A 142310-nucleotide genomic window follows, 5' to 3' on the forward strand; every position below is an offset into this window, starting at 1 on the left:
AGGACTCAGCGGACTTAGCAGAGACCCTGCAACCCCATTGCCCAAGGCCAGCACCTCTGGGCCTGGGGGCTCTGGAAGTGCTCTCCCAGGGGCTGGCAGGGCAGAGCTACCTGCCCTCTCCCCAGACGGTGAAACAAGTCCAGTTTCCCTCGGGCCCTCACCTGCTCCTCCTGCCTGCGTTCCCCTCACCGTCACCTGGCCATGCCCACCTACTAAGCCGTGACTGTCACCTTTTGCTCCACTTCGAGTTCACCTGGGGAGACTGAACAACCACCGATGCCCCATCAGTTGAATCAGACTCACTGCAGCTGGCGTTGAGAAGAGCTACTCAGTTAAAGCCTCTTTCCCTTCCCACCCCACAAACGTCCCTGCTTGACTTCTCTGCCCCTCCCCATGTCCTACTGTTGTTGATTTACTCGGACTACAGGGTTAGAGGTGTCGCCGTTCCCCAGGAATAAGCACTTAAGACCCCACATGCAAGAATTACCCCAGAGTGGGGCAAGTGCTGTACCTGGGGAGTGAACAAGCGGAATGAGGAGCTGAGGGCTTTCCTAGGAAATCAGGGCACCGGGCGGACCATTCAGGAGCCAGGAGCCCCTCCTCCCGGCAAAGGCCCTTGGAAAGATTGAGTTGAAAACACGCAACTGGAGGGGATTCGCCGCAAGCCACATGCTCCCTCTGGTGGTCAGAAAGGGAATTGCGCCCTCAGACGGAGGCTGTCGTGGTCGGAGTTGTGTGATTAAGAGTAATTCACCCAATCATTTCCCAGGCTTGGTAGATCTTTGTGACTCAATGCAGGTCTGAATTGTGGAAAATCCCAAAGTGAAGTGAAAGTTCAGTAACTGCCAGCCCATGTGACCTTTCTGGAGAGAGAAGGGAAATGTTCACAAGAGTCCTGGCTAGGAAGCAGGTCCCAGGCCTCTGAATGCCACCTGGGGCCATGGGGCTCATTAAGCCTCCGCCTGCAGAGTCCACCCCCCAAACCTCATATTCAACCGGGGTGGGGAAATCTGGGTACGTGGTGGTTTGAAAAGCCCCTCAGGTTCAGACCTGATAAAGCCTCACATTTCACAAGGAGGGAGGCTTTGAGGCAGGGTCAGCAAAGGGAAGTGACTCATCCAGAGCAGGTGGAATTTCCCTCTGAGGGTAGCAGGCTGGATTGTCCTCTATATGGAACATTCTAGAACATTCTAGAAACGTGATTCTTCTCCAGTGCTCTTCTCCTGGGGTGGGCCACAGGTCTGAATACCCCCTCTTCCTGTTTGCCTTGCTGCTGCGTCCAAGAGGCTTTGGGAGCCTCCCTCCCCCTGAAAGTCCTCCTGGCTGGACCTGCCCCATTCGTGTTCATTTCTCCCACCCTCGAGGGAGAGCTCAAGTGTGTGCCTCTATCTCCTGCAAAGAAAACTGAATTCCGTTTAAGGGTTTGGCCTACACCAATGAGTCCACATTTGGAGTGGGGTGTCACAAGGACTTGGTGCTGAGTTGTAAGTCACCTGGCCTTCCCCTGCCTGGCTGCTGGTCTCCTCTGGAGTTTCTTCCTCCAACCCCAGGCCTTCTCTGTTTCCCTTTCACTCTCCAAACCCACAGGCAGTCAGTGGGGAGTGCACCTCCCTGCCCCATCAACCGCTTCCCGTCCTTTGGATGTTCGTGTGGTGGGAAGAGCTCTGGAAGGGGAGCCAGAGACCTGAATTTTACCTCTGGCTCTGACTCAGGTTGGCCATGTCACTCTGGACAAGCCACGGCCTCTCTTAGAGCCTCAGTTTCCCCTTCTGTAAATTGAAGATGGTCTGATTTGCTCTCTAAGGACCCTTCCCTGCTCAAGCCTTCTGTGTTTCTAGGAGAGTTGGTGGTTATCAGGGACTGGGGGCAGTGGATTAAGACAAAGAGCTTAATTCCCAAGTGGAGCGGGGTCCATCCTGCCTCTGGCCCCCAAACACACCCGGTTCATTTCCTGCTCCTGTAGCTTGGTTCTCCTGCCAGTTCTCCCCTCCCCTCCTCAAAAGCTTGCAGGCCCAGATGAGGAAGCCAGACGCTAGGTGGTGCCAGAATCTCACAATCCCTCCAGCCTTAGAGGCCTCTGAGTGAAGGGAGGGAGAGGAAAGTTGGGCTCCTTCCTGAATGGAGAAGCTCCCAGAGGCCTCCCTGCATGGCCACGGCCTTGGACTCACAGCAAAGGGGGCATGGGCATTAGGAGTCGGGCACATTAGGAGTCTGCACTGGGTGGAGCGACCTGGCAGCATCTCAGGCTAAGGCTGCCCTGGGTGGGTCCCTGCCTGCATGGACGGGGGCTGGAGCAAGTGTGACAGTGGTCTCACTCTCACCATCTGTTCCCTGGCCCCAGGCCCTGGAATTAACCAAGCCTCCAAATAGGTGGCCCCAAGAGTGGAAAGAGGTGACCCGAGCTTAGTACCAGGAGGGGGCTGGGAAGAGGGCTGGCTCCTTCAGGACATGTGCAGAGGCCCAGCACCAGGCCCCCCGGACCCACCCACCATGGCCCAGGGGTATACATGTGGAAAATGGCAGAGCACAGGAATGTGACCACACACAGGCCCATCTTGGTAGCCTGGGGCCTCTCCGCGGCAACTCCTAAGCAGGGTCGCTTCCAGGAACCCAACAGTGGCGCCTGGGGCAAGAGGCCTCATGGGTATCCAGTGGGCTGTGGTTTTGACCCCCTGGGCCTTTCAGACTTCCCAGGTGTGTAAAAGCCAGGCTGAGGCCTCTGTCCCCAGGGCTCCTGCCAGTTCAGGTGGCGTGAGGAGTGGCCTACAGATGACAACACTGAACTTCTTGCTTTTCCAGGCAGACAGGTGCCTGAGCAATTAATTGAAAAAACAAATGAGACCCGGCTGTATTTGTATTTGAACTTGGAGAGGCTGGTGGTGACAGAGGAGGGAGACAGGCAGGCAGGTGAGGGAAGCAGCGGTCTCTGATGCCAGCTTTATTATAAGCATGAGGTGACACGGGGCAGGAGGCGGCGATGCCACCTGGGGGTCACATTGAGTCTGGAGCTTCCTTCAGCCCAAGCGCTGGCAGTGACGGGGACAAAGGTCTACAGCCCAGGGAAGAAGGGGAGGCGCCAGAGGCAGGGCCATGCTTGGCTTCCCAGCTGGCCCCAGTGCAGTGGGTGGCACCGCCGAGGCTGAGAAGACAAAGGCAGGATGGGGTTGGGCAGGTGGCAGCAGAGGTTGGGGTTTTATTTTCCCCTTGACCATCTCACTTTTCTCCAGGGCTTCTCTGCGATCTCCTGCGGCACACACTCCACGCCAGGCCGTTGGCAATCATTGTAAACACACGATGGGTGACAGACCACCTGGCTGATGTGTAGACGACCCTAAAATTCTTCTTTACCCAGTCCAGGAGCCAGAATTCCTCCCTGTTGCTCCCAAGCCTGCCCTGCCCTCCCCCCACCTTCCCGGCCCTCCTAGCATACCTGCTGTTACAGCTCATCTTCAGTGATTTGCCTGGTGGGGGAAGGAAAAGCAATAGGTGAGAGGGCAGGGGGAGGGGTGGGTCTAGGGATCCCTGAGGCTGGGGATCCTCCACTGTGTCAGAGACAAAATCCTCAGCCCACCCCTCCTTCTCCAGCCCCAACCCCCTCATCGGTCACCCCAGGCAGCGCTCACCTGCCCTTCTTATTGCCCCCACAGCGGAATCTTCTGCCTTGAAAAGAGAAAAGGAGATTTGTTTCCATGGACTAATTTTCCAAGGAGACCCTGGAAGACTCAAAATTCTTCCAGTCTCTCCTACCGCCCTCCTGCCAGTACCACCGCAGGGTCAGGCTTGGAGGCCACGTTTGACTGTCTCTATTTTATTTTATATTTTATTTTATTTTTTGAGATGGGGTCTTACTCTGTCACCCAGGCTGGAGTGCAGTGGTGGGATCGTAGCTCACTGCAGCCTCAAACTCCTGGGCTCAAGTAATCCTCCTGCCTTAGCCTCCCAAGTAGCTGGGACTATAGGCACATGCCACCATGCCCAGCTGATTTAAAAAATTTTTTTTTTGTATAGATCAGGTCTCACTGTATTGACCACGCTGATCTTAAACTCCTGGTCTCAAGAGATCCTCCTGCCTTGGCCTCCTAATATGCTGGCATTACAGGCATGAGCCACCACACCCAGCCTTCTCTCTCTTTATATAAGGCTGGACCATAGGCATTCAAGAGCCTGAGTCAGTCAGTCAGCAAATATCTACTGGAGCAGATCCATGGTGGGCTGTTGGCATATCGAGAGCAGCAGCAGAGACTGGGCCATCATGGTGCCCCCAGCACAGCTGCCCGATGAACACCTGGAGAAGGATGGCAGCAAGTCCAAAGCGGAGCCCCTTGCTTAGGCCACCTGCCTCCTGTGCCTATGTGCTCAGCCGCCACCCGGCACTGCCCTCCGGGAGCTGCCACAGGCAACACGGGAAAATGGGGAGACCCGCAGGACTGTGGCCCGAGCCTCGGGGTAGGGTGGCAGTAGCACACATGCATTAGATGTCCAGAGCCCACAGGTGCGCTTGCTGTATCTTCTTTCCATGGGTTGTGTTTTCTGTGTATTTTTCTTTGGGTTGGACCAAAACAAGTCAATGTGCAGTTATTAAGCTCCTGCTGTGTGCCCCTCGGGGCTTGAGGATACATAAGTCTCTTTGTCTCCCCCAGAACACTCCAGGTCTGCACTGGACCATTCTTAGAGCGCTGTCCTGACTGCGGTGTCTTTGGATGCTAGCCCTAATCTTGTGAGGCAGGTGGGATCATCCCTATTTAACAGATGAGTTTGGGACCATGATTAGCAGCAGGGGGCCTAGTCCCCCTGCCTGGCCCTCCGGTTACCCGGTTACCCCGCGGGTTCGCTCTCACCTCCGCAGCTCCTCCCGGGCCCACTGGAGGGTGCCCTTGAGCAAGCGGGAACCTCACACTGTGCTCCCAGAGCCTGGCACCCCACCGGGCACCCATTCCCACATCCTGCAGTGGGGGGCGTGGTGGGGAGGCTCACCCCTCCCTTGGCAACTCCCGAAAGCCAGCCTGCTCAGCGGCCTTGAGAAGAGATGTGCCCCGGCCAGCACCCTTTCCCTGGAGGCCACCCCACTTACTGAGGAGGATGAGGAGCCCCACGATGAAGGCCAGTCCAGCGAAGATCAGGCCCCCATTGCGGACAGTCTCATAGTCTCCGGAAAGAGAGGGCAAGAGGAGCGGGATGGGTGGTCTCTCCCAGCAGCTGTCTCTCCCTGCAGCCCGCCCGCAGCAGCCCGTGGTAACCAGGGGAGATAAGGGACAAACAGAACATGGACCCGGGGCTGGGAGAGGCCGCTGCTTGGTGGAAGGGATCCTGAGGGCTCAGGAAGGGTGCACAGGGGCCCAGGCTTACCATAGTAGAACGGGTCCACGTCCCCCTTGGGGCTGCCGCCTAGGAGAGAGCCAGAGGTGGGATGAGAGGAGTCACCGATGGTGAGCCAGCTACAGGAAGAGCTGGAATTCCCTGTCCTTCCCTTCCCAGAGGACCCTCGAGTGTCCAAGAAGGCGAGGGGAGGCTGGGAGCGGGGGTGTTGCTAAAACCATTGCCAGCAGGCTTCTGCTCTAGGCAGCTTCAGACACAGTCAACTGGGGACTAAATACTGAGTGTCCGAGGGGGATCCGTGCTATCTGGGGGGCCTCTGACCACTCCGGAAGGGTGGGGGTGGCTCTCTCCTGCTCCTTGATTCCTACCGTGGTAGAAAAGGCCAGGAGAGGCCTCTCCCGTTAGACTGCCAGCGGCCTCTCTCCACAGGACCATTTGGCTATCAGGTGCTTAGCAGGTATTTGGGAAATGCATGAATAAATAAAACAGAACCTTAAAGTTTATCAGACAGACGGAGGAAGCTGAGCCCAATGTGTAGACTTGTCCAAAGTCCTAATAAATGCTGAGACTGACCTCCTCTCCTATGTTACCATCCTCAGGGGAAGCAGATCTAGTTAAGAAACATTAATATATAGTGCTGGTCAGGCACTGGGCAAAAGCTAACAAAACCCTAACTCATCTAACCATTATGGCAACCTTATGAGGCGTCAATGTCATTGTGGTATAATCCACGCGAGGATGGAAGTACAGAGAAGTAATTCCCCTACAGTTATATAGCAAGTCAGGGGTAGAGCTGGTGTTTGAACCCAGGCAGCAGGGGGCTGAGAATGGAGGTGCATAAGCCCTTTGCTCTGCCGACTCTCAATGGCAGGAGGGAAGGAGCCCGTTAGAGGCAAGGTCCTGCCCCTGCCTCCGGTGGCCTCCCCTGGATTTGGAGCTGCTCAGCAGGCAGGTCTCACAGTGGTGCCCCTGCAACTGAATACACTTGCCCCAGACAGCCAGACGGTGGCCTGGCCAGGACGCTTCTGCCACAGCTGAGGGCCACTACTCTTTCCCGCCCTGCTGGAGCCCCTTCTTGCACGAGGGAAGTAGAGCCCGAGGAGGAAGGAACACGCAAGTCAGCACCTTCCGGGCTGTGCCAAACTGTGCCCCTGGGCGGTGGTGAGACTCAGGATCTGGCAAGCCCAGCTGTCCCCAGCGGCCAGTCCCTGGGCCAGGAAGAGTCAGTGCCCATCCTGATGGGCCTGAGGTGCTAGGTGCTCAGGGAGGCCGTGAGGAGCCAGGTCCCACACAGAAGGCCGTCAGGGCTGTCTTGCCAGATTTGGTTCAGGCCTTGTTCAAGGTTATATGGGGATTTAAGTGTCAGAGCAACAGCTAGACCCCAGCCAAGGCTTCCCCACACACCCCAGGAAACCTCCTCCTCCGTGGCCACCTGGCCCTGAGCTGCTTGCTGAGACCCTCCCTGCCCAGCACCCTCCCCTTTCTGCATCTGGCTCAAAACCCACCTCTGTCAGCAAGTGCCCCTCTTGGTTTCCAGGCCTGAGTCAGTTCCTGTGACAGGAAGCCTTTGGGGAGTGTGACTTGAACTTGGGGGGCTCTCACCCCAAATCCAGCCTAGGAAGGGTGACCAGAGGGGCCTGCTCCTTCCCCAGCCAGATGGACCCTGTCTGCCTCCTGCCCAAGTTCAGATGGTCTAGCAAGATGCATTGAACTCAGGGCGGGTGTGTGCCAGGAGGCCGAGGAGGGACGCTCAGCTCTCCACCTTCTATCGGCTGCTTTTCTGCCACTCAGGCTATCTTTCTTTGGGGTTAAAGCAGGCTCCTCCTTTAAGTTGCAAATTTTCTTAGAGAGGAGGCTGACAGGAAGAGCAGCTGGGTACTCTGGAAGGCTGAGGTGGCAGGAGAGGGAAGAGTAGGGTCCAGCTGACCCCACAAAGGCAGGCCAATCAGAGCCACCCAGCATCGCACACGTCCGGGCACACACACCAGCACACTCACCACCGTCCATCGACAACCCAGTCATTTCCCCAGCCGAATGGGCTGCCTCCACTCCCCTCTTCCTGCTGTCTCTGCTTTTTGGAGAGTGTCTGGCTGCCTCCGCGGGGTGGCCGGGGACGAGGTGCGGGCATTAAACATTAACAGTGCCAGGTAATATTTACCCTGGTCACAAGAAAAGCTGCAGTGTAGATGGAGGGGCTCCTTCTGCAGGGTGAGGATGTGTGTGGGGAGGCAGGGGCAGGGAGGAGCTGGCTGAGTTTCCAAACCCTCCCAAAGGAAATTTCCAAAGAGAAGGGCTGGGATGGGTCAGCAGTGGTGCTGTTCTGCCAGCTGGGGAAGCTACAGCTGGGGCGGTGGGAACAGGGAAGTGGAAGTTGCACAATCTGTTCAGTGTACACTGTACTTGGGAGCTTCTGGGGACAGTGTCCCACAGTAGCCCCCAGCCTAGGCAGGGCCCACCGCACCAGCCAGCATGGATGCCGCCGCTGCAGCTGGTGTTCCTTATGTGGTACTGGAGGCTTTCCTGCAGTGGTCCCTAGGAGCCTGGCCCACTGCTCCCCCACCACATCCCTGGAGCACCGCTGAAGCTGACCAGCAGTAGATCCTCCAGAAGGGCCGTTCATCTGTCATCCTATTCACGTATCAACGTGCACCCTGCAGGTTACACCTCAGTCGGAAGGGCTTCAGTCATCCCCAACTAATGTCCCCTTCCCTGCCGCCCCGGCACTTCCTCCTACCACCATTTGGCCTGGCTCTCGGATTGTTTCCTTGCCAGTTTACCACGGCACATGCAGGATCCTTAAGGACGGGGCAAGACTTTCATCATGGGGAAAACCCCCTGCGTTTATGGTTTACCAAGCACTTTCCTCACTGTATTCTCCTCAGGCTTTATGTTTCCCATTTTACTGATGAGGCAGGTGTCTAAGGCACAGAGAGGTAGGGGCCTTGCCCAGGGTCACACAGCCAGTGTGGGGGAAGTGGAGACTGACAATCAGGCCTCCTGCTGCAGGAGGCAGATGCTTTCCACACCTCGCAGGCAGCCTCCCCGCTCCGCTGTGACCTCCTTCACCCCAGGACTCCTGTGCCGGGTAGTCGCAGGTACTGTAGAATCCTCGTTGAGTTCTAGTCCATTGAATTGGCCTCCAGAAAAGGCTGAAGCCCAATGGCCACCAAACAGCCAAGGTCAGTAGCCAGTGGCCACCAGGGGAGCTTGAGCCCTTCTGAAGGGAGCCACTGTATCCATGAATCCTCCCCAAGCAGGGGCAGGGCTTGGCACTTGAGTTCACACCCTGGCCCTCTCACTTGCTAATCGTATGGTCTCAGTCAATTACTTCACCTCTCTGTGCCTCAGTCTCCTCGTCTGTAAAATGGGCGCAGTACCCAGCTCCTAGGGTGGTTGTGAGGGGAAGTGAGATAATGCGTGCAAAGAGCATATCCCGGTGCCTGGCACACAGTGAGTGGCATCATTGTTACTGTTATATGTGTGTTGATTGAAGAAATAACAAGCATTAGCCTTTGGCAAATGTTTGCTGTTGGACACGGAAAAGCCAGCCACCCTCCAATGAAAACGGGCGCGAATGAGTGAGATGGACAGAATGTCATGGCCCTGCAGACCAGGCGCTGCAGTACCCGTTCAGCTCCCTTCTGCTTCCGGAGCCAAGAAATATATATTCGTGCAAACATCACAGCAGAGCCAGCGTTTGGTGAAGATGGACCACGTGCCAGGCTCTTGGCATGCACTGCATCACTTAATTCCTGCTAACAGCGTTTTACAGATAAAGAAACTTGAGGCTGCTCATTTGCTTTCCACAATAGCCCCTGGAGGTGGCCAGGGCAGTGTCATGATCTCTACTGGGTACACCAGAAAAACTGAGGGCAGGAAGGTGAAGGGACTTGCCTGAAACACACAGTTAATGGCAAACTGGAGGTAGAAAGCCCAGATCCTCCAATAGGTGCTACCAAATCTACTGCCATCTCCACACAAGACAAGGGTGCTCCCTTTATTATACAGGATTGTGTTATCTTATTGCATTTTGTCTATATTTGTAAGCCTCCATGGATTCTTTCGGGAATAATGAGAGATGTAAAAATAAGTGGGAAGTTAAATAAATTCATCTGTCTGTCTATCTATCTATCTATCTATCTGTCTGTCTGTCTGTCTATTTATCTATCTATCCATTGACAACCCAGTCATTTCCCCACCCAGATGGACTGTCTCCACTTGCCTCTTCCTGCTCTTTGCTCTTTGGTGGGGTGGCTGGGGATGAGGTGGGGCATTAAACATTAACAGTGCCAGGTAATATTTATCCTGGTCACAAACAAAGCTGCAGTGTGGATGGAAGGGCTCCCACTGCGGGGGGAGGAGGTGCATGGGGAGGCACCTACAGATGGATAGATAGATAGATAGATAGATAGATAGATAGATAGATAGATAGATACGGATGATAGATCAATCAATAGATAGATGAATAGGAAGCAATAGGGAAAGCTAGTTGATGGCTGCATTTTTAAACTTTGTGTGCAAGACACCGTTTCAAGCACTTTACATAAATTAATTCTTTTTTTTTGAGACGGAGTTTCGCTCTTGTCACCCAGGCTGGAGTGCAATGGTGCGATCTCGACTCACTGCAACCTCCGCCTCCCGGGTTCAAGTGACTCTCCTGTCTCAGCCTCCTGAGGAGCTGGGATTAAAGGCATGTGCCACCAAGCCCGGCTAATTTTGTATTTTTAGTAGAGATGGGGTTTCAGCATGTTGGTCAGGTTGGTCTCGAACTCCTGACCTCAGATGATCTGCCCGCCTTGGCCTCCCAAAGTGCTGCGATTACAGGCGTGAGCCACTGCGCCCGGCCAGAAATTAATTCTTTAGTCATCACAATGACTCTTATAAGTTAAGGAAGGCATTATTATCACCCCCATTTCATAGAGGAAGAAACTGAGGCCCAGATAAGTTAAATAACTTGCCAGAGGTCAGATGGCCAGAGAGTAGGGGAACCAAGATTTGAAGCCAGCAGTCTGGCTTCTGAGTTCCTGCATCTCTAAAGGATGGATGGACAGACAAGTAAATGAGGCGGTTGGACAGCTGCCTTCCCAGCCCTCGCAGCTCAGATATGCTCTGCACACGTTACAGCAGGCAGGTGACTCCATATGGAGATGCTCTTTTTTGGAAATTCTGCCTCTCTTCCTTTCTGCTTTTCCTGCACTTCTGGGGAGCTTGTGGGTGCACTTGAAAGGGACAGGGCTGGCACCTGTGTCAGAGCCTGAGCAGGGAGGAGGAATGGGGCTCAGAGGACTTACCCAGGTACCACCTGTCCATGGCAGGAGCTGCTGGATGTGTCCAGGAGTGCAGGAGAGCAGGGAGGTGCTGCTTGCCTGGGGACTGGATGGAGAGTGGCACTCCCCCTCTTCACACTTCAGGTGAGCCCACAAACAGGAAGAGATACAGGCAGGGAGGAGGGGCTGGCAAAGGAGCCCTTACCTCATGCCCACTTGCTGGGGCGGGTTGGGGCAAGGGATCCACGTGAAAGCCAGGGGAGATTCTCTGACCTCCACCTGGCACCTGAGGATGGGGAAGCTGTCAGATGCAGCAGAGCCAACCGCAGCCCCCGCCCTGGCCCTCTCCCTCGAGGGGTTCCATGCTGCAGCCAGCCCAGGGTGCCCGAAAAGGGTACAGGAGCCAGGAGGAATCAAGGAGCCCACTCTTCCCCAGGCCCCTGGGCTTGTGGCATCTGAGGGAGAACTTCAGGGGCATGTGTGGGTCCCCTGAGCTTTACTCCGCTGCACCTCCGCCCTCCAGTCCAGCTGGGCCATTGTCCGGAGGTATCCTGCCCAAGACCGTGGTCTGTAGCTAGGCGTCCCCTGAGACTGGGAGGCACAGCTGCAGCCTCTCAGAGGGGTGGGAATGGTTTCCAGGACCCTGTCCTGGGACCTGAGGCACCGGCCCCAGCTTCCTGTGTCGTTCTGGTAGTTGGCAGAGAGATGGGGAGCAGCTGCGGGGCTGGGAGCCGGGGCTGTGATGGGGGCCACTCCTGTGGCCTGCCCTTTCCTCAGCTGGGACCCCCTCACTCAGCCCGCAGTGACTCACCCAGGCTGTGATGTCAGGCCTGCCTGCCACACCTCAGAGGGCTCAGCTGGAGACACCAGCAGCCTAATGAGGCCTCTGGGGGCTGCTGGTTGGTGTCAGAGGGGAATGGCCAGAAGACAACACTGCTAGGCCCAGGGCAGGGTCAGAGCCAGAAGCCAGCAGGGAGCCACAGGGAGCCCCACCAGGCGGGGCAGCCCACTAGGCAGGGTGTCCTACCACGCAGGGCAGCCCACTACACTGCCCAGGCAGTCTCTGTTCCTCGGCCACCAAGGCCTTGCCCACAGCAAAGCCACAGTGAGCAGTCTCTGTGTGGCTGACTTGGGACCACACGGTCTCCCTCGGGTTCCTGTACCCGCCCTGGCACGGCCACCCCAACGCGGACACTGAGAAGCAGAGTTGGGAGGGACTGGCTCTGGCCCCAGCCTCTGACCCAGGCTCTGGTCACTCTGACTCCCGCTTCTCTGTCCCTCCTTTGCAACACTCCCTGTCCTGAGGGGAAGACTCATGACATCCCAGGGAGCCCTCTCAGGGCTGAAATGGAGACCAGGAGGTCTAAGAGGTGCTATTTGTTATCAGGATGGGCTGAGATTGGCACTGGGGGCCCTGAGCACAGCCCTGACTCCAGGCTCTCTGCACCTTTCCCTCCAGACCACCCTGGAGGCAGGGCCAGACCTGTCCTGGGGTGGGTAACAGTTCTGCTGTCAGGCGGGCCTGTCCCATGCTCCCAAGTGGAAACCTGCCCACTCAGCCCAGAGCGGCTGAGTGGAAATTCCCCAAGCTGGGGTTAGAGAAGTTTACAAACCTCGGGGCTGGGTGAGACTTAGAGGTACCTGGTCCAAACATATTCTAAGTGGTCCAGAAAAGTGGAGCTCTCAGCCAAATCCCCCCCACCCACCCCGCCAGTATACACACTCTGTTCCCTGCCCGCCCCCAGTGTTGTGAAGGAAGGCATCTCTATCTCAGAGCCCTGTGTGATTGATGGCCCGACCAGAAAGGACACCAAAGCCATCCCATCCAAACCCCTCCCTTTAAAAGTGGCTCCCTCTCCTGCTCAAAATCCTCAGAGGGGGCTCGGATGATACGCAAAATCTTTGTGTGTCCCAAAAAGAAGCCCTTTTTTTTTTTTTTTTTTTTTTTTTTGAGATGGAGTTTTGCTCTTGTTGCCCAGGCTGGAGTGCAATGGCACGATCTCAGTTCACTGCAACCTCTGCCTCCTGGGTGCAAGCAATTATTCTGCCTCAGCCTCCCAAGTAGCTGGGATTACAGGAGCCGCCACCACACCCACTAATTTTTGTATTTTTGTATTTTTAGTAGAGACCGGGTTTTGCCATGTTGGCTGGTCTCGAACTCCTGACCTTAGGTGATCCGCCCACCTTGGCCTCCCAAAGTTCTGGGATTACAGGCGCGAGCCACCGCACCCAGCCAAGAAGCCCTTCTTATTCTGGCTCTAGGCACCTGTGAGCTGGTCCCCCACCTCCCTGCCCTGCTTTCTGCTCCTGCCATGCTGGCCTTCTTGACACCCCTCACCCTCCAGGACCTCTGCACGGGCTGTTCCCGCTTCCTAAATTCTCAGCCTCCACAGGGCTTCCTGCTCAGCGTACACTGCCTTCAGGGCTTTCTTCAAAGCCCCGATTCTGGGCATCCCTGTATAAAATGTTCACACCCACTGCCTCAGCCTGGCTTTTCCTCTGTGGCACTTGTTCTTACCCAAGGTATGTATTTCCCTCTTGTTTATCCCTCTCCCAACTAAAATTTAAGCACCAGGAGAGCAAGGATTTTTGTTTGTTTGTTCATTCCCCCATGCCTGGAACAGTGCATCGTGGGACCCAGTTTTATTAAATGAATGAATCAGTCCCAGGCAAAAATCAGGCAAAAATGGGGACAGGATAGAGGGGAAATCACTTCTCCCATGCCGCAGACAGACCTAGGACTTGCCCCAGGCAGCCTCCTTCCATGCTGTCGCCTGCCCTGTGAGGAGTCACAAGACCCAATTTGCCCTCACGGAGGCAGCAACCCTTACCTTGCAGACAGCTCCCCCAGAGTCCCTCTCAGGGGGTTCTCTCTCCCTCCTCTTGTACCCCATCCCTGCCCCCTCTCCTCTCCCCTAACCTCCCCTTCCTTCTCCAGCCCTGCAGCAATTTTCAGAAATTGTCCTGTTTGTTCTTTGGGGGAAGCCCAGACATTTGTTAAGTCAAGCAGGTCCCACCCCTCTCGATTCACTCATGTTTAAGTCCTTCTCAGACTTCCTTCCTGTCCTCCCTCAGCTAGCGCAGGTCATGGGTCCTAGCTAGCACTGGGGACAGGGAGCCCCTCTCCGAGACACCTGCTCTCCTGCAGAGAGGTAGTGGCCCTTCCACCTGTGGCCCATGTTCCTGAGAGCAGCTTAGTTCAGGAGGGTCTCTCCTCCTAGACGTCTCCACGCAAGGCACCCTGAGAGCCAGACACACCCATGCATAAATCCCCTTTCATCCTGAGACTTTGCTGAGGACTGCCTGACCCTGGGCAAGGGCACCCCTCTGGGTCTCCTCCCACCTGTAAAATAGGGTAATAACACCTACCTTGCAGGATTGTTGTGGGAACAGAGACAAGGTAGGTCAAGCGTTTGGCAAGAGAAGGTCCTAAAAAGTGATGGCTATGTTTTCCTTATTCTGAACTGGCCCCCCCAGGAGGCAAGAACACTCACAGCAATCCCTTCCCTTGGCTCAGTCCCCAGTTGCGGTGATCTCTAAAGCAGGCCCCTGGGAGCACCCTGCCCTGGCATGATCCTGCTGGCCACCACTCACCCTGCATCTCCAGCCTCCCTTTCTTCTCCACACAAAACCAAGAAACCTCCTTTGTCTGATGGTTCCAGGCTGGAGACAAAGGAGCATCCAGCAGTGCTGTCCTGTTTTCTCCAAGACCCAGAGCTCTGGGAGATGTTGAGAGGTAGGGAGAGGCAGCACCCACTCCTAGGTGTGTCAGCACTGTCACAGCTGATGGGACAGTGCCCTCAGTGGCGAGGCCTCCATCTCCCCTGTCTCCCCCAAGCAGGCCTCCCTTTTGTCTCCTGACTCCTAAGTCTCAGGGCAGTCATTTGGGGTGGTCATTGCTGGGTTGATGGGGCAGGGAGTAAATAGGCTGGAATCCAGCTGACCTCTGTTTTCCTGGTGATCAAAGGCAGAGGCCCTCACCACCAGCTTCCCAAAATGGGGTTCTCCAGCTCCGCCGGCTCTGGCCTTTGTGGGAGTTTACAGCCTTGAACTCCAGGTCCCCAGATCAGTTCCTCCTGGTGCTGGCTTGCAGCTGGAAAGGGCCTCCAATGAAGCAGAAGCCAGAAGCACCTAGAAAGCCACGACCCCAGGCCCAAGTCAGTCCTCAGCTGCATAACCCATATGGCCACTGGGCAGGGAAAGTGGCAGTTCCCAAGCCCCATTTGTCCCACTCAGAGGTCCTGAATCCTGAGGAACGCTGGCTCATGTCTCCTGCTATGGTTGCAGGTGCCAGGTCACTGGGGTCTTATAAGGCAGGGCTGGAAGGAGGTGGGCCCCAGAGGGTCCATTCCTTAAGTGTTGGCTTCAAGACGGCCTGAGCCATGGTGCACAGAGGTTCTGAGAACTGCCAAAGGGCAATGTACTCTAAAAGTCAAGGTCACCAGCTGGTGACAAGGGCAAACCCATTTGACCCACCTCCCCCACAGTGAATACCTTGGAGAGAAATGCATTCTTGACTGTTCTCAGAACTCACATCCAGGCTTGAACCACAACAGAGCCCATTCCTTTCCAGCTTTTCTTGGTTTTCTCCTCCCAGTAACCAAACTCCCTCTCACCTCTGAAAAGCAGCTTGAGGCTCGCCGCCTCCGGGAAGACCTCGCGGAGCAAGCCCATCCCTGGTTATTCTTACCTTCCCTCCACCACCTTCTGGATGCAACTGACATGGCTTGAATGGCCGGCATGTGGCCGTGTCACCATTCTCTTCATTTATAGCACAGATTGCCAAGTCCCTGGCCTCCTTGAGGCCTCGGGTCGTGTAAGCTGTTAAATGTTTGTACCAGCACTGAGCCTGGTGCCCACGCTCTACACTTGGCAGCAATTGTACCCTATTCCAGGGTCTCAATGGTTCCAAAGAGCTGCTTAGAGCCTCCCAACAGTTCAGCTAGGCAGGCTGTGCGATGCCCATTTTACAGAGGACACTGCAGGTGGTCTGCAAACAGGTCAGAACGTGAACCCAAGTCTAACAGAGACAAGAGGAACCCAGCCATCAGAGAATGAGGAGACAAGGAAATGGATAGTGATGCCAACATTTATAGCATAATGGCTACATGGAGAATTGTCACGGTGCTTCGATGTCCACTGTATCACTTTGACCCTGTGAAATAACAGAAAAGATCTTGATGCATTTATTTTATAGGTGATGAAACTGAGGCTTAAGTGGCTTTTCCAGGGTTACACAGCGAGCAAGAGGCCCAGCTTACCCCAAAGCTAGGAAGGACTTGATTATTCAGAAAAGGAAACTGACAGAGAGGCTAGGGTCTTTCCAAGCTCACACAGTTAGAGCAGAAGGGACCTCGGGGATGTTCTGAGCCTCAGGCTCTACCAGACTGCCTCCAAGCCCAGCTCAGAGGTAGGAATCCGTTCTTCTGGACTGTGCAGGGGGGGCTCACCCCCTCCAGTCCCTGCCATCCAGGTCCTTCAGGACATGCGATCACAGCATCACCTGCTCTGCCATCATTGCCTTGGCAGGTGCCCCACTGTTGTGCAACCAGGCCCGGGGCTGGGCGGACCCCATCAAATCAACAGGTGGTTGGCTTGAGCCGGCTGAGTCTGCCCCCCTGGAGCTCAGCTGTGACAGCAATGAGTCACACTAATGGAGAGAGGTGGCCATTCCTTCTCTGTGGCCTGGAGACAGGTTTTTCCAAAGCTCCTCCCCTGGCTCAGGCACACACACCTGACCTTTCTCTCACTGGGCCCAGGGTGAGGCAGAGCAGCCAGGAACAAGGTGGGGTGAACCAGACAGAGCTGGAGTGCTCTCCCACCCCTGCTTTGCCCAGCCTCCCCGCCAAGCCCATGATTCCAAGCAACGTAAGGCCCTCCTCCCAGAAGAAGGGGCCAACAGCCCAGTGACCTTGGAGTGTGCTTCGCCTGGCCCTCCCCTCACACCGCTCCCTACAGCTTGCACTCTGCCTCTAACTCTCTTCCAAGAACAATTTGGCAAGTTCTAATCTACATCTTGCAAAAAAAAAAAAAAAGACAAAAAACAGAGAGGTAGGAGGGCCACAGCACCTGGGGTCCCAGAAGGCAGACTGACCTGTTCCTTACAGCGGGGGTAAGTAACGCAGAAAACCTCCAGGCAAAGAGACATGGAGATGTTCGAAATGGAATGGGGGGTGGAGGGAGTCATTGGGAGGCAAAAGGTGTGGGACACCTGAGGTTACTGAGACAGGGAACTTGGGATTCCCTTCTGGGAAATGACACAGCATGGCAGCTGTCCTTCCTATTCAGTCAAGCTACATTGCCTCATTAAGCCAAATCACAGCTACAAACCAGTGCCACACGCCTGGAGGCTGAGTGGACATTCCTGGTCCTCCTCACGGAGATATATAGCATTCTGAGCTCTGATCCAGCTGATCTGTGTGAAGTCCTCAGACAAGCACATAGTAAGTGCTCCATAAATGTCAGCTGCTCTTGTTTCTTTTAATTGGTACTATTTTGGCCATCATTTCTTCGATTGTTCTTCATGTGTCCTGTTTCCAGACCATTAGACTCCCACAGGAGGCTCCTTGGAGCACGGTCCAGCTAGTTTATGTCTTGAAGGGACAGCCACGCTCCAGGTGCAGTCTTGGGAGCCATCTGATCACTGTCCCTTCATCCGAGCATCTGCCTTCTGAAGGAGGCGAGGCCATGTGCTGACAAGCACTATGGACAGACAGCCCAGGGTCAAGTCCTAGCTCCTCCATCCCCCAGCTGTGTAACCTGGACCAGGAAGATTGTATCTCTGACCGATCTCAGAATACAGCTGGATTACCAGGAGGAAAACTAAGTGAGTGCTTAGAGGCAGGCAAAGTAAGGATAACCATTTGTAGATGATGTGCTAGAGATGCTGACCATCATTCCTTACTCTTAACATAATTATGAGAAAAATTAGAACCTCCTCATTGGACTTCCTTATTCCTATGCTGAAGTATAATGTTCTGTTTTTACTAACGTATGGGGGGCGGCACACACAATGCTTTGCATGTCTAGGGCCTCTAGGGGTCTCAGTCTGGCCTCGCTCTGAAATTTCTGCAAGGCCTGCCAATTCCCTGATGTATCACGAGTGTTCCCGAACAATAAGCTCATTTACCAGGTCTTGCTGTGACCAGATATTTTTTAATCGCCGTGATCACTGGGTTGACAGGTTGAGCTTGAACTCCACCATAAGCCTGAGTCTTTCCAAAGGCCTGGGGGACTGAAGGCAGAAGCAAGAGCACACGTAGAGAAGGCATCGAGCAAGTGGATCTGTGGTTCTTCGGTTCTAAACAACTTGCGGAATCCAGGCGGACTCAGGGCCTGTGTGGCCACTGGGCAGGGAAGGTGGTGGTTCCCAGGCCCATCGAAATCCCAAGGAGCACTGGCTTCTGTCTCCTGCTATAGCTTCAGGTGCCAGTTCACTGGGGTCTTAGAAGGTGGGGCTGGAAGGAGGTGGGCCCAGAGGGTCCCACTCCTTAAGTGCTGGCTTCAAGATGGAAGATATTAAGATGTTCCAGGGGTCAATTCTTTTTTCAAGACCCTAAGATGTTCCAGGCTTCTGTAGAGCAGGCACAGTCCTTGCCCTCCAGGAATTGTATCAATAAAGACACAAAACACTAGAGGCAGAAGCTGCACACGGGCAACCTCCACGCAGAATCTGCCTACATTTGTGTGGTTCGGCCAACAGTGGTTTTTAGAAAGTTGAGTCAGTGTCTTTGGAAGGACACTGTAGGTGACTGCAGGTGCCATGCCCCATCATCACTCCAGCAGATTCACATATTGGCATTACCTGCCTGGTCTCTACAGTCTGGATGCCAAGTATGAAGTGTTAATATAAAGGCAGCAAACAAGTGTGATTGGGGCACAAGAAAGGGATTCGGCTGGGCGCTGTGGCTCACGCCTCTAATCCCAACAATTTGGGAGGCTGAGGCAGGCGGATCACTTGAGGCCAAGAGTTCGAGACCAGCTTGGCCAACATGATGAAATCCCGTCTCTACTAAAAATATAAAAATTAGCTGTGTGTGGTGGAGGGCACCTGTAATCTCAGCTGCTCAGGAGGCTGAGGCAGGAGAATCTCTTGAACCCAGAAGGCAGAGGTTGCAGTCACTGAGCCAAGATAACGCCACTGCACTCCAGCCTGGGCGACAAGAGCAAAACTCCATCTCAAAAAAAAAAAAAGAAGGGATTCGATTCTACCTAATGCCAGGAAGGCTCCACAGAGGAGGGGTATTTCATAATCCGTCACCCACCCTGTCACTCCCTTGATCCCTTCCTTCCTTTCTTCTTTTTAGAGACAAGTTCTCATTCTGTTGCCCAGGCTGGAGTGCAGTGGTGCAATCACGGTTCACCGCAACCTGGAACTCCAGGGCTCAAGCAATCCTCCTGCCTCAGCCTGCCGAGTAGCTGTGACCACAGGTGCGCGCCACCATGCCCAGCTAAGATTTCACCATGTTGCCCAGTTGGTCTTGAACTCCTGGCCTCAAGCAATTCTCCTGCTTCAGGCTCCCAAGTTGCTGGAATTACAGGTGTGAGTCACCACCCCTGGCTCCCTTTTCAAGTCCTTAGGTAGTGGCCCCAGAACTTATCAAAGAGAAATGTTAGGATGTTTTACTCCAGGCCACTGAGTACTTGGAGAGGCCATTGTGACTCCCTTTTTTTGCTCCAAGACAGTGTGCAATGTACAGGTCCTGCTACGGGATGTGGCTTGAGCCCAGTGGCCTGGGAAGGCGGGAGAGAGGGAGGGAGGAATAGAAATGGTGGGAAGGTGCGGGACGAAGGGCTGAGCAGGAGGAGAGGAAAGTGAAGGAAGAAAAGGAAAGGGAGGGAAGAGAAGTGGGGAGGAGGCAACAGTGACGGCAGCTGAAGGGGCTCTGTGCCAGCCTGGCTGGCTCTCCAGTCCTTCCTCTTCCCTCTGACCGTGGACGGACTCCCTCTAGCCCTTTAAGTTCCACAGACCCTACAAACACTCAAGTTCTTTCACAGAAAGGAAAGCACCTCTGAGCCACTAGGAAACAAAGGATATTTTATTCCTTTTTTCTGTCGTCGTTGAGAGGATAGATCACGATACAGAGAACAGCAATGGGTCACAGCGCACGGTTTGGTTGGTTTCCATGGGAACACAGAGGACAGGAGGGGCAGGATCTGGGTTGAGTTCCCTCTCTCGTTATGACCTTCAACCTCTCACTGTTCCCAAGGGCTGCACGGAGCCTGCTGAGTCTCCAACCCACCTCGCTCACCGCTCTGACCACCGACAGGCAGAGCAAAGGATGCGGGAGTTGCCTCTGCTGCCCATCCAAGGGGACGTGGGCAGAGAAGCAAAGGCCTCTGCTCTCCCTCCATCCATCCCAGTGTGCTGGCCCCAACAGAACAGGAGTCCTTCAGCTATTGCCTGCCAGAGACCCAATTGCAGGGACTGGAGTCTGCATCTGGATGAGCTGGGCTGTAGATTGAAGTCTCAGAAGCAGGGAAGGTTGGAAGGGGTAGGGTCCCAGAGCCCATGGGGTTATTGCTGAGAAGATATGCAGGGGACACATTCCCCAGGGGCAGAGTAGAAGCCCTGGGCCTGGAATCCCTGGGCGCTCTGTGAAGGGGCGGGGCAGATGGGGACTCCTCGTGGAAGCCCCCGGGAAGAAATTAACCACGGAAGGGCATAGCCTGCCTGAAGTCAACGCTGGGCTCACCAGCTCCTTGCTTTGTATCTCCAGTTGCTAAGAGACCTTCAGACTGGGATCAGGTGGGATAAGGAAGCAAGGTTTTTGTTAAAGGAGTGAAAGGAGTCCATGAAGAATGATGACAAAGTGCTGCAAACCTTCCCAGGTCCCAAGACGATTGAAGACCACTGCCCGTGCTCTTACCCTACGCATCCCTAAATCAGGGGAGGGGGCTGGTCTCGGGCAACAAGCAGCCTCCTAGGAGCAGAAGGTGATGGAGGGCCACGGGGGCAGGGAGGAGCAGATGGCCACGTGGCTCAGGCCCTGCCTGGGAAAGCGAGTCCACGGTTCACTAACAAACACAATACCTTCCACGAACAAGTAGCCACAAAGACCACAGTTAGCAAACACACACACTCACACACACACACACACACACAGACACATCACAGGAGGTGGGCAGGACCGCAGGCTGCAGTGGGGAGGCAAGTGTCAGTTGCATCATCAGGTGGAGGAATGGTGTTAGAGGGGATAGGGTGGGGGACGCACAAGTTCTTGGCTTCTCCTGGGGAAAGGGTTGTTGCTGAAGTGGCCGGTTTTCTTAAGCATCGACATTTGCATCCAAAGGTTCAAACAGCGGCCTTCAGGTTCCAGAGGCTGAGGAGGAGGAAAATTTAAATTAAAAACACTTTAGCTCGCCTCTGGTATCCTTATCTGCTTCTCTGCCTTCCTTGAGCACCTGCCCACTGAAATTCCCGGTATGACAGCCTTGTCTGAGACACAGAGAAAGGAGACGAAGACACAGGGGAGGGTTGAACCTCAGAGGAAGCCTCTCCCAGGTGGGCTGGAGCCTGGCAGACACGGAAAGGAAATTGTTAAACCCAGGAAATTGTTAAATCCCCAGTGGTTGCTCACAGTCCTGAGCCTTAGGATAAAAGGTTTCTGAGAAAGAACTAGTTTGGGAAAAAAATGAAAAGACATTTCATTTCCAGGCTGCCTCCTCTGAGCCTTCCCAGATTCTCAGTCTGTGATGAAATAGACAGAACACCAAGCTACCAGGAAGGGCACCTGCCTCCTAGATGGGGATCTTCATCCATTCGCACTTAGGTGATCACTTGCCTTCGAGAGCCCCATCCAGAAGACGGGAGTAATGAGCCCTGCTCTGCCCATCACGGGCTGCTATGAGGATGCAAAAGCACTTAGGAAAGAATTTAAATGCTACTCAGGCACACGATATTGTTACACACAGTCGAAGCTGGTGCACTGGGCACTTCATCATCCAGAAACCTCTTTTAACTTACAACGTAAGATAAACTTATATACCTTTCTATAATGCCTTATTTGTACGTGGGGAAAAAAAGGCAGAAGTCAGCTGACCAAAGACAAACCTTTTCCCTTAGAATTATTCCAGGGCATGTCATAAAGTGAGACGCACAGGACAGAGGGGAGCAGTGGCGCTGAACCACAGCCACAAAGGCCTGAGTTCACAGTCCGGCTGTCACTCTCCAAGGGGCTATTCCCTCTGACCTTGGTTTCACCTATAAAATGGGCTAAACCCCACCTGTCCCATCCTCTTTTTCTGGCAGACTCGAGTGAGTCTGTGTGTGTGGCTGCACTCTGAAAACTGTACAGCATTTGCCAGTTACTACTCTCCTGTGCCCCCTATGATGAACAATGGAAATAGATACTAAAATCAGTGCCCCTAAATGTGGAGAGGGAAGGCTCATATACTATTTGCTCTATTTTCGGGTAGGGTTGGGAAGTTTCATAATAAGGTGTTTTAAAAAAAAGTGGCCCTAAAGTACTTTCTGAGTCACCACGGAAAGCCATTATCTTTATGCTACTTTGAGATTAGGAGCATTTCACTAACTCTAACTCTCCCCATGTTGCACCTGGGATGACGCCCTATGCACTTGACCCGTGGGCTGTGTGGAAGCCCCATTTCCAGGTGTTGGCATGCATGTGTGTGGGACACTTTGGGTGTTTCTGGTCCTGGTCTCTCTCACAGTCCCTTTCAGACTCCTGAAGGCTCCTCAGGGCAGGGCCCATAATAAAAGCTGTACCCACTACAAAAGCTAGCCCCATCCTTCCTGCCTGAACCCCTGTCCAGGCCCTGATGCAGATGGTGATGGCGACAGGGGCCAGTCCAGGCAGTGAGCATCTCACCTTCCACCCGATGGCTGCACTTTAGTTCTCTGCTTTCTGGGGCTCTGTTGCTGGAAAGAAAACCAGAATGGATTATAGTGTATAGACTCCTCACCCCTGTGGGCCACCCCCAACAGCAACCATGTCTCTGCCTGACTCTGGGGGAGCAAAGAGGTGACAGGCATGGGATTTTGAGTCAGAACGATCTGGGTTCAATCCTGGCCCTGCTACTTGCTGCTTACAGGAACCTGGTAACCTCTCTCAGTCCCTCAGTTACAAAATGGGGACAGTGATGCCTATCTCACAGGGCTGTGTGCACATCAAATGACATGGGGTCTGTGCCTGGCACAAGCAGATGCTCTGTAAATAGCAGGTGACACTAGTAGTAGCCTGTTTGGTGGAGTGAGGGGGCAATGCTGCAGAGGCCCTGGAGACCCACTCTCCTGGCACTGCGGGAGCATGTCTGGCTGGCTGTAGCGAGGCCATGCACCTGGCAACAGCCCCTTCCTGAGCTACAGAGGGGTCTCTCTGTTCCCTCTTTTCCACCTGGGCAGGTGGTCACGGACAGTTACCATTGGCGGTGATGAGGTTCTCCACCTGGGCTTCCTCATCTCCTGGGGCCCTGCAGGAGAAAGAGACACACAGCCCCATCAGAGATCTCCAGGGCAGACCCAGAGAGCATCGCTCTGCTCCTCACTGGGGCACAGCTGCCTGCGGTCAGGCTCCTCCCAGTGCCCTGAGGGGCTAGAGCTCACTGCTGTGGGGTGCATGGGGCAGAAGGAAAGGTCTGGACTGAAGGGGCAGACTCAGAGGGACTTACAGGCACCCTTCAATGTCAGCCCTCATGGGAAGGGGAGGCTAGGGCCACATGGGGGCTTGGGTGTGTCCTGCCACACGCTTTGGACTTCTGGGGTCCGAGCTACCCTTGGCTATTGTAGTAAATTAATGGGGTATGACCTCTACGTGGGAGTAGAAAGAAGGTCCAAGTGTCTATTCAACTCAAAGAGCCTTATGAACAGGTGACAAGTGGGGACTGTGTCACAGGTCCTGTAGAGAGGACCTGGGCATCAAGAGAGGCCAGGAAGCCCTCTGCTTCCCTTCTCCCAAGCTCAACTGTCCCAAGGGCCTCCAGAAAATGTTCCAGTACTTTCTTGTCCACTCCCCATCTCCCACATATATCAGAAGAGACAGGATGGGCTGACCTTCAACGTTTTGACCTCTCCTTTGCCCCAGAGTCTACCTGGCAGTCCTCAAACTTCCAGCCCTATGCCCCAACACACACGTTCTGCCTCTGAGACAAGAATCCAAGAGAATGCCCATTTGGGGGTCACACACCAGGGGTCCCTTCCTATCCCACCTAGTATCACCCCCCTATGTCCGCTGCCATGGCATCCTTACCGGGGCTTCTGATTGAAACTGCACTTGCACCTGCGACCTGAAAAGCAAAGAAACCATCCAAGGTCATGCTCCTGGCTTGGCCACAGCAGGGCCCAGGGTCTGTGCAGGTTGTGGGACTATGTAAATGGCACCCCCTAGACCTGGGCAGTGCACAGTTTGCACAGCTGCACACAGTGGCCCTCAGATGGGGTAGCTTCTTCTGGGGCAAAGGAAATACATTCTATAGCTGGAATGGCTACACCCCCACAGCCCTCTTGATCATGTGAGTAAAGAGGGATCTGTGCATATCAGGCTCATGTGGGAACAACAAACTCGGGGGCACATCCCTCGCACACTAGGGCAACACCTGTCTCCTTCCTCTATGACTGCCCCATTCATGCCCTATAGACACAGCACTGGGAAGCCACGCTGCTCGTTCCTATCTATGCTCATTGTCATATGACATTTTCTTTGTTCCCGCTTCACTGTTTTACTGAGCACTTACTATGTGTCCAGCACTCTACTGGGTCCTGAAGATAACATGGAGGGCAGGCAGCCTCCTTTCCTCTCCAGGAGAGGGACCAACCAGGCTCTCACACTGTCCCCACCTGCTTAGCAGCCTCAGTCATTGCTCTCATAGAGGGAGCAAAAGAACAAACTTACTTAAGATAAGGAGGATCCCAACCGAGAAGAGGACCACAGCGAACACCAGTCCCCCAATCCTCAGGGTCTGGTAATCTGCCAAAGGAACCAAGGGTGAGAGAGGAAGGGGCCAACGAGAGGGTGTCTGTTCCCCACATCCCTCCTGCCAGACAGGGCTGCATTCCCCCTGACCCCTGCACCCAGGGTCGCCATCGCTCACCATAATGAAAAGGGTCCATTTCCTTCTCCTTCTCAGCTGCTGCAAAAACAAAGTTGGTCAAGAGAAAGAAAGCTACATAATCTCGTTCCCAAATATCTAACCTTGCCTCACAGACCTCAGTCTCCACAAAGGGATTCCGGTGGAGCAGGGCCCATTAAGCAGAGATGCCTAGAGGTGCACGGTAGGGCGGGCCTGCCAGTTAGGGGGTTAGGGGAACCCTGAGGGCCAAAGTCAGTGAAGGCATCGGGCCTTAGTGAGGCTCTGAGTCATGCAACACCCACATTCATTGCCCCTTTTTATTCTTACATCATCCTCAGAAGGCAGGATCAGTTTTCCTCTTGTGACATACGGAGAAACCGAGACCAAGGAAGGACATATGACTTGCATGAGGCCAGCACTGGCTAATATGGTCTAGAGACTGACGTGCAGGTCTGACTCCCAGGGTTCAAGCCACAAGTCCACAGAGGCCCAGTGAGCTTGCGGGGCTTAAAAACCACGCCCTTCTGGACTCTTATGGGGCGAGTGGGCAGGCTGTGTTGAGGTCTGTGAATAAATAGCTGCCACCTCCACGACTTTCTCTGCTGACTGAAGGGAGAGCCCCCTGACTAGACATGAAGAACCTGAGAGTCCCCCAGCCCTAATGTCCCAAGGGGCCCAGAACCTTCCAGCAGAGAGGGCTGGACAGGGTTGTCATCTTGTCACAGCCAGGTCCCAGAGGGGTACTTACCACTGGCCAGGACCGTGGGGGCCAGCAGGCTGCAGAGGAAGACCAGCACCAACTCCATGGCGTCTGGGGACAGAGGGAGAAAAAAATGATTCTCTGGCTAAGAAGCCTCCATCCGTCAGCTCCAAGCATCAGCCTGACCAGGGGCCAAGCCAAATCCCCAGCTTTACTCTGCACTCATGACTTGGTGAGGGTTCAAACAACCTAAGCACAAGCAGTTGACTTTTTTCTTTTTTTTGAGACAGAGTCTCGCTATCTTGCACAGGCTAGAGTGCAGTGGCATGATCTCGGGGCTCACTGCAACCTCCGCCTCCCGGGTTCAAGCGATTCTCTTGCCTCAGCCTCCTGCGTAGCGGCATTAGAGGCATGTGCCATCACACCTGGCTAATTTTTTGTATTTTTTGCAGATGGGGTTTCATCATGTTGGCCAGGCTGGTCTTGAACTCTTGACCTCAAGTGGTCCACTTGCCTCAGCCTCCCAAAGGGCTGGGATTACAGGCGTGAGCCACCAACAGTTGACATTTCTTGGACTTTTAGAGAATACACTGCATGTATTAATTCAATTGGTACAATTGAGTTAGTACAATTAGCAAGCACTACAACTAACGCAGGCCGAGAACCTGAAGCTTAACGAGGCTGACATGCACCAGAGTGAGTAGCAGGGCCTAGATCCTAACCCAGCATAGTAACTCCTCCACCACGCTGCCTCTGGGACATGACTTTGGTGATCTCATCTGTGTCCTTCTCTCCAGGCCACCCTTCTGTGGCCATCACTAGTTCATTCTGACAGCCAATACCCCGTCAGAAATGTCTCTTAATATCAGATTAAATGGGGCCAGTAAACCAATGTCCCTCTAGTCTAGCCAGCTGGGTGGGGAGGAGACTTGTGGTTTCCTGGGCCCTGAAGCACTGACAGCCCTCCTTCAGGTACCCCTCACATCCCACCTCAAAAGTCCCCAAGTCAGCTCTTCCCACAGGCTTTGGTTCAGAATCCTCCAGAAAGGTGGTTTGATTCAACAAAAGGAGTTTGAAGGCTGGTTCCATGAGCCTCGCACGGCAGCCTCTGCTTCCCCAGAGGATGCGGAGGTCTCTGCTCCAGAGCTGATCAGTCCTGGTCTCTGGGTGGATGGCCCCAGGTGGGCTATCCTGGTGGAAGCAGGAGGCAGGGCCAAGAGGTGGCACCCAGGGATAGATTTCAATGGCGGGACACACATCTCACTCCTGGGCTTAAAGGAGCATGGTTAAGAGCCAGAGAGGAGACAGAGAGGCTTTTCCTGAACCAGGAAAGCCCAAGGCTGGGTGCTGTTTTCCATGTGGGGTGAAACCGGCAGTGGCCTGAACCCCTGGACATCCGTCCAGTCCAAGACCCTGATTGCCCCCAGCACGGTCACTACCTTCCTCCGGCCTTGAGCAAGCAGCCGCCACTGCACTTCACCTCTCAACCACCAGGGGTCAGAACGACTGCATCCACAGCCACGTCAAGGACCAAACCTTGATTCAAAAAGCCTTTATCAAAAGGTGGTAATTTGCTTTTAATGCTGTCTCATTTCACACTTGTATTTCCTTTGAATGCTACACTGTATCTTGTATGTATAAAAATATATGTAACATACACATATAATGAGGCATAGCAATAATAGAAACACCCATAAACCAGCAGCTTAGGAAATGGAGCTTTACAAAGACTGCTGCAGTGACCTCTATTTCCCTCCACCTCATCCCCCTGCCTCTCTCCCAGAGGTGGCCAGTATCCCAAAAATATATATTTTTATATTTATTTATTTATTTATTTCTTTATTTATTTAGAGACTGAGTCTCCCTCTGTCGTCCAGGCTAGAATGCGATGGTGCGATCTCGGCTCACTGCAACTTCCACCTCCCGGGTTCAAACGATTCTCCTGCCTCTGCCTCCCAAGGAGTTGGGATTACAGGCATGCACCACCACACCCAGCTAATTTTTTGCATTTTTAGTAGAGACAGGGTTTCACCATGTTGGTCAGGCTCAAACTTCTGACCTCAGGTGATCCACCCGCCTCGGCTTCCCAAAGCACTGGAATTAACAGGCGTGAGCCACCACGCCTGGCTGAAAATATGTATTTGTAATCATTCCCTTGCTCTTCTTTTAAAAAGCTGCCAATCAACAGATATAAAATCTCAGTTATGCAAAATGAGTAAGTGCTAGAGATCTGCTGTATAACATACAGCATAATTAAGAATAATTAAGAATATTGAATTGCATACTTCAAGATATGTTAAGAGGGTAGATCTCATAGTAAGTGTTCTTTCCACAATTTAAAATATACAATTCACACATCAGGAAGTTTGCCATTTTAAACTGTACAATTCAGTGGTTTTTAGAACATTCACAAAGTTGTGCATTCGACACCAGTCTCGGGTTCCTAGACATTTCATCATCCCAAGAAGAAACTTGCATCCATCGGCAGTCACCCCCGACTCCTCTTCCCTTCAACCCTGAAACCATTCATCTACTTTTTGTCTCAATGGGTTTGCCCATTCTGGACATTTCACATAAATGAAATAATAAAATACATGGACTTCTGTGTCTGGCTTTCAAGTTAGTGTAATGTTGTCAGGGTTCATCTACATTGTAGCATGTATGCGTATTTTATTTCTCTTTATGGCTGAATAATATTCCACTGTATGGATATTCACCTTGCTGTTCGTTTTAAAAATATATTTAACACATACATATATCTAAATATTATGTTGCTTAGTGTAGCTTTTTTGAACTTTATAATTATGATATCATGTTTATAGTCTTTTGAAACTTGCTTTTTCTGTTCAACATTATGCTTCTGTGGTTCACTGACTTATTACATTTAGCTATAGTGCATTCATTTTCAGTGTGGTGTAATATTCCATTGTGCAGGTAAATGATCATGTATTGCTCTAGTCTCCTGCCAATGGATGTCTGTTTTTTTCCCTCAATTTTATGCTATTACAAATAATGGAGTCGTGGACATATTTGTGTATACTGCTCAGAGCACACATGCAAGAATTCTGAGGAAAGTTTTTAGATTCTTTGATCACCACTCCCATAGGAAATACATTTTACATTGCAACCCAGCATAACACATATTCATGTATACCAGAAGCAATTGTCACAAAACAATACTTAGTATGAATGAGATAGTTTATTTTCTATTTTATTCTGTTTCTTTACAAAAAACATTTCCAGGCTCCTTAATGGGTCACACTCGGCAGTTTGAACAGTTATGTTCTAGACATGAGCCTAGGACTGAAGTCATTCATTGGGTTGTATAGTATGCAAACGGTCCACTCTACATAATGATTTAAAATTGTTTCCACAGTGGTCATCTCCATAATATCCCACCAGCTGCATATCACTGTCCCCATTACTCTACAGCCTGTTGTGGATATTTTCTATTGTCAGATATTTTCATTTTTGCCAATCTAGAGGTAAAAGATAGCTTTAATGTGATTACACTGTAATAGAGCTGGACTTTTTTCTCCGTGTTTATTTGTCATTCCTGTTTCTTCATCAATGATATGTTTTTCATGCCGTTTGCCCATTTTTCAAGTGAGTTGACATTATTATTGTTGTTAATTTCTTATTCTGAATACTAAACCTTGGTCATTAAGTATGGCAAATATCTCCTTCCAGCTGGTGGCTTATTTTTTCATTTTTAAATGTTGTCTTCTGTTGAACAGAATTTCTTAATTCTAACATACTTGAATGCTGTGATTTTTGTGTCTTAAGACATCCTTTCTCACCCTGAGGTCAAATTTTCATCTAAAAACCCTAAAGCTTTGTCTTTTACATTTAAATCTATTTGACATCCGTAACTGATGTTTGTGTATGGTGTGAGGTAGGAGTCTAGTTTTACCTCTTCCCATACTGATAACTGGTACCGTAACCTGGTTCCAGTGGCGGACTGCCTCCCCTTTTCCTCATGATGGGCTATACCACCTTTGTCACGTATCTGATTTCTATTTGGTATGCATCAGTTTCTGGGCTTTCTCTTTGGGTCTATTGGTCAATTTGTCTGTACTGCATTAAAATCACTGTGTTTCAATTATGATAGCTTCATAGTAATCTTGCCACATGGTAAGAGAAGCTCCCATCTTTTTTTCTCCTATTCCCTCTCCTCCTCTTTCTTCAGGAATGTCTTCATTATTCTTGGCTTTTTGCTCTCAAATTTCAGAATTAGCTTTCCAAATTCATCTAAAACTGTTAGGATTTTCATGGGAACTGCAATGGACCTATCTATAGAACAACCTGGGGAGAAATGACATATTTCTGATCTTGAGTCTCCTGTCTATAAATAAATCTTTTGATTTGTTTAGGTCCTTTTCAATAAAGTTCCATAAATGCTTTCATATAGGTGTTGCACACTTTCTGTTAGATTCATTCCTAAGTGCCTTATCATTTTTATTGCTGCTTTCAATGTCACCTTGTATGTGTTTTCTAAGTTTTGCCGGTAGAGAGAAAAGCAACTGATTTTTACATATTGATCTTAAATCCAATAATCTTGTTAAACTCTCAAATTATTTGTAATAGCTTACCTAGAGATGCCTTTGGGTTTTCTCTGTAGATATAGCATCTTTAAATGATATTGTTCCTTCTTTCTAATTCTCACACTGTTTATTTCTATTTCTTTTTTTTAGAAAATTATAGTTTTTATTTTATTTTATTTTATTTATTTATTTTATTATACTTTAAGTTTTAGGGTACATGTGCACAATGTGCAGGTTTGTTACATATGTATACATGTGCCATGTAGGTGTGCTGCACCCATTAACTCGTCATTTAACATTAGGTATATCTCCTAATGCTATCCCTCCCCCCTCCCCCCACCCCACAACAGGCCCCAGTGTGTGATGTTCCCCTTCCTGTGTCCATGTGTTTTCATTGTTCAATTCCCATCTATGAGTGAGAACATGCAGTGTTTGGTTTTTTGTCCTTGCAAGAGTTTGCTGAGAATGATGGTTTCCAGCTTCATCCATGTCCCTACAAAGGACATGAACTCATCATTTTTTATGGCTGCATAGTATTCCATGGTGTATATGTACCACATTTTCTTAATCCAATCTATCATTGTTGGACATTTGGGTTGGTTCCAAGTCCTTGCTATTGTGAATAGTGCCGCAATAAACATACGTGTGCATGTGTCTTTATAGCAGCATGACTTATAATCCTTTGGGTATATACCCAGTAATGGGATGGCTGGGTCAAATGGTATTTCTAGTTCTAGATCCCTGAGGAATCACCACACTGACTTCCACAATGGTTGAACTAGTTTACAGTCCCACCAACAGTGTAAAAGTGTTCCTATTTCTCCACATCCTCTCCAGCACCTGTTGTTCCCTAACTTTTTAATGATCACCATTCTAACTGGTGTGAGAGGGTATCTCATTGTGGTTATTTGTATTTCTTGTCTTAGTGTACCGGGTAGGAATTCCAGTGAAATGCAGAATAAAAACAATAGCAAACACACACACACAACACGTGCACACTCATACACAGTCTTACTACTGATTTTAAATGGAGTTTTTCTAATGCTTTGAAAGTTCCCCTCTAATCCTGGTTTCCAAGATGTTTCTGTTTTATGTTAATTATGAATGAGTGTTCTATTTCTATGGTTTTTGTCCTTAAATCTACCAATGAAGTAAATTGTATGTATGGATTATCAAGTGTTAAATCATCCCTGCATTTCTGAGGTGAAACCAGTGTTTTGTTTTGTTTTTTAATAAACAGATGGATTTGGCTTACTGACATTTTGTTAAGGATTTTTGCCTCTATGTGCATGAGTGAGTTTGGTCTGCAGTTTTTATTTCATTGTATTAACTTTGCCTGGTTTGGGGATGGCAGTACTGGCCTCACAGAACAAGTATCCACTCTCCTGCTAGTTCCCTGGAAGAGTTTGCAGAAGATGTGAATAATCTGTTCTTTGAGTGTTTGGTGGAACTAACCTGTAAAATCATCCAGGCTTGGGACTTTCTTTGTGGGAATATCTTAAATGGCCCATTCAATTAAGTGCCAATGATTATGGCACTCTCCAGATATCTATTTCTTCTTTAATAAATTTAGTGAGTTATAATTTTTAAAGGAATTTTCCCTTTTCTGCTTTCAAATGTTTTGCCATAAAGTTATGCCCGTTTTTTTCATTCCTAATGTTACTTGTGACAACTCCCTTTCTTCTTGGTCAGTTTCACCAGAGTTTTAACGATGCTAATAGTTTTTTCGAAGAAACCAACTCTTGGTTTTATTAATCCTTTTTATTGTATGTTTTAAAATTTTCTTAATTCTGCCCTTATACAATCTTTGGGTTTCTTCTATTTTTTTTTTTATGTTTATCTTGTTATGTTGGATACCTAGTTCATTAATATTTAGCTTTTCTTATTTTCCAATATAAGCATTTAAGACTGTAATGTCCCCTCTAAGTGCTTTTAAAGTATAATACTAAGAACTAAACAATAATCAAAAACCACACTTCAAAGCTTCTATAATGGGGTGAAAGTACTCCATCATAGTTGGATTGTTGTTTAGTTCTCAGTATACTTTAAACCTCCATTACAATTTCTTACTTTACCTATGCATTAAGAAGTATGTGTTTTAAATATCCAAATATACAGTGATTTTTATTTGCTTTTGTTATTGACTTCTAACTTAAGTGCACCAAGGTCAGAAAACATGGTCTGTATGAAACCATGTTTCATACGGAAACATACATGGTCTGTATGAAACCATGTTTCATACAGAAACTCAGACCTTGAAACGTATTGAGACTTGATTTATGACCTAATACATGGTCGGTTATTAAAAGAATTATATTCCATATATGCTTGGAAAATTGTGAATTCCTTCATGATTGGGAAGAAAATTCTATATGCCTATAAATTAAGATTATCAACTGTGTTTAAATTTCTTTTTTTTTTTTTGACTGTTTATCCTACCAAAAATCAAGATCAGCACTTTAAAATCTACCACTAAGTGGAAGGATTTATAAATGTATCCCCATATTTGAAACCGAGGGGTTAATCTGATCAGGTCTGCCTGCACTGCTTGTTTTTGGTCGCTTGCTTTTTGTTATTTTATTTTATTTTTTTTTCCTTTTTCCATGAAGCTGAAGGCTGTCATAGCTTGAAGGCCTTGGTAGCTGAAGACCTCGCCACTGCATGCTGAAACTTAACCTTCACTGGTTACTTTATAGATAACATTCGTAGGTTACCCTGGTAATTGTTACTTCAGTTGTTTTTCAGGAATTTGGGCTAGCTCCTGTCCAGTTCAAACAGGATGAGACCACCCACCCTTCAACTGGGCGTGTGCAAGTGCCCCGAAGGGTAGCCTTTTGACATCAGAGGGCTAAAAACTCCACCCTCAGGTCACAGTAACACCACCATTTCCTGTACGTATGTCCTGTGGAATGCCACAAACCCTGACTACGCTTGCTCAGAATGAATCGGCCATTTCATTTTTCCCAACTGCCAATCACCTTTCCCTATGCCTCAGACCACCCCACTTCCCTTAACAGTAAATATCCCTAAGCCTTATCTTTGGGGAGGCGGATTTGAGAGCTGTTCTCCTGCCTCCTTGCTTGGTGGTCTTCTGAATAAATCTTTTCTCTTTTGCAAAATCTGTGTCACAGTGATTGATTTACTGAGATTTACTGAGCGTGGGCAGAACAGACCTGAAGCTGGCCGATAACATGTCTCTTAGAATATTCTAACAGATAGTTTAAAACTGTTATTGTCCTGTGAGTTGGGTCTTTTAGAATTACGTAGTGATCCTCCCTGTCTTAAATTCTATGTTACTCTCTACCTTTCTGTGTCCTTATGTGTTATGTGTGCATCTTATAAACAGCAAAGAGCTGGATTTTTGAAAAATTCTGTATTTTCAGGCTTTCTGTATTAATTGTCAAGTTTACTCCATTTAATTTACTTATTGTGACTATTGATATAGTTGGTCTGCTTTCTGCCATCTGTTTTTTCCCTACAGGAATGTGCTTGTTTCTTTTTCTTTCCTTGCCCTTTCTTTTTTCTGGATTAGTTATTTTTATTTTTATTTTTTTGGGGGGCGGTCTCACTATGTTACGTAGGCTGGTCTTGAACTCCTGGGCTCAAGTGATCTGCCCGCCTTGGCCTCCCAAAGTGCTGGGGTTACAGGCATAAGCCACTGCCCCTAGCCTAGTTATTTTTTTTCTTATTCTTTTTCTCCCTCTACTGGTCTAGAAATTATAGAAACTATTTTAATCTTTTAGTGGTTATCTCTGTAATTTTTCCATGTGTATTCAATGTAAAAAAGACTAAAAAAATTCAGAGTTAATACCTATAATAGTTATTAGGCAGAATACCCTCCTTGAAAATACAAAAATACAAATCATCCCCTTCCTGATACATACGCTATTATTGGAGAATATTTCAGTTCTTTTTAAAATTCTATAAAATAGATACTAATATTTGTACTTCATGAAAACTATGTTTGTTTGGATTCACTCATGTGTGTAGTAGCCAGCCTGCAAGGCAGCCCCCCAGTATCTCCTGGTATTCAGATCCTTGTACAGTCCCCTCCCACACTGCACCAGGGTTGGTCTGTATGACCAGTAAAATATGGCAGAAGTAATGGTATGTCACTTTCAATACGAGGTTATAAAAAGCAACACAGCCTCTTGCTCTCTCTCTCTCTCTCTCTCTCTCTCTCTCTCTCTCTCTCTCTCTCTCTCTCTCGGACTGCTTGTACTGAGTCAAGCTAGCTGCTATGTCTTAAGGATATTCAGGCACCCCTGTGGAGAGGCCCATGTGGGGGCCTCACTCCAAAAGCCTGCTAAGAAATACAGCCTGCCATGAACCACATAAGTGAGCTTGGAAACAGATCTTCCAGCTTCATGAAAGACCTTGAGCCAGAACCACCCACCGAAGATTCTCCCTGATTCCAAACCCTCAGAAACTGTGTGAAATATCAAACGTTTGCTGTTTTAGGCTGCTGAGTTTGGAAGTAATTTGCTATGCAGCAATAGATAATGAATTTACAACATATGTACTGATTTGTTCACCATTGTTTTTGAACGTTAGTCATCCTTCAAGCCATTTTCTTTATTCCTAAAGAACATCTTTCAAAATTTTCTTTAATGAAGATCTGTTCGTTAGAAACTCTGTTTCTGTTTATTTGGAAATGTTTTCATTTCACCTTTGTGGCAAGAGACCCTACGGCGATCCCCAGTCATTCCAGCCTTCTAGTGTTCCATGCTTTGAGTAATCACTTTCCTTTGAATACTGGCAGGAGCTGCAACATACTTTTAACCAACAGAATGTGGCAAAAGTGGCAAAAGGACAGCTCTCAGATGATGGTGTTATGTCATATAAGACTCAATCTTGCAGGATGGAGCTCGAGAATTTTCTCCCTTGCTGGCTTGAAAAAGCAAGCTGCTATGTCATGAGACAGGCTACGGAGAGAAGCACAGGATAAGGAATTGTGGGAAGCCTCTAGCAGCTGACAGCTGCCCCTGGCCAGAAGCCAGCAAGAAGATGGGAACCTCAGTTCTTCTGCCACAAGGAGATGAATACCGCCAGCAACCTGAGGGAGTCTGGAGGCAGATCTTTCCCCAGTCAATTCTCTTATCAGACCACAGCCTTAGCCAGCACCTAGACTGTAGCTCAGTGTGATGCTGAAGCAGAAAATTCAGCTAAGCTGTGCCAGACCTGACCTAAAGAAACCATGACATAATAAACGTGTGTTGCTTTAAGCTGCTGGGTCTGTGATCATTTGTTATGCAGCAATAGAAAACTATTACAATCCTATCCTGGAAAGGTAGTTTGGCTATGTACACAATTCTAGGCTGATAATTATTTTTGCTCTGCACTTTTAAGATGTTATTCCACTGCTATCTGGCTTCCATGATTGCTGTTGAGAAGTCTGCTGCTTATATCATCATTCCTTTATAGATGTCCTATCTTTCTTCTCTGCCTCCTTTTATTTTCTTCTTTTTGTGTTTGCTGTTGTGGGTTTCACCACAAGTCTGAAACACAACATAGAACTGATTGTTGTGAGTTTCATCAGACTTGAAAGTCCTTTACCTATAGGTTCATCCTTTTCATCGTTATGAAAAACTCTTCTCTCTTCAAATATGGCCTCTCCTCCATTCTCCCCATTTTCTCTTTCTGAGGCTGTGACTAGAAGCAGGATTAGACATCCTCATTCTATTCTCCATATCACTTAACTGCTCTTTCATATTTTCCACTTCCTTGTTTCTCTGTGCTACATTCCAGGTAATTATTTCATATTTGTTTTCCATTTTCTGACTTCCTTTTTAACTGTATTTATTTGCTGCTTAACCCACTCATTTACTTTTGTGTTTCAATGGTCATATTATTAATTTCTAAAGGTTCTATCTGGTTCTTTTTGAAATTGCCTGGTCATTTGTGTTAGTCTTTGTTGTTCACTCATTTTGTGTTCTCATCTCTTATTCTTTCAACATTTCTCACAGTTATTTTACATTCTGTATCTGATAATTCCAAACTCTTAAATCCTTGGGGGTCAAAATCTACTTTTTGTTTCTGTGCCTCTCAATCACAATGACTTGTTTTTTCCTGTGTTTGGTAATATATTCGATTGTGAGCTCATATCTGCTAGATTTTAATCTGTGGGAAATTGGCAGTCCTAAAATGGGACACTTTCTTTCAGAGAGCATTTGCTTTGCTTTTTCATGGAGGCTGGGGACAGCAGATACCAACCTGAGATCACTTTAGCGCCTCTCAAGGGTTCTTGGCTTCATGCAGGTAGTCTCAGTTTTGACTTCCCAACCTTACTGGGCTCAATGCTGATTAGCCTACAGAATGCAGTAATGTCAATGAGGGTTCATTCTAAGAGTAACTATGGCTTAAGTTCTGGCTAAGCTTCACATACTCCAGTGCTAGTTTTTGTTTTGTTTTGTTTTATTTGAGATAGAGTCTCACTGTGTCACTCAGGCTGGAGTATAGTGGCACAATCCCGGCTCATTGCAACCTCCACCTCCTGAGTGATCTTCCTGCCTCAGCCTCCCTAGTAGCTGGAACTACAAGCATGCACCACCATGCCCAGCTAATTTTTGTATTTTTAGTAGAGACAGGGTTTCACCATGTTGGCCAGGCTGGGTCTCAAATTCCTGACCTCAAGTGATCCTTCAGGCTTGGCCTCCTTATGTGTTGGGATTTCAGGCATGAGCCACCATGCCTGGCCCAGTTATCTCATGGGGTTTTTGTTTTGTTTTACCTTTTTGGTAGTGTTTGGTGTGGGGAGAGGAATGGTGACTTAAGATTGGATGATTTTCATTCCTTCTTTAAACCAAGCTGTGTAATAATAAACCTGGGATTAATTATTTTATAGTGGAAAGTCCCCTTATGATTCAGGCAGTCATACAGTCCTAAAATGTCTTCAATCAAAGTATGAAATAAGGTAAGTTTTGAGAATCTGCTATCTGTAAAACACCTCCCTCCCTCCCTCTCTCCTTCTCTCTTTCTTTCTCCAGTTTACTGCTGCTTCCTAGTCCAAGTCCCATCTCCAAATTACACCTGCTCCTTGCTTAGCCAGTAAGGAGGGAGACTGGAGTCCAGATGTGGAAGGAAGATGAAACAACACATTAAGGCCTTCAAATCTTAGGGGCCTTGGTGTGAATATTGGATGTGAGGTGAGAGAGGGAAGGACAAACGAACCAGGCTTCCCACAGTGGCCTCTTGACCAGCTCTAGCCGGAAGAGGGATTGCAGTGTTGGCGATAGGGCTCCTCTTGCCCCTGGGAATAGGGAAAGCACATGTCAATGGCTCTGGGCCACCAGGGACAATGTTCAGGTGGCTGCTGTGCCTTCCCTTCAAACCCCAACAGTCACCTCCACTGATGCTCAGGTTCAAATCCATTACACAAGCAAACACTGAACTCCTAGAAAGGGCCATACTATTCTGGGTTCTGCAAAGGATAAGTAGGTGAACAAGATACAGCCTCAGCTACCAAGGAGAGGTAGGATTTGGCGGCAAAGGGCTCTGATCCATCAGCAAATATGAAGAGAACTTCCCAAGAGGTACAGACGCCATGCAACAATAGTCCAGAAAGACAGAGAGAAGGGGAGCACAGAGCTCAACAGGGAGCTAGGGAAGTTTCCATGGAGGAGCTGACATTCCAGCCGAACCTTAAGAGCAGGGTTGGATTTTGATAGACAGGGGGAGGGAGAGAGTAGAGGAAAGGCATTCCGGTAAAGAAGACAGCATGAGCAAAAGCAGTGAGAGGGGAAACAGAAAGCAGGAGTAACAAATGGGATTCAGTTCAAGTTCAAGATCAGTTCAAGTTGAGCCTTAAGGCATTTCATTCAGTAGTAACTGTCCAAAGTGGCTTCCCCAAATGAGGTCCAACAGGAGATGGCCTTCATCCACCAGTAATGTCTGCTTAGCCTAGGAGGGAGCTGTGACAGCAACCTACCAAATAGCTGCCATTTCTAGTGTAAGATACCTTCCAAAACAGTGAACAACCCAGTTGGACTCAAGCATGACGGGGTGGGTGGTGAGAACTCAGATAAGATGGTTGGAATCAGATTGCAGAGGCTCTTGAGTGCCAAGCTAAAGAGTTAAGACCTGCCTTTGTATTCTAAAGAAAACATTTCTGATCAAGTTACGGTGTGAAAAGAAATACTGTCACAAATTTGAAAAGTGACCAATTCTCTACTCCTGCAAGCTGCTGTCCCAGCCTGGGCTACATCAACCACACCTCAGCATGGGCCCCCTCGGTGTGGCGGGAGGGGAGAGGAGGGGGGCCTAAACCCATTTTAAAAAATCTCATCGGTGGTACTGTTGGCGCTGCCCCTGAGTTGAGTGGCCAAGTACATACACAGAACCTTTCAAGGGCCACAGACTGCCTTTGTCTCACTGCTGTACCCAGCTTGGCTTCCCTTCCATCTCATATACCCCCCCTCTGCACCTCCCACCCTCCCAATGACCACACATTCCTTTCTCCCTCCTTCCAGGGAGAAAGCTGGGCTGCTGGAGGCTGGCTGGGGTGGGGAGGGCAAGAGGCTGGGTGGTGATAAATCTCAGTTCCGGGCGAGAGAGTCTAAGGAGTAGATGGAAGACAGGAAGGAGGAGTCACTGGGGGAAGGAGATCCAAGGCTGAAGTGAGTGGAAAGGGCACAGGAACAGGGCATGCACCGCCACATGTGCACTGGGCCCTGGACCTTTGCCTGGGGGCCTAAGGACCTGGCTCGCCAGCACAGGGGGCCTGAGAAATCATCACTGCTGGAGTGGGGGACTCCCTGGCTGCTTCACTGTCTTGCTCCCCAACTCTTCCCCTCTAGACCATTTGGACCACTCTCCCCATCTGGAGAATGGAACCAATCACACGTTGCTGCCTCCTCTAGAGTGTATTATGAGAACGAATTCTGTTTCCGCTCATTTTTCCTCTCCTTTCTGTGCTCTCGTTTATCTCCACATTGGCAAGCAGCTGAGGTTTTGAGTGGAAGCAGCACTTCCATGTTAATTTTCCTCTCTGATCCTCCTGCTTGGTTGCTGGCTGCATGTGCGGGAGAAAGCAATCAGAAGAGTTTCTCCGGCAATTATCTTCCCATACTGAGTCACATAATTTCACTTAATTGCTGGGTAAAAACTGCTCAGAAAGAGAAGCCACTAGTTGATGATATAGCAACATGCTCTATTATTTTTGATTCCACGCAGCAGTGAGGTAGATCAGAATACCCAGTTCCATTGTGAAAATAACTCAGAAACAACCTCCCTTGAAAATGCAAAGGCTCCAAATTACGGTGAAACTTCATTATCTCACCCTCATCCCTCCCTCCCCCTGCTCCCGAAGCTTCACTCGCCTCCCCTGGCATCCCACCTGCTTGCCCTCCTGCAGGCTCAGCCCACGGATGACAAGCCCCGAGGGGTCACCGGGCCTGGGTCTTAGCAGGATGCCCCAGAGAAAGATGAGGTCTCACTTCAAACAGAACGTCCCGGAATGGGGCCTTTTATGGGGTCGCAGAATGCCTGGGCCCCACAGTTTAGTCTAAATGGTTACCCTAGACTATTATTATATGCAAAGGGATATGATTTAGCCTATGACGTATCTAGATCTTTGCAACCAAGAAGTCTATTAAAAAAAGATTCGACTGTGTTTATATTGAGCATAACCAAGATGTGAGGTCTACCAGATGGAGTTAGCATCACAGAATTCATCACAGTCGGTTACAGTGATTGGGCTCCTGCTTTTTATTTGTGAAAATTGGGGCCCAAAGAGAGACGAGGTACCTGATTCATCCAGTTATTCAGGGGCAGGGCAGGGCTCAGAACATACACTTCCCACTCTTGACTGCTGTTTTGATGTGCTGGGATTGGGAGGTGGGCAGAACAGGGCTGGCAGAGCGGTGGCCAGGAGGAACAGAGGAAAGGAAGGCTGAGCAATGCCAAAGGGAAGTGGGGCAGCCTGGCCGGAGCCAGGGAAGAGGGCAAGGCCCTGCAGGAATGGGGTGGCCAGGGACATTAGAGGGCAGGAGGGAAGCCACTGACAGCCTCCTTGGATTGGAGATGGGAGGTGACAGTGCTGGCTTCAGGGAAGGCGAGGGATGGAATCATGTCTAGAACAGGTCTTCTGGAGGCATAGGGCCCAACTGTTCCCTCTCTCACACAGGGGAGTAAACACATGATGAGAACAGGTCTTTCCATGATCCCCTGGTGATGTGGTGAGTTTAGTGCAGGTGGCTATTGCTGCAGCATGGATCTGCGTTGTGTAAGGTTAGACTAAGAATGAAAACAGGGAGGTCACAGACAAACTGGTCAGATGTACTGGGAAAGAAGTGGACTTTTTTTTTTTTTTTTTTTTTTTGAGACAGAGTCTCGCTCTGTAGCCCAGGCTGGAGTGCAGTGGTGCAATCTTGGCTCACTGCAACTTCTGTTCCCCGGTTCAAGCGATTCTCCTGTCTCAGCCTCCCGAGTAGCTGGAATTACAGGCACGCGTCACCATGCCCAGCTAATTTTTGTATTTTTAGTAGAGACGGAGTTTCACCATGTTGGCCAAGATGGTCTCGATCTCTTGACCCCGTGAGCCGCCCACCTCAGCCTCCCAAAGTGCTGGAATTACAGGCGTCAGCCACCACACCCGGCCCAGGTGGAATATTTATATTTCTAAGACCTTAGCAAGTCTTACTGTCTGGGAGGAAAATAGGGGGGAGAGTGGTCTGATCTATTTGTGCTAAGCAAGACCTCTTGGAGACAAAGGACTGGCCCCGAAGGCTTTTTAAGGCCTCCTTAGCCCTCTGTTTCCATGAAAGGGCCATGCCTGCACACTATCAGCCTTACCATCAGTTCTCTATTCTCCATGCTCATGAACGGGACCTGGGGGAGTGGTCAGTATAAACCAGCAGAGAATGCCCAAACCCTGGCCTTGGCTTTGGAATGTGCTTTATTTTTATGGGAATTTAAGCCTCATAATGCTTTCAGACAAAAGATAAAGAATCCCAGAGAGGCCTCAGTACTAGAGAGGCTGGATGTTCTTCTCCTTGATCGTCCTTGGCACCCCACCCCAGCCCCACTCCAGCGTCTCCCTGCTTCCCATCCATGCTGGGGCATCCTGGTGCCCTTGGCATCCAACCAAAGTACCTCCCCACTCACACACAGCTGCTCTCCAAACTGTCCCTCCTTTTTCTGCTTCCTGTCTCAGATGCTTTGGCTGAAGTTCTCTTGCAGGATTAAAAGGAAAATGAAGGACAAAAGGACAGTCATCATCCATTTGGGGGATGTATGTCTAGCAGAGCTCCAGGGGGGCTTTCCCAGGTTCCCTCCTGGCTGAGCCCAGCACCACTCACTCCCTCTCCATGTCAGGGCTGCTTTCTCCTCTCACCTTGGGTCCCATGTGACCACCAGCTTGGAAACAGGGGTAAGGACCACACTCAGCCTCACAGCCCCAACTTTGTGCCCTAAACACTCTCCTGTCAAAGTTCCCAAGCCTCAGGGACCCAGAGCCATGGCCCAGGTTCATCCTCTGTTTTTGTAAAACGGAGAGTCCATTCTGCTTCATTTTCTTTTTTCTTTCTTTCTTTTTTTTTTTTTTTTTTGAGACGGTCTCGCTCTGTCACCAGGCTGGAGTGCAATGGTGCGATCTTGGCTCACTGCAACCTCCTCTTTCCCAGGCTCAAGCAATTCTCCTGCCTCAGCCTCCCGAGTAGCTGGGACTACAGTTGTGAGCCACCACGCCCAGCTAAGTTTTGTATTTTTAGTAGAGACAGGGTTTCACCATATTGGCCAGGGTGGTCTCCAACTCCTGACCTCCGGTGATCCGCCCAACTCAGCCTCCCAAAGTGCTGGGATTACAGATGTGAGCTACCACACCCGGCCGATTCTGTGCCATTTTCAACCCCTTCTGGGAGGCTGCTCAAAAGTCCATTTGCTTATGTGGCTATGAGATACATCTCCTGCCTCCTAGACACTGTGCAAGACCCCCGCCCCAAGCCAGTGTGTCCCGACCGCAGGTCCAGCCACACCCAGTTTGGCAGGACACTGTGGAGCCACTGGCTGGCGAATGTGAATCCCCTGAGGAGGGAGGTCTGGGGTTGGAGCTCCTTGTGCCTTTACAAAGCACACCCCTGACTCACACTGCACACTTCCCAGACAGCGGCCTTGAACCAGAAGGCTGGACACAGAGGTCAGCCTGCATCATAGGAGCCCTTCTATGGATGCCACAGAAGAAACTAAGAGGAATTAAAAATTCCCAGATGAAAACCCACACTTGAGGCCCAGTCTGGGGGTCTGTATTGGATACAAGGGGTAATAAACAAATGATACAGGCCAGGCACCATTCTTAGTGCTTTAAATATTTATTATCTCTTAATCCTTAAACATAACCTGATGGTGACACTGATAATGTGCACATGTGGCCCTTTCCAAGACCTAAGGAGGCCTTAAAAAGCCTTCAGAGCCAGTCCCTTGTCTCCAAAAGCTCTTGCTTAGCACAAATAAATCAGACTGTCCTCCCCCTATTTTCCTTCCAAACAGTAAGACTTGCTAAGGTCTTAGGAAGATAAAGATTCCACCTCTCTCCCAGTACATCTGACCAGTCTGTCTGTGGTTATCTTTAGTCCGGAGCTTCCGTGTTTTCATCCTTAGTCTGGTCGTACACTGCTCAGATCCACGCTACGGCAATAGCCACCTGCACCAAGTTCACCCTCACTGCACAGCTGGGGTCATGGGAGAGGCCTGTTCTCATCACCTGCTTGCTCCCCTGTGTGAGAGTGAGGAGTTGGGCTCCAGGTCTGCCGAATGCCTTTTGTTGTCATCAAACGCATTTTACAGGGAAAGAAACTGAGGCAGGGAAAGAGAGGTGCTCTGGAGAATAAGTGCAGGATTCTGGACTTCAGCCCTGTTCTGTCTGCCTGGCTGTTGGTGGAGGGCAGGGAGTCTTCCTGCTATGAGTAGGTTTCTTTCCATCCCAGAGCCAGCCCCAAACTCCAGCCCTCGGGCCCCACCTCACATGGAGGGATCACATCCACTTGGAGGCAAAGAGCCATGAGGGGCCACCTGCACTGTGGCTTTTTGAAGGGCCCACCTTCTCTAGGTAGCTGCCACCCTGTTTTCTCATTCCCATCCCAGTCCAGCAGGCTGAGGCCGCAAGACACAGCTACCTGAGAGATCTCTGCGCAGAGAGCCACAATGCAGGGGCTCCTGCCTCTCGATGAACATTTACCAAACTTCCAGCATCTCTAGCTTCATACATATTCACGCACTAGAGAGACAGCAGGATGTACAATCCTGCCAGCTCACCCCTGAGAAAGCATTGATACTCACTTGTTGGACAGAGAGCTGTTTACTCGGGTGGGGGATTTTTGAAAACAGGCTACAGAACCCTGCAGCTGATTAGGCCGAGGGTGAGAGCATGGGGTGTAGGCAGCACAGAATCAGTGCAGAATCTGCCAGTCCCTTCCCTTGTCCACTTTCCAAGGCCATGATCAAGGTCAAGTGAGATAATACGTGTGAAGGTTCTTTATAAACCGTAAAACACCGTGATAACAACATGTAACATTCGTAAGGTGCTCATGCCACGCCAAGTGTTGTTCTAAATGGTTATATAACTCATTCCACCCTTATAATAGTCCTAAGCAGCAGCTATTATTACGATCATTCCCTTTACACAGATGGGCAGACTGAGGCCAGAAAGATCAAGTAAGCTGCCCAAAATTCCAGAGATAGAAAGTAGCAGAGCCTAGATTCAATCCCAAGCAACCTGGCTCCAGGGTCCTTGCTCTGAGCACTCAGCTCTCCCTCCTCTCTGCCATTCGGCGGCTCTGTGGCCTCGGGAGCGTTACTTGGCTTCTCAGAGTCTTGGCTTCTGCAACTGCAAGATGCACGTAACAGCATGCATCTCGGGAGCAGTGAGGGTCAGATGAGGTGGTCTTTGTGCCCACATCAGTCCCCTCTTCTGTGAATGACATCCCCTTTCGGAAGGGAGCCTGCTCTGCCCCCGCTCCAACCCTGCTGATCTACGGGAGCCTGCCAATCTCAGCTCCTCCCCTGTAGCTAAGAGACACGGTAGGAAAGACCTCAGCGTCCTGCTGGATGGGAGGAGGAGGAGTCTGTTGGGGGAGAAGTCGGCCAACAGCTGACAGGTACAGAGCTGGCAGGGGAGAGAGGCAGGGAGGAGGGGCCCAGAGAGCTTCCCAGCTGTGCCTCAGGCTCCTGTGTTCTCAAACCAGAGGGCCCCACCCTTCCTGAGTCTGGCTCTGTAAACTGATACCCCTGCTTCAACTAAACTAGATGGAGTTCTGTTGCTGTCATTTGCAATGAAAAGAGAAGGCCTGTGGACGGAGCTGAGTGCAGCCTGGTGAATAGTAACTGCTGGTGAAGCATCACCTGTTAGTATCATTACTGTATCACTCCCCAACTCTGTCCTTGGCTTCCTCCTTCATTTCTACCTTTTCCAGGAAAATGGAAAGATAAACAGAGATGGGGGCTAGGGAGAGGGCCCAGTTACTTCCTCCCCCTTCCCTTCCTTTGAACATTGTCCTCCAACCACTGGAAGGCTCCAGGGTCCTCGTGCGGTCACAGGGTGTGGAGGGGCCTCGGCCCACAGCTGACACCAGCTCCCGGCCACTGCCTTTTCCTGCCTCAAGACAAACAGCCTATGTCATCCAGAGCTGCAGACACGTGGCCCAGGGAGGACACATCTGGCTGGGACAGCTAAAGCAAGGGACACATCTTCCCAGGCCCAAACTGAGGGCACCCCCACGAGAGACACAGAAGCAAGACAGACAGAGGACATGAGGCAGCAGGAGAGGAGAGAAAACCCGGAGGAGGAGAAACTGAAAAGGCGATGCCCCAGAGGAAGTGGGAGAGGCGGGCAAAGGAAAGAGAAAGAAAGAGGCTTCGAGATGGGAGAGGCTGGCCCAGGGGCCAAGTCCCCACAGAAACTGAACTGGAAAATGGGAAAGAGGGACACAGGTGGTGAAGCCAGGACAGGTGGAGGCTGCTGAGAGAAGAGAATTGGCTTTGGAGGAAGCATCAAGCAAGCCGTCACGTCATCCTCCTCCTTCTGAGGCCTCGGCTGCCCTGGGTGCCTCCACCATGCCCTGTGTGCCCCACTCATACAGATGCACCAAAAAGCAGAGACAGGAAAATGCACCAGGGCAGGGTCTGAGAAGGAAAAGTCAACAGACAGCTGCTGTTCCTGGGAGAAAATATCTCACGCCCTTCCCTGGCTACAGGGCCACTGCCCAGAAGACACAGTGTCTCTGCTGGAAAGAGACCAGGAGCTGCGGCTATCCTAGACCGAGGCCCAGCCCACAAGGTCCTCAGCCACCTCCTCTGGTCACCATGCCCAATCTTCTTCCTTCACCAAGGTCATTCAAGGAGAAGCCACTGCCTCCCACAAAGGGCCCCTTCAGGGTTATCTCTTTAGAAGTGTTGGGCCCTGAGACACACAGGCAGGGCCAAATGGACTCCTGCAAAACCAAAGTGCTGTTCCTAAGATGGCCCTGTTCCTCCCGCCTCCTTGGGTTGAGGAGGTCACGGCAAGATGTATCAAGATAGGAACTCTTGTCCCTCAGCCCTGGGTCTTTCAGTGTATCTGTGACTGTCAAAAGAGAAAGGGGAGCTGCTGTGTCTTACATGTTGCATATTCCTGTTCCCTGACCACATTGGTCAAAGGGGATGACGACGACGATGATGATGATGATGATGATGTGATGATGTTAATAACACCAATCATTTATAAGACACCTTATTCACCAGACAACATTACAAGCATTAGCTCAAAGAAACATCACAACTCCATGGGATGTTGGTTAGTACTGCCATTCTACAGATTAGAAAAGGAGAGGCTCAGGCTTGTGCTATTGCCCAAGGCCCAACAGCTAACAAAAGCATACCTGGAACTGTCCCTAATTCTGATGGTGCCATGCACCTTCCACTTTTTCTTGCTGCCTCCCTGGCACATGTGGAAATGGGCAGGAACTAAGGGAAACAAAATTGGAGGCCCCAATTTATCCCTGGAATGCAAAAATGGCTCAACATATGAAAATCAATCAATATAATATACCACATTAGCAAAACGGAGGGAAAGCAAACCACACGATCATCTCCATTGATGCGGGAAAAGCATTTGACATCAACATCCGCCCATGAGGAAAACATTTAACAAATTAGGAATAGAAGGAAACTACCTCAACATAATACAAGCCATAAGTTTAAAAAAAAAAAAAAAAATCCACAGCAAACATCACACTCAGCGGTGAAAGACTTAAAGCTTTTCCTCTAACATCAGGAACAAGGCAAGGATATCCACTTTCACCATTTCTATTTAACACAGTATTGGAAGTCCTAGGCAGAGCAACTATGCAAAATAAACAAATAAGTAAAAGGCATCCAAATTGGAAAGGAAGAAGTAAAATGATCTCTGTTCACAGATGGTATCATCTTATACATAGAAAACCCTAAAGATCACATATAAAAACTGTAAGAACTAATCAATTCTGCAATGTAGCAGGACACAAGGTCAACACACAAAAAACAACTGCATTTCTATACATTAACAATAAAAAATCTGAAGAAGCAACTAAAAAACAACTCCATATCATAATATCAAAAAGAATAAAATATTTAGAAATTAACCAAGAAGATGAGAAATTCATGCAATAGAAACATTTCTCAAAGAAATTAAAGAAGATGTAAATAAACGGAAAAAATAGTCCATGTTTGCAGATTGAAAGACCTAATATTTTTAAGAAATTAATACTATCCAAAATGATCTATAGATTTAATGCAATCCCTATCAAAATCTCAATGACATTTTTTTGTAGAAATAGAAAAATCTACGCTAAAATTCATATGGAATCTCAAGGGACCCTGGATAGCCAAAAAAATCCTGAAAAAGAACAAAGCTGAAGGACTCAAGCTTCCTGATTTCAAATTCTACTACAATGCTACAGTATCAAAATAGTGTGTGACATAAGAACAGACATATATACACCAATAGAGTAGGATAAAGTCCAGAAATAAACCTCACATATGTGGTCAAAAGATTTTTGACTTGGGTGCCAAGACCATTCAATGGGGAAAAGGCAGTCTTTTCAACAAGTAAGTGCCAGGAAAACCAGATGTACACATGCAAAAGAATAAAGGTAGACCCTTACTTAACACCATACACAAAATTTAACCTAACGGGATCCATGACCTACACATAAAATCTAAAACTTAAAACTCTTAGAAAAAAACACAGCAAAAGCTTTATGACATTGGATATGGCAATGGTTTCTTGAATATGACAACAAAGGCACAGGCAACAAAAGAAAAAAATAGACAAATTGGACTTTTTTTTTTTTTGAGATGGAGTCTCACCCTGTCACCCAGGCTGGAATGCAACGGCTCAATCTCGGCTCACTGCAACCTCCACCTCCGGGGTTCAAGCAATTCTCCTGCCTCAGCTTCCCAAGTAGCTGGGATTACAGGCGCCCACCACCACAACCAGCTAATTTTTGTATTTTTAGTAGAGACAGGGTTTCTCCATGTGGGTCAGGCTGGTCTCAAACTCCCGACCTCGTGATCCGCCAGCCTCGGCCTCCCAAAGAGCTGGGATTACAGGCATGAGCCACCACGCCTGGCCGAAAAATTGGACTTTATAAAAATGTAAAAATACTGTACATCGAGACACAATCAACAGATCAAAAATACCACAGAGTGGAAGGAAATATTTTCAAATCATACATCTGATAAGGAATTAATAGAGACCTTCTAAAACTCAACAACAAAAAAAGCAAACAATCCAATTCAAAAATGAGCAAATAACTTGAACTAACATTTCTCCAAAGAAGATATACAAATGGCCAATAAGCACATGAAAAGATGCTCAACCTCAATAATAATTAGGAAAACGCAAATCAAAACTACAATGAGATATCACCTCACATCCATTAGGATAGCTGCTATTAAAAAAAAAGAAAGAAAATAACAAGTATTGGTGAGGATATGGAGAAATTGGAACCATTGTGCACTGTTGCTAGGAATGTAAAATGCACAGCTGCCATGGAAAACAGTAGAGTGGCTCCTTAAAATATTAAAAATAGAATTCCCATATGATCCAGCAATTCCACCTCTGGATATACACCCAAAAGAATTGGAAATAGAACCTTGAGGAGATATTTGTAAACCCATGTTCATAGCAGCATTATTCACAATAGCTAAAACACAGAAGCAACCCAGGTGTTCATCAGTGAATTAATGGATAAGCAAAATGTGGTATATACACATAAAGGAATATTATTGAACCTTAAAAAGGAAGGAAATTCCAACACATGGATGAATCTTGTGCCCAGCAGCTGTGAGATGGACAGAGGCTGAGGAGGAACATAAGAGTAACTGTGGTGAGGTTGAGCATCCTGGCCAGGCACGGTGGGTCATGCCTGTAATCCCAGCACTTTGGGAGACCGAAGCGGGTGGATCACCTGAGGTCAGGAGTTCAAGACCAGTCTGACCAACATGGTGAAACTCCATCTCTACTAAAATACAAAAAAATTAGCCAGGCGTTGTGGTGCGCACCTGCAGTTCCAGCTACCTGGGAGGCTGAGGCAGGAGAATTGCTTGAACCCAGGTGGTGGAGGTTGCAGTGAGATCGTGCCATTGCACTCCAGCCTGGGCGACAGAACAAGACTCCATCTCAAAAAAACAAAAAAGAGTGCCTGTGGTGAGGCTGAGCATCTTTCCATGTCCTTATTGGTTCCAGCTACAACATGGATGAAACTTGAGGACGTGATGCTAAGTGAAATAAGCCAGTCACAGAAGGACAAGTACCGTATGATTCCACTTATATGAGGCACGTAGAGTAGTCAAAATCAGAGACAAAAAGGAGAATGGTGGTTGCCAGGGTCTCCGGGAAGGGGGAAATGCAGAGTGAGTGTTTAATGGGTACGGAGTTTCGGTTTCACAAGACGATGGGAGTTCTGGAGATGGATGGTGGTGATGGTTCCACAACAATAAGGATATACTTACCTCGCCGCTGAAATGTACACTTAAAAATCATAGTACATTTTATGTTATGTGTATTTTACCATACTAAAAAAAACTGGGGGGAAAATGGGTATAGGTGACGGGAAAAAAAATGCTGACCCTAACTCCTGACGAAGCTGGGCTCACTTGATGAGGGTGCTCTTACCCAGCCCAGGGAAGAATAACCCAAAATACAGCTTTTCAAACTTTGGCATGCATTATCCCCTTCTTCCTCCTTTCACATTTTCTTGCCCAACTGTGTTCTGCTGACTATGACTGAGGTTGGGGTAAGGCTGGGACCCTGGGGCCTGTTAAGAGGAGAGGTCGTGGCATGTCTGTTACCCATTGTCGGATCCCAGCTGTTCCCAGCGATGCCCCCTCACTCCCAGCTGAGCTTTGGCATCAGCACAGGCACTCCGGTGTCCCTCTCAGCCTCTGTCCATCTCACAGCTGCTGGGTGCCCTGCTGCACTTTGCCTAGCAGAACACCAGTGCATTTATGCTGAGCACTGGATGGAGTCCCAGACCAGTTTAGTCTACCCTGTCCACTGGAGCTCAGCTCAGGGTGGATGCCAACAGAACTACTAGCCAGCAGCCTTTCACCGTGGGCAGCAAAGCTGCAGATCACCTTTTTTTCTGGTATGGCTCAGAATTAGATGAGGGTGTAGAATCGAAATAAAGGCCACCGCTACTCAAAAATGTATCTGCCTCCACAACAATTCTTCCCAAGGAGAGACGTTTAAATGTCACGACATCACTACAAGATAAATACTCCCAATCATAACAGTCATTTATATCTTTGTCTGAGTTATTTAATCAGATTGCTTTCCACAGCAGAGAAATTTGTCTGCATTTAGGTGGAGAAACTGGGGGAGAAAGAGAGTACTTTTGGAACAAGGTGTAATTTTGGCAACAATGGCACCCTTATCCTTCCAGTAACCAAGTTAACAAATATTTATTGATGGCCTAATGTTTTCCAGGTACTTCACTCATCACTGAGGGCACTGCAGTGAGCAAGACAGACACAGTCCCTGCCTCCCTGCCTGATGGAGGTTACGGCCTCACCAAGTTTCCAGAGGTTCCTCTCTCCTTCCCCATCTCCACACTGCATCTGTGGCAAAGTCCTAGACACGCTCGCACTTGTAGTATCTCTCTAATCGCAACTTTCTTTCCATCACTCCTCTGGGTAACTTACCTAATAGTGCAGTAGCTGGACCCACCTTTAACCTCCTCCCTCCCCTCTGGGCTGGACACTGATTACTGCAGGACTAACCTTTCTAAAGTGTATTCCGAACACCTCCCTCCCAAACTCAAAGGCATTCGGTGGTGCCTCTATGTCCTATTTAGTTTTTTAAAATCCAAACTTCTTTTTGGCATATGAAAACCTCTAAGTGTACCTCTCTTCTACCCCTCCAGTATCTTCTCATTATTTTCAGCTAAGATGGTCTACATTCCATCTTCTGCCACGTGTGTTTCTGCGTGCCTTTGTATATTCTGTTCCTTCTACTTACAATGCCCTTCCCTTCCTTGTTTATTCCAGTTCTCAACCCTGGTTGTACCTTAGGATCACATGAAGAGCTTCAGAAAAAAAAAAAAAAAAACAGAAAGAAAGAAAAGAAAAAAGATGCCTGGAAATCAACTCAGCCACATTCAGCTCTAAACCCGGGCGGTGTAGCCAAGGCATCGGTAATTTTGAGAATCTCCCCCACTCATTCTGACAGCCAAGGTTAATAAATGCTATCTTTGTCCAGCTGCCACTCCACGTAGACCCCTTTCTCCAGACTCCAAGAGTGCCTGTTGCCCGTTGTTGGCACTAATTTGGTGCATAGCACATTCTGTTCCATGCTCGCTTCATTAAGATTCCCCTATTGGAAAGTCTCTGTGCTACCCCATGATCTGTCCTCACCTGGGATGGTGAGGACGGCCGAAAGTGCTGGCTGATGCATTAGTACGTTTGTCTCGAGGAGCGGAGAGAACACAGCTCCAATCACCAGACCTTGAAACTGTGCTGCGTGGGGGCATGAAAGGGATGGAAAACCCAGTCCCGTCAACGTCAACAGCAATGAATTATGCTGATTGTAACGTCTTGGTGGGATGTGATGAAAACGACACTTTCCCTCTGATCTTCCTCCCTAAAACCCATCACTCCAGTCTAATCATGAGGAGAACATCGAACAAATCCCAACAGGGCCGCATCCTACAATACACCTGACCGGTGACCCTCAGAACTGTCAAAGTCCTGGGAAGCCTGAGAAATGGTCACCACCCAGAGGCACCAAAAGAGGCACGACTCAATGGAGTGTGGTATCCTGGATGGGATCCTAGAACAGAAAAAGGACATAAGGTACAAACGAATGACATTTTAATAAAGTGTCAATGTTAGTCAATATTATTGTACCAACATTTGTTCATTAATTGTAACAAATGTACCACCCTAATGTAAGATCGTGATAATAGCAGAAACTGCATGCCAGGGGAGAAAACTGGAACTCATACAATCTGCCCAAGTTTTCTGTAAATCTAACTGTTCTAAAAAGATAGTCTATTCAAAGAAAAATAATAAAAATTCAAAAATTCAGTTAAAAGTAATCCTCAACCCCATCCCAGCACTCCGGCTCCTGCTCACCTTCCGGGCGTTTGACGAATCCTTAACAGGAGCCGGGCTTCTCTGGTTCAGAGCCACAGAGCAAACAAACAATCATCAAGGGCTTTTAAAGCTTCCTTTTAAAACAAGTGCTTTGGGTTGACCAGAGGCCACAGATCCATCAGTGGAAAATGCACCCAGTTCCCTCAATTTGCATTTTAAAAGCCCATCAAATAAACAATTAAGCATCAATTATTGTTAAATCGCCTAACTTGAAATGATTGCCTGCCCCGCCCAGCCAGCAATGTTCCAGAGAGGAGCCGATGAGGAGAGTGGACTCAGAGACTGGCAAAGGAAAGGACAGAGCAGAGGGTGGTGAAATTCCAGCAGTCCACAGCTCAAGGAGGCTGCAGACACTGCTGAATTCCCCAAGCTGCCAGGAAGGCAGCTGGACAGTCTAGGAGCAGGACAGGGCACCTCCGCCCAGTGCATCACTGTGGGTGACACCTCCCAGGGTGGCCTTTCCCTCTCCTGTCAGGCGCCTTCAGTAGCCCAATGGCTGGAATGCTGTCCCTCCATCCCTCACTCATGGAAGAGGGGCACTCCCACTGCTAGGGTGCCAGAGGCTGAGTCGTCAGGTCCCCTGGACTCAACCGGCCCAGACCCAACCCAGCCCGGCTGCACAGGGTAGAGCGGGAGAGGCAAAACTCTCTTGTCATATAGCAGGGGACTTATTTTTAACCTGGAGGCACCTTTATCTTTAACATGAAATCATGAAGTTCTTTCGAGGGAAGAGAAACATGCACAGAGGAAAAAGAAGAAGAAGAAGAAGAAGAGAGAGAGAGTGAGAAAATAACTGACTGTGAAAAGAAATAAGGCCTCTTCCTCAGAAACAGAAACAGAATTCACAAATCACAAACGCAGGCCTGTTTTCTGGAGGTCTCCCTGGAAAGATCCCAAGCGGAGGCATGGTGGAGAGACCTTAGCCTCTGGTCTTTCCGTGCGGGCCTGGCTTTGTCCTCCAGCTGCATGCGGGTCACTGTCATTCCAACCACATCCCCTCATCCTTGGCCCTCTATGCCCATATCAGATATTCTGAACTGGGGCAGCCCCATTCTCATGGCCCCAGCCTGGTCCGTGAGGCCCCAGCCCCCTTCCCAGGTCTTGCCGTCACCTCACCGTCACTGCCAACCGTGACACTGTGGCATCCCAGCCATCACCCATGGACTTCTCATAACAGCCCTCAGAAGCAGGCACACAGAACAGTACTGCGAGGCCAACTCAGGCACAGGCCAATGCTGCGCCTTGCCCAGAGGGAGTCAGAGTGGGATTCAGGCCTCCTGCCTGCCAGCACAGGGGCTAAGGCCCCTCTGCTTCCCCAGGAGATCTCGGTCTGGCTCCAGAGAGTCTGAATGGTGAGTGGTATTGCACAGAAGCCACAGGCTGGGGCCCCAGCAGGCTGCACACTCCAGCAGGGTGTGATGGAGTCAGGCCAGGATGGGATCACCTCCCCCACACACCTGCTGACAAAAGCCTATTCAAGACAGGACAGACAGCAGTCCCAGCAGCAGACACAGAAACCCAGAGCAGCTGCCAGGGCCAGGAACCCAGAAGCCAGGCCCACGCCACCCTGCCCACAGCCAGGCCACAGCACCAGGCAGCCCCCTTTGCTCTCTCTGCCTACCTCTTTAGAAGGACAGCTCTGGCCTGCATGTTTCAGCCTACGGGGCACTTTGCACAATTTCATATTGTCTCCCTTTTAGGGGTAGAAGTGGCATGAAGATAAACCCTGACCCACGGGCCTGGATACCCAGAAATGTCCCCTGCCTTTAGAGGAGGGGGCTGTTGACCTGACTCTGTCTCTGTTTCAGGAAACACATTATCCCCTCCCTCCCCTCAATGCATCCTCATCCCCACAGCACCAAAGCCTACACCCCTTCCCACGTAGGGCTGTCACCAGTGTATGCCCCCATCACACCATAGCTCCCTGGGAGCACAGGCACACCCTGGCCATCTCTGGATCCCCGGGACTGAGCACAGCAGCCGCTCAATAAATGTTGATGTGTGAATGAAAGGACACTTCAGCATCATTATCCCTTTACATCAAATCCATTCTAAGCTCAGAACAACCAAAGGATCTATAGGGAATTTTTCAGGCATTTAAAACTTTCTCGGTATCCTCCTTCCTCCATTGCCTCATTTCTCATCTCTGTGTCTCTCTGTCAAATCCCAGCTACCAAAATGCTGTGAGGAATCAGCCTCTCTCCTTTGCCTTCAGCTTTTAAGCATCTCTCAGACCTCAGATGGGGTCAAATTCTTAGTTTCTAGACTCTACCAAAGCAACTGGGAGACTGAGGTGACGCATGGTAATAAAGGGATGTGCATCTTGGGAATGTGTGGTGTGCACCGGCGTATGGGAGACAGCTGGGAACGGCAACCGGGTGTCCACACCTCCTGGTGGTGAGGACTCTTCCCCATGCGTGTCACAGCACACACGCTGCTCACTGGGCTTTCTCCACATGTCTGACACTGTGCCAGGCACTGTGGGGAGAACAGACCTGCCATTGAGAGGAGGTGCAGTGCAGCGGGCGGGGCAGGGCTGGGGAGGCGGGGCGTGTCCATCCGCAGCTAAAATGCAGGTGTGTGCTCTCAAGGAAGAACTGACAGGACATTCACGGTATATGAGTATGTTTATTGGGAATTTTAATGCCTGTTTATTGGGAATATGGAATAATTACTTGAAAGAATAAACACTTGGGAGGAGCCGCAAAGGATCATATAACAATAATAATGCCATTCTAATAATCCTAATAATGTGTCATTACTGACATTATTACAACAGCCGATGTCTCCTGAGTGTTTACTCCGTGCTAGGCAGCATGCTGAGCCCTTTACACAGCTCGCCTCATATTGTCCTCACACTCATTTGACAGGTAAGGAAACTGAGGTTTAGGAAAGTGAAGAAATCTAGGAAGCATCAGAATCCAGTTTAGAATCCAAGTTTGCGTGTCTACAAAGACTGCCACCCTCTACTCGGCACATTCCAGCAAGGGCCTGAGCTCAGGCAGAGAGTGAGACAGTACCAGGCTTCGGATGACCATCTGGAGAACGTGCCTGCAGAGGTGGCTGCAGTCAGGTCACACTGAGCCTGGAGTGCCCGCACCACGTACCTGTGCTTATTAATAGGCACTGGTGAGCCTAGGGAGGTTTTTGAGCAGAGGAGTGGCAAACCTGGACCTGAGCTGTAACATCAGTGGGTAAAATGGAATGGGCTGAGAGGGTGGACATTCACAGGCCATCACCATGGTCTGAGAGACTGCAACTCTTTGCGCAAGGTGACAGGGCGTGTGGGAATGTGTGAGCCCCTGCCTCCCTGTCGGGTGTGGGAGATTATGTATGTGTGAGGAAGGGAACGTGCGTGAGAGTGTAAGTGCACCCGTGATTGCATGGAGGGGCTCTTCCTATGGAGGAAGAAGGTCGCAGGGCCTCCTGGTAGGATGTGGACATGAGGTGGACAGTGGGGGAGAGGAAGGAACAGGACAAGCCCATTGATCTACCTGAGCAGGAGGGCTCCAGCAAAGGAGAAACCTCAGAAGCCCACAGGGCCTGCCTGACATATGAGGGGAACATTTATTAAAAGGGTGAAGGAGGGAGTTTGAAACCTTAGCCTCTGGTCTCTCAGTGCGGGCCTGGCTTTGTCCTCCAGCTGCGTGGGGGTCACTGTCATTCTAACTACATCCCTTCATCCTTGGCCCTCTCTGCCCACATCAGATATTCTGAGCTGGGACAGCCCCATTCCCATGGCCCCAACCTGGTCCGTGGGGCCCCAGCCCCCTTCCCAGGCTGTGTGCTCCCTCCCACATCTTTGTAACAAACATGTTCCTGCGCAGCCTCCAAGCTGGCTTCATCCCTTACCAGGTTGGGACCTCTCCCTCCCCCGATTCTGGAGCAGAGACGATGCTGCCAAATTGGTTCCATGCTTTTGTTTCGGCCAGAGATGTCCTGCCTCTCATCAGGGACAGTGTCAGAGCACTGTGTTCCCGACCGGCCCCTCTCGTTGCAACTCTCCAGCTGGCCAGGGGTTCTCCCTGCAGAAGATTTCATGAACCTCCAAAATGACAGCCCAGTCCTCTCCAGTTGTCTCCTCCAGAGAACAACTCTTTAAAGACCACCCCCCTCCGGCCTCCAGTGTGCAGCCTGGTAGAAAAGGCCAGGCAGACCAGGAGGAGCTGGCTCCCTCAGCCCTAAAGAAAAAAACTTGGTTTCAGCTTCTAGAGCACCTTCTGCCACACTGGGTGAAAAGGAGACTTTCTCCAGGGTAACCAGAGCCCAGCCCCTTCCTGCTCAGCTCAGCTGCAGCACTGTATTATGAAATAATGAGTAGTCTTTGGTACCTGGAGAGAAAAGGGATCTCTTTCAAAATTGTATAATCCACACAAATTTAGAGGAAGACGTGCCTTGGAAATCATGAATCTAAACCCCACTACTGACAGATGCGGAAACAAAGGTCTAAAATCCGAAAGGCTTTCAGTTGCTGAAGAGCAGTCTAAGCCATTTCTGGATTTCACCAGAAGCCCAGTTCGCATCCAAAGGGATATTTGTGCAATGAACACATTTGCCTTTCGGTAGCACGGAAGCTCAGGGGCAGAGCTGGGGCTGGAACCCGGCCTTTCCACTTCACGCTCCCTGCCTCCTTGGGGCTGTGCCTTTCATGACTGGTTTGCTTCCTCCAGGGTGCTCAGAAGGTGATTTGTTCAAAGGTGAATATTGGGGGGCTGCCTGGCACAGTCTGCCATCCAGATGGCAGCCAACTAAGTCCAACAAGGTTGGGAGGAAGAGAGGAGGTGCTCTTATTTAGGGGAGATCTCGGTGGGCTGGCTCCCCCGAGGCTGTCGGGGAATTTCCAGGGTCTACGAAACTGCCCCTTCTCCCCCGTCTCCTTGCCACAGCTTCCAGCCTCGCCTTCCAAGAAAACATAGTGAAGCAGGCTCCCAGTTATACCCGCCCACTAAGGGACCCTCACTTTGGAAGGGCATCCCAGTCACCAGCCAACCAAAGGCTCTCCCTCCAAAGAGTTCCATCAACCCACCATCTCTGATGGTGACTGAAAAAAGAAAGCAAGGGATGCAGGATAGGCAGTGTGAAGGCCAAAATCCTCGCTGAGGAGTGACTACTGGCCATGTGAGGAGTGACTACTGGCCATGTGACTGCTGAGCCTCAGTTTCCCCCACTGTGTCCCGACTGGATGCTCCCTCAAGGCCTCTTCCGGCTCTGAGAAACCTAGGATTCCGATGTCAGGGACTGTGTCTCCCTCCTCACCTTCATGTCCCCAGCAATTAATACACAGTAGACACTTAAAACAGTTCCTTGAATGATTAAATGATACCGGTCCTCAGGTCAGTGCAAAGATCCGATGGAAGCCAGGAAGGAAATGCTTCCCCCAGGCGCCTACCGTCTGACAACCGTAGAAGCCACACGTCTTGGGAGAACCCTGGCAAGCCTAGAGCCCTTTGCACACCCGCTTCCTCTCCTAGATGCACAGATCTGGTTGGAGGAGCCGAGGGGGAAGCAGGAAAACGTGCCAGGAAGAGAGGGTGGCCTGAACCCCAGGCAACGGCGGGTAGCCCTAACTTTCGCTTTCTTGACCCTGTGGCCCCTCTCTTTCCCTCTTTCTGGGTTCCCTCCCCTTCCTGCCTCCCTGGCCTGGCCTCCTTGGCTTTCCGGGGACAGTAGCCACTTTTCCTTCTCTCCTTTGTGGGGGCTCAGAGCCTCCGATGGTCCCAGAGCTGGCCTGATCCTCGCTGGTGAGGATGACTCCCAGAGCCTCAGGCTTTCTCTGGGTCAGGGAAGAGAGCAGTGGCAGGGGAGAGGTTGAAATTCTGGTCAGTGCCCAGCCTCTGGAGTCCAGCACCTGGGAATGGCTCTCATTAACACCTGGAGCTCCGGACTAGGGCTTTGAGGAGGAGGGAAAAGGGCTGCACCCACTCTTTATCCAACCTTCCCTTCCAGGTTTAGGGAAGGGGCTCCTCTTTTGAGGGAATGTGGCAGTGCCTTTTCCTCCACCTTCCTCTGCAGGGTTCCCAGGGAGATGTTAGGGTTTTCCTTCAGGGCTTCCTGAGCCTCCATATCTTCCCCTCTATGCCCCTAGGGAGGTGGCTGGATAAGGAAGGAAACTGCCCTCTCTCTCCCCTGCCTCAGCCCAGACTGAGACTTATTTAGATGTACTGTGTGTGTGTGTGTGTGTGTGTGTGTGCATGCACAGTGCGAGCGTAGGGTGTCAGTGTAGCATTGTAGGTGGTGTGTGGTGGTGCGGTATATATGCGGTGTGTTTGGTGTGTATGTGCGTATAGGTATGATGTATATGTATGTGTGGTGTGAGTGTGAGGGTGTGTTGATTGCGTAGTGTGGTATATGTCTGTATGTGTTTGTGGTGTTGGTGATGTGCAGTGTGTGTGAAGTGGGTGGTGTGAGTAAGGGGCCACTGCAATTGGGTGTAGGAGCCAGATATCTAGGTCTCCTAGCCAGGGATAACCAGTATCTAGGCAACCATATTGGGGGGAGGGGAGGAGATACGGAGGTGAGGAATGGGCAGGAGAAAGAGGGAGGCTGAGAAATGGAGGAGTTTCCATGGCAACGACCAGGCAAGTCACGTGCAAAAGGCTAAGTTGCGGACGTAGACATACACATCCATAATATGAGGGTGGCTGGATCCCCAGAGGGGGCTCCTTCTAGAGAGGGCCTGAGATGCCCACTGATCCATCTTCAAAGCTGGAAATCTTAGCCCAGCCAGAGAGCACGAAGCCACAGAGTCAAAGGAAATAGTGGCAGAGAGCACACTGGCGGGGAGAAGCCTCCAGTAGCCACGGTCCCGCGAGCGTGCAGGCTTGCAGCAGGTGACGAGGCAGGCCCATGTTTCCAGCGAGGCTGCTCCCAGCTCCGACCCTCGGGTGCCTCCTCTACCAGCCACCACTTGTAAGAGCCAGAAGCCAGCGCTAGGAGCCCCAGGCTGCACACCCAACTCTCCACGGAAGCCCGGGAGACACAATAGGGGAGGCTCTGCCAGGGCCAGCCCTGCTGGGGAAAGGGGGCAATGGCGGACCCCAGGGCCCCCCGGAAAGGAAACTGGATTGGATGGATAGACAAGAAGGAGGGAAAAAATGATGCACTCTCATGAATCCCCGAGCGCTAGAATCCTCCTTTCCCTGCGCCCCCATCCTGTGCCCACTGCCCAGCCCCACCTTCCCCAAGCACCAAACCAGCAAGTTCCATTTTGTGTCGCTCGTTTGTCCACACTCACACCCAGCCACACGCCCTCGTCCGTAATTCCCCACGCTCCACCAAGTGTCCACACCTTCCAAGTAACAAAGGGAAAACTCCTCATGGATAAAGGGTGGGCGCAGCCCTTTCCGCTTCTCCTGAAAACCCTGACCCCAAGCTCAAGGCAGCACCGAGAGCAATTCCCAGCCACCAGCGTCACCCCCAGCGCCACAGCCTGCCTCCCCTAGAGGCTCCTCTCTCTTCCGACGCCGATCTCCTTGTTTACATCCCCAGCCCGGTTTCCCGCTGCCCAGGCGGCGACCGCGGCGCAGCTGACCGCGGAGGACCGTACACACCCACTGAACAAACAAACCCCGGAGCTCCCGGCGCTCCGGAGATCGGTCCCCACCGAGCCTCGCCCCTCCTCGGAAAAAGGAGCCAACTTTGCCCACCTCCCCAGCCGCCTACCTGCACAGCCGGTCCCCTCCGAGACTCCCAGGAGGACCCGCCGAGTCCCGAGGAGCCTGGGAGTGGCGGGGCTGGGGGCAGGGCGATGGGTGAGGCTTGAGCTGCTTTCCCGCCTCCCCTCCTGCTAGGAGTCAGGCGGGCTGGGAGGCGCGTCCCGCGGGGGCGGGGGCGGGGGCGGGGGCGGGGGCTCGCTCGGGGCTGGGCTCGGGGACAGCCCACTCCGTGCTGCGGTCCGCTGGCTTCTGGGTAGCGGCCGCGCGCAGACCCCCTCTCCTCCTCTCCCTGCCCGTCCCCCCGCTCCGTGCTCGCGCGCGTCCTCTGCTCCTCTCTCCTCTCGGGGGGCGGAGAGATTTTTCCAAAGGGCAGTCAAGCTCCGAGAAGCAACAGGAGACTGCCGCCGAGGGGGCGTGCAAGCGCCGGAGCGGATTTGCCATCGGCTGTTGCTTTTCGGTTTCCCTCTGGTTAGGGTGGGAAGGGAGCAAGACAGACACAATGGCAGACCTGGTGTCTCTCTGCAATAATAAACCCCGAGGAACGGAAAAATAGGAGAAAATAACCCAGCACCAGACACAGCAGCCCACGTTAATTGGGAGCCTTGGTAATTAAGGGGAATGTGCACCAAAAGCATGAATGGCTGCGTCGTGGGCGCAGGAGCCAGCTCCAGTTGTAGTTGTCATTTTCAGCTAGAGCCAGGTAGGGAGCTGGGGGGATGGTCCTTACCTGAACCATAGATCTGCTGCCATGAACCCCCTTTTCAAGCCCCATCCACTTCTGGCCCTGCCAGGAGCAGTACCACCCCGTCCTCAGCCCAGTCCCCAAGAGTCAAAATTCATGATGACGAACTTTGAATGTGAAGATGTAAATCCTGGCTCGGCAACCCTGTCTGTGACGTGACTTGGAGCATATCTCTGCACTCAGCTCCTGAGTCTATTTCCTCACGTGGGAAAATGGTGATTAGAGACTGACCCCATGGGAGGCTTAGCTCATAGTGAGTGCTCAAGAAATTGGCTCTTACTATTAGGGGCAGAGCTTGTAGGAAGGGACAGAGGCCAGGCACCGGTGGAAACCAAAGAAACACGAGTGTCAGTAGCCAGGAGCCATGCTGAGATGGAGGCTGTCCAGCCTCAGTCAAGGTGTGTGTATGGCCGAGCCGGGTGGAGGGAGGGGCTACTGAGAAAGGCTGTGATTGTCCAAGCCTAGGTAGGACCACGGAGACTTCCTTACAAACCCCAAGCCGGGGATGATGGGTACTGCTAGAAAGAAACCCAGCCCTGCCTCTGCTGCCCTCAGTTCTGGGCCTATTTTCTCATTTGTGAAAATAGGGAGATGGACCAGATGATCCTGAGGTCTCTTCCAGCTCTGCCCTAGATGATCTAATTATTTTAATAAAAGGTCAGGTCTCAAAACCCCAAGGCAGGAAATATACATGAACTCAAGAAGACTTTGGAACCAGTAGAGGAACCATAAATAGCTACTGAGAAAGAGCACCCAAAGAGCCTCCCCTCAGGGGATAGTTCTGGCCCCTTAATCATGGGACTTGGCTGAATGGATGCCACTCCGGCCCAGTCCTGAAGTCCCTGAGGTTCCTGTGAATGCTAAAGCTCCTTCTCCAAAGCCAGACTCAAATCTTGCCTATTTGCATGCCTAACCCTTTTCCGTTCCTGTCTTTTCCTCTATAAACTGAGGACAGCATTATAACTGTCCTTTTCCCTTTTCATGTGTTCCAGGTGGCAGATTTAAAACGACACCCCTTTCTAGGCCCATGTCCTTAGGCAGATACATTCATGCCTCCAAATGCCCTTGAATCCTGCCTTTTGGCCATCTCTCTGTGTTGCTTTTTAGAGCACCTACTAGTGATGACACGTCAAGCCCAGGCTTTGCAAGCCTATTTGGGAAAGGATAGTTCAGAACTCCAAAGCCAAGCCACTTTTTGGTTCAACCCCATTTCCAGCCAGAGAGTTCTGAAGTGTTTGGCCCAGTGACTTCCCAGGTCCCCCTACCTAATGCTGACCAGCCCAGGCTGCAGAGGGATAACAGGAACTAAATGTGCATGAGAAACCGCCGTGGCTTAACTCCCAAATAATACTTCATCACGTTCCATCCAGGGGTACTGCTGGAAGAATTTGGGGTGTTACAGCTACAAAGCAGCACGCAAGCTTGTTCTAGGGTGAGTCACATCTCCCTTCTAGCAGGAAAAGAAACACATCTACCCCCTGTGAAAAATGTGGGCATTCATAAAAAGAGGTCACCAGCTGTTCCATTCTTTCAACCGTGTATGGACAGGAGGAGCTACTCTTCACTGAGACCTGGGCCAAGATCTGAGGATATACTGTGGAGAGGAACGATGTGGTCCCTGGGTGAGATAGAGATTTAGCAAATGTTCCCATGAATAAACGTGTAATTAAAACACAGTTCAGAGCCCTGAAGATATAGCACTTGAGAAAGGTCAGGAGATGTTAAGAAGATGAGGTAAAGTAGCCAAGAACTGGGATGTCAGGGTGGGAAGATGATTCTGCCTCTGGAACAGAAGCAGTATGTGCAAAGGCCCTGAGGCGGAAGGGGCATGGTGTGAAAGGAGCCAGGGTGGGACTGGCCCAACAATTCCTAGTGATTCCAGCTTTTATCCTGGGAAGCCACTGATGGGCATCATGAAAACTGTTCTGAGCAAGAATTGGTGAGAGGCTGGGTTGGGATGTTCCTGGTGAACCCTGCAAGTCAGGGTTCGGGGGCTGTGTGGGGACAGCACTAACATGAAGCTGAGAAATAAGCCTGATCCCCACTAAAGAGTCCTGCTTCTTCACAAGCCCAAAGAACAAAAAAAAAAGATCCAGGGCAGGGCTGCGCAGCCATGGAGAAAGTAGGATAAGAAAGGGTGGAAACCATTCCTGAAACACTCCCCACCCGCCAGAACTGGAACCATGGGAAGACCTGGAGATGGAAAGGACAGTATAACTGCTGGGAGCATCAGGGACTGCTCTGTGCTTTGAAGCTTGCTCTGGGCTAAGTAACTCACAAATGTGCGCTAAAATCCCATCTGGAGAGCACTTGCCCCGGTCCCCTTGTATTGCAGCAAAGTAGCCCTTCTGCATGTCAGTGCCCTGGTCGCACAGCCACAGACAGGTCACAGAGTGACCTCCTGTGTCCTGGTCACACAGGACACAGAGGGCCTAAAGGGGAAATTAAAGAGGAGAGACCAGGAGTCTTAGAAGAGACCCTCACCCCTCCTAGCAGGTATCCCTTCTAGATAGACACAGAAGGCAATTGGGGTGCCACTTCATCCTGGGGTGGGGCTGCAGAAGGGAGCCGATCTTGCCCACTGACTGCTACTTTGTGTCCATGCATACCCACTTGGCTTTGCACAGGTGTGAATGTGTGTCCTCCCCACTCAGCCAAATGCCAAACCCCCAACCCCTAGGACAGAACCGTTTCCTGGCTCCTTGGCTGAAACAGCTCTGCTCACTTCCAAACCGCTCCTTGATCCTGGGTCCCTTCCTCTCTCTCCAACCTTTCTTTGTCAAACTCCTCCAACTTCTCCCTCAAGCAGCTGTGTTGAGTCCTTGGTCATCTTATGCAGTTGCTGGACAATCTAAATCCACAACCAGGGTTTTACCACCCACTTAGGCTTGATGAGTCCACAATCTCCAGCCCGGTCCTCTCCCCAGGAGACCCAGGCAAGTAATCCCAGGGAGTCAGCACCGTCCACTCCCAATCCGTCCTCCCAGTCCACTCTCTATCCATCCTCTCACGGCTTGAAGCTGTTCCCTCTCATGTCTTCCTTGAATGCATGAATGGCACTGCCCCCAATCCAGTTACCCTGCAAAACACATGCCACGCTCAGACCTCTCCCCCAGTGCCTCCTTTCCTGCGCACCACTCCTGTTCTAGGTCAGGTCTCTGGCACCAGATTCCCACTGGTGACTCTGCCACAGTCCCCCTACCTCTAGGTAGAGTTATCTTCCACAATACAAATGCGATTCAAAACTTCAATGGCTCCGTATTTTCTACAAGTTAAAGTCAAAATTCTTAACATGACATTCAGCCTTTACAACCTGACACCCACCTGCCTCTCCTGCTTCATCTCGTGACCCGTTCCCTGCCCTATTTCCCCCCATCACTCTCATCACTCCAATCCTTGTAAATGCTGTGTCCCAGACCAAAAGAGCTGTGCACAGTTATCCAAATACGCTGCCTGATTCCTACCCCCAAATCTTTGTTTACATAGTTTTCTCTGCTTGAAACATCTTTTGCCGCTACATCCTCTGCCTATTTTCTCTACTTACAAGAATTCTACCTACGCTGCAAAGTTAAATTCAAATATTACCTTATTAAAAATGAAAGCTGTCTTATCCATGCTGTAATTAACAGCGTTGTGTCTCTATGTCTATAATTGCACTTATCATAGCCTGAACTTTGCTATGTTTACTTGCATGTGTCTGCTGCCCTAATAGAATGAGAATTTAAGGTCAGACCTGGCCTGTCACTCCACTTATAGACCCCACTATCATGTGCGGTGACCCACTTATAACTTGTTGAATTTAAGTGAATCGTAGTTGTTGACTTGAAGGACTCTGCCTGGTCTTGCTCCAACCAACTTCTCCACATTCATTTTGATCTCCAGCCAGCAACCTCCTAGCTTAACCAAAGATCTTAGCCATAAGTCTTCAGAGAGTCTTCAGAATTGGTTCCCTGAGTGCTGATACCCTGTGCCTAGACCACACTTGTGAAATTCATTAGCTTTGCTTTCTCTTGCCAAGACGAAGAGAGGAAGTAGTTGGTGCTCGAGGCCACAGCCAGAGGAGAGATGGATAGTGAGCCTCACAGGGCTGTGATCATTTCCAAATGAAGGCCTTCTCCTGAATGGTGAGTCCTGGGGACCTCCCAGGCCAGACTGCCTCCAGAGGAAGAGCAGGTAACCATCACACTGACCTGGGTGATGAAAAGCAGGTATTCCCTGACTACTCACAGAGCTGTCAGGATAGGGTGGCAGACACTGCTCGGTCCCTAGCCAGCTTCAGTTCTCTTCTTTTTCCTTTCTATCAGAACGTTTTTTCTAACTGAGCAGCAATATGCTAAAACTACTCACTTTCTCAGACTCCTTTGCAACTCTGGGTGTCCATATGACCCAGTTCTGGCCAAGGAGATTAGAACGGAATTGCTCCAAGAAAAATGCAGTGGTATGTTTCTTTTGCTCTTTTGCCCTCCACCCTTTGTTCTTTCCTGTCTTCCTCCTCCTCATTCTTCTTCTTTGTCAGAAACATGGATGTGATGCCTGGAGATGAAGCAGCCATTTTGCAACCATGAAGAAAATAAGTATTTGAGTAAGGATGGCAGGACAAGAAGCTGTAAGAGCCATCAACAACATCCGAATGGCTTCACCCCAGATTCCTTGTTATGTGAGCAAATTCAACTCCTATTACATAAAGCGACTGTAGCTGGTTTTCTGTTCCATACAGCCAATGCAAGCCTAACTGATGTACGTGGGTTGGAACAGCTGGGGAGGACAGGCTTTCATCATGAGAAAGCAGAAATTCAGCACAAGTCCTTCTCCTCTAAAAGTCCTTGACCTGCCACTTGCAGCCCAGTAACACACACCTGACACGTGCCTGCACATCAGAAGCATAAACACCAACATCCCTCTTCATAGAATGGGTCCTGCACAGTCCGTTTCCTTACTTAGATACCTTTATATCAGGATCTTGATTTTGGGGAAAGGGAGAAAGCAAAGGCAGTCAGAGTGAGGGAAGTCTGAAATAAAATTTCACTCTGTCTTCCCGCAGGAAAACCATAACATATGTAAGGAAAAAGCATTATTCTAGGCATGCCAAGACATGGATGAGATTTGTTTCTAGGTGAAAAATCCACCCCGATCCCATTAGTCTAGAGAACCAATTGCTGCCTGATTAACTTAAACTTGTCTTGTAAGTGTGAAATGTCACCTCAAGGTGCTGATCTCTAATTATGAACACGCATCTTCCAGAAGCTGTTGGTGATCCAAATCAGAACACATGACCACTCCTCCCCCAAGCCCCTCCTCTCTGCAAATATGCACCCATTTGTCTTTTCCCAGTGAATGCAAATGGGAGAAAAACGGAGCAATGTTGCCCTTTGGAGATAATGACATTGGAAATTCAAGACATAATGGCTCCCTAGACGAGACCAGAATAGCTTCGTATTTCTGCTTTCCTGTTGCACGGAGAAGCTGACAGCCTGTTAGCATAAGCAGGCGCCTGAACTCCCCGCCCCTCCCTGAGTGCTTGGAGCCAGCGTTCGTGGGGAGAAGCACCTGTTTATCATCATATACTTTCTTCCAGCCCACTGGCTCCAGGCTCAGAACAGAGGCTGCAGCTGAGTTTTTAAGCAAGGAGGAATTGTAGGGACCCAGTAGGCACCTCCGTTCAGTCTGGAGAACAGCTTTGCAACCAGACAATAACCCACTAGCTCAATCATGTTTGCTGGGCAAATAAGACTGATTTGAATCCACTTATTCTCTTTGGCATCTCCCACTCCCACCTCCACCCCAAAGCCTGAACTGGAGTTTAGAAAAACAATAAAAATGATTTGAGGCTGGTAGATCATTGAACTTGTTTATAAGGAAGTCACATGAAGCCTGCAGTCTAACTGCCAGGAGGGTAGAAAGGACCTTCCCTGTAGGGAAAATTCAGTGCCTGTAGACAGACTTGCATTTCTTCCAAGGAAGGTATAACAGTGGCCAGAGGCCTGGCATCCCAGGGCTGTGCCTGGCCTGTCTTGGGGAAGCAGCTCATTTCTGATGACATTGGGTGCCCAAGTGGAGCGCTGGGCAGGTCAGCAGAACACTGTGGCCATAGAGGCACTGTCTCTCTTGTCTGTTTCTAATGGACTCCTAGGTCCATTGACTTCTCCACGCTCCCAACCCTCCTGTAATTTAATGATCTCTTTGATGATACTGTTAGTGTAATTGCTCCTCAGACCAGAGGCAGGTTTGATGTCCACCACTTAAAACGTTATCTCTATTGATTTTTACTTTTCAGACCTTGTAAGGACTTTAGATATGGCCGGTGGGAGGTGCTGGCTGTAAAACACTGACTATTCTGGCCACTTATTATTTATTATTAAACATTTATAGAGCCCTAAAGCACATCTTCCACATCTTCCCGGCACATTGTTAAAAAGAGAATGCGCAGTTATCTTCTTAAGTTTAGCTTGGAACTTTCTAATTAGGAATCAGGAGAAGGGATGTAATGACTCAGCCCCAAGAGTTGGCTAAGTTGTTTACTTTTAGATGGCAAGTAACCTGAGGATGGGAAAGCTGTCTGGCTGGTGTTTTTAACCCTCTCCCTCTGTTCCCCCCACGCAAATATAATGGGTGTATGATGAATATTTGTTGAATGCAAAAGATAGGAATGATATAGACAGAGAAAACCAAGATGCATCAATAATTAGTCCCCCATCAGCCTTGGGGGCAGCCTGGTGCTGCTCATCATCTGACAGGAAGGAGAAAGGGGGAGATGGTACCAGACTTCCCGGGATGTGGTTCACAGAACTTGAGCACATCAGACTAATCTGGAAAGTGTTTTTAAAGTTGTGGTCAGTTATATTTCCAAAGATGGCCTCAGCAACAGGTCCTCCCCCCTTGTGCTCTTCTGCAATGAAGCTTTGCCACTGCTTCCACTGAGAGAGGGGTCTGTTTTCTCTCTCTTTCAGTCTGGGCTGGCTCTGTGACTTGTTCTGAGCAACAGAAAGAGACAGGCCTATCATTGTATAACTTTTAACTGGGCCTTAAGAAACCTGCAACTTCTGCCTTCACTGTTTGAATGCTGCCTCTTAAGAAGTCAGACTAGCCCGGCGCGGTGGCTCACGCCTGTAATCCTAGCACTTTAGGAGGCCAAGGCAGGCGGATTGTCTGAGCTCAGGAGTTCGAGACCAGCCTGGGCAACACGGTGAAACTCCATCTCTACTTAAATAGAAAAAAAATTAGCTGGGTGTGGCGCATGCTCCTGTTGTCCCAGCTACTCAGAAGGCTGAGGCAGAAGAATTGCTTGAACCCGGGAGGCGGAGGTTGCAGTGAGCCAAGATTGCGCCACTGCACTCCAGCCTGGGTGACAGAATGAGACTCCATCTCCAGAATCAAACAAACAAAGAAACAAGAAGTCAGACTACCCGACTGGGGAGAGAGAGATCATGCGGGGAGAGACCTGAAGTCTTCTGGGACATTCCCAACCCAGCTCTCAGCTGAAGGCAGCCTCTCCAGCTACCTTGACCAGAGACTACACAGCCGGGCCTTGCCTAATTCCTAACCCTCAGAAATGAGCAAGTTTATTGGTTGTTTTTTTAAATGCAAAATCGGGAGGCATTTTGTTGTGCAGCAGCAGATGACTAAAGCAAGGTGATAAGGCCCCACCTCAAGCCCATGATTCTTCAGGGATGGGACCTGGGCATCTGTATTTTAGCAGGCCCTCCCTGAGACCATGAGTTGAGGCTCCCACTGAATTCTTCCCTGGGCTGCTTCATGCATGACTCGCAGACAACACAGTGAGCGTTAGTCTTGGAACACGCAGTGAGCTTGAGCCATAGCAGCCTGGGCCAGGGACACGTGGTAAGAGAGACCAGGCAGCCTCAGAAAAGCAGAGCTTGGAAGACGTGGGGCATAAGAGATTTCTGTGTGCAAAGCCCTGAACCAGACACGGCGAGGTGAGTCAAAGGAAGCTGAGCCATGGAATATATGAGCTGGATGAGACCTTTGAGAATGTTTTACAAACTGGGAGTCCAGGGCCCAGAGAGGGGAACTGACTTGCTCAGAGTCACACAGAGCTTGTCAGTGGCTGAGTCAGGACCAGAGCAAGATCTCCTGAGTATCGGTTCAGTCCCCCTTCCCTTGCCCCATCCATCCCTTGTGATTTCTGCATCCTAACCAAGGAGTGAGAAAACACGGAATTTCCTAAATGTTCAAAACATTAAAAAATATTAGCTAACCTATGTATTTGTGAGTGCCGATTATTAATGTCCAAATTAAGGTGAAACTACCAAAGGTATCCAGAGTAAGAGAGGGATCAGAATGGGGATGGGACCGGTCAGGGCCGTCTGCCTGAAGAGCTACCCGTGAAGGAGGAGAGGAGGGTTTAGGGTGACGGCAGGCAAGCTGAGGCACAGAGGTAGGAATGACTTGCGTGGGACCTGCAGGCTGCTTACTTGGCAGGTCCAGAAAGTTCTACTGTGAAGGAACAGGGGTATCAAAGTTTCCATCCAAATAAGACAAAGTCCGTTTGTCTTATTTGGTTCCTCCACCAGCAGAGACTCCACCAGCAGGAGAGGACTGGCTGGCGCCCAGGTGGGAGGGCCTTTAACACAGCCATCCTGGGCCCCACTGTGCTGATAAGAAATCTCACCAGGGCCTTGAAGAGGACCAGATCCAGGCACTAAATCAGCGAGGCGGAGGGCTTCCAAACCTGGTGTCCAGATTCTGCTCCCTGCCCTCCCTGCCCCTGCAAGTCCAGCCTCTCTTTGTCATTGGAAGAGGCCTCAGAGACGCCACCCAACAGAGTTTATTTTTAGTTTTCCATTCTCCGAAGAACCGCTGGTCATGGAGCAAGCTGTTTAAATCTTCCCAGCTGTCCTGCTGAGGACTGAACAAGAGAGAAGGGATTTTGCTTGTAGTAGGAAGGGTCAAGGTCAGGTAGCAGGAAGAATTCACCCTGTGGTCAGAGTGGGCAAAATGAGCCAGGTTGGTACATTTATTTCCTTGGCAAATAATTCTTGCTCAACAGAGAGATCAACAATGCTGTCTGCAGTTTCCATGCCAAAGAATGAGGTTCTTTTGGAAGGCAGTAGGGCAGTACCAGAATGAGCGCAAATAATCATTAATTGAATTCCAGGACTTGCCACTTAATTACTTTTGGTCTTGGACAAGTTACTTAACTTCTCTGAGCATCAGTTTCCTCATCTGTTAAGATTATATCAGTGATACTCATCACCTCTTTCATAGGGTAATTAGGAAGATTCGTTAAGATAACACAGGTAAAATACCTGCCGCAGTGCCTGGCAATGATAATTATGATAACTATATTTACTACCAAAGGTATCCATAGTAAGAGAGGGATCAGAACGGAGATGGGACCGGTCAAGGCCATCTTCCTGAAGAGGCACCCATGAAGGAGGAAGAGGACAGGCAAGCTGAGGCACAGAGGTAGGAATGACTTGTGTGGGACCTGCAGGCTGATAATTATAATAACTATAACTATAATAGCTCAATAACTATTCATCTCTTGACTTTCTTGTACTAACTCAGACCACTTCGATTCATCCCAAGACAGAACTTAATCTACTTAATCTTTAACAACCTATTATGTACCTACTATGTGTCAGGCCTGGAGCCAGGCATGTCCCACACCTTATCCCTAGACAACGTAGCAGGCTGGGAATTACTTATCCCCGTTTCACCCATGACTCTCTTTATGGCGAACTTCACCCCACAGCAGACCATTATGATGTAGTCATAGTGGATGCAGAGATGCAAGCCATCAGAAACTGTGGGGCAGAGAATATGCCTACTACTTCAGACCTTTACAGGGTGCCCAGAAACTAAGTGCTCCAGGAGGAAAGAAAGAGCCATTGGTCCATCCCCATGTCTGTGGGACCCTGGCCATACCAATTTAAATCATGGAGCTGGTTCAGGGAGTGGAGCAAGAAGACCAGATATAACTCTCTAGGCAGGAGAGGCCTCAAGAAAGCAATGCAAACACAGCAGCCAACTTTAACTGAGCATTTACTATATGCCTGGCATGGTACTGATCATTTCACACTTGTCATCTCATTTAATCTGTACAACAGCCCTGGGATGTAGATTTTATTGTTATCCCCATTTCAGAGACAAGGAGACTGAGCCTGAAAGAGTTGAAGCAACTTTCCTAAAGTCACTCAGTTGGTGAGTGGCAGAGCCAGGACTGGAATCTGGTTGCAAAGCAGGTACTTGCTTGGGATTTTGTTTGGGGGAGATGTGACTTTGGCTCACAGCCTTCAGGCATTCTGCACTCCTGGTGCCTTCTTCCCATGAGGAGATTCTGCCCCACAGGGGGCCCACCGTGATTGATCCTGTGACACAAGGACTCCCTCTCTCAGTCACCGGCCATCTCTGACCCCTGCCCCATGTGGGGATGAGATCTGGACGCCTACCCCTGCCCTCTCTGTCTCTGTCTGCACACCCAGAGACATCAGCCAGGGGTGGGCAGAAATGGTTTCCTTTGTCCCTGCAATCTGCTTAAGAGAAGTACAGGGTGTTTTCCCACTCCTAATCGGCCATTTCTTCTGCTGTCCCAGTGTGAACCTCCTGCTTTCTGCACAGTTGAGATTAGATTTCTATGGTGATAAAAGGAGGGCAACTTGTGGCTGCTGTACCCAGGGACTGGTAAGAAACGGGGGCTCAGCTGGAGACATGTCTGGCTGCTGTCATTACCATCAACATTTAGTATGTGCTAAGTGCCCCAGAGTGCCTGCCCTAACCTCAGGAGTGCTCTGAGAGGACAAAATCAAGTGAGATAGAGTGGGCTGTCTGCCGCAAGGATGCCTAGATGCAAATCTCCACCTGCAAGTCAAATATCACCAAGCCTCCTGCACACAGGTGCGATCAGATAAACACGCCTCCAGGCCAGTGGTTCTCAAACTTGGGCATGCTTCACAGACCTTGAGAGGCTTGTTAAAACACAGATCTCTGGGCCCAACCCAAAGGAATTGTTTATACTTCTGGTCAGGGGAATGCATCTTGATAGCCAGTGACCAGTACACCTACCAATAGCGCTTAGATGCGCACACATGCACTGTTGCATGTACACACTCAGACATGCAAGATCAGGCACATCTTCAGTACCTGCTGGCCTCACTCTCCCGCTTTCTCTTTGGGCTCCAGCCTCTCCAGGCTTCTTTGCATTTTTTGAGTCACAGGCCTCCTGCCTTGGGAAGAAAAAGAGTTGGGAGAACAGCGAACAAAGGCGGAGAGGCAGGACTGCTCGTGTGTGTGGAATGGCAGTAGATTTGCTTGGCAAGATATTCCTGCTGAGGGTGGAACAAGAGATAAAAATTTTCTCTCTGCTTGGAACACGGTTCCTCCTACTCTTCATCTAGTGAATGCCTTCTCGTGCTTCAGAGCTTAGCTCTAACATTCCCATTTCAAAGCAGCCTTCCTTGATATTCCCTACATCATCACCAGACCAGGGCAGACCCTTGGTACAGGCAGTCATATCTTCACGTAATTTTTCTTCATGCACTGATGGCAGTTGTTTTATTTTAAAAAGATATATGTTTGACTCCATCAGAGCTGGAGTCATGTTGATTTTGTTACAGTTGAATCCCTGACTCTCTGCCTCATGGTAGATGTGGTAGATGCTCAAAAATGTTAAATGAATAAATGAACCCTCGCACATGTGGAAGGCTGACATATACACACAGGTATCCATATAAGAACACATTCACATGCACTTTTCTGTCAGCCTTTTGCATTCTTTGAAGCTACAGTAGACACCATTGGAGGAATAGAAGTGAATTCAACTCTTCTAAAAAACAGTTTTGCATTTAGAATAGAAATGTAAACAATCCTATTTATGGGAATTTACCTTTTGGAGATCATTGCTTGAGAATGCACAAAGAAATTTATTGCAGTATTATTTGTATTAATACTATTAGCAACTGGAAACTATCCTACTTAGATGTCCACTTATGGATTAAGTAAACTGATAGATCTATACCATGGAATATTCTGAAACCATTACAAAGGAAAGTACAGGAGTCCCCCAATCCACCATTTAATTTTTTCTTTTTTTTTTTTAGAAACAGGATCTCACTATGTTGCCTAGACTGGTCTCCTGGTCTCAAACTCCTAGGCTCAAGTGTTCCTTCCACCTCCACCTCCAAAACTGCTAGGATTATAGCCATGAGCCACTGCACCCGGCCCATGATTTCATTTTTCATGGTTTCAGTTATCTGTGTTCAACCAAGATCTGAAAATACTAAATGAAAAATTCCAGAAATAAACAATTCCTTAGTTTTAAATGGTACACTATCCTGAGTAGTGTGATGAAACCTTGTGCCATCAGGCTTTGTCCCTTCTTCATCACAGCAAGAAGGGTAAGGACAGTTAAATAAGATATTCTGAGAGAGAGAGAGCTCACATTCACATAACTTTTATTATAGTATATTATTAAATTCTTCTATGTTATTATGTTAATGCTGTTAACTTCTTACTGTGCCTAATTTATAAATTAAACTTTTTCATAGGTATATATGTATAGGAAAAAACATAGTGTGTGTATACACACACACACACACATACATATATATATAGAGAGAGTGTGTATATATATATATGGAAAGAGAGAGTGTGTGTAGATAGGTAGGTAGATAGATAGATAGATAGATAGATGATAGATAGACGGAGATAGAGATAAGGTTTGGTACTAGCCACAGTTTCAGGCATCTACTGGGAGCTTGAAACATATCCCGCTCAGATGAAGGAGGACTACTTGTAATATCTAACCTCATGGGGAAGGTGTTCATCTCTTATAGCTGAGAAAAAATCAAAATACAAAACAACCTATATAATATGATCCCATTAATATAAAACTGTAGACATCTATCTATGGATGTATAGAATAAGTTCCAGAAAGATTTTACCAAAATGCCAACAGTATTTACCTCTAGATGGTGGGATTGATTACTTTCTTTTTTGTAACAGTACCTACTTCATAATGTTTGGAGAGATTGAGATAAGGTATGTGACAATGTGATGAGTTTATAGCACAATGCTTAGCACACATAAATGGCACATTTTATATTATTTTCGTAATTTTCAGGACTTTTTTTTTTCTTTGGTTTTGGTTTTGGTTTTGGTTTAGAGACAGGACCTCTATCGCTGAGACTGGAGGGCAGTGGTTGGATCACAGCTCATTGCAATCTTGAATTCCAGGACTCAAGAGATCTTCCTGCCTCACCCTCCCAAGTAGCTGGGAGGCACCACCATGCCTGGCTATTTTTTAATTTTTTTGTAGATATGAGGTCTCAGTATGTCCAGGCTGGTCTCAAACTCCTGACCTAAAGTGATTCTCCCACCTTGGCGTTCCAAAGTGTTGAGATTACAGGTGTGAGCCACTGTGCCCAGCCAGTTTGGATTATTTTAAAATGCTCCTAAAATGAGAACTAAATTACAAAATTACAAACACAATCAAGCAAAAAAACGAAAAAACAAACAAACAAACAAAAAACAGAGTAGGAAGGGCCAGCAAGGTGAATACTGTGATGAATTACCGATAGGTGTGTGTCCTCTAACCCAACCTCAGCCTCTGTTCCCAGCGTTTCAGACAGTCCTTGGTACTAATAAGTGCTTGTGAGAATTTGTTGAATTCAATTGAATTTGGGTCATCTATTAAACCAGTTAGAGGGATTATCAGAGAGGAACTGATGGATTCTGATCTCTAGTCCCAACCACAAAACTGAACCCATCCAGACATCATCGCTGACATTGACTATATCGGATATGCTTCCTGAAACCCAGAGAGAATTATTGAAGTGTTTCTAACTAGAATTTGAGTGCTCACCTGGGATGCATCAAACCCGGGAAGTTACGAAAATGCAAATTCCCAACCACTCTTCTTTCTCCCACCCACTGTGCTCTGTATTAAACTGCAATTAAATTTTCATCCATCTTCTTCAACAAGACCCAACATCACAGCATAAAGCTGACTAGATTTAGGCCTCTTCAGATGACAGATTGTTCACTTTTCCCCGAGAGGAGGAAAAAGTAGTGAGGGTGAGATAAAGATATGATTCCAATAGAATTTCCAGGAAGTACAGTTCCAATCAATATCTCTAGATTTTGCTTTTTTGTCTTGTATGGTCTAATGTAGCAGTCCTCAAAGTAGGGTCTGAGAACTCCTGGGGGAGCCAGAGACATTTTCAGGGAGTCAGCAGGGTCAAAACTATTTTCATAATGATGCTATGATATCATTTGTCTTTTTCACTGTGTTGACATCTGCACCAATGACACAGAAGTAAGGGGGAGTCTCCTCAGCAGGAATCAGACAGTGGCACCAACCTGCACAGTACTTGTAGTGACTGTTCTTCAACTCCACATACTTGCCAGTTTCACTTAAGGACATCCTTGAAGAAGCCACAAAAATTATTATTAAAAATTATTAATATGGTTAAATTTCAACCCTGAGCACATGTCCTTTTAGTATTTACTGTGACAAAATGAGAAGCATGCATAGAGGATCTCTGCTACATACCAAAGTGCCAAGTTTCTCTCAAAGAAAAAGACTCGTATTTTTGAGCTGCATGCTAAGCTAACTGCTTTTTTCACGAAACACCACTTTTACTTGAATAAAGATCAACAGACAAATTATAATTACACAGACTTGAGAATTGGCAATTATTTTTCAGAAATTAGTAAAATGAGCTTATCACCTCAAGGAAAACAAACGACAATATTTGTTACTAATGATAGAGTTTAAGCTTTCAATTAAAAATTCGAATCTTCAGGCTGGGCGCGGGGTCCCACGCCTGTAATCCCAGCACTTTGGGAGGCCGAGGTGGGTGGATCACCTGTGGTTAGGAGTTTGAGACCAGCCTGGCCAACATGGTGAAACCCCATCTCTACTAAAAATACAAAAATCAGCCGGACGTGGTGGCGCATGTCTGTAATCCCAGCTACTTGGGAGGCTGAGGCACAAGAATCGCTTGAACCCAGGAGGCAGAGGTTGCAGTGAGCCAAGATCGCATCATTGTACTCCAGCCTAGGCGACAAGAGAGAGATTCCATCTCAAAAAATAAATAAATAAATAATAAATAAAAATTAGAATTTTAGAGAATCTACATCCTTTACCAAGAGCTTGACAGCTTCCCAATTTGTAAAAACTTTTCTGACGAGATCAGTGGTGATTTTTTTTTTTTTTGTTAAGCATGATGAATATTTTATTTATTTTTTATATTAAATATTTTCATAATTTCAACTTCTATTTTAGATTCAGGGGGTACATGTACAGGTTTGTTATATGCGTATGTTGTGTAATGCTGAGGTTTGGGGTACAATTGATCCCGCCACCCAGGTACTGAGCATAGTGCTCAATGGTTAGTTTTTCAAGCCTTGCCCCACTCCACCCCCACCTTTAGTAGTACCCAGTGTCCATTGTTGCCATGTTTATGTTCATGAATACCCAATGTTTAGCTCCCCCTTATAAGTGAGAACATGTTGTATTTGGTTTTCTGTTCCCGCGTTAATTTGCTAAGGATAATGGCCTCCAGCTGCATCCATGTTGCTGCAGAGGACATAATTTTGTTCTTTTTTATGGCTGTGGAGTATTCCATGGTGTGTATATACCACATTTTCTTTATCCAATCCACAGTTTTCGGGCACCTAGGTTGATTTTATGTCTTTGCCGTTGTGAATAGTGCTGCAATGAACATATGAGTGCATGTGCCTTTTGGTAGAACTGTTTAGTTTCTTTTGGATATATGCCCAGTGATGGTAGTTCTGTTTTTAAGTTCTTTGAGAAATCTCTAAACTTCTTTCCATAGTAGCTGAACTAATTTACATTCCCACTAATAGTGTATAAGTGTTCTCTTTTCTCCACAGCCTCCCCAGCATTTGTTGTTTTTTGACTTTTTAATAGTAGCCATTCTGACTGGTGTGAGATGGTGTCTCATCGTGGTTTTGATTCGCATTTCTCTGGTGATTAGTGATGTGGAGCACTTTTTCATGTTTGTTGGCTGCTTGTATGTCTTGTTTTGAGATGTGTCTGCTCATGTCTTTTGTCCATTTTTTAATAGGGGTATTTGTTTTTTGTTCGTTCAATTGTTTAAGTCCCTTATTGATTCTGGATATTAGACCTTTGTCAGATGTATAGTCTGTGAATATTTTCTCACATTCTGTAGGTTGTCTGTTTACTCTGTTGATAGTTTCTTTTGCTGTACAGAAGCTCTTTAGTTAGGTAGGTCCCACTTGTCAATTTTTGCTTTTGTTGCCATTGCTTTTGAGGACTTAGTCATAAATTCTTTCCCAGAGCTGATGTCCCGAATCATGTTTCCTAGGTTTTCTTGTAGGATTTTTGTAGTTTGAGGTCTTACATTTAAATCTTTACTCTATCTTGAGTTAATTTTTGTCTATGGTGAAAGGTGGGTGTCCAGTTTCATTCTTCTGTATATGGCTAGCCAGCTATCCCAGAACCATTTATTGAATAGGGAGTCTTTTCCCCATTGCTTATTTTTGTTGACTTTGTCAGAGATCGGATACCGGTAGGCATGTGGCTTTATTTCTGGGTTATCTATTCTGTTTCATTGATCTGTGTGACTTTTCTTGTACCAGTACCATGCTGTTTTGGTTACTATAGCCTTATGGTGGAGTTTGAAGTCCAGTAATATGATGCCTGTGGCTTTGTTGTTTTTGCTTAGGATTACTTTGGCTGTTTGGACTCTTCTTTGGTTCCACATGAATTTTATAATAGTTTTTTCTAGTTCTGTGAAAAACGGCCTTGGTAGTTTGATAGGAATAGCATTGAATCTGTAGATTACTTTGGGTGATATGGCCATTTTAACAATATTGATTCTTCTAATTCATGAGCACAAAATGTTTTTTCATTTGTTTGTGTCATCTATGATTTCATTCAGAAGTGTTTTGTACTTCTTGTAGAGATCTTTCACCTCCTTGGTAGATGTATTCCTAGATTTTGTGTGTATGTGTGGTTATTGTAGATGGGATTGCATTCTTGATTTTGCTCTCAGCTTGAAGGTTATTGGCGTATAGAAATCTACTGCTTTTTGTACATTGATTTTGTATCCTGAAACTTTACTGGAGTTGTTTATCAGTTCTAGGAGCCTTTTGGCAGAGTTTTCAGGGTCTTCTAGGTATGGAATCATATCATCAGGGAAGAGAGATAGTTTGACTTCTTCTTTTCCTATTTGAATATCTTTTATTTCTTTCTCCTGCCTGTTTGCTCTGGCTAGGACTTCCAGTGGTGATGTTAATACATGTAGTTTTTGGTATTATATAATGAAATGTGTTAACACTTGGAAGTCATTTATAACTTAGAGAGCCAACATTTTCCAAATGATCAATGAATGATGGTATGAAATTAGGCATGGGTAAAAGACACATTTTGGAGTGCAAGATAGACCAATGTCTAAAGATTTTAAATTAACCCAATACAAAAAATTAATGAATATTGTTTCTGATTCCACATTGCAACTAACCTTCAAGAAGTTGCCACTTCTTAAGGTTAAGTATAATATTTAAAAAAGGATCCAGAATTATCTGAAAAGGTCATTTAAATACCCTTCCACTTTCCAACTCTATATCTATGTGAGATTGGATTTTCTTCATTTATTTCAACAAAAGCAACATAAACAGCAGATTGAATATAGAACCAAGTATGAGAATCCAGTTATCTTTTATTAAGCCAGACATTAAAGAGATTTGCAAAAATGTAAAGCAGTGTAAACAATGTAAAATTATTTATTTGTTTTGATTTGAAAAACATAGTTATTTTAATAAAAATGTTATGTTAACCTGGAAATACTTAACTGTAAGTCTCACCAAATAGGTACAGGATTTGTATGCTGAAAACTACAAAACCTAGATGAAAGAAATCAAAGCTCTATATAAATGGAGCAACATGCTCAATATAATTAACATGTTCATTCTCTCCAAATTGACCTATAGATTTAACACAATCCTAAAAAAAACTGCAACAGGTTTCTTGTAAATATAGGCAAGCTGTTCTGAAACTTACATGAAAAGGTAAAAGAACCAGAATGGCTAAAGCAATTTTGGACAGCGATGAATTTGGAGGATTCACTCTACCCAATTTTGTCGTACTATAAAGCTACAGTGATTAAAACAGCATGGTATAATTGTGAGAACAGACATGTAGATCAATGGAATAGAATAGATAGTCAAGAAATACACCGACACAAACATGTTCAATTGATTTTTGACAAAGGCAAAGGCAATTGGATGGAAAAAGTACAGTCTTTTCAACAAATGGTGCTGGAACAACTAAACATCCTTTTGCAAACAAATAAAAATGAACCTTAATCTAGACCTCAAGAGTATTCAAAAATTAATTCAAAATGGATCACAGGCCCAAATGTAAAACATAAAACAATAAAATTCTTAAGGGAAAATATCAGAGAAAATTTTCCTGAGCTTGGATTTGGCAAAGAGATCTTAGATACAACAGCAAAAGCACAATCTAAAAAGAAAAAAATTTATAAATTGAATTTTACCAAATGAAAAATGTTTGGTCTGTTAAGGACACAATTAGGAGAATGAAAATTCAAGCCACAAAGTGAGAAAATATTTGTAAATCACATGTCCAACATAGACTGTATCCAGAATATATAAACAACTCTCAAAACTGAGCAATAAGAAACAACCCAATAAAGAAATGGGTAAAATATTTGAACAGACACATCACCAAAGAGGATATGCAGTTGGCAAATAAACACATAAAAAAGGTTCTCAACATCATTAGTTATTAGGGAAATGCAAATTAAAACCACAAAGAGATAGCATTGTATCTTGTTGCATCTATTAGAATGGCTACAAAAAAAGATACTGACAATACCAGTGAGGATGCGGAACAAAGGAAATGCTTATATTGTTGGTAGGAATGAAAAATTGTATAGCCACTCTAGAAAAAGCCTGGCAGTTTTTTACGAAGTTAAACACAAAATTACCAGAGGATACAATAATCCCACTGATAGTAATTTATCCAGAGGAATGAAAACTTACATTTACATGAAAACGTGTACACAATTACTGAATTCTATACTCATCCTGATTTCTGTCATGATCTTATTAGGAAGGAATGGCTTTGATCCCATAGAGAATTTACAAGCATTTGTGCACTGTTCATAAAAGAGACAGGCCTGAACTACCTGCTAGGGGAAGAAGATTTGAGGGTTGAAGATAGGGGAGCAGCCTCAGTCTGACCCAGGAACAGTGAGGGCCCTCAGTGTGAGGGCATGGAGAACAGAGATTTGGAAACTATGCCCTTTACCTGTACAGTACTCCAAGGGGTACCCACAAGGGCTGCAGATGGAGTACCCAACCTGGAGAGCAATGGGCAAGAAGTTCTTCTGGGGAAGAAGGTGACAAGGGATGTTTTTCAGCTAGGCTGCAGCAGTTCAAAGTCAGATTCATATGATTTTAAAAAGAAAGGTGAGATTTTTTACGCTTTAGTGACATGGAGCAAATTCCTGCTGGCTCCACAGGTGTATGTTGAAAACCCCGGAAATACATGAGATGGCCCAGAGTGAGCATTTACCGTTTACCAAGAGAAAAGAAGAGAGCTGGGGACGTCTCCTGGGAACACAATTTTGGAATCTGTGGAAGACTGAGAAAGAGCAGCCAGAGGGCAGGAAGGGGACCTGGGAAAGTCCATGTCCCAGAGGTCATGGCAATGTCATAAAGTCGGAGGCACTCGATGGTTACATGCTGCAAGTGTTCCAGGAAGATGAAGACTAAGAAGTGTCTCCCAGACACTGGTATGATGGGGCAGGGGATGGCTGTGGATTGAGGAGTTGTGGGGGCTGAAGATGAATGCCCCTCACAGACCTGAGTTGCCCAACTCCATTGGCTGAGCAGTCAGAGTCTGCCAGGGCAGGACATTAACATCTCCCAGAGGAGAATTCTTCCAGGGACAGGCAGCTTTCCTGGCCCTGTCAGTGATAACAGAGAGCGGGGTGAGCTCCTCTAAGTCATGGAGCTCCACGACTTAGAGGGACCACCAGCTGGGAATATCCACCTGGCCTAGGTGGTAGCATCACCTCCGTGGAGGATCAGTTCATTGCTAAAAGCCTAGGAACAAAGCTTATGGAGAGACATGGCAAATTTCCTAGGACTCGAAGATTTATCCAAAATTCTGTCTCCTATGTCATGCGTTTGATGAAGCGCCTGAGGGTGAAGGATCTGACCCTTTCACTGCGAATTCAATATCTGCAGAGAGGTCAAGATATGCTAATCACTTTGCCCTGCACGTTTATATGGATCGTCCCATTTAATCTCGCAACAAATGTAGGCCGGATACACTCATTTTACATATGAAGAAACAGAGGGGATGGTTTGTCTAAGACCACATATCTAAGTAAGTAGTAGAGTTGGAATTTGTACCTCCAGGTACTTCGGTTCCAACTCCAGAGCTCTCTCCGCTACAACACAGTGTAACTAGAAGGAATTATTCAAAGCAGATTTCCAGCTCCTTCCTTCTATGAAAAGTAGAGAACCCTTTTCTGGGACTCAGGGCTTGGACAGAGAAGGCCTCCTGTTATGTCCACCTCCCATGTCCCATTGGCAGGAGTGAGCTGTGGAGGACCATAGACCAGGCTATGACCTCACCTTTCTCAGAGGTCTCAAGACCTCCTGTCCCAGAAGGCCCAGGGCTGTTTATCTCCTGAGCACAGTCCTCCCTGCTCTCTGGGAGGACCCATTGTGGGATCGGTACAGCGCGCTTACTTACTGGACTGGATGGCAGCCTTCCTAGGGACAGGAAGCCTGGGCCAGTGTGCAGGAGATGGGAAATGAATGGCATGTTCCTTTCAGAGCCATCCACCTACATCAAGGAGACTTGGAGGTGTCCTGGGTGACAGCTTGTTGTGACTTGACAGGGCCTCCCAGAAACCATCCACTTGGGACCAGGGTGGAGGAGGGCCTCCTCCCACTCGTGATGCACTTGTCCAAGTTTCCAGAAACTGCTTGGTCTAAGCCTCTGGTCATGTGACACTCTGATGGGTGCGCCCAGCCTTCTTTGGGGAGTTGTCTCACCCTGCCACTCTTGGAAAGATACGCAGAGCCAGAGAGAGAGCCTATGAGGTCCCACTTGGGAGGACTCCACCTGACTCTGGTGCAGAGTGTAAAAGAGCAGCTGAATGTAGAGTGTAAAAAAGCAGCTGAATGTCAGAGCCTGGATTCAAATCCACCTCTGCCATGCAGCAGTCATGTAGTTTGGGAGGCTTATTTCACTTCTCTTGGCCTTTGTTTCCTCATCTGTAAATTAGGAATGATGACAACGCCCACTTCATGGGATTCTTGTGCTCGCAGGAGATAATATACATCAGGTGTCCAGCACAGCATGTGGCACATAGCACACGTTTAGCAAATGCTGGCTATTATTATCATTATCCTCATCATGGCCATCACGGGGACCTCACATGGGTGTCCCCATGTCCACCCAATTGCATCAGGACCATAGCTAAGCGATTATGGGGAACAATGATCCCTGGGAATCTAACCAAAGCCCAGAGACAGCTGGAGCACCTGCTAGGCTGTAAGTGGCTCCTTCTGTAAAGAGCCATCATCTCTCCCCGCAACAGCCTCCCGCTTCTCCTGCCCAGCACACTCACTTGGCACTCCTTTCCCAGAGAAATTCTATGGAAATTCAGCAGTCAACAGAGTCGACAAAGCCAGAAGGCTTGGCTGGTACTTGGAGGTGCCTAGGCTCCAGGGACATAGGACAATGTCACTGCAACCCCCTCCCTACCCAAAACATACACACAGTTCCCTGGAGATTCTGGGCCAGTTTAGAATGCCCCATCACCCCCTTCCGTCCATAATTTTGGTAGCCTCTATAGATATCCTGGGCCAAAGGAATGTATTTTTCTTTTCCCATCCAGATTCTGCTTTTTCTCTACCTTATTTCCCTGCCCCCCTCTCATATCCTTACACCCCTGCCAATCAATTTATGTCCTAGGAATCCCCTGAGAGAGAAGGGAAAGTGTCTGCTTTCTAAGGGGAAAGAAACAGAAATGGCCTAAGCCCTAAGTCTCTGCCCGGGCCGGGCTTCTGAGGATGCAGCCACCTTCCTATGGTGAGTGGAGATGGCTGGTTGTCCTCTGAAATGAGTGCTGGCTCATGCAGGGGAATCTGCCAAGGACTGCCTTTCCCAGCCCAACTTTGTCTAGGTGGTGCCACATGACACATATGACATGTCTGCACCCATAAAATGTCAGTGGAAATGACTTCCGGGCTAGAGCACTTAAGGAGTGAATGAATTTTTTTATATTTTCTTTCTGGCTAGAAGTAGACAACAATGTGGATGACAAACTCCCAAGATGGAAAAAGCTTGTGGAAGAAAGTCTCCCTCTGATCAGAACACCCTTACTGGACTGTTGCATGGATGCGAAATAAACTTCAATTAGGTTAAACCATTGAAATTGTCAGAAACTGTGGGATCTATTACAGTCAGTTTCACCCCTCCTAGGAATATAGTAAGCATGGCACCTGCCACCTCCCCCATACCTTCTTGTGCAGATGGAGCAAGAAAGGAATCAAAAGGACTTTCCCTGGCATTGATATGAAAGACTAAAGCAATCAAGTTCAGGGTATCCAGAGGCTGGATGCATGTGGGGAGACCTGAAGAATTCTGTGCTTGTGGCTGGTGTGCTGGGGACTATGAGCTCAGAGGTGGAGCTGGGGCTTCACCAATGGGCTCATAATGGTTGAGGGTAATATGGTAAACACAGGAAAAGTGCAAAGAAAGAAGGGGTAGATCGTTCAGAAGAGGCCGGTGGGACCACCCATCCAATTCCCTTGGAAATAGCTGAGTAAGCTTTGGGGTTTCCTTGTCAACATGTCTGTTGTTGAGCCAGCAAAGGCAGAAGTAGAGGAAGAGGAAGAGGGTAAGAACATGCCCTGGAGTGCCCTTCCCCTGCCCCCACCTGCTTTGTGAAGGTTCATTCCAAACCTGACCTCCTCTGTGAAGCTTCCTTGACATCTCTAGGTGTGGCTGGTGGTTGTTCTGTGCATGTTCCAAGCATGATGTCCACACTCAATCACAGCTTCCATCACATTGGGTCATGACCCAGTTCCTTGAGGATGCTGTCATGCCCTTTGTATCTTCTGGGCCTAGCATGAGTACCCAGCACAGAGTAGGCATGGATGCAGCTGGTGAATGGAATGAATACATGAATGTACGGCTAAATGAGCAGAACCCAAAGATGAGGAACCAAAACTAAGAACGAAAACCGAGAGTGTCTGGGCACTAGGGTAGGCAACCTCTATTTGTTACCTAGGGTACCAGTAAAACATCCAAAGACAGATGTCTCAGGTCACACAACTTTTATTGCTGAAGACCATCGCTGGGGGCTGCTGCAGACAGGAATGTGGCCTCCTTCCCAGTCTTGCTAACATTCCCCAATGTACCCAGCCCCATCAGCCCCTGACCAGCCTCTCCAGCTTGCTCTTCTGGGGCAGTCTTTCCCTTGAGCGGCCACAGCCTGCCTGAGCTGGGCTAGGCTGGGCTGATCTGCTTGGATCCTGCCTCTGAGAAGCACAGCACCACAAAAGACCCTGACGGGCCCAAGGAAGGTGAGGGGAGCAGGGTTGGCAGAGGAATAGGTGCCCCAGAAAAAAGGCTGGGGAAGGCCCAGGCTTTTAGCTGGTGAGTCCAGGCACATTGATGATTTGCAGGAACAGGGCTAACCTGGATCCTTCAGCAGGGCTGCCTGGAAGGCATGGGACCATGTTAGCTTTCTCTCCACAGCAGTTTTTATGTCAGTGCTATGTTTCTGAAACAACTGAGAAACTGAAAGGTGGAGAAAGCTGAGAAGAAATCCCAAAGTCCCAGGACAGCCCCTGGGAATGAGAGAGGCAGTCCACCTGGACCTCCCTGGGGCCCCTGGGAGCCTACGCAGAAACAGCATCCGTTTCTTAACGCCTTCATCAGAGTCCTGGGACGTAGAAACAGTTTGTGGACCTCGTCGTGTCGGATTTGCTTGCCAGCCCAAACAAGGATTTGCTTCCCTGAGTATCTCCTAGGGGCTCCAGATGCTGTAGTGAATTGGGGGATGCCCATCCTGGGGACTTTGTCCAGTCTCTTCATCCAGTCCCTTGAGGCCAGAAATATTCTGTAGGACTCTAAAATATGACATTTCCCATGAATCCCCTGGGGGTCTTGGGCTGAGTGATGCTAGCTGTCAAGGCCCCTGGACTTTTTGGATAATCTTTTAAAATACCCGTATTTTCATTTCTTAAATATAAAAATAAAATAAAATAAAACCCGCCCCAGCAGCTTGTGACCAAATGAGTACAGTGAATCCTCATTTCAGTTGCCAGCCTGGTTAGCCACAGCACAGCCCAACTGGTGACATCCACGGCACCAGCAGGAGGTCTGGGTGAGGGCTTGATGCTCATAACGCCAATGGGAGCAGCTTTTCACCGAAAACGGTCCAGGCACTGGGATGCTGCATCCACCAAAACCCACAATCCATCCAAGGACAGTAATGGCGTCACCTGGGCCGCCGGCATCTGCCCACACTGGGCTAGTCTGTAAGTGAGGGTCAGAGAAGCAAGAATTCCCGGCCCTTCCTTGGGCTCTGGGCTTCACCTCCTCCATCCATCTATGGACACCCATGTAGGAACATCCACGGTACTCAAGCTCTTGTCTCCAGGTAATTTCCAGCCTGGGATTTTGAGAAGAGTTGACAGCTCTGCTGGTTTCTGAAAAACTTGGGAGAGTGGCAATGCACACATATGCACACACACACACGCACACACACACACACAGAGGCAGCAGACAGTGCAGGTGGGAGTCCGATGGTGCCTGGTGGCCATTAGCCCAGATGATGCCACACATGGCCAGTCACTGTGGCCAGAGTCTTCACAGCAGCCGGTGCTGTGCAGAGCAGCAGGCCAGCTGGTTAGGATTTTCTGAATCGCACCTCGCTCTGAGGAAGAGAATGGGAGAAGAGGGTGAGAGTGGGCCAGGTGGGCGGGGAGCACAGAAGTCCGAGGTTGGAGTTCAGAACCTATAATTTAGCCTCACTGTCACCTAGCACTGCCTTTTCAAGGAGGGACAGCAAAGGGAAAGGATGGATACAGGCTTGGAGGGCCTCTCTGCACTAGATTTCTGGAGCCTTTTCTGCTCCCCCTATCTGAGCCCTCCCCTGTTCCCCAGGCAGAGAAAGGGAGGGCTGGCAGAGCACCCCCTGCTTTACAGCTAAAGACTGAAGGCCCAGAGAAGGCAGGGTCTCAACTGGGTCAGCAGAGTTGCAGGCAGATCCCTGTTTCCTGACACCCAAATTCCTGCCGTGGAGGGAGGCCTCCCATCACTCCATCACCAGCGCCCTGTGTGAACTCACATCTCAGTCATCCCTGGGAGAGGAGAGTGGCACTGGGGCTGGCACCGAGGTTAGGCTCACCTTTTATTCTTTTCATTTATTTATTTATTCATTCATCCTTCATTTATAAAAATAGTAAATACCGAGGATATTCCAGGCGTTGTAAATGGCTGATTTTGATAGATTAGTCAGAGTTCTTCCGTAAGAAAAATGGAAGATGAGAGGGTGGAAGTGGGAGAGGGGACTCTCTAGGGTGGATCAAGTATTCCAAAGGCCAAGAGCAAGGTAAGGCACACACTGAAGAGTCTGTGGTTCAGTTTGACCTGAGCAATGACTTCTGAGGTTGGATATAGGTTAAAGCAAGTCAAAAAACATAAAATAACTTTTTATTATTTTATTACTTTATACTCTTTTATGATAGTAGTGAGGTGCTGATGAAATATTTTAAGTGGGAAAGGGAAAGAATGGTAGTTCTCAGGGAGCATTCTGGTGACAGCTGCGAAAGTTGTCAGAGTCAAAATGGAGTCACTTGTGTTTTTAAAAAAAGACAACAACAACAACAAAAAGAAAATCAAAAAGACTAAAACAAACAGAGCTGGGAAAGGCCATGAAGAGCAGATTCTCACGCATAAATGCTTGATAACAAAAACTATCACAAAATCCCCTGCAGAAACTGAAAGGTTTTCAAAGTCCGTTGCAACCTTACACAAAAAAATACTTGTGGGAGAACATCTGCCCAGCAACCGCCTGCCCAGCCTCTAGGTCCACCATTTTTCAACCCTCTGAGCTCTGTTCTGAGGGAAGAAAAGCAGGGAAAGAAACACAGGCAGCTGGGATTGACCCCAGGCATCACATTTGTCCCTGTCCAGAACACCCCCCGAATACAGGGACGCTGAGGGGACCTCTGCCTACACCCTGGGTGCTCCTCCAGGGTCCCCACCTTAGGAAGTTCCCAGCCTGCTGGGTGCAGTGTCCTGCTGCAGGGATCTTACCTCCATCTTGCTGTAAATCCAGGGAAGAACTTCTGTCACTTTGGTGTACACACCAGGTTTGTTTCTCTGGCCACAGCCTGTGCCCCAGCTGGTGACACCTGCCAGGTACCAGCGGTTGTTCTGCTCACAGACAAGAGGCCCCCCGCTGTCTCCCTGCAGGGGAGAGGGGGCACATTCGCAGAATGGGACAGGTGGTCCGTGAGCGGGAAAGGGTGGGGTCCCAATTCCCACATCAGCCTCAACACCCCAGCCTCCCCCATCCCCAGGGTGCTGGGACCTGAGCCCCACCCACAGGTACCCTCACCTGGCAGGAGTCTCTGCCCCCACGAAGGTCCCCAGCACACATCATCCTTGGGGTAAGGTAACTATCATAGACCAAGTAGTCATTGCATTTCTTGAAGTCGATGAGATTGACCTGCACCTCCCGGAGGAAGGGGGATGTCTTGTCTTCAGTGAAGTGGGGTGGAGGAGACAGAGGATGGGAAGCCAGTGAGATTCTGGATAGCTTCCTGGCCATCCAGCTGCCACCCCAAGACCCAGAATCACAGCCTCCTGGGAATGGAGGGTGCCATGCCCGTGCCTGGCTCCGACCCAAAGGAGGCCCTCTGTGGTTGGACACCCAGGACATATGGGCACACATGCCCTCACACAAGGCACAGCTCACTGCATGTGAGACAGACATCCATGTACACAGACACATTCACAAGCCTATCAGGCTACCCGACCTATTGCACAGCACTTGCCTACGTTCAAAGCACCCTCAGATACACGGCTTTGTTTTTGGAAGCTATGAGCCCTAAAGAGAGCAGGTGGCATTAATCCATTTACAGGTGGGGAGGCCTGGTGCTGGAGAAGTGACCTGCCCACAGTCACACAGCTAGTCAGGTATGGAGACAAGAGGAGAAGAAGGCTGCGCCCACATCAGTCATTGCTCTGCCTCACGGAGGGAGGGAAAAGCGGTCCTGATGCATGGAAGTGGCCTGAGTCTAACCGTGGGGTCATCCTGCTCAAAGTAAGCAATCTCACAGGACAAGGCACTCTGTGATTGGGATGACGTGAAAACAAGACCTCTTCATCATCTTGTTTAAGGCCAGACAAAAACAAGGTCACTGTGCAAACCACAACAGTACCAGACATCCCCCTCTCCTGGCCAATATGAGTGACTGCTGCTTCCTTACCACTTAGAGCTCCTAGATAAGACATACATATATATATATATATTCTTAATTGAGATGAGTTTCACTCTGTCACCCAGGCTAGAGTGCAGTGGCACGATCATGGCTCACTGTAGCCTCAACCTCCCTGGGATCAGGTGATCCGCCTGCGTCAGCCCCTCTCGTAGCTGGGACTACAAGCACACACCACCATGCCCAGCTAATTTTTCTATTTTTTGTAGAGATGGGGTTTTGCCATGATGCCCAGGCTGGTCTTGAACTCGCGGGCTCAAGAGATTCTTCCACCTTGGCCTCCCAAAGTGCTGGGACTACAGGTGTAAGCTACCATGCCTGGCCTCTAGATAAGATTATTAAGGTTCCCAATCATAACCCCTGCTTCCTGACACCACAATTTAGAGAAAAGTCCTACGTCTTTGAACCCTCCCCAAGCCACCCAAATCCTATGAGCAGTCCCTCTCTGACACCCTCTTGCTGAGGTGCTCCATGGTTCTTCATGGTGTGCTCTCTCTCTCATTGCAATGAGCAATGAACTCAACTAGTTCAACCACAGCAGTTTCCTGTGTGACAACAGTCAAAGTGGTCTTGACTGGAGGGCATTGTCACAGCGACTGCACCAGCATATACTCAGGTGTCTATACACACACATTCACACCCAGGCCCATGAATCTGTATACCCAAACACTCATCAACATAGGCCCTCATCTGTATACCCGGACACATTGCTTACACACACACGTGTACACACAAACGCATATGAATACACACACACAACCAAGCATCTTTGCCTCTTACCATCTGTCTCCCTGGTCTTGCCAAAGCCTGTGATCCAGCAGGTCTCATTGAGGCTAAAGGTCTGTCCATGCATGGGGAGGCAAGCAGGGTGGATGTGAGCTGCAACAAGACCTCCAGATGTCAGTGAAGGAACAAGGCTGTGACTTTCAGTAGGGGGAGGGAGAAGGAGCAGAACCACTCTGGGGGCAAGGAGGAGGCTCCTAGAACATTAATCCTTGACTCTAGAGTGGTTCTGAATCCTCCAGAGCCTTGGACTGACCAGACATGAAACTTGATCACTTTATCGTAACCCACCAGCATTTGGGGGCTACCAGAGTCCTCAAAGCTGTTCTGATTTCAGTGGTTGCCCTGTGGTCAGATGCGTAAGCCTTGGAAGCTCCCCTGTACAAGCTGATACTGGGCAGCTGAGGGTCTCTCCCCACTGAGAGGGCCTCTCCTGGTGGAGCCTCTTCCATGTCTTTCCATTAGAACAAGGAACAGCAGCAGGCTAAGACCCAGATATTATGACTGTGGCATCTCAGCGGTATGGCCAGCCTGGTCTGGAGAGGGTACCCACTGGTTGTCCACGGCCTGTGGCTCTCCCTCCAAATGTTTGCCCAGCACAAGGTAAGAAATCTCTCCAAACAGGAAACACATTCCTAGAGATACAGACCACAGAATTCCTGGTAACTTGATGCCACACTCAGAAATATTATATTTAGAAGTCACTGTTATGTATCACTTCATAAGCTCTGAGGATTGGTATCCCTAGGGGGACCAGGGCATTGACCAATACACCTGAGTTTGCAGGAGGAAAATATTAGTTAACAGAATGTTTGCAGTATTCTCAACCATTTGTTATATTCACTGTGGTATTCTGCACCTAAGATAATGCCTGTCACATATTAAGTGCTCAATAAATGTTTAAAAAGATAGAGCGAGACACGGCAGGAAGCGTAGATGGGAAGGATGATTTTAAATTCTTCTCCCATAAATTGGAATTAGGCTTTAAGCATTGGTGTCTACCCCATTTTTGTCTGCTAGAGAGTAAACAAAAAATAGATGAAGGAATAGCATGCATTATTAACAAAAATGCAACACAGGATTTCTTTTTGAGATGTAAAGTTTTAAAAACATCTAACACTGTTATATGATCCATTGTTAGATATTTCGCTGGTTTTTATGTGGGAATTAAATTTACCAGTGAACTTTCACAAGCGAAAGTACTGTGACTTCTAGTGCTCCACCTGCCAAATGAGTTTAAGAAAATCTGTTCTGATTTCTAAACCAAAAATCAGGGCACATGTTCTGGCCACAGGACTACATACATCTGAGCTGTGATTCTCAGACTAAGGGTCTGCTTCCTGCCCAAAAGCCTATCGGAGCCTGGAGGGAGACTATTACGTTTGAAAAGCATTCGCAATGTGAGAATAGCTTTCATTCGGTTTTAGAAATTATTTAGTTTTGGAATTCCGAATAATATTAAGGGGTGGAGGGCGGGTGAGAGGTAAGATTTGGATGTTTAGCCAAATACAGCCTGGGTTTGACAAGGTGAGAAGGCCTGCTCTGGTCCTGCAGTCTGTGCCCTTCTTGTGTGCTGAGCGGCAGGGCAGGAGGCAGCGGGTATCCCTCACCTCAGCCCTGGACTCCACAGACAAGGCTGGAGTTTCAGAAAGGCTGGTGGGCGTGTCATGTCGGGGCGTGGCTACGAGTGGGTGTGACGCTGCGTGGGCGTGGTTCTGGGCTTGCGCTGCCCAACCGAGCTCTACCCAGGGATCCTCCTCCTCACCCCACTCTGATGATCTAACTGCTCTGACTCATGATAGACACCGCCTCCATAATTAATGTGCGAGGAAACACCAGCTCACAGGCTCAGAGCACGAGAATGGCTGGACTAACCAGAGAGTCCTCCGAGGCTTCCAGAAATCCTGATACTCCTCCTCCCTCTCCCACCTGTGAGACTGCTTATGCCAGAGGGCTCTGGCTCCATTCTTCAGGGTCCTCCCTGAGCCCCCATTACCTGTCTTCTCCAATCTTTTCAGGACCCACCTTGGCTATCCTTCTTCTGCTGAGCTTCCCCTAGCCTGCCAGGATGATTAGTTGCTCCCGCCTGTGCCACCATAGCTCCCCGCTCCCCCAAAACTTTGCATAATTGGCCTCTACTGGTCGTCTTGGTGTATGTCACCCATTTTATTTCTATTTGCAACTGTACTATAGGGCTGGCCATATAGTATTTGATAAATGAACAAATGAATGAGTGGATGAATGAATGAATGAATGAATGAAGTCTTCTTTGACGTCGCCTGTCCACAGTGATCTTCTGAGAACCTCTGCAGCATTTCCTTTGTGTAGCCTCATTTGGTCCTTAGCAACAACGTTGTAGCAATTAGTTGTTTGAATGTGTACTCAGCTTAAGTTCTCAACTGCAGGGTAAGCAATTTGCAAGTCTAGAACCAGGTGGGGAGAGCATTGCTTGGGAATCAGATCGACCTGGTTCTAATCCCAGAGCTACCACCTATTACTTGTGGCCTCAGGTAATTATCTCTCTGTAAAGCTCCATTTCCTCATATGTTAAATGAAGTTAATAATAGTACCTGCTCTACAGGGTTGGTTGTGAAGAGTAAATAAAATCATATGTGTGAAATGCCTACCATAGCGTTTGGCCCCTAGGTGCTCAGTTAATACCAGTGAAAGAATTCAATCTATTGATTAAGATCAGTACCCAAGCCCTGACTCTGTCATCAATTTGTAATGTGAGATGTGTCATTTGGAGCAAACTTATAACCCTTGGGCTTCAGTTTCCCTAATTATAAAACAGAAGTGTTCCATGTAAGGATCTTTAAGAGTCTTTCACTTCTGCCCTGCAGAAGATTTGGGGCCCAGATATGAGTTGACAGAGGCTGACAAGAGTTAGGGCTGCAGAGGGTGCTGGGGCTTGGGGGGCAGGAGAGCGGGGAGTGCAGATTCCCTCACCAGACAGGGTCAGGGGCTTGGACAGCCGCATGAGGGCGATGTCATAGTCGTCCTCCTCGTCGGTGTAGTTGCTGTTGATGATGATCTCGGCAATGGAGGCTGCCTCAGGCAACTGGTGCAGGTTGCTGGTGCCCGCGTACACCTTCCAGCCCTCCAGGACCTTCTCCCGGGTCCTGCAAGAGCCACAAAGAAGCATGGTCCAGCACCTGCCTGGCAGCGTTCACTGGCAGCACCTGCTACCTACAGGGAGTCACAGTCAGAGCACCAGCTTGGAGGCAGGAGGATGGATAAAATGACCTCTGGAGGGAACCCTCTCTCTTATCCCTGGAGTCCAAAGCAATCCCCCACAGCCCCTCAAAAATTATGAGCTTGCAGCTCTGCACCTTACAGTAATAAAGAGGGAAGGATGAGTAAGACCTCTGTGTGGCACTCACCCCCCACTATCTCCTCTGCAAGTCACCAAGAATCAAATAAGAGTCTTTGACTTCTGCCATGCTGAAACTCTGGGGTCTCAATATGAACTGACAGATGCTGACAAGTCACAGGACTGCAGAAGGTGCTGGGACTAGGGATGGGGACTCAGATTCACTCACCGGATGGGGTCAAGGGCTTGTACTGATAATATCTCAGTATTATTACCCTCAGCAAATTCAGACAGGACAAAGTAACACACTGAACTCATTACTAGGGAGGCCAGTGCCCCTGAGGCCTGGTCCCAGAGCTCTTTCCTGCCCACCAGCCTGGGCTGTGGGCCCCCAAAGACACTAGGCCAGCTGGTGACCGTTAGAAGCTGATACAGTGCCCTCCCTGCAATCCCTATCCCTCCATTTCTGGGATAACTAGGGGCTCCTCTGCTATGAGTTCCATTTGCAGGAAGCAGCAACAAACCCAAAGCCTTTTTCATTTCACCGTGTTCTTCAGGGGCAGGCTCCCAGTCCCTCTTCCTGCCTGCCTCTCTCTCCCTTGGGGCCATCAATGGGACTTTCTCATCCTTGGGCCTAGCTCAGAACGAACACCCCTGACCCACACTCTCAGGACCAAGTGAACACCCAAGATACACCAGTGCCAACTGGCCCATGGGGGCTGGACTCATACCCAGAGTCCTCCTCCACGAAGAATTCAGTCTGCAGCCAGCCCTTCCTGGCGGTTCCCGACCCTGGGCAGTGTCAAATCACCTGCCTCTCAGGCACTTACACGAAGAAGCAGTGGGCGGCAGTGAGCACCCACTGGGCGTCAATGAGCGTGCCTCCACAGATGTGGGTGGTGCCGAAGTGCAGACTCACTTGCCAAGGCCACTTGCTATCCGAGGCCAGTGCCCCTCCCACGATTCGCCCGGTCATGGCCCTCAGTCCGCAGTCTGGAGGGAAGGAGTAGACGTACTGTGAACCCTGTTTCTCCCAGGGTTCTTTCCGAGTTCCTGATCAGGATGCCTCTGCCGTGCTCCCAGGGCCAGGACGGGCTCAGGCAGCCCCATCCTGAAGGGCACCCACCCTCCTATGGATGGGCGTTGCTCCCTTATCTGTTACACACAGCAGTTCCTGTGACAGCGGAGCTACCACGTGGTGGGGTGGCTTTCTGGGATCATTCTGTGGGAAGTTTGACCCCAGGCAGGTTCCTCTTTCTTTTCCTTCACTCATTCATTGATTTGACAAATCCTTTCTAAGTGTACCAAGCTTTGGGCACTGTGTCAGGCATTGGGGTCATGATGGTAAGTCCCAGGACTGCCATTTGGCGCACAGGAACGCAGACCAGTTCTAATGTGACCTTGAATTGGCAAGCATTATAATGGGGGTCTCTATTGTTTCTAAACATAGGAAGAATACACTTCCCCTGATGTACAGGAGACTCAGACAGCCTCCTTGGAATAAAAGGTTGCTGGGCTGAGCCCCTACCAGAGTCAGGAGAAGGGGAAATGTTACCCTGGGTGTACCGGTGCCTTACAGGGACTTCAGCCCTGAAGCAGGCCTGCTGGCTAAGACACTGTTCCTGACTTGAACCCCTGTGCCAAACACCTCCCTTGGAGGAGTCCTGCCCCTCTGCCCTTTACTCCCAAACGACACTGGCCACAATCCAAGAAGAAGAACATCTTACGGGAACACTGGAGAGAGATATACCGCTGGGAAGGGCATTCAGACCTGCAGGGGGAGACACAGAAAGTGGGAAAAGGGCACATTAGCTACCTCCTCCAGGAAGCCTTCCTGATTGACTCCTGCTCAGTTCCTATCCCGTTTCCAAGGAAGCTACCCTTTGTACAGGAAGCAGGAGATTCTGAGCTTCCCCTTTCCCCATGTGACATTCTCTCTTCCAGTGCTTTGTCCAGAATCGGAGTGGCTCAGTGCAAATCATCTCCACTTTCATCCTCTCAACTAGTTTTCTTGCGGCACATTGCAGACATTGGCCCAGATCCATGTTCTTTGAACTTAGGACTTCATTGTTGCAGCATCTTTTCACAACTAAACAGGTGGTCTGGTGCTCCTCTGACACAGTTCCTCAACGCAGATGCAGAAACCACGGAGCACAGAGCCGGCATCCAGATGCAGCAAATTCACGTCCCTTCCCTCACCATTACTTCTCTTGGAGCCTGGCTTCTTCTCTCCCCTCTGCAGGGCAAACAATGCTAGCTGGCAGAGCCCCCAAACCTCCAATGCTTCCCACGTGGCCCTCCCTGTCCCTGATGCCTGCACCTGGCAGTCCCCTACTGCTGCCTGTCTACCCTGTCCCCTAACTGCACTGGTGGAGAGAGCAGAGAACAGGCCGAGTAGAGGAGCAGCATGTGCAAAGTGTCATGCCAGGGTGTCAGTGATGCTTCTCCCTCCCCAATCCAGGTCCACTCCCTGCAGCAGCTCTCAGTCCAAACACCTGGCTGACTGGTGGTCCCAAGATTCATGAATTGCCTCTGACGAGCTGATAAACTCTCAGGGGCACCACTGGTCTCCAGTTGCTCTCAGCACCGAGCCTCAGATAAGAACTTTTAAGTCAGGAGGCAGTTTGGTGAATAAGGACTGTTTCTGAGATGCCCCTGAACACTCATGGTGGACTCCTGGAGGCGGGATCCTAGAAAAGCCAGTGAAGGGGGCTCCCTGACTCAAAGACCCCCTCCCACCCACTCCTTCCCCTGCTCACAAACAGGCAGCCTGCCTGCCACACCATACCTGTGGAGGCTTTCCTGGATGGTGGAGTTGTATCTCAAGATTGAGAAGCTGTTGGCAAAATCCCTGTGGGCAACCTCGGTTGTCCGGTAAGCACTACAAGGGAGGAGAGAGGAGAAGAATGAGCCCCCTGGAGACAGAGTCATCCCAAGTCCTCCAGCAGGCTAGAGCCCCACCAGCCCCGCTGACAGAGGCCAGACTGTGATGGTCTGAATGGTGGCCAACTCCTCCAAGCAGCAGTCAAGGCCCGATAAAGTGCAGCCCCACCCACATATTCCACCACTGCCCCTTATCTCCCCCAACTCCCCTCCAAGACCCCCAGCCCTGTGCGCTACCCAGCATTTCTCACAGTGGAGACTGGTAGCGTTAGCATTGCCTGGGAAGTTATTAATATTAGCAATGGTTCTGAATCAGAAGCTCTGGGTGTGGGCCCAGTGATCACCATTTTAACAGGTTCTCTAGTGATGCTGATGCACACTCAAGTTTGAGAAACACCAATCTTGCTCTTTTCTACCCAAACTGGGATCTGTGAATAAGCAGCAGCAGCATCCCCCCAGACCTGTTGAATAAGAATCTGCATTTTAAAGAATCCCAGGTTACTGATCTGTACATTAAAGCGTGATAAGCTCTGGGCAAGCCCACTGGATCTCAGAACACAGTGTGCCTAAGAATCACCTTGGGATGTTTGCTGAGCAAGTTCTAAGTCCCAATCCCAGAGATTCTGATTCCAAGATGCATTTTCACAAGCATGGCGGGTGATTCTAATGTGTTCTACTCTCTGCGTGGAATGTATGTATATTTCTAGAACGTGGTACACCCCTGTGTGACACCCTGGCATGACACTTAGCACATGCTGCTCCTCTACTCAGAGGGCCCATTCTCTGCTCTCTCCACCAGTGCAGTCAGGCCCCCTCTCCACTGTATGCCCTTAGTGCTTCACACACATCCTCATCATTACACATCACATCGTGCTGTGGTTATTGGTTTAAGTCTCTCTCACTGAGCCACACTAGAGGTCCTCAAGGCTGGGCTCCTGTCTTATTCCTTTGTGTCCAGGTACTACACAGTATCTAGCACATGATAAAAGCTCAATGAATATTCTTTGAATAAGTGACATTCAAAGACCTGAATGCCTAAGGGAGGTTCAGGCTTGCATAAGGCCACACAACTCGTAAAAGATGCCCATGGTCTTCCATCTGGATTACTCCCATCCCCCTTTCATGGATCTGGACAGGCTGAGGTGGGGTGGAGAACTTGTTCTAAATCCTAACACCCCACCCCAGGTGTTTTCGGTGCTTCTTCTGTAGAGAACCCACAGTGAGATCTTAAACTCCTCTCCCCACAACCTCACACACACTGATAAACCCCAGACTACCCATCTGGAAAACTCAGTCCAAGAGGGAGGATGGAGATGCGTTTCTGGGCTGAAAGTCAGACACTTCTTCAAGTGGAAGGTCATTGCTCACCTACTTCTTCCTCTACCTATTAGCACTGCCTGATTTGTTTAAAATCTTTAGAGCCAAAGATCCTTATGATTCTGCCTAGCCTCACCTGCCCCATTTCGTTCTCCACTTGATGAGGTCTGGCTCAAGCCACAGTAGCTATAGCTCAAAGTCCATTGAAAGGCTCTGCACAACCTGAGCTTCTAGTTCCCAGATATAAGAAGAAAAGATCTGCCCAAATGCCTACCCAAGTCATAGGACCACCACCACTATCAGTGAATGTGATAATGGATGTGAGGGTGCTTTGATGCAAAGAACCATCTAGGAGTCTGATACTATTGCAGATCTATACATCATTATGTTGGCCTCATGAAAACAATCTGCTCCAGACTCATAGGATCTCAGGGCCTCTGACTCTGAATACCTCGAGGGTGTCCAGAGCTAGTGAGATCAGCCCCGGTCCCCAAGGGTCTTTTTAATATAGTGTTTCTGCAACATGCTTGAGACGCCCTATAAAGAGCCTGAGACATCCCTGAAGCCTGGACTCTGGGGCCAGGTTGGGGGTTACCTCTTGAAACCCAGCTGCTGGCAGGTCTTCTCTGAGTAGGAGTCATTCCAGTTGCTGCTACAGATGGGAAGCCACTGATGGGAGGACCCAGAGTAGATTTTAAGCAGAGACTTGTCCCAGTCGAACCTCACTGCAGGGCAAGAAAAAGGCAGAGCAGGTCCTCAGCACCTAGGAAGCATCAAGCTCTTGGGGGATGAGCTGAGTGAGGCTTCGAGAAGTGCCTGTCCTGACAGCACTCCTTGCTGAGGCCTGGGAAAAGTCCGGGAACATGGCCTGGGTCATGGGGGTCAACCAGTACTCAGAAGCCCAGGATGCCTAGCATGGACAGAGCCAAGGCAAAGTCACCAGAGTGCTACAGACTGATGCAAACTGTGTATCAGCTCAAATGGGAGGCAATGGACGAGGAATCGTTGGGTCTGGATTACATACATGCACACATGCACACGCACATACATGCACACACACAAACATGCACATACACACACATGCACGCACACATACACACACACACAGGCATGCATACACACACACATATACAAACAGGCACACAAACACACGCACATACACACACATGAACACGCACGCGCTCCTCCGCTCCCAGCCTCCTTACCGCAGCCCAGCTCGTCACTCTTCAGCTTGCAGTCCACTACCCCGTCACAGCGAACAGCGTGCTTGGGACAGCTCTCCCTCTGCTCCTTGTACCTGATTCCTGTGTGGCCCCGCCAGAACTGGACTAGAGAAAAAGAAGCAGACAGCTGGGTCACGGCCAGCCCCACAGAGATGAGACACTGAGCAGCCCAAGGCCCTGGGGATTCTGAGACACCGACCTGCAATCCCTCTTGAACTCTGGGGCTCTCGTCCCCCATCTGTATGGAGAGAAAGGCTGCTCAGGAATGCTCCAGAATGCTCCAGAAAGCTCCTGCAAGCAGGGCAGCACCAGGCAGATTCGAGCAGCCAGACACCCAGAGAGAGAGAGAAAGAGAGAGAGAGAGAGAGAGTGCTGTGGAGATGGGGACCACCTTGGGAACTCCCCCTCCCTACATGCTGGCCAACATAGTGGCCAGAGAAAACACCTCCTCCAGTATCCCAGAGCTTCCCTCTCAGAACCCCTCTGCCATCCCATCTTCTCTGTGCTCCACAGGGTCACAGCAGATAAATTTCTGTCCTCACAGTCACACAGACAACCACCGTCTCTCTGTTCTCAAAGGCGACCATCCTTCCAGCCTCAGAAGCTCCTGGGTTTTTTCCTTCTCCCTCTCCGCTGCACGAGGGACACCTCTATGCTCAGTTCTTTCCCCATGATTTGTCCTTATGCCTTTAAATGTCTTTTCATTCAACCAGCAATTCTAGGTGGCTGATTCCCACATATACAAGTTGGGGCTAAAAGAAAACAGCTTTACAAGCCATATGTGCAAATCTGCTTCACGACTTCCTCCCTCTCTAACGGCAATCTCTTTCCAAACCGGGGGCTGTGGGCCCTCCTGCCTGGAGGCACCTCCCCTTGGCTGCCTCACAGACCTGGGTTCTAACTTCTCACCCTGCCTCTGCTCATCCACCAGCTCCTCAGCCCCACCCCTTGCTTCTCCTCCGGGGCCCACTGTGCTCTCCATCACCCAGGGTAAAGGCCACCCGTGTGTGACTGCTCCTTCCAGGTCCAGACACAAATCCCTCCTAATCTCTTGGGCTGGCCCCTCCTCTCTATGCCCTGGTCTTCCTCCCACATCCTGGGCACTCAACCCCCAGGGAACCCTGGGCAGTCTCCCTTGGAGTGCTCATGGAGCCCCACGTGGACGTGTAGTGGAGAGGGTGCTGGGCCGGGTTGGGAGTCGGGAGGCCTGGGCTCTAGTCCTGACCCCACAAGGTAGCTGCTTGGTGACCTGAACAAGTCAAGCCACATCCCTAGCCCTGGAGGTCTAGAGGCCTCCCTGGCAGAGCTTTTGGGGACTTCAGGAAATGCTGTGAAACCACGCTGAGAGCTTTAGTTCTATTCTGTGAGCCCACCCGTGGGTGCCATCTTGCCCCTCCATGGGTTATTCCTGTGGCTTTCATGAAGCGGGGTGCCCTGTGGTGGGAAAGGGTGGGAGGGCAGGGCAGCAAGTCACAGCAGGCACCATGCCGAGGCCTTTATGTGCATTATGACAATATGACCCAGTCAGACTGGTGGGGAAACTGAGGCTCAGAATGTTAATGGACTTGTCAAATTCACACAGCTGGTCGGAGGCAGAGTCAGGGTCTGCGTGGCACTAAAGCCTCCTCTGCCAGCACACTGCCCCTCCCTCAGAATCCCCTTCAACAGCCCTGCCAGCAGACGTTTCCACGCGCTGGTCCACTGCACCCTTCACCACTGGTGCTGCCTCTTTAACAGAATACTTACTCTTTGGCCTGGGGTTTAAAGCTCTCTACAGCATGGCCCAGCCTTGCTGAACCAAACAGACGGCCCCAGGTCCCTGATTGTTCATTCTCCACTTTCGTTAGGCGGGTCCCTTCCTCTCCCCCATGCTGTCCTTGCCACCTGGCTTCCCACATTTTCTGTGGCTGCTCATTCGCTCAGATGCCCTGCTGGGCATAATTGCTGTCTCCCCTTCCAGGTCTTCATCTGGCCCCACAGCCGTAAGAAGCTATCCCCTGCATCCAACCCACATAGCTGTCATCCCCTCCTCATAGTCACACTCAAATGCATTTGCCCTTCAAAATTTCCAGCTATTCCGCCAGGAGACTGTAATCTCCCTGAGGACAGGATAGAATAATGTACATGCACAATTGCGCTGCCTAAAGTTTCCCACTGTGCTGGGCTCATAGTGGACCTCTGAGCAGAGAGCCCTGGGGCATGCCTGGGTATCTTTGCTGAAGAGAATGGGCCTGAACCCCTGAATGCTGAACACGTCATCCCGTTGACTGAATATCCTTGACAGACTTTTTCCAATCAGTGTTTTCATGTGTGTTTTTTTAATAGCTAGTATTTGTAGATTTCGTTCCAGGAATTGTGCTGTTGTCTTATTTATTCCTCATAATCTAGTGAAGTTGGAATGAGAACTTATGGGGCACATAGTAATGAAATGGGTGAATGAATTTTTTCCCATCTGAAGATGCAGAAACTGAGCTCAGGGTGGTTAACTAACTTGCCCAAGTAAGCTGCATGGTAAGTGGCACAGATGAGATCCAAGCTCAGGTTCCTCTGACTTCCACACTCTTAACCTGGATTCCCCACAGGGGCCCGGGGGCAGCACAGTCCAAGGCCATTTGCAGGAGTGTCCCTCTCTGGACACGGTAGCCGGGTGAGTGGGTGGTCCCCACACCTGTCCCCCCTGCCTGCCCCCATCCCTGGGTCCCACTCTGCCCAGCAGTGCCCAGAACCCACCCCTGCACCCTCTATTCAACTCACAGAGGATGATGAGCGAAACCACCAGGGCAATGAGGAGGAGCACGCACCCGATGAGCGGCAGCCGCTTCTGGCCCTCCCGCCAGGTGAACTTGGGCAGGCTCGTACCTAGGAGCAGGGCGGCAGCAAGGGAAGATGAGGCTGGAGAGGAGTCCGACGAGATGGAGAGGGTGGGGGAAACAAGGCTGTGGCCCAGGAGGGCCCCGTGAGGACCACTCCACCCCAGAAGTTGGAATGAGATTTTACGGGGCACAAAGTCAATTGAATGAATGAATGGATTTTGTCCCATCTGAAAATGAAAAACTGAGCTCACCCTGCCTGGTACCAGCAGCGGTCTTTTACTGTGCTCTTCTCTGGGCCAGCCAGGCACTTTGCCTGTGTTAATTCTCATGACAACCTCATGAGCAGAGTCTTATTAGACCCCTTTTTATAGATGGGGAAACTGAGGTTCATGGAAGGGAAATCACTTGCCCAGGGTTACTTGGTGAGTTAGTGGCAGCGTAGGGATTCCAATGCAGTGGGTCTGATACCAAAGCACCTCACCCACCCTGGAGAGGGCAAGGCTGTGGGATGGGCCCCAAACTTCGAGTGATCCTCCAAAGCCACGTATCATCCAGGCCTGTGTGTATTGTGGTGGTGGGGACAGTCTGAATTCTGGGATGGGATGAGGGCAGCACTGGGGTGGGCAGGAACACTGATTCCTTAAGGGCAGACCCAGTCCCCAAGGCCTATTCAACCTCTCTGACTCCCTAGTAGCTGAACCACACAACCCACAATTTGGAAGGCTGGGGATGGACTTGCACACCTGGTCAGAATCTCTCCTTTTCCTCCCCGCTGGGCCCGCTGATCATGACCTTGCTCCACTGCAGACCCCAGCTTCTTAGGCAGACCCACAGGACAGCGCAAGGAGAGAACCCTGTGACTAACTGGGAGACCTTGCTATTGAAACCGGTGCTCTGACCTGGGTTGTGCAGACTCCAGGGTGACATGCTTCTTCGTTAGTTCTGGCTTCTTATCACCTACTTCCTTTGCCCCTAATTTTCCACTGTCTTAGGTTTTCATGTAATGTTTCCTTTTTGCCCCCAGCCTCAGGTCCCTCACTGCCCAACCCCCTACCTCCCCTTCCCCGCATTGTTGTCTGCTGTGAGAGCAGAGCACACTGGCTCTGAGATTTCCTCCCTGCCCATGGGCTGCTTCCCATCTCTCTTGCCTTCCGTGCAGCATCCCCCTTACCTGGGCTCTCCCTGGTGGCCCTGGCGGCTGCTGCTGACCTGGCAGGAGATGATCGGACGGGTACAGCCCCCACTGGTGTTGCTCTAACAAGGTACACTCTGGTTGGGGAGGTCGTCACGGAGGCTGACCTGGCGGATGATGACCTGCCAGATGAGGACCTGGAAGGCGATGCCAGAGCCGGAGATGCCTGGGCTGGTGATACTCGGGCTGGAGATGCCTGGGCTGGAGATGCCCGGCCTGGAGGTGTCCCAGCTGGAGATGCCTGGGCTGGAGATTCTCCAGCTGAAGGTGTTCTTGCTGGAGATGCATTCTGAAAGCAGATCGAAGAGTATCCCTCAGGCTGCTCCCCTGCCAACCCACCCCAGCTGTCAGCTCTGCTGCACTAGGAGATGAATGCTCTGGGGCAGCAGCTAGGGGTTGAGCAAAGCCCCCCGGACAAGGAAGCATCTGAGAGGAGGACTGTGTCCAAGGATAGAATGAAAGCTCAAAAAGTCTGCTGTCCCCCAGCTCCCCTAGGGGCTCCCCTGCCACACAGGACCTGCAGAGATGGGTAGAGGGCAATGGGCCATGTGCCCAGGGGTTGGGGGTCACCTGCTTAGGCTACGCATGTCTAGGAGGTGTTAAAGGAAGAGGTTGCTGGGCTGGTCACTCACTCTGAGACCTCATATCAAGGGAATGTGGTCCCCCATGGGGAAAGCAAAGACCCCTTCTGCCCTCTTCCCTTCCACCTCCTATATCCACATCCTTTTCTTTCATGTATGTGTGTTAGATTATAAAATATTGTTCTTACTGTGAGCTGCAATCGCTAGTTAAGCACTAGTTAAGAAGAGCCCTGACCTGCTAACTGAAGGGGCTGAGTGCCAGTGTGAGCTCATCTGAGGAGAAAAAGAATGCTGGAGAAAGGCCAGACTAAGGTCTTTCCATAACATGGACAAGCCCCAGCGGCAGAAGGCCCTGCCCTTCCCACCAGTGGTGGCCTGGGCCTCGGCTCCTGCCAGGGATCCTGGCACTGTGGCACCTTCACCAGCCTGCCTGGTCTCCCTTCCTCTTTTGTGCACACTCTAAGTCTTCCCCAACTTCAGGGGGAATTCCCATAAGCCGGGACAATAAAATACTAATCACTCATGTGTATATGGCACTTTAGAGTTGATAATAAACGTTCACATCTGTGGCCTCACAAGGGCCTCACCACATCCCTGGGAGGTTGGTATTTTGGAAGCCCATTTTACAGATAGGAAAGCCAAGTCTCAGAGCTCAGCTTGCAGAATCACAGAGTCAGGGTTCTACCCCATGCCTATTTGTCTCTGAGTCACCTGCCCTTCTTGAGTCAGAAGAGCTTCCTGCACAGTCTTCGTAAACCACGTGTACAGAGTGCTCATTTTGCCTTTGTGAGATTGGTTAAGAATAAGGCCCCATGGCCCTGCAGGCCCGGGAGCACCTTGGGAACCTGGGGATAGGGCTGGGGGTTACCACAGGGATCTTGGTCTTGTGATACTTTACAGTGCGACCCATAGTTGGGCCCTGTGATCTGCCAAGACCAGGAGGTGCCTAGTGGCCTGGAGCATCGGGGTCAGGTGAGTCTTCAGGTGCTCTGGGTTAGAGAGACCAGGTTGGAATTTGGCCTGCCTCTAAGGCGGCTGGGTGCCCCAGGCAAGTGACTTCACCTCTTTACATCTCAGTTTCCTATCTGTAAGCTAGAACAAAGCACCTTGCTTCATGGTACTGAAGTCACAGATCATACCTGCAAAATGCCCAATGCACAGTGAGGGCGTGGTGAGCAGTGGCTGTGATGGAGGGGTTTTGTTTGTTTGCTTGTTTGTTTTTTCAGTCTTGCTCTGTCCCCCAGGCTGCAGTGCAGTGGCTTGATCTTGGTTCACTGCAACCTCCGCCTCCCGGGTTCAAGCTATTCTCTTGCCTCAGCCTCCCGTGTAGCTGGGACTACAGGTGTGCACCACCATGCCTGGCTAATTTTTGTATTGGAAAAATTTGTATCTTGCCCTGTTGCCCCGGCTGGAGTGCAGTGCTGTGATCTTGGCTCACTGCGACCTCCGCTGGGTTTAAGGGATTCTCCTGCCTCAGCCTCCCGAGAAACTGGGATTATAGGCACCCGCCACCACGCCCGGTTAATTTTTGTATTTTTAGTAGAGATGGGGTTTCACCATGTTGGCAAGGCTGGTCTCAAACTCCTGACCTCAAATGATCCACCCGCCTCAGCCTCCCAAAGTGCTGGGATTACAGGCGTGAGCCACCATACCACACCCAGCCGGTAGTGGGGTTTTGTTTGTTTGCTTGTGGGAATGCTGGGCTTGCTATGGAAAAATCTGTTTGAATCTGATTGCCTCCATTCCCAGCTGTGTTTCCTGGGCAAGCGACATAACCCTTCAGTGCCTGATTCCACGCGTATAAAATGGGCAGACCTTACCTTCTTCCCCCAGATAAATGGGTGATACACATGAAAAACCCTGGTCTATAAATGTGTGTCAAACCATGACAAAGATAACAGCCCATGAGCACTTTACGGGACCCCATTCCAACCTCTTAGGAGCCCTTTGCAGTTGGTATGGTTAGCCTCATTTTATAGATAGTGAAACAGAGGTCCAGGCAGGTTAAGAACATGCCCAAATTCACACACCAGGTGAGTGACGGCTGAGATTCTAACCAGGCCTGCTAGGAGCAAGGAGGGCCTTGACCTACAGTGTCACAAACATCCACAGGACCTACCTTCGTCTCTTCAGGGTTTGTATGTGCAGTTTTGCACCATTATGTGATTTGATTCTCGCAAGTCTCTCAGTTAGCAAGCTGGGCAGGAATTACTATTCCCAGTTTGTACACAAGGACCCAGGGCTCAGAGAGATGAAACAGCCCACCTCACCCCTTGAATGAGCTGGTGGTCTTTAGGAACTCTAGCACAATCTTCTCATTCCCAGGCAGCTCAGGCTGTCTCTACCTGAACAGGACCCTGCCATCCAGCCCCAGCTGCCCCATCTTGAAGAGGCCCAGAGGAAAATGGGTGGGCAGGTCGGGGGGAGGGAGCTGGGGAAAGCTGTAAAGCTGGAGCAGGAGAAGGGAGTTAGACCAGACAGGGAACTGGTGGAAAGGGGGCATTGGTGGAAAGCCAAGAACTGCAGAAAGGGCGACACATCCGAAAGTGGGATGGAGTCTCTGCAGGCCCTGGGTCTGGAGTTATCTAGCTCTGGTCTGGGTAGAGCAAGTGCTCTGCTGTCAGAGCCTGGGAGGCAGGTGGAAAGCAGTTGGACCCCCACACCAGGGCAAGAGGAGAGTTCTGGAGCCTCAAGACCTGAAGAAGAACTGCCCATGAAGAGAACTACAAGTCCCAACAGGGACATCAGGGTGGAAGGGCAGCCCCCAGACGAGAGAAGAGCAGCATCCAGAGTGAGGCCCCTGCTCCACCCTCTGACTCTGACCCTCAACCCAAACCCTCCCAGACATCAAGAAGAGTTCTCATCTTCAGGGATCATCTAAGTAAGAGATTCCACACCAACCTTCTTTAGGTACTTCACAGCCTGCTGCCCCACGCTGCTGGAAGTTCTTCCTGATACCTAACCTGCTATAGCACTAACTCATTTCTTTTCCCCAATTCTTGGAGAACAACTGCTGAGACTCTAGCCTCCCACCAGAGGCCTGAACTCATCCTCAGAGTAGAGGCCTTCAGCAGCTGGGGAATAGGAAGGGTAGGAGACTACTTGTTTGTTTGTTTTGAGACAGAGTCTCACTCTGTCACCAGGCTGAAGTACAGTGGCGCGATCTCGGCTGACTGCAACCTCCACCTCCTGGGTTTAAGCGATTCTCCTTCCTCAGCCTCCCGAGTACCTGGGACTACAGGCACGCGCCACCATGCCCACCTAATTTTTGTATTTTTAGTAGAGATGGGGTTTCACCATGTTGGCCAGGATGGTCTTGATCTCTTGATCTTGTGCCCACCTTAGCCTCCCAAAGTGCTGGGATTACAGGCGTGAGCCACCGCGCCTGGCCGAGACGTCTTATCCAAGGTCCCAAGCTACATGGGGCAGAACCAGGACCAGAACCCAAGCTTCCCAAATCCTGGCCTTTGACGGTGAGCCAAAGACTCAGAAGTGGAAGCGAAATGACCAACTCCTTGATGTGTCCTGGTGTCTCTACAACCTGCCTGCAGACCAAAGGCTTCTCAGCCTGCTCTGGGGCAGGTGCACAGGGTGGAGCAGGGGAGTGTGGTCAACTCTGAGCCACGTCTCTGGCCTAACCTTGCCAACCATTCTTTCCTGGCTGTGCCTCTCCTCCCCACCTACCCTTGGGGTAGTCTCTGAGGTTACCCCCTGCAGTAACATAATTGTAAGCCCTTACCATGCCATAGAACAGGGCCACACCCCAGGCTGTCACTGCTACCACCTGGCTATGCCTCTGCCACTCCCAGGAGTCCTCACCCAAGGCTTGTTCAGGGCCCTCCAAACATTTTGGGGCAGGAGGCAGCATGGCAGGAAGGCAGGGGAAGGGTCCGCAGGAAAGCGGTGAGAGACAAGCTAGGGAGGGCTAAAAGGAGCAGCCCCCGGCTCTGAGAGTCTTTCCAAAGACTGTCCCTGGACAGAAGTCTGTAAGAATTTTTACTCCCACTTTACAGAGTGAGAGGTAGAGGCCCAAAACATTTGTGTGCTTTGCCCAAAGTTGTTCAGGCCCATCTTATAGCAGTGAAGGGACAAAACCCAAGGCCCCCTGCTTCCAGCCCAGGGATCTTGACACCACAGCTCCCAGGGGTAGATCCCCCTGAGGCGAATGGGATGTTTTTCTGGTTTCCAGTTGCAGACTCTGCCCCTTGGGCCGTTACCTGGTGGGGATGGTAGTGAGTTAGCCAGCCCCTGAGTATGTCCAGCCCTTGTCCTCTCCTGGACCTTCTGGGGGCCCAGCCAGTGATGCCAGGGAGAAAGGGGGCCTGAGTGATGTGGGCTCATGGTTGCTTCATCTCAGTGGTTATGGAGCTGCTGCCATGGATCGAGCCCCAGGCTCTGCATAATGAGAGTTCTCCAGCTATAAGCAACAGCCTGAACTCGGGAAATATGCACTTCAGGTCCCCCAGAGCCTGGGCTTGCAGTGTGAATGGCCCTATAAAAAGCTCTCCCGCAATTGAACAGTGAGAACACTTGGACACCGGATGGGGAACATCACACACCAGGGCCTGTTGCGGGGTGGGGAGAGGGGGGAGGGATGGCATTAGGAGAAATACCTAATGTAAAGGACGAGTTAATGGGTGCAGCACACCAACATGGCACATGTATACATACGTAACAAACCTGCACATTGTGCACATGTACCCTAGAACTTAAAGTATAATTAAAAAAAAAAATGCTCTCCTGCTAGTCCTGAAGAATGTCCAGCAGGCAGCAGCAGCTGCTTCATGGCCTGAGGGCGGGTGCATCAGGGCCCGTTTCCATCCAGTTTAAGCCAATTGGGCCTCCCTCCTCAGCCCTGGGCCATCCCTTCACAAAGCTACCACCCAGGGTTGGGCATATCACAGTCTGTCAGAGTTGCAAGGACTCTGAAAACCCTCTAAGCTGGGCGTGGTGGCACCGGCCTGTAGTCCCAGCTACTTGGGAGGGTGAGGTGGGAGAATGGCTTGAGGCCAGAAGCTCAAGACCAACCTAGGCAACATAGCAAGACCCCATCTCAAAGAAAAGTAAAGAAAAGAAAACCCACCCAAGCCCTTTATACTATTGTTGAGGCGATGAAGGCTCAGAAAGACTGTGTGACTTGCTCACGGTCACACAGCCAGTTGGGGACGGTGCCAATTCTAGATCCCTGATCTTCTGGCCCCCATCCTTGGGCTGTTACACAACACTCTGCTTTTCCCCTGTCTGTCCCTTACCAGCCTCCACGAGAAAGGACCCTTCCCAGACAGAGGCCCCCGTGGCAGTGTCTCTCTCCCAGTGACCCTGGGCATCAAGGGCGCCCATAGGGTGGGCACAGGCAGACCATGGGCCAACAACCCAGCACTCTGGGCTAGTCAGGAAGAAAAACCCCTCCCTAAACCCTTCTGGAAGCACTGGCGGCACTAAGAAAGATCAGGATCTCCCTTTGACAGAGCCTAAAAACCCTCCTTGCCTGCTGGGAACCTGGGGAGCCCTGGGGCTGTGGCAGGGGAGGCCTGAACCTTTCCCAGCGAGGGCCAGGCTGGACTGGGTGACTTTTTTCCCTTTCTCACGGCTAGACCCAAACTTCACTGTACCTCCAGGTTCCCAAGGCCCTTTCCTACTCTCCCCCTCCCCGAACCCCGAGGAACCCCACAAATACAGGCTCTCCTCATCATACAGGCATCTTCCCCACCACCTCCTCACCCAGCACCAGCATCCCCAGCGCACACACAGTATACAGCTCAGGGACTCGGGTCAGCCGTTGAGGCAGACTGAACTCTGGAAGGGGCCAGAGCTGCAGGGTCTGCCTCACCCTGGGGGTGGGGGGCACGGGGAGCCTCGCTTCTGCTCCTAGGCAGCCGTGTGACCTTGGGGACAGTCACATCCCTCTCTGGGCCTCAGCTCCCTCTTCTATAAATTAAGGGTGTTGGACAATCAGCAGTTTTCAAACAGGGTTCCACAGAGCATTTCAGTTTCCATGAAGGTGCCTTGGAGACCAGCTGGTGGGGACTGTGGTGGGCTCTGAGTCCTTACCCCACCTCAACAGAGAAGATCGACCTTTCAGTTTCATACAGTGGAGTCTGTATAACATTCATTTGAACAAAAGAGGCAGCTGCTACAAAGAACTTGAAAGGGACTGGCCAGGGTAAGTGCTGAAGACCCTTCTAGTTTCTGACGCCTCCTGTGCACATGAAAAAGCCTGGGGAATCCCTGTTAGACCAGAATCAAGATGCCTCCTTGTTCATTCATTCATTCACTCATTCATTCATTCATTCATCAAATGCTGTAAAGAACATGGAGTGCCCACTATTGCCAAGCAAATAATATTCGATTGCCCAGGAACTTGCTGCCTCAGTGTTTCCCTGTGTCTGTGCCTTCTCTTGCTACCAGTCCTAGGGTAGTGACACACTCAGGGCTGGTACATAATGGGGGCCCCCTAAAGTTTTGGGTATTGCTTCCCTCCTAGGGAAACAAATCCCCATCTGGTGCTGTCAAGGCCTCCACTTGACTGCTAAAGCCAGGGTTCCCTGTTGTGGCTTCCCTCGTGCCTGCGCCACCAGTGCCCTGCCCACTTGGCCAGGCACATCCACCCTCGTTGTTGCTATACCAGGAGGAAGCTGTTTTGCCAAAACAAGACACTTAAGCTAAGTGGTCATTGTTACATCAGTTGTCCTTCCCACCCAGCTCCCCAGCCCAGGGCCCAATACACACACTCCCACACGCTTACATTCACATCTGCCAAGTCTCAGGGGACAACGCAGGGGAAAGCGAGGTGGCTGTGCCAAAGGAAGTCTGCTCCGCACGAATGACAACATGAAACAGACGACAAGGCGAGGGCTGCACACCTGCAGGGGCATAGGGCAGGTACCAGGGTCCTTGGAGGACGAGGTGAGGGCTGCATACCTGCAGGGGCATAGGGCAGGTGCCAGGGTCCTTGAAGGACGAGGTGAGGGCTGCATACCTGCAGGGGCATAGGGCAGGTGCCAGGGTCCTTGGAGGACGAGGTGAGGGCTGCACACCTGCAGGGGCATAGGACAGGTGCCAGCGTCCTTGGGGTCCTTGGGGTGCTTGGGGCTGGGACTGGGCTGGGACACGGCAGAGTGACTTGAGCCCGTGGGTGAGCCATCTCGGGAACTGCCCAGCCCCTCTGGAAAGGGTGCCTCATCCTGGAACAGCGCTGGGCCCCCAGACAGTTCTCACCAGTCCCTAGCACCTGTGGCCTTGGGCTAATTTGGAACCTGTTCCACTTGAAGAAGGCCCGGTATAAGAAAATCCACTCCACACAGGAATGTTGCTTCATCAATGGGTCTAATTCAGTCTTTCTTTAATAAGCACTGCACTGCTCTGAGAATTAAAAATGTGACCCATTTTGAAAAAGCACAAAATATGCACTGTCAAGAACAAATCTGGTGTGGCGCACCTGTCATCCCGTTCTATGTAATTCCAGACTGTCAGGGAGCCAGAAAGGAGCCTCAGGAGGGAATCTGTCCAACCCTCTTCTTTGGTGGGGAAGCTGAGGCACAGGGAGAAGAAGATGTTTGTCCAAATTTATAGGAGCCCACCCCAAATTCTAGGCAGTGATGATAAATTTCAACGTTCTGTGACTCTATCTGTATCTATCTACCTCTATCTCTCTATGCCAGATGCTACTCTAAATGAGCCTTACTATGGGAAGGACACTATTTTGAGACTCCTTGAGGTAGGTATTATTAAATTAAGCTTAGCCTAAAGCTGCCTCCTTACATATTTTAAGTTTGGATCAAAAGGTTTCTCTGTACATAATGAACTATAACTCAACTGGACGTGTAAACAGATAGTAAACTACTCTTGTTAACAATCACCAATTTTGCCCAATCAAAGGCAGCCAACTGTTCAAACCGTGTTCAAATAAGGCTATTTCTGTACCTTACTTCCGTTTTCCGTACACTACTTGCCTTTTTCTGTCCATAAATCCTCTCCGACCACGCAGCTGTGTGGGAATCTCTCTGAATCTATTCTCCTTCGGGGGACTGCTCCATTTGAGAATTGTTCTTTGCTCAATTAAACTCTGTTAAATTTAGTTTGTCCAACATTCTTCTTTTGAGAGTAGTAGTATTATTCCATTTTACAAGTGAAGAAACTAAGGTACAGAAAGGTGAAGTGGCTTGCCCAAAGCTGACGGGGAACATGGTCAGTTCTCTGTCCACCACAACATGCAACTTTCTTTTGAATATGAGAAACTGAGACCCTTCTCCACATCTTTTCCAAGATCCCTCTGAAGATCCAGCAGCTGCCAGAGGAGTACCATCAGGCTCAAGCCCACTGGCCACCATCTTCCTCACAACATTTTGGAGTTGAGGGACAGAAATCACAATGCATCTCTCTGCAATAAAGCCCTCAGGGAGAAGGCACAAGCTCAGGTGACCAGCTTCTCCCAGCCCACTCCTATTTAATCAAGGTTAAGAACCCTGCTGCAGATGGGAATACGAGCCCCAACTATAGGCTCACTCTCTCAGAGTTCCATCTTAAATAGGGGAGTAAAGTTAAGAACCTTAAATAAGGATGTAATGATTCCATTCTTCCATTCCAAGATAAGTTTGGACAATCTTTTTTTCAGAATGAACATGGCACCTATCATAATATTTGACACTTAATTCATAGATTAATTGGGAGTTCCCCAAAGAAGTCTGTTCTCTGTCCTGTATCCCTCCAGCAGCCTTCATGTTGGTCCCTGACTCTGAAGAGATGAGCTTCCTGGGAAGATATCGCCCCATCACCCTGTCTCAGGGATGGACTATCCATCTCCAATGGGAGCATGGCCACCCTCCGGATAGCTCAGCCCTTCTCACTCTTGGGTTTAGGGACCATCTAGTTTAGGCTGCCAGCATATTGCCAAGGAGGATGCCCCATGGCTGTGACTAAGAGTTCACCTTCTGCATGCCCCTGTGTACCCCCCTTACTGCTCAACAGTAAGAGGCTCTGATAACCCCCCAAGGCCTAGGGCCAAGTGACTTTGGTGAGGTAGAGACATGAACAAAGGAGCCCAGAGCAGAGGGCAAGGGAGGCAGCCTGGGAAAGAAAAGTCAAGAGAGGGCTGGAAGAATGGTGGGAAAAAATGATGGTAAAGTTTGCAGAAACACATTGGGAGTGCAGAATGGCCCACAAGCCAGCTATAAGTCAGAAGATAGGATGAGCTGATCTTTCCCAAACCCAGTGCTAGCCTATTCTTCCCAGAGTCCCAGGCTCTACCACGTCAGTAAGGTACAGAGAATTTGGAGAGGGGCAGAAAACAAGACCTAAAGGAGAAATGAGAGCACAAAAGGGATTTCCTGGAAGAAAAGAAAGTGGAGGCACAGCAGAACAAGATCTTTGGAAGCCTTCATGTGTGTATGACTGGCTTTCCCACAGAGGACAGGCCAGCTGCTCTCTCCCACCCCAAGAGCAGCAGAAGAAAGGAACTTGAGTGGTAGCAGGACTTGTGGTTAAACATCAAGAAGCACTTCCCAAGCATGAAAGTTATTAAGCCCAAAAAGAAGTGACCAAGGGAGGTTGAAACATCCCCTTGAAAATCTTGAATGTACACAGAAAGTCACAGTTTTCTGGGAAGGTTTAGGAGTGTAGTGAGGGGTTTAGACAAGGTGCCCCTGAATTGCAGTTAGAATGCTTTTGATTTTCCAACCAGCAAAAATGAGATTAAAGTAGATTAGCCTGGATTCCCAATCGGCCAAGTTGGTGCTGTAACAGCATGGATGCCCGGCAGGAGTGCTCACAGACCACAGAGCAGGAACCCACGACTCAGCCACACAGCCCTGGGGTGCTCACCAGCCAGACCCCAAATCCCAGCAGCTTCTCCTGCCAGGGGCTTTTTCTAGAACCATGTTAAAAGGAGACCAAGAGATCTTGATTGTAAGTAGCTTCAAACTAGAAAAGGCACAGCCAATTTCCCCCAAACCTGAAACAGAGGTGGCCGTCCCACCTGTCTCCCAGCCTCAGCCCTGATTCCTCAGCGCTGGGAGGATCTGGCCCGAGGCCTGAGGTCACACTCACCCCGTGGCTGTCCCTCTCCATGGTCTCTGAGGGGAAGAGTCCTCCAGGCTTAGCTGATATCAAGGAGAAGATCCATCTTGGCCCCTGGCTTCCCAGGCATGTGGGGTAAAGGAGTTGGAGGGCCAAGGGCCAGCCCCCACCAAACGGGGCGGGGAAGCCGGTTGGGATGTGTGAAGTAATCCCCAGTATAAACAACACAGAACTAGCCAGACCTGTTCCTCCGCCCCTTGTCGAGGCCATCCCAGTTACTCAGCGAATACCGAATTCCGAATACCAGGAACCTGAAGCTGCCTTTACTCCTGAAACTGCCCCCACAGAAGCAGAGGAGTGTTCTGAGCTACTCCTTCAGAGGGGCCCTGAGAGAAAGGGCAGAGCCTTGAGAGGATGGTCTTGGTCCTGTTGACCTCAGCCCCTGAAACTGATGCTCCAGAGCCTTCTGAGGGATGACCCTATCCCCACAGGGGACGCTCCAGGCCAGGGACAGAGCCCCACCTATGGCAGGACAGTGGGAACCTTCATTTCCAAGGACCAGGTGTCCAAATCCCAAATCAGGGCACATGGTCTCTGGGCGCATGATCTGGCAATGCTTTCTCCTGAACTCTGTTTTTATGAAACTCTTAACAAAGAAATGAAAATCAAATGATCTTTAATTATGCACATCATGAATTGCCCTCTATTGAAAACAATAAAGTGCTAGAAGCAACATATCAAAGTCAATGAAATAAAACATAACTATCTGAATGGAAACTGTTCCAAGAAACATTGGGCTGACTCGTGATCCCAAACCTATACCCTATTCTGATCCTCAGAGTCAAAAGAAGTAGAGGAAGGGCTATTGCAAAAGGAGTCCTTAGCGCCTCTGGCTAAGTCCCAGCTGAGCTGCTGCTGAGAACTGCAAAAAAGAAAAAGGAGTTCCTGGTGAGGTTTGGGAAGAACTTTCTTGAGCATTCGGAGGCAGCAAGATTTTTAGAGTTTGAAGGAAGCTCATGGATCTTTAGTGGCTCACTCTTCTCATTTTACAGATGGCGAGACAGAGGGACAGAGAGGCTAAGGAATGTGCTGAAGTCACACAGCAAACAACAGCAGCAGCAATAATCTTAAGATGCCAAGAATCCTGCAAAACATTTCACACACATCCTTCACGTGTTCATTCAACAAATATGTATTGAGTGCCTGGCGTTGCTTTAGGTGCTGGGGACACAAGAACAAAATAGGCAAAGGCTCCTGCCCTATGTGTCTAGTATTTGGGGGTTGGGGGGAAAAAGCAGACAAAAATCAATAAATCAGTTACACAGCCTCCTAGAAAGTGAGAAGTGCCATTCAGAAAAACAAAGCAGCGAAAGGATCGAGAAGGCAGGGGAGGCAGAGTCCTGACAGTTGGGAACAGAATGGTCAGAGAGGGCTCTCTGTGGTGACATTTGAGCAAAAACTGAAAGGAAGTGACTACTATCCCCCCGCATCTACATTCAAGAAAATGGAAACTTCTAGCTCACAGTGGAAACTGTGCCCCAGCTTAGGGTGTCTTGAGGGAAATCTAACGCAGAGGCAAGAGGCTGGAGGAGAGAAGCCTGGGGGGCCCAGGCAGGGACCCTAGAGTTCTCTCATCTTGGCTTATTGTGGGAGCCACTTCCCTGGGTTTCAAAGAGAGCAGAATTCAGCCACAGGCCACATCCCCTTCCTGTCCCATCCACCGGCCCACCATGACAAAGGGACCCCTCCCATCCATCCTCCTGAGAAGACACCCACCTCCTGTCCTCAGCTCCTCCTCTTCCCTCTCTCCCAGGGAGGCCCAGCCCTCTCTGGCTGCCACTGAGCCCTGGCATGCCCAGGCCAGATCTGAGCGCCTCCACCTCATCCCCCACGCAGGCCACTGGTCTCCGAGGGGCACCCTCAGCCTCCTTCCCTGAAGGTCCCACCAACCTAGGGAAAGAGCTCAGGCTCGGGGGTCTGGGCGAGTCGGGGGGAATGAGAACCCTAACTCTGAGGGGAATTCGCAAGGCCTGACAGGTTCACCATCGGGAAAATGAGGAGAACACATAGAACCAGAGGAAGTGCCTGGCACGGGGCGCTGGGCAGGCTGGGAAGGAATGTCAGTTTCACCTCTTGCTCTTTTCCTTGGTTTGCATCAGAGACACAAGTTGGCCTGTCCCAGAATCCTCGCTGACCAAGCCGTCTGACGCATGTGACATCCCCGCCAAGGGCAGTCCAGTTCAGCAAGCATTGCCTGCTCAGCACCAGGCCCACGGTGGCTGCTGGGGAGTGAGCGCGGTGGGCAAAGAACAGAAAGGCCGGGGCCCTGCCCTGGGAGAACACACAGTTGATGTGTTGGGGCGGGCAGTGGTGGGGACACTGAGGAATGAAATTCCTTGCTGGTGGTTTTCCTATTTCCAGAGTGAAGGCGCTGGGGCAGCACAAGACCTGGATGCTTCCCCCACAGAGCTGGACTTAGAGGCCTGCACCGCTTTTGACTTCCCTACCTGAGCCTGGCCTGGCCCTTTCCTGGCCCCCTCCTCCCAGCCTCCTTTGCTGTCCTCCTGACCGTACAATCCCAGGCTCTCGCTGACTCCCTCCCTTTCCTTTGCCTCCTTCTCTCTGGCCTTGGTCCCTGGCTTTCTCCCTTCAGCTCCCTGGTTGCCTTCTGGAAAGATACCTGCCAGGCCCACCTTTGGCTACTCCACACCCAGAGGCTATCGGCAGCACCTGGGACCCACCTTCTGCTCCCTCAACCCCCCAGGGAGAGTGTAGGCCAGCCATCAGGCCCATTTGTACCCTGGTCATTTCCTACCTGGGTCATTTCCATGTGGAGTGGAGGGAGTTTTACAGAAAAATGTCAGCCATGCAAACAAGCACACATCTCCTGGCAGCTGGCCAGGAGAGTAAGGATGAGAAAATCGCACAACTGTTTTGAGACTAAACTCCTAGCTCTCTGCTTCCACGGCTGTTCCAGCCACCACTACCCCAATGCCTTGGGAGCTCCTACCTGGGGCTCCAGCCTGGGAAACAGAGCTCTGGGCCTTCTATTCCCAGCCTTGTTATCTTCCTCGGAGTTCCCACCTAGGGCCCATGTTCCTCCCTCCTAAGCCTATCGGCAGCTTCACCCCTGAATCACCTCCCAACTCCCTGCTTGGAGCCCTTGCCTACCCTTCCCCACTTTGCACCCCGCTTCTGAGCTTCTCCACCACTCTTGGCACAATAGGTGGGTTTCCCTCCAGGCCTGAGGGCAGCCAGGAACCCAACTACATACTTAAAGGCTCAGTGTGGCAGAGGGGAGACACTGGGGCCACCCTCAAGGGGGTGAGTCACCAGGAGCCACCCCTGGACCCAGCACACCTAACGCTCCTATGGTCTGTAGCGCCCCACCCCCCAAGCCCAGCAGTCTTCCCAGCTGCAACCCCAGGCAGGTCTCTCCCGCCCCACTCAGCCTTCCAGGGCCGTCCTGGGTCCCTCCAGGCTGTGGTCCTAGCCGTGCCTCTCCCCACTCCAGGCCTGCAGAGGTTGATCTCCGTTGAGTTCTCTGGACTAGAGGCTGGTTCCCGCTTCCTGCTTTTCCCTTGGGGCTGGACATCAGTGATCAAGTGAGGCACTTGCTCAGGCTGCACAATTTAAGAGAGTGCCCAAATAATCAAGATAAATCATGTTTTAATGAAATATTTTTAAAATCTGCATTAATGGGAAAAGTCCAAGGTGAATAAAATATCGGAATTTTAAGTAAAGACAGGATCAGCTTTCCATCTGGATTTTGTCTCCCCTTTTTATTACTCACATGTTAGCAGGGCCCCATTTTCCCTCGTGATTATTCCTTCTACTTTCTGCAGGATATTGTCCCAGCTGCTCAAAACATCCGGGCCAATCAAGAGCAAGGAAGGCCTCTTCCCAGGGGGTGAGCTCCCTCTCTGCACAGAGCAGACCTGAGCCCTAGAGAGCTGTTGTCTTCACTGTGAATACCCACCCTGAGTTCCTTCTTTTTTGTGCCATATTTCTTCATTTTCCGTCTTCCATGAATCTGTATGGCTTATATGTTTTTTGTTGTGGCTGAACAAGAGTCCTCAGAATTAAGCAAATTGGTGCCTGCCTGACCATTTGTTGAACATGGCACTTGCTACCAATCTGTTCTAAGATTTGTTTTTTTAAATTAACAACGCATCAATAATAAGTTAACAATTAAATGAAGGCTGACAAATGTGCACACCTGTGTAACCACTATGACAATCAAAATCTAGAACATCCCCATCACTCCAAAAAGTTTCCTCGCACCTCTTGCAGTCAATTCTCCACCCCATCCCAGCCCCAGACAATCACTGATCTGCTTCCTGTCACTAGAGGTTAATTTTCCCTTTTCTGGAATCTCATCTAAATCTCCCCTAAGATTTAATGCTGAACCCTGAGCTCAGCCCAGCAGGGCCACTGCCCCAGGACTCACATCAGGTGCTAGGTCAGAGGAGGCAGGATCATGTGGAGAGATTTTTTTTTTCAAGCCAAGAGAAAACAGCCCATGAGTCCATACAGAGTCCCTGGTCCCCAACTAGCCTCTCAGCAGCTCTAAGGGAGGCTCTCAGGGGACTCTGCTGGTGGGGCAACTCTAAGGTTCCCTATTTCCAGCAGATACTGGGCTTCTGCCCTGGATACAGAGGAAAGAGGAGGGAGAAAGGACTGGCACACCCAGAAGGGGAGGCCAGAAAATAAGTGTGGGCAGGAAACCAAAAGACCACCTGATGACTCCCCAGCAGGCCTGTGGTGCAGACAGTCTAGGATCTTAAACACAGGGGCCACAGGGTTTCTCTGAGTCATAGAGTTTACTGCCCCTTTGTGTCTTATTCAGGACAACAGGAGGCAGAGAGGGACAAATCCCTGCTCTTCTTCTGATAATCGGCATTCTGTCATTGCATGATCAACACTCCATGATTAAAGGCTGGGTGCAGTGGCTCACGGCTATAATCCCATTACTTTGGGAAGTTGAGCCAGGAGGATCGCTTGAAGCCAGGAGTTTGAGACCAGCCTGGACAAAGTGAGACACTCTCTACAATCAATCAGCCAGTCAATCAATCAATCAATCAGTCCAATTAGCTGGGGGCAGTGGTGCATGCCTGTAGTCCCAGCTGCTCAGGGGGCTAAAGTGTGAGGATCCCTTGAGCCCAGGAGTTTGAGGCTACAATGAGCTATGATTACACCACTGCACTCCAGCCTCGGCAACAGAGCCAGACCCTGTCTCTAAAAATAAAATAAAATAAAATAAAATAAATCCACGATTAGATGGGATAAACTAGATAAGAAGCCTCTGGCAGGACCCTGGCAGTCTCAGTCAAGTTGGCCCATACCCCCTTGAAGAATGGGGAGTGGGCAGTGGAGAGTGGGCAGTGGAGGAGGCTGCCCCTGGCCTCCAGGAACTCCCAGGCAAGAGCAGCCGAGCCCTCTCAGGTGGACCCTCTGCAACACCCCTGCCTGGTGGCTGCCCGGCCTGTGCCCAGATCACTCCATCTGGGGATAGTTCTGACTGACTAGGCACCACCTGTTTCCGAAGAAGTATTTGACATAGCTGCTTTTCCTTGTAATTCACCCCGACCGTGTGTCTGTAGCTCCTCGTTCCCCTCTGTGGGGACACACAGCAGAAGTCAAATCCCACTTCCCCAAGACAGCCCTTTTCACACTCGAGGGCGACAGCTCAGTGATCCTCTGCATCTGCACTTTTCCCACCTGTTCCTTCGCTTGCTGCTGCTGTGAGGTAGTTCCAACCCCTCCCTCAGCGAATTTCTCCAAAACAAGGCCCACAGGCCACAGCCCTCCTGAAGTGCCCGCCGCAGCCGTGTTTACACGTGCTTACTCTGACTCTACATAAAACCCACCGTTGCTCACTGGAAATACCCAGTGGGCTGCTGCTAATTTTTCCACAGAAATGAGGCAGCTGCAAACAGACCCGTGATGCTGACAGACAGGGCTTAAGCCTGGCAGGGACAAGCATGGGTCCCATCCGCACACATTGGAGCTGAACATTCACAGAGCGGGTGAGGGTGAGAGTCACTGACTACTGTGACCGCGAGAATCCCACCTTCAGATGGGACCATCTTTAACTCCCCTCGAACCATCTTAAAAGGCTTTCTCGAGTAGGAGGTGAGATTCCAGAGGCTGCACGAATGACAGAGAGACAGGCTGGTGTTCTAGGCTGCCAGGGGGTGCTTGACAGGCACGGGAAAGGGACATTCAGAGCGGTGAGTGTGGAGTGGTTTGTAGAAGGGACTTTAAGGTCAGATAGCTGTGGAATCACAGCTCTGCCATGTACCGCCTCTATGTTCCTTGAGCAAGCTAATGGCCATCTCAGAACCTCAGTTTCCTCATCCATCAAATGGGGATAATGGTTCCTCTTAGAGTATTTCTGTCCATTCAGTGAAATCATTTGTATAACACATTTGTCACAGGACCTGGTACCTAGTGCCCACATATTATTATACACACACACACTATACACACACACACACACACACACACACATATATACTATATGTGGTCATGGTTTCAACAACAAATAGGACTCTGAGCAAGAGAGAAGAGTATTAAAATCGTGCTTTTTTTTTTTTTTTGAGACAGTCTCACTCTGTCACCCAGGCTGGAGTGCAGTGGCACAATCACGGCTCACTACAACCTCAACCTCCTGGGCTCAAGCCATCCTCCTACCTCAGCCTCCCAAGTAGCTGTGACCATGTCCAGCTCATTTAATTTTTTTTTTTTGCAGAGATAGAGTCTGACCTTGTTACCCAGGCTGGTCTCAAACTCCTGGCTTCAAATGATCCTCCTACCTTGGACTCCAAAAGTGCTGGGATTACAGGTGTGAGCCACCGTGTCTGGCCAAGATATGTGCTTTGGATCTGAAGTCCAAAGAGAAGTGTCCTTTGCTAGAGATTTGGTGGAGAGAGATCTGGCCTAAGACTTCAGACCTGGGCTTTTGTCGAGATTGTTACTTCTAAGCAGGGCAACTTCCTCCCAGGTGACCCCTGGACCACAGCTTTCTCATCTTAAAAAGTGAGATCCTTTTCAGCTCTGGAGAGACTAGAGGTCTCCAAGAAGGAAGATTTGGCACAAAAGAAGATCAGGTGATCTGGAGCTCCTTGTCAAAGAACTGTGAAACAGAAAATCTGAGGGGGAGACACAGAGTCAGAGTTTGAGAAAGAAGAAAATGCCCCTAAGCACGGCCCAGAAAGACAGGAACAGAAGGATGGTCAGAACCAGAGGCAAAGCAAAAACAGGTGCAAGATGCAATCAATAAGAATTATAAGGAGAAACGACATGTTTTTTTCACGGATAAAAATAAAAAGAACACCAGGAAATAATAACTCACATTTGCAAAGTGCTAGCACATATATATTATTTCATTTTGTCCTCTGAGCACACTCGAATACAGTTCTTATTACCCTCTTCATCTTCCAACAAGGAAGCAAAGACACAAGGAAATGCACTTCCCAGCGTCAACAGTTTATGAAGGACAGAGCTAATTCTCACATTCATTACATTGATTTGTTCTAAAGCTGTGTTTTCTGTCTCCACATCTATGTTCTTACCGTAACAGTGTCAGCTGGCATAGAAAGGTATAATGAGTCATTGTATTTTTTAATTTTCTTAATGTCAATCTACTGTTTTGATAATAAAATTTAAAATGTTAAATCCGTACATTCTTGTTAGAACCTTTATCTATTCTCTTTACAACTCACAGTATTTGAAAAGAAATACTTGATTTTGATGCCTTTCTTTTCCCAGTTTCGTTTCTCAGCTGCTTCAGACAGATGTGTTTTTATCCGAGCAGGTGATGAGTGTGAAGTCACCGAAGGTGAACTCCTGCAGGTCCCCAGATTAATCATGCTGTGTTTTGTCAACTGTCACCCAAAGACAGACACTTATATTGTTTGCTCAGTGAAAAGGAAATTTTATGCATTTTGATTTTTTTTTTGCTTTTCGAATGTGAATCATTTAAAAAGCATACAAAGTTACCCAGACTTCAAGCCTAGTTAACGTAATAAATTTCAGATCTTTGAGCATGCAGCTACACGATTTCATTTCTTTTATAGTATTTTAGAGTTTGGAAAGAAAACATGAGCCTTTCTGCTTTTTCAGCTTTCAAAAGACTTTTCTGCTTAGAACAAATTCATCTAAAGGAATATGATCTTTTTTTTTCTGTGCACATAGAAAAGTGGAACAAACTCCAAGATCACTTCCTAACCCAAGTGTTACATTCCTGCTGTAGCTCTCGGGAGGAGCCTATGCCACTCTGCATCCTTTGACCTCACTTAATCTGACTTGGCTCTGGGTAGAGAAGCTTATACACACTGAGTCAGACCCACAGGCAAACAGGACCAGGAGGCTGTCTCCAGCAGACGACATCTAGTGATACCTTCCAGTGTGATATTAAGACTTGTAATATCACATTCCCTTCCTTTATCTCATCTGGTCCTCAGGACAATCCTCCAAGGTACATAGGACAAGTAACATTCTTGCTAAAGCCCAGAGAGGCTGGACAACCTGCTCAAAGCCACAAGGCTGGTGGCTTGGCTGAGCCTCGCAGCAAAGTACCTCCAAAGCTATGCCCTTCGCAACATTAATGGTACATTCCAGACAGCCTCAGGGTCCCTTCATAGCTATGACAGATACAACATTCGTGAAGATATGAACACTGGGGCTGGGCGCTGTGGCTCGCGCCTATAATCCCAGCACTTTGGGAGGCCGAGGCAGGTGGATCACTTGAAGTCAGAAGTTCAAGATCAGCCTGGCCAACATGGTGGAACCCTGTCTCTACTAAAAAATGCAAAAATGTTAGCCAGGCATGCTGGCGCGTGCCTGTAATCCCAGCTACTTGGGAGGGTGAGGCAGGAGAATCCCTTGAACCCGGGAGGCAGAGGTTGCAGTGGGCCGAGATCGCACTATTGCACTCCAGCCTGGGCAACAAGAGTGAAATTCCATCTCAAAAAAAAAAAAAAAAAAAAAAAAAAAGACATGAACACTTCCATTGAACCTGTCTTTATTTCCAACCTGTAGCACTTCTTAGAGGCAACACGTCATGGCCTACGTCCAGCCCTGTGTTGGCTACTCCCCAGAAGTGGAACCTTGGTCAGTCACTTCACTTTAGTTCTCTCAACTGTGATCCAGCAAAGATATGTCTGCTCTGCCTGTCCCATAAAGATCAAGTGATATGTGAGACGGATCTTGGGGAACTCTGAAGTACTATAATGACATTGGACATTCTTACTGTAAGTTTAAAACTCTCTGCAAACAGATCTTCCTACCATTTGTCTTCACACAATACTTGTGAGTTCTAAGATGCTCCTCTTCTAACCTGTCAGAATTCAGTTCGGCCTTGGAGGATTTAGAGATTTCTGTTGTTTTCCTTCTCAGCCTTAGTTTTCCCAAACTGAGGGGTTATGATGTTTCTGGCAGCTCCTGACAGATCCCCTGTAACCATAAAAGCACTGAGTGAGGGGCATAACACAAAGAGAGGAAAAGGTTTCCAGCTGAATTCCAAAATTCTCCCTGAAAACATCCAGATTCCATTGGTCTTTTGGGCTGTGGCCACCTTGGACCGCCCATGAGCAGGCCGCATTCAAAATTGTCTACCATAATGCCAGGACCCCTTCCTTGAGTCAGAATATCTGGCTCAGGACCTGTGGCCCTAAAGAGAGTCACGAAGCATTTTGCAGGGATGTTCTCCCTTCCATTTTAGCAAATCAAAACCCACTCACTCAGCCCCTGAATCTTGCTTAGTTTTTACACATTCCATAAACAATTACTTACAGTGTACCTGTCATGTTCCAAATACTGCTCAGGCCACTAAAACAGAGCAGGAACAGCCTGACTCTGAGCGTGTCCTCATGACCTTCATCTTCAGTGAGGAGCCTCATGCCCCTTTATACTTGCCCTCCTCACCTTGGGGCCTTGTTGCTAGAAAAACAATTGCCAATGTTTATTGAAGCCTCTTTATGTGCAGTGTCTTCATAGCAATCTTATGCATAGATATTTTTAATCCCATTTTACAGATGAAGAAGCAACCAAGGCTCAAAAAGGGTAAGTATCTCACACCTGTAATCCCAGCACTTTAGGAGGCCGAGGCGGGTGGATCACCTGAAGTCAGGAGTTCGAGACCAGCCTGGCCAACATGGCAAAACCCCGTCTCTACTAAAAAAACAAAAACTAGCCAGGCCTGGTGGCATACGCCTGTAATTCCAACTACTCAGGAGGTTGAGGCACGAGAACCACTTGAACCCAGGAGATGAAGGTTGTAGTGAGCCAAGATGGTGCCCTCTGCACTCCAGCCTGGGTAACAGAGTAAGACTTCATCTCAAAAAAAAAAAAGAAAGAAAAAGAAAAAGAAAAAACATAGGGTAAGTAATTTGCCCAAGACCACATAGCTGACAAGTGCTGGAAATGGGGTTAGCATCCAAATCCGTCTGACTTCTGAAACTGCTTTAAATGTTGCTCTGTGCTCTCTATCCAATCTCCCAACTCAACATCACCGTCAGATGTGGAAATGTTTTTGTTATTCTGTCCTCCAGAGAATTCATGAAGCTTTCAATAAGGTCTATCCACACAGAGATTCTTGGAGAGGGTTACTTGACAATGCTTTGTGTAGACAACCTTCCAATTTTCTCTATGGTTGGTTTTCTGCTAGAAACAGCTCCCTATCTGTAAGGCAATATAACATCATAGTTCAGAGTGTAGACCAGATTATGGCTTTTTTAAAAGCTGTAGAGTGTACAGGTTCCTCTACCTTCTGTTAGAATTCTGATTACATTCCCGACAAGCTTACTATCTGAATCTCAGTCTCTTTATCCACAAAACAGGGAGAATGACATCTATCTCAGGTTGTAAAGATTAAATGAGATAACATCAATGAAAATGGTAGTGTATGGCATTATACAACTTTATTATACAATTTTCTCTTAATCATAATTTTTTCAATAGCCTTGGGTGTTGGACTTTTTTAACATATTAAGAAAGTCTAAAACAAATGTTGCAAACTCGCTGCTGTCAAGCTGGATAACAGATGTATTTCATTCTATTTGGACAGTATTATTGTCTGAATTAATTGCCAAAATTTAAAAATCCAAAGAAGTCTGGTCTGACTGTTAACATTGACCAGTACTTTGCCTATACCGTGCACTCAATAAATACTTACTAATTGATTGATGTAATTCTTTTGCATCCCCTCAGAAGATCTAGCACAAATCTAAGCAATCAGTTATTCAATAAATAAGCCTTTACTGAATCTCTACTATGTACCAAACAATAGTTGCTTAATAACTTAATTGCTTCCTGTGGTCTTCTCATCACAAAGAAAAATTACTGTGTCCTATAAAATAACCCTAATTGAATTAATCACAGCTCTACTCTCATGAGATGGTTCTTACATCACACATACATTCTTCAGAGTAACCAGAAGGAGAGCCTAGATTTCTAGAATTATAGATTTAAGGAGTATGGGCAATGGGTGGTTGAGACCTTGGTCTCTGAGTCAGGCAGACCTGGATTTGAATACAGACTCCACCACATGGAAGGCCTGTGACTTGGAGCAAATAATCGACTTCTCAATCCTCCATGTCCTCCTCTGTAATCCAGGCAGGAGAACAGGATCTACCGTATAGGGATGTGGGTATGAAATGAGATCGTGTGGGTTGAGCCGTCACACAGAGTAAGTGTACAGCGGATATTAACAATTGGAAGCGCAGAACATGGGAACTGGAAGGAATTTCAGAGATCCTCTCTTCTGAGCAGTTGTTCCCTTAAACTTCTGATTCCAGAGCAGCCCTCTGACATCTTGCGGTAGGGTATTTGAGAGGCCAGGATTCTAAAGACCCACTTCCTGTGCTTGGTCTATCCTCCTAGGCCTCAGCCCATGCCTCGGAGTCTGAGGCTGCCCCAGGCTCCTTTGGTTCAACACTGAACCACAGGCTGTGGCATAGGAGTGAGTTCAGAGCCTCAAGGCTAACCCCAAGTTTAACCAGCCAACCATCTTCAGCCCTGCCTGGACCCACCTGGGGCCCACATGCTCTCGGTTCCAGTTTTGGGATGAGAAGCGAGGAAGACAAGAGAGTCCTCCTGTGCCACCACCCAATCCTCTGCTCAGCACCAGGTGCCCTGGCTGTCCACTCACCCCCAGTGCCTGGCAGAGCCAGTTCTCCCAGTCTGCACTGGGCCAAGGATGGTGTGAGGCAGAGCAGCTGAGTCACGGCCCCTTGTTCAGTTTAATTACCTATGTGTGCAGATGACACACACAGAGGGGCTAACGAGGGTAATTATCTCGGGTGGGGTGAGCCCAGCTGACTAAGAATGCTTTGCTCTAGATGCAGAGAGCTGGGAGAACACTGCCAGAAGTGCTTCCTGAGCCTGGACCTTGTCTGGCCCTCCAAGACCCCCTTCCCACCATCTCCCAGCACTTCCAAAGGCCAGGGAGCTGAGGTCCTAGACGGGGAGGGTGCATGTTCACAAATGGTATGAGTTGCCACCTGTCAATTGTACATTTCTAGGTCCAGAGACCAGCTCATGGGACATGAGCCACCTGCTGTGTCTCCTCTAGAGCCAGGAGGCTGTCGGAAGGGGCAGATCCATTCATTCATTTCACAATAAAATGTTAACAGCTGTATTGAGATAGAATTTACATACCATACTGTTCACCCATTTAAAGTATACAATTAGATGGTTTTTGATATATTCAGGGTTGTGTAAGATTGACCATCACAATAAATGTTAGAACATTTTCATTATTCCCAAAAGAAATACCCTACTCTTTAGCACTTACTTCCCCAGCTTCCCTCCCCCAAGCCCTAAGGCAACCATGAATCTACTTTCCGTGCCTGTAGATGTGTCTATTCTGGTCATTTCCTGTAAGTGGGCTCATGCACTGTGTGGTCTTCCGTGGCCGGCTCCTTTCATTCATCATCATGTTTTCAAGGTCCATCTGCGCTTTGGCTTATATTGGGACTCAGAAAACAACACCTAAAAATGAAGACCTCAGAAACAAAAGTTTTTCTCTGACCTGCTCCTGCCTCCTGTTTCTCAGTCCCATTCTCCCCTGAAGCAAGCAGTGGAGACTGGAATCCCTCTTTTCCAAGTGGGTCATAGAAACCCAAACTCCTTTTCTCCAAAGCCAGCCATAAAACCTAAAAGTATCAATCTCTTTCCCCAACTCCACACCGCCAGTGTAAAAACTGGCCATAAAACATGATGTGACCTACCTCACCTGACTGTAGGTCATTAGACCCTCATACCCAGAAGGAAGGAACACATGCTCAAAGGGGTCAACAAGAATCTAGATGGACAGCCTTGCTGGATTTCCATACTCAGTCTGTTAGCATTAGATCAGACCTTTTTAATCCAATCATATTTCTCCACACAGCTGTCCATACTTTGTTGAACCTAAGCATAAAAATGGACAACTTCCCCTGTATCTATGGGCCTTCATTCTGAAAGCTCCTGTGTCACCTAAAACTATGGTCAAATAAATTTATGTACATTTTCTCCTATTAATCTGCCTCATATGAGTGATTTTCAACAAAACTTCAGAGGGTGAAGCAGAATTTTTCCCTTGGACTTGACACTTGTATCAGTACTTCATTTCTTTGTATTGTGAATAACTGTGGATAACACTCCATTGTGTGGATATGCCACATTTTATTTATCCATTCATCAGATGATGGCCGTTTGAATTATTTCCCCTTTTGGGCTATCATGAATAATGGTGCTATCAACATTGATGTGCAAGTTTTTGCATGAGCTTATATTTTCAGTTCTTTTGGGGGTATTCACAGGAGTGGAATTGCTGGGTCATATGGTAACTCTGTTAACCTTCTGGGGAAATTTTCCACAAATAATTTTGAGAGCCTCCTATACGCAAGGTCTGGGCTAGGTGCTGGGGGTTCCAAACAAATCTTGTGAAAAATTAGGAACAAATTCTGGTGAACAATGCATGAGGGATCTAATAAGGAATCCACATTTTAGTAAGTGCTAAGGATTACAGGAATGAACCACCAACCTGGATGAGCTTGTTAATGTCTACAAAAAAAGGCCAAATAGAATTTTGATTAGGATTGCAAAAACTCTGTAGATCAATATGGGGAGAAATAAACAATATTGAGTCGTATGATCCATGAACATAGTATATCTCTCTATTTTTTTAGGTCTTCTTTAATTTCTCTCAGAAACATTTTGTAGTTTGCAGTGTATAGCTCTTACATACATTCTGTTAAATTTATTCCTAAAGATGTCATGTTTGTCAATGTGACTATAAATAATATTTTTAAAAATATCTATTTCCAATTGTTCATTGCTAGAAATGCAATTGATTTTTGCATATTGACTTTGGACACTTTGGCCTTGCTAAAATTACTTATGAGATGTTTTGTCAATTCCTTGAGTTTTTTTTTAATGCAGATGTTGTTGGTGAGTAAAGCAGTTTTACCTGTTTCTTTCCAATATATATACCTTTTATTTGTTTTTAGCACTTTGCTGTTCTAGTACAACATTGAGTTGAAATGTAATTATTTCTTGCTAGGGTTTTAGTACAATGTTGAATAAAATCATGAGAACAGGCATCTTTGCCTTGCTCCTGATTTTTGGGAGAAATCGTTAGTCTTTCACCATTAAGAGATGTGTTAGCTATAGATATAAATGTCCCTTATCAAGTTGAGGAAGTTCATAGTTTCCCAAGAGTTTTAAACCATAAATAGAAGTTAAAATATGTCAAATGCTTTCTCTGCACCTATTGAGATGATCTTTTTTTTTTTTAGTATATTGATATGGTGAATTACATTGATGGCACTACCTGATTTATGTTTTTAAAAGATATCTCAGAGGTAAACCAGAGAAAGGCAGGGAGAGAAGTTTAGAGGTCCCTGTTATTATCTAGGTGAGAGATGATGGGGGCTTTGGCCAGGCTGGTAGCCATGGATCTGTTTTAGAAGTAGACCTGACTTGCTGCAAGATCACATGAGGGAAATGATGTTAAGATGACTCCAAAAGGTTTTACTAGATAACTGAGAGGATGAAAGTGCCATTTCTATCTCATGTAAAGGAAGAGGTCTGTTTTTGGTGGAGGCCTTGGAGCACTGTAGTTCTTGGAACTTTCTTCCACATACCGAGCCCCTTTGTCATCAGCACTGTGGAGATTTCAAGGCTGGATCCCAGAATATTAGGCAGACTTGGGTCCTCGCATGGACTGTGCCAGTCCCTAACATTAGTGTGTGAAGGAGGGTCAGCCTCTGACCCCCAAATACAACCCACCTGGGAAGAGGCATACACTGGAAATGGACTTCACAGAAAGAAGGACGAGGAAGGGACTCTCTGGGACAGCACCTGGCTCTTTCCCCAGGTGCTTCTCTAGTGGGGGTCAGAGAGACTGGGGAAGGGGAAGGCCAGGACAGAGGTGAGACAGAGGAAATGACATCACCAAGTGATCCTGACCTCGTGATCACGGTCGGAGACAAGCAGCCTTAGAAGCTCAGGCACTAAGAGGTAGGGAGGAGATAGCAGCAAAGGAGAGAATGAAGGAGAGAAAGAAGTATATTACGTCAATAGGAACAACAATGGCAACTCCAGCCAGCTCTGGGAGCTTGGGGAAAAATGAATTAATGGATGCACATATAACTAACTCACCCTAGATAAGAATCAGAGTGCCACAGAAAAGACTTTAGATTAACTAGAGCAATGGTTTTCATTCCTGGCCTCATATGAAAACCATCAATGGGAAGTTTTACAAATCACTGACACCTGGGCCTCATACCAACCAAATCTCTGGTGGGAAAGCCTGAGTATTGGTATTTTTTAAAGAGACTCCTTGCCTATTCTAATTAGCAGCCAGGACCAAGAACACTTGTTCTAGTCGAACTTCTTCATCTTACAGAAGAGGAAGCTGAGAAGCAGTGTTGGGCAGAGACTAGCGTTAAGATGACTGATGTCCTGGTTTGCCCAGGACTGAGGGAGTTTCCAGGATGCAGAACTTTCAGTTCTAAAACCAGAACAGTCCCAGAATGTGGGACTTTTAGTGCGAAAACTGGGAAAGCCCTGGGCAAACCTGGATGCGTTGGCCATCCTAAAACTCTCATCTCCCTATTTTCTCATCTCCCTGAAATTAGGGAGAATTTCTTTCCACTTGAAATGATAGAATAGGTGATTAGTGAATCCTGGACAGTCCATTGGGCCATTGGGTATCTTGCTATTTGATCAAATCCATAATGTGATAGAGCTTGTGTTTCTAGCTGACCCTCAGGTCATGATAGCTCCCAAATCCAAATGCAAAGCAGTCAATTAACCTCTAGGGAGACAGAAGTCAGCGTGGAAGCAGGGGGTCTCAGCTCTGCTTGGACATCTGCTTGGATATCTGTTTCTATACTGGTTTCCTGGTTTCCTTCCATACTGGTGAAGGAGGGGCTTGTTTCCTGGCTAAATCCTCCTGTGACATGCTTTCCTGCCACCATGTGCCTATCTGTAGCACTAATCACAGCCATCATTTTATATTTGTATGATAATTTGGTTGATGTCTGTCAAGATTTTAAACTCAGTGAAGACAGGCCATATCTGTTTCTGCTCATTATGGCATCTAAGTATCTACCTATCACAGTGGGTGACATGTAGTAGGCACTCAACAAATGAATGAATACATGAGGGAATAAACAATGAAGATCATTACCTATTCTTGTGTCCAGGGAATAATATTGTCTTGTATCATTCTATCACCAGGAGATTTCAAACCAGTAAGAGATGAGTGTGAAGTCTTTGTCTAGTGGGACCCATAGTGTTACAATAAATGTAATCCATGTTCATCTGCAATATAGAGGCACAAGAATAAAAATGAGGGTGGTGATGGCTTTGCTGGGAGGCCTCTCTGTGCCAACTGCTGCCTGAGACATGGCTGCTTCCAAAAAGAGAGCTGCTGGCTACTCTCATGTCCAGTGTCATGCACCTCCCTGCCTCAGTGACCTTTGACATCTTTAGTAATATCTGTGACATTCAGACCTTGCCAGGCAGGGCCTCTGTCGCATTCCTACTACCTCCTTGCAGATGGCCCACGGATTCATCATCATCATCATCATCATCATCAGATCTTCACTGAACATCCTAATGTCCAAGGTACCGTGCTAAATCCTGGGGAAGCAGGGCTGGGTGGGAGCTAGTGAGATAGTGGTGAATGTGATATGACCTGGCCTGTTTTACCATTCAGCTAGTGGGGGAGACAAGATATGCGCTTAGAAAAAGCTGATGCCAAGTGCGGTGGCTCACACCTGTAATCCCAGCACTCTGGGAGTGAGTTTGAGATAGAGCTGTGGGCTGGGCTGAGCCAGGGTGTTCCCCATTGCATCATCCACACCCCCCATTTTCCATGCTCAGACACCAGTTTTTGGACCTCACTCCTATCCTCCCACTACACTGCCCAAACTCAAGAGGGAGCAGGACAAGAGCAGGACAAGGAAATGCTTGCCTTGTCGCTCTAGAACAGGTGCAATGCCTTGTACCTTGCAGTAACTCGTTAGAATGCTGATGAATGTAGAATGAGAGAAAGAATGAATGAGTCAAGAGACCACCCCCAATGGCACTCATCACCCTGAGAACAGCTCAGCTCTAATGGGATGATGCAGTGCTCCTGGGTCTCACCCCACTGATCCCAGTGAGGAACACCCCACTGATGAAGTCATCCCCCCTGAGTCATTTCCTGGGAAGTAGCTTGGAGAACAAGCTCCCTTTGGCTTGCTTACCCTTCCAGGACTTGGCTTAGGGCGCCACCTGGTGGCAGTCCTAGGAAAGGCTCTCCTGCTCACTCCACTCACTCCACCTACTCCACCACGCTGGCCAGCCTGAATCCCCCAGGCTAGAACAACCGCAAACCAGGGCCCCATGACAGCTAAGTCAACCCTCTTCCAAGTCTTCCTCCCCCATGACTATATTCCCACTGTGTGGCTTTGGCCCTGAGCATCCTCTTGAGGAAAGATGTCACCATATGTCAGCTTCTTGAATGTCCTTAAGGCATCCTGATCTCAGAGTGATCCAGCCCATGTATGGGCGGAGCTAGTGGCACTCTCCAAACCTTAAGGATTCCGGAGAGGTCTTAAAGTTTCCCAGTTTTACCTCTGTATCTGCATCCTATTCATGCTGCTCCTTCTGTACACCATGTACCCCATTGGACAACACCCCAGCCTCCACACCCCAGAGTGAAGAGCACACTTTACTGAACATCTAGAGTCAGAAGGCAGGGATCAATTGGTCGGAGGGTGAAGGGGCGGGTAGGGGGTGGCGACGTTGGCAAATCATTTAAAGCTAAGCGTTAGACATCCCTGTTCAATCCTGTGCAGGATATGAAGGTACAGGGATCAGGTCAACATGACGTCATTTGCAGACCTAACCTTATAGTGAGAAGACTGGCTCCAAGGCAGCTGGGGTCAGTTCTGGATAAAAGAGTGCTGCGCTGTGCAGTTAGACAAGAGCTCTGCTCTCAAGAAGCTTACATTCTAGTAAGGAATGGGAGACAGGCAACAGACAACTGAACAAGTAAGTAAACTGATGATTTCTGTAGTATTAAGTGTCAGAAAGAAACGAAAATGACGGCGGGGCACGGTGGCTCAAGCCTGTAACCCCAGCGCTTCGGGAGGCCGGGGGCAGGCGGATCACCTGAGGCCGAGAGTTCGAGACCAGCCTGACCAACATGGAGAAACCCCGTCTCTACCAAAAATACAAAAATTAGCCAGATGTGGTGGCACATGCCTGTAATCCTAGATACTCGGGAGGCTGAGGCAGGAGAATCGCTTGAACCCGGGAGGTGGAGGTTGCAGTGAGCCGAGATTGTGGCATCACTCCAGCCTGGGCGACAAGAACAAAACTCCACCTCCAAAAAAAAAAAAAAAAAAGAAAAGAAAGAAAATGATATGAAATGATAGGAAGTGGCTGGTGGGGCTGGGCGTGGTGGCTTCCTGTAATCCCAGAACTTTGGGAGGTCAAGGCGGGTGGATCTCTTGAGCTCAGGATGGTAAAACCGTCTTTACAAAAAATACAAAAACTAGACGGGCATGGTAGAGTGTGCCTGTAGTCTCAGGTACTTGGAAGGCTGAGGCGAGAGGAACCCTTGAGCCCAGGAGATTGAGGCTGCAGTGAGTCGAGATCACACCACTGCACTCCAGCCTAGGCAACAGAGCAAGACACACCCCACACCGCCAAAAAAAAATAATAATTAATTAATTAATTAAAAAATATTTTTGGCCGGACGTGGTGGCTCACCTCTACCCAGAGACTGTCACAGCCAAGAGGAGCCTATGGAGACACGGCAACTAATTATGACACCCTGGATCAGATGCTGGAGTAGAAAAAGGGTGTTAGGGCCGGGCGCAGTGGCTCACGCCTGTAATCTCAGCACTTTGGGAGGCCGAGGTGGGTGGATCACCTGAGGTCAGGAGTTCGAGAGCAGCCTGGCCAACATGGCGAAACCCCTTCTCTACCAAAAATACAAAAATATTAGCTGGGCGTGTTGATGCATGCCTGTAGTCCCATCTACTGGGGAGGCTGAGGCAGGAGAATTGCTTGAACCTGGGAGGTGGAGGTTGCAGTGAACCGAGGTCACGCCACTGCACTCCAGCCTGGGGGATAGAGCAAGACTCTGTCTCCCTGCCAAAAAAAAATTTTGTCTCAAAAAATAAAAAATAAATAAAATAAAAAGGAAGTGGCTAATGGGAAAGAAGGGAGGCACCTCTAAGAATAAGGTCAGGGATCTATCTAAGAAGGTGATGTAAGATGACGCCTGAATGGTGAGAAGGAGACGGGGAGAGAGGGAGGAGAAGATTGAACAGTGAGGAAGAAAGAGAGACAGGAGAAAAGGTATTTAGGGTGATGCCTCAACAAGAGACTCCCATGGCAAGGCACCCGATGCGATTCTCAAGCCAGGAAGATCAATGTGCGCATTCAATCGTGTGTCCAATCAGGGCACAATGTGGTCTCTCCTCTGAGCCCTTCATTTTCACGAAATTGATCATAGTCATGGATGTTTTATGCAAGGGGATTTTTACTTTTTAATTTGGTTTCTGTCTTGGTTTTGGTGGAAATCAAGGGAAGAACTGAGATTGCTACCCATGGAGCAGAACAGAAAACACACGTTTGAAAACAGAAGCCCAGAGGTAAAGGCTTCTGGAAATTCCTCTCAAGCAGGGCTCCAGACCACACCAGGCCTGGCGCTTGAGGTTCAAGCTTGTCTTGTCTAAATCTTGAGGAGCAGGGAGGCCTCGGCTGATTTTTAGGATATAATCCCCAATGTGTATTGAGCACTTACAAGCTCTTTCCTTTCAATATCTTTTCGTCTTTGCATCCAGGTACCGCTGTTATTCCCACTTTATAGATGAGGAAACTAAGGCCAGGAGATGTTAAGTAACTTGTTGAAGATGGCCTAACTAATAAGTGGGAGAAGTAGGATTTAAATTCAGGTCTGACTCCATCCCTGTGCCCTGAACCACGCTCTACGTATGAAATATATGAATGAATTTTAAAATGAATGCTTCTTGGCCGGGCGCGGTGGCTCACGCCTGTAATCCCAGCACTTTGGGAGGCTGAGATGGGTGGATCACGAGGTCAGGAGTTTAAGACCAGGCTGGCCAAGATGGTGAAACCCCGTCTCTACTAAAAATACAAAAATTAGCTGGGCATGGTGGCATGCACTTGTAATCTCAGCTACTTGGAAGGCTGAGGCAGAGAATTGCTTAAACCTGGAAGGTGGAGGTTTCAGTGAGCCAAGATTGCGCCACTGCACTCCGGCCTGGGTGACACAGTGAGACTCCGTCTCAAAAAAAAAAAAAAAAAAAAAAAAATGTTTCTTTTGGCTGCCTGCCCCCAACATTCAGATAAAAGCACTTTCTCTCTTTTGAACTTCCACAGCAGTTGCTCTGGGTTGAAATTGGAAAGAACCCTTGAATACATAGGGCAGCAGTTCTCAATCAAGGCACATTGGCAATGTCTAGACATTTTTGGTTGTCACAACTAGTGGTGAGGAATGCTGCTGGCATCAATTGGATCGAGGCCAGGACACTGCTAACAACCCCAAAATGCACAAGACAGCCCTCCATGAGAATTAACCAGACAAAAATGTCACAAATGTTGAGGCTGAGAAACCCTCCGGTAGAGGGTGTCGTCAAGGAAAGCAGCTGGCTGGCTGGAGTGATGTTATCTTGATAGTTTAACCTCAACCTGGGGTTTGTTTCTCAGCTTGTCAAGCCCAGAACCTCAAGTCTGTGAATTCTCTGAGATGAAAAGGTCCTGAAGAAATGATTCACATCAAACCAAAAAGCATAAGAAACTGATTTTTAATTTTTTAGAAAAACACAGTTATCCTCCTCCGACCCAAAACAAGCAAGAATTCTTCCTATTATTAACCCCTCCCCTGCCCCCACCAACACATTCACACAAATACCCACTGGAATCCATCCAGGGAACTGGGCAGTAAACCCTGGGTGGTCACCTGCAGCTCAGCACCACTTTTGACTCCACCTGTCCAGAGCTACTGTGGTGGCACCTGGGAAACAGGTAAACAGAAGCAACCTTTCTAGAAAGATCCAGACCTGGAGATGGTCTGAGATTTGCAGAGACAAAGCCAAAGGGAGAGAGCCCAGGACAAATGCCAGTGGATTCTCCAAAGTGACGTGCATGCATTTGCCACAAGAAACCCGGCGGCCACAGAGTCCAGAATGCTCTTGTCAGCAGAGCAATAAATTCTGTCCCCAGAGAGAAGCTCACTTCAGGCTACAGACAGACTCAGCCACTGAAGCAAACCCTCAGGAAGCCAGCTGCTCATCCAGTGTGCAACAAACCCTCACAACAGAGGTGTGTGAACTTTGTAGGCTCTTCAGCCTTCCAGAGGACCTTCCTCATCCCAGGATTGACCACACCAGACCCTGCTAGAAGGATTCTAGCGCCGAATGCACTCTACCTTCAAGCTCTGCCTCTCAGTCCTAGGGAGACCTGTACTGTGCACTGGAGGCCCTCCCTCTCACGGAGGCTTTCTTCCTCCTGTTGGCACATAGACCAAGTTGTGGTTGAGTCTCTCTGCAGCCTGAAGTCAGCTGGTCTCTAGATTTGATCTGGGATGCGTTGACTTTCTAGTTTAGCTCTCTTGTGTCCCTTGTTTATCAGTACTGCTAGTTCAGGGGGCACCTGTCTGCTTCACTCTGGCCCTCTGCTAGATCACCAGTCACTTTCTACACTGTGTTAGCGTCACCTAAGCATGTATGTCACCCTCCCCACTAAGTCTAGGGTTGGCAAGACAGCTCAGGCAAAGTCAGAATTGCATCCCAGCTGTACCGAATACTGGCTATGTAAACCTGGGCAATGGATTTCATCTCTCCAAGTCTCAGTTGCCTCATCTATAAACCAGGACTCCTGACTGCAGCTGGATGGGGTCGGTGTGAGGATCAGATCAGGACAGACACACGCAGTGCCTCACAGCATGCCTGGCGGGTGGTGAGCACTCAGTGTGTGTGGGCTGTCATCATCGCAGCGGATGCCCTGCACAGAGCCTGGGAGTGGGAGCTGGTGCCTCACAGCAGCAGGTGCCATGCATGTCTGACTCAGGGGATCGGTGCAAACTCCTTGTTCATGACTTGTTTCAAGCACATATGCTTGTCTGACCAGTGCAGATTCAAGACTTTAGTAGGACAGAAAGAACAGCAGTGTGGCTAGGTGGGGTCGCAGGCTTGATGCCAGCCTTGTCTCCACCCCTTGCGGCTGTGGGACCCTGGCAGGTTACTTAACTACTCAGTGTCCTCAAAAAAAGCGGGGCAGAGGGCAACCCTTGCCTTCTAGGCCAACACTGCCCATTAGAAATGGAACACAAGCCACAAACACAAGCCGCATATGTGATTTTTTTAAATGTAGTACCTACATGTCACAGATATTTTTTTAAATGAAATTGGCCTCAGTCATATCTTTTCTCTAACCCAGGATACCCAAAATATTGTCATTTAGATATGTAATCAATTAAAGAATGAATGGGATATATATATAAATATGAACTCTTTGAAATCCAGTGTATTGTTTTTGAGATGGAGTCTCGCTCTGTTGCCCAGGCTTGAGTGCAGTGGGGTGATTTCGGCTCACTGCAAGCTCCGCCTCCCGGGTTCACGCCATTCTCCTGCCTCAGCCTCCCGAGTAGCTGGGACTACAGGCGCACATCTCAGGTCACACTAGCCAGCTTTCGGGTCCCCAGCAGCCACGTGGGGAGTAGCCATCACTCAGGACTGTAGCTCCAAATGAGCGCATGGAGGTAAATTAGCTGGACCCAAGTAGGTACATGGCAAATATTGGCGTTATTACCTCCCCACTTCACATGGACAGTGCGCAGGTGACTGAGTGGTTACATAACAAGGTTTTCTTTTTATTCATGTTTTCACATTATACAGATGGTATGTAGTAGTGTATAGAGGCTAAGCACACAGGCTCTGATCCAAACTGTTCGATCCTACCTCTGCCGCTTACTAGCTATGTAGCCGGGGCAAATGACTTAACATCCCCGTGCCTCAGTGTACTGATCTGTAAGAAGGAGTTAAAATAGTGTGGTTGTGAGGACGAAATGAGTTAATTTATATAAAGTGCTTAGAACAGTGTCTGACACATAGTAAATGCACAATAAATGTTAGGTACTATTGTTTCAGGTTTGTTGAAGAAAATCTGAAAATATAGAAAAGTTAGAAGAAACATTAATTGTTTAACCTCAGAGTCTTTTCTACCCAAAACAACCACAGCTGACATTTTTCTCTGGTGGTTTTTTTGATAAAACATGAGGCCCCACCTACTTCCTCTCTTGAAAAGCTATTAAGTATCTCTCCCTCCTCCTTTACTTCCCACCCCACCCCGCTTTTCTGCGCTTGCAATCAATCTCTGGCCCCAGGACACGACCCAGAAGGCAGGTGGAGATGAAAAAATATTTCTATGAGCATGAAGGAAAAGTAAACAGATGAACTTGGTGCTTTGAACCCGGCACCACTTCTCTGGTCTGTTTTCCAGTGACAGTGTCTTTGGTAATTAGCATATGACATCTTGCTTACAACAAATGTCAATTGAGATGGGACTGTTGATTTGGTGACATCACAGCATGGAGCAGCTCTAAATGTCAGAGATGTGACACATTACATGTGACAGGCCCAGGGCCCTCTCTCAGTCATGCTGGGCAGTCCTTGTATGCCTTGGCGACCCAAATAAGAGCAGGGAACACCTGTCCCTGATTACAAGGGCTTCTACTGGGCCTTCAGCTCTGATCAGGGACCCTTTCTTCTAAGGAAACGGTTCTCAAACTTGAGTGTGTGTTCATGAGAGTCACTTGGTGAAATTGTTAAAATGCAGATTCTGAGTTCAATGCTTAGAAAATATCATTTAATAGCTCTAGGGACGCTCAGGAATGTGCATTTTTTATACATGGGATTCTGATGCAGGTGGTCTCAGGCCCATTCTCTGAGAAGCCCTAGAATGTAAAGGCTGTAATTCTCTTTGTATCTCACTGGCTTCTAGAAACACAAAGACTAAGATAGAGATAGCAATAGCACCAGAGCAAAAAGGAGGAGAGCCTTGTCTCCCCTCCTTGGATGTCAGACCCATAGTCCTTGCCTTGGAAACTCAATGTCTGCTTTCAGCCCTAGCACGGACAGCCCCAGTCACTGGTTTTGAAAATGGTCTGACTTTCATGCCACATGACACTATGGTATTAAGCATTCCAATGATAATGGAAAGAAATATTGTATCTGGAGTCAAATCTTGACTTTGCAGCTTATTAGTGGTGTGGCTTCAGGCAAATTTCTTTCCTCTTTGAGTCTTAATTTACTCATCCGTGAAAATGGAGATAATGAAGCCAGCCTCTTGTGATTGCTATGGCCGTTAAATAAGATACTGTATATGAACAAACTTAGAGCAGTGCCTTCTGCAGAGTAGACAGGAGATACTCATTTTATTTATTCAACAACTATTTATTAGGCTCCAGTATGTGCCAGGCTGTGCTAGCTTTTAAGACGCAAAGATGAATGGGAGGCACTGCTGATCTGTAAGGCGTCCCCTGTGTGCTGGAGGAGGCATCCAATGTCTCCATTATGAGATAGAAGGAAAGCCAAGCAGTCAGGGTTGGCTTCCCAGAAACATGATGCTCTTTTCCCCATACAAGTGTTTACCTTTTAGTTGCCAAATTGTGGAAAGGTTAGGGAGCGATGTTCAGGGCAGCCTGGAGTGGAGGACAGATTGGGTGCTGCATGGATGGTTCTGCTCTTATTTACTAAGCTGAAAATCCAAGTAATGGCCTGGCACTGTGGCTCATGCCTATGATCCCAACACTTTGGGAGGCTGAGGCGGTTGGATCACTTGAGGTCAGGAGTTCAAGACCATCCTGGCCAACATGGCAAAACCCCGTCTCTACTAAAAATAGAAAAACTAGCTGGGTGTGGTGGTATGCGCCTATAATTCCAGCTTCTCAGGAGGCTGAAGCACAAAAATCGCTTGAACTTGGGAGGTGGAGCTTGCAGTGAGCTGAGATAACACCACTGCAGTCCAGCCTGGGTAATGGAGTCAGACTCTGTCAAAACAAAAACAAAACACAAATAAGACTCAGAGAAGAATTATGCAGACAGTAAAAGTGGTTGTGTGGTACATACATTTGTCAGGACTCACCAAATTATACATTTAGGATCTGTGGATTTTACTGTATGTAATTATGTCACAATTTTTTAAATTACTATGGTATAGAATGTGGTCAAAAGCCTGTATTTTGAACTCAAATGGATTTGGTTGGAAATACCAGCTCTACCAATTCCTAAACAAATTGTTTAACCTGTCTAAGCCTCAACTTTCTGCCTGAAAAGTAAGGATAATGATAGTATCTAATTTATATTATAGTTGTGAGGATTAAGTAAGATAATTACTAAAAAATATATTAATACAATGTTCAACTTTTAATTTTCAATAAATATGAGCCACTCTTTGATAACGTAGAAAAATACAATGACAGAATATGAAATATAAAAGGCAAATACAAAATTATACTTCTGGCACGAATAAAACTATATTTTTAAAAGACAGCTTAATCTATGTCTAAAACAAAGACAAGGAGAAAATACATCAATATACTAGCAGCAGAGCATGTCTATAATTTCAGCTACTTGGGAGGCTGAGGCAAGAGGATCACTTGAGCTCAGGAGTTCAAGTCCAGCCTGGGCAACATAGAGAGACCCTGTCTCAAAAAACAACAAACAAAAACTAGCAGCAGTGGTTATGTCATGATTTATTTTTCCTTCTTGTAAACACTCTGCACTTCCAAATTTTTTTTTAATAAAGTGCACCCCTTTTAAATGAAGAAAAGCATATTTTATTTTAAATAAGAAATCATTGCAAAATCCCATTGTTTAGAAGATGGGAGTGCTCCCAAATGCTAGGGTTTGTTAGTGTTGCCTGTCCCTAGAGTACTTAAAAGGGGATGAACCTTCAAAGAGGGAGAGTCAAGGAGCCAGCTGTAGGGAGCCAGAGTGTGCAAAATCCAAGGAATGGGGCACAGACAAAGCTGCCACTGAACACAAGAGAATTCCAAACAACTGATGAGTGACTGAGCAAAATTTGTACGAAGCTTAACAAACTCCAAGCGGGAAAAATGCAAAGAGAACCACACCTTGGCACATCATAGTAAAACTGCTGAAGATAAAGTCAAATATAAAATCTTTTTTAAAAAACCAGGAAGAAAAAGATAAATAATCTTAAAAGAACAAAAATGAGATGACTGACTTTTTGTTATGGGTTGAACTGTGTATCTCACACCCCCTACCAAATTCATATGTTGAAATCCTAACCCCCATACCTCAGAATGTGGCTATATTCGGAGACTGTGTCTTGTCAGAGGTAATTAAGTTAAAATGAGGTCATTAAAGTGGGCCCTAATTCAGTATGACTAGTGTCCCTATAAGAAGAGGAGATTTGGACCCAAACTTGCACAGAGGGAAGACAGTGTGAAGACGGAGGGAGAAGATGGTCATCTATAGCCAAAGAGAGAGGTCTCAGAAGAAACCAACCCTGCCAACACCTTGATCTTGGGCTTTAGAACTATGAGAAAATAAATTTCTGTTGTTTAAGCCAAAGGCCCAAGACTGTTCCTCTAGAGAGGCCCAAGTGGCACTTTGTTACAAAAGCCCTAGAAACTCAATATACATTTTAACAGAAACAATAGGAGCCAGCAAACAGTGGAATGATATCTTTAAAGTGCTGACAGACATATGTAACAGATCCACAGCCAATATCATACTGAATGGGAAACAAGTGAAAGCCTTTCTTCTAAGATCTGGAACCTGACAACGAAGCCCACTTTTACCACTGTTATTTAACATACTACTGGAAGTCCTAGCTAGAGCAATAGACAAGAGAAAGAAATAAAGGGCATCCAAATTGGAAAGAATGAAGTCAAATTATCCTTGTTTTCAGATAATATGATCTTATATTTGGAAAAACCTAAGGAATCCACCAAAACTATTAGAATGGATAAATAAATTCAGTAAAGTTGCAGGATACAAAATCAACATACAAAAATCAGTAGCATTTCTATATGCCAAAGGTAAGCAACCTGAAAAAGAAACCAAGAAAGTAATCCCATTTACAATAGCTACAAATAAAATCAAATACCTAGGAATTAACTTAAAGAAGTGAAAGTTCCCTATAATGAAAACTATAAAATACTGATGCAAAAAATTGAAGAGGACACCAAAAAAAAAGTGTGGTGTGGGGAAGATAGTCTATGTTCATGGATTGGAAACATCAGTATTGTTAAAATGTCCATAGTACCCAAAGCAATCTACAGATTAAATGCAATCTCTATCAAAATACCAATGACATTCTTCACAGAAATTGAAAAAATAATCCTAAAACTTACATGGAACCACAAAAAACCTGGAATAGCCAAAGCTATCCTGAGCAAAAAGAATAAAACTGGAGGAATCACATTACCAGACTTCAAGTTATACTACAGAGCTATAATAACCAAAACAGCATGGTGCTGGCATAAAAGCAGACACATAAACCAATGGAATAGAATAGAGAAGACAGAAAAAAGAATCAGTACATATACAGAGAACTCATTTTCAAAGAAGATGTCAAGAATGTATGTATTAGCCAGGGTTCTCTAGAGGAACAGAACAGGATAGATGTATATATGAAGGGGAGTTGATTAAGGAGCATAGACACACACGATCACAAGGAGAAGTCCCACAGTAGGCCGTCTGCAAACTGAGGAGCAAGAAAGACAGTCTGAGTCCCAAAACCTCAAAAGTAGGGAAGCCAACAGTGCGGTCTAGCCTGTGGCCAAAGGTCAAGAGCCCCTGGCAAACCAATGGTGTAAGTCCAAGAGTCCAAAATCTGAAGAACCTGAAGTCTGATAGTCGAGGGCAGGAAGCATCCAGCAAGGGAGAAAGATGAAAACTGGAAGACTCAGCAAGTCTGCTCTTGCATCTTCTCCTGCCTGCTTTATTCCAGCCACACTGGCAGCTGATTAGACGGTACCTACCCAGACTGAGGGTGGGTCTGCCTCTCCCAATCCACTAACTCAAATGTTAACCTCCTTTGGCAACATGCTCACAGACACACCCAGGAACAATACTTCACATCCTTCAATCCAATGAAGTGGATACTCAGTATTAGCCATCACAATATACATTGGGGAATGGACAGTCTCTTCAATAAATGGTGCTGGAAAAACTGGATATTCATATGCAGAAGAATGAAACTAGATGCCTATCTCTTGCCATACACAAACATCAAATCAAAATGGATTAAAGGCTTAAATCTAAGACCTCAAACTATGAAACTACTACAAGAAAACATTGGGGAAACTCTCCAGCACATTCGAGTAGGCAAAGGTATCTTGAGTAATACCCCACAAGCACAGACAACCAAAGCAAAATTGGACAAATGGGATCAAATCAAGTTAGAAAACTTCTGCACAGCAAAGAAAACGATCAACAAAGTGAAGTGACAACCAATAGCATGGAAGAAAATGTTTACAAAGTACCCATCTGATAAGGGATTAATAACCAGAATACATCAGGAGCTCAAACAACTCTATAAGAAAAAATCTAATAATCCAATTTAACAATGGGCAAAAGTTCTGAATAGACATTTCTCAAAAGAAGACATACAAATGGAAAACAGGTATATGAAAAGGTGCTCAACATCATTGTTCATCAGAGAAATGCAAATCAGAACTACAGTGGGATATCATCTCACTGTAACTGATCTCATTTTAACTGATAAAAGTTAAAATGACTTTTATCCAAAAGACAGGCAATAACAAATGCTGGTAAGGGTGTGGAGAAAGGAAACCTTTGTGCACTGCTGGTATTGGACAACATTGTTGGTGTTGGAGAACAGTTTAGAGGTGACTCAAAAAACTAAAAATAGAGTTGCCATGCAATTCAGCAATCTCACTGCTGGGTATATACTCAACCGAAGGGAAATCAGTATTTTAAGAGATATCTGCAGTCCCATGTTTACTGTAGCACTACTCACAATAGTCAAGATTTGGAGGCAACTTAAGTGTTCATCAGCAGATGAATGGATAAAGAAAATATGGTGCATATACACAATAGGGTCCTATTCAGCCATAAAAAAGAATGTGATCCTATTATCTACAACAACATAGATAGGACTAGAGGTCATTAAGTGAAATAAGCCATGCACAAAAAAGACAAACTTTGCATGTTCTCACTTACTTGTGGGAGCCAAAAATTAAAACAATTGAACTCATGAAGATAGAGTAGAAGGATGTTTACCAGAGGCTGGGAAAGGTAGTAGGGGTGGAGTTGGGAAGGAGTGCAGATGGTTAATGGGTACAAAAAAATAGTTAGAAAGAATGAATAAGACCTAGTATTTGCTATCACAACAGGGTGACTATAGTCAATAATAATTTAATTGTACATTTTAAAATAACTAAAAGCATATGATTGGATTTTTTGTAACACAAAGGATAAATGCTTGAGGTGATGAATACACCATTTACCCCGATGTGATTATTACACATTGCATGCTATATCAAAATATCTCAGACCCCATAAATATATGCACCTATTATGTACCCATAAAAAATAAAAATAAAAAAATAAAGTGCTGATGGAAAATAACTTCCAACCTAGAAGTCTATAATCAGCAAAAATATATTTCAAAAATGAAAGTAAGGACTTCCTCTTCTGGCCAAGATGAAGTTACAGGAACTGCATTTATCCTCCCACCAGAAACATGCCCTCCCCAAATGGACAAAATGTATGAAACAATAGTTTTTGAGACTTTGAACATCAAGCAAAAAAAAGTCAGGGACCCTTAGAGACAGAAAACAAATAAGTAGAGCCATATGATTGCCCCCAACGAATTGCCTTGAGAGAATTTCCAGACCATAGCATGGGTGGGGGTGGAGGTCAGTGGGGGAACTCAACCCCTATGTGGGTGGGGTTAATAGGACAGAATACCAGAGGAGAGAGCTGAACAGAAAGGGAACTTTGGAGATCTAAAGAAGGTTTCCTTCAAGTGTTCAGCAGAATACTGATGATTGTACTTATAAGAAAAAATTATCTGAGGCCAGGCAAAGAAGCTTCTGAAAGAATGAGAGAGAACACTACCTGGTATGCACACAGAATTGAGAATAGTGCCTGTTCCCACTATACAGACTAGAGAAACTTATAATTCACAGGGAATTAGGTGGAGGATTCAGGATGATCTTGCCTCAGTAGGGGGAAGTAACTAGCCCTAGGCTAAACAGTACTTTAAATTTACCTAACAAATCACAAAAGCAAGACAC

The 142310-nt window shown here is 48.5% G+C and overlaps 3 protein-coding genes across 13 annotated transcripts; all 3 read right to left on the reverse strand.

Annotated features, from left to right (window-relative positions):
* Nucleotides 1-2906: 2906 nt before the first annotated feature.
* Nucleotides 2907-10801, reverse strand: FXYD2 (FXYD domain containing ion transport regulator 2). 7 transcript variants are annotated; one of them, XM_063671501.1, is made up of 6 exons: nt 10608-10801; nt 5347-5385; nt 5072-5146; nt 3624-3660; nt 3431-3461; nt 2907-3268 (listed from the first exon to the last, which is right to left on the reverse strand). In XM_063671501.1, the coding sequence occupies exons 1-5, from the start codon at nt 10624-10626 to the stop codon at nt 3437-3439; spliced, it is 195 nt and encodes a 64-aa protein (XP_063527571.1). In that variant the 5' UTR covers nt 10627-10801; the 3' UTR covers nt 2907-3268; nt 3431-3436. The 7 variants fall into 7 exon arrangements, with proteins under 7 accessions (XP_063527571.1, XP_054294057.1, XP_054294055.1 ...); XM_054438082.2 differs by having other exon boundaries at nt 2907-3139; nt 10608-10794; XM_054438080.2 differs by lacking the exon at nt 10608-10801 and adding an exon at nt 7314-7468 and having other exon boundaries at nt 2907-3139.
* Nucleotides 10802-19603: 8802 nt separating this feature from the next.
* Nucleotides 19604-59976, reverse strand: FXYD6 (FXYD domain containing ion transport regulator 6). 4 transcript variants are annotated; one of them, XM_054438084.2, is made up of 8 exons: nt 59844-59976; nt 25360-25422; nt 24633-24671; nt 24434-24508; nt 23792-23828; nt 22966-23015; nt 22415-22464; nt 19604-20905 (listed from the first exon to the last, which is right to left on the reverse strand). In XM_054438084.2, exons 2-7 carry the CDS (start codon nt 25415-25417, stop codon nt 22436-22438), a joined length of 288 nt encoding a protein of 95 aa, XP_054294059.1. In that variant the 5' UTR covers nt 25418-25422; nt 59844-59976; the 3' UTR covers nt 19604-20905; nt 22415-22435. The 4 variants fall into 4 exon arrangements, with proteins under 4 accessions (XP_054294059.1, XP_054294062.1, XP_054294061.1 ...); XM_054438087.2 differs by having other exon boundaries at nt 24633-24668; nt 59844-59941; XM_054438086.2 differs by lacking the exon at nt 59844-59976 and adding an exon at nt 59124-59434 and having other exon boundaries at nt 24633-24668.
* A 23205-nt stretch (nt 59977-83181) lies between these two features.
* On the reverse strand, nt 83182-111609 carry TMPRSS13 (transmembrane serine protease 13). Of its 2 annotated transcripts, XM_054441390.2 has the most exons (14): nt 111524-111609; nt 100878-101187; nt 99648-99752; nt 97093-97131; nt 96876-96998; nt 96266-96395; nt 94259-94351; nt 93198-93241; nt 92301-92463; nt 91107-91279; nt 88155-88253; nt 86492-86634; nt 86188-86340; nt 83182-84802 (listed from the first exon to the last, which is right to left on the reverse strand). In XM_054441390.2, the coding sequence occupies exons 1-14, from the start codon at nt 111542-111544 to the stop codon at nt 84776-84778; spliced, it is 1623 nt and encodes a 540-aa protein (XP_054297365.2). In that variant the 5' UTR covers nt 111545-111609; the 3' UTR covers nt 83182-84775. The 2 variants fall into 2 exon arrangements, with proteins under 2 accessions (XP_054297365.2, XP_054297366.2); XM_054441391.2 differs by lacking the exon at nt 97093-97131.
* Between the last annotated feature and the right edge of the window lie 30701 nt (nt 111610-142310).

This window comes from Pongo pygmaeus, chromosome 9 (assembly GCF_028885625.2).
Source record: "Pongo pygmaeus isolate AG05252 chromosome 9, NHGRI_mPonPyg2-v2.0_pri, whole genome shotgun sequence".
NCBI classification, from domain to species: domain Eukaryota; kingdom Metazoa; phylum Chordata; class Mammalia; order Primates; family Hominidae; genus Pongo; species Pongo pygmaeus.

Coding starts and splice junctions, on each gene's coding strand:
- TMPRSS13 (XM_054441390.2), bottom strand. CDS start 111,544: ATGGAGAGGGACAGCCACGGG. Junction 94,352..96,265: donor CAGCAGCTGGGTTTCAAGAG/GTAACCCCCAAC, acceptor CCTCCCTTGTAG/TGCTTACCGGACAACCGAGG. Junction 84,803..86,187: donor GGATTTACAGCAAGATGGAG/GTAAGATCCCTG, acceptor TCTCTTCCTCAG/AGCGAGGTGCGATTCAGAAA.
- FXYD6 (XM_054438084.2), bottom strand. CDS start 25,417: ATGGAGTTGGTGCTGGTCTTCCTCTGCAGCCTGCTGGCCCCCACGGTC. Junction 23,016..23,791: donor AGTTTCAATCAGAAGCCCCG/GTAAGGATGCCA, acceptor TTTCTCCTGCAG/GGCCCCAGGAGATGAGGAAG. Junction 22,465..22,965: donor GAACCTCATCACCGCCAATG/GTAACTGTCCGT, acceptor TTTTCTTTCCAG/CAACAGAGCCCCAGAAAGCA.
- FXYD2 (XM_054438078.2), bottom strand. CDS start 7,936: ATGAACGGCCCTTCTGGAGGATCTACTGCTGGTCAGCTTCAGCGGTGC. Junction 3,462..3,623: donor GGGGGCAATAAGAAGGGCAG/GTGAGCGCTGCC, acceptor TTCCCCCACCAG/GCAAATCACTGAAGATGAGC. Junction 3,140..3,430: donor AAGATGAGCTGTAACAGCAG/GTATGCTAGGAG, acceptor TTGTCTTCTCAG/CCTCGGCGGTGCCACCCACT.